The sequence below is a fragment of the Amphiprion ocellaris genome, chromosome 10 (genome assembly GCF_022539595.1).
Source record: "Amphiprion ocellaris isolate individual 3 ecotype Okinawa chromosome 10, ASM2253959v1, whole genome shotgun sequence".
Taxonomy (NCBI): domain Eukaryota; kingdom Metazoa; phylum Chordata; class Actinopteri; family Pomacentridae; genus Amphiprion; species Amphiprion ocellaris.
In genome coordinates, this window is record NC_072775.1 from 19,708,428 (window position 1) to 19,832,390 (window position 123,963).

Consider the following 123,963-nt stretch of genomic DNA (forward strand, 5'->3'; position numbering starts at 1 on the left):
GACTATTTAACCTCCAGCCCCATCAGACTAATCTGAATTTCAAACGCAAGCACCTGCACAAAAGCACCAGCTGAAGCTGCACTGGAAGCTCACTGAGCTTATTACACTTGTACCACCCGGTCTATTTTGGTTTCTTTATAAGGTGCCAACCAGGCAAAAATAAAGGCTTATATTGCTCCGGTTTGGACGGGACTGAAGGCACAGAGTCGGAGAGAACAGTTCAGTGATCTAAGATGGGAAGGAATGCAGTGAGGAGGACATACGTCTCGTCTGTTGCAGACTGCTGGAACCAGGCCTCTGCTCCCAGAACGTTCACCTTTTGCCCCGAGGGGCCAAAAGGTCGCGTCTTGCGTCTGTTGATACTGTAAAAAGCTTTGTCTATTTTATGGCCACTGACGGGAGACTCTCTGTCTTCTTGAGAAACTCCATTTGTTCCCATTCTCCAAGTCCTTGTCATTACTCACATTTAGGGATCTCCAGAGACGATTGCTCATAATCAGCGGATTGAGATTTAAAATTAAACCATATATGAATGTTTAGTTTCTGACATTTAAACAAATGCCAAAGCTGACACAGGAAAATCCAACATTTATTTGCATTGCGGGTCTTGATGTGATGACAGCACAGATGCAGGAGTCTGGGTAACCTCGCTCTACCCACATGATTAAAAGATAAATACCAGTGTCATCGTCATCATCAAGACAATAACTATAAATAATAAACCACGAATTATGATAAGTAGAGCTCCACTGAAAAACTGACAGATGTTGGCGTGTTGCAGATACATTGTATCACTGCATAAATTATTCATGTAATACGTGTCATAGTACAAGAAAATATCAGCCAGTGCGTATCATTACCATGTTTCTCTTGCTCTCAAATAATCATATCAACCTCAAGCACATATATTGCATTTTTTTTCTAAGATCTTGTAATTATTTTTAAATTTGTGGTAATTTTAATAAGCAAAGGAAACTTCTGGCACCGGTGAATCTCAATGAACAAACACCCATGTTTGTATTAATCCCCAGCAGCGGTAGATCTAGAGCTTCCTTAACCTTATCAATGTGGTCTTTGAGCTCCTCAGGGCTTCTATGAATACGACTGAGTTGTAGATGCATGTTTGTATCCTTGAAGTGAAACAAGCAGAGCTGTTTGCTGACCTGCTTCCTCTCACAACCTTGACTGTTTCTGAGGGACGTCTTAAACCCACATCAGCTGTGTTTCAGGCCAACCAGTGAATATAAATCCAATATATGCTGTCATTTTCATGTCACTATTGCCAGCCAGACATTAAATTTGTGTTTTTGTCATTTGGTGCTGAAAAGGAAGGTTGCTGTGCAGACTCTCTTAGCTGGTGTCTCCATGTGTCCTCATGGGAGTATTGAGGTTGAGCACATTGGCAGATAACTAGCACTTGTACTATAAAGCCATTAGATTTCTGAATGCAAGCAAAATTTCTTGTTTTGTTTTGTGTGCACGTGGGTGTGAGATGAGTCAGTGTTTGCTGCGGAGGATGACCTCGCTCTTCCTCAGTCTGTGCAAGATGAGATTTGACTTTCTAGATGTGACAGTTTGCTATATGGGCCTGGCTTCCATCAGCTGTACTCTCCTTGCTTGTTGTGTTGTTTGTTTTCCCCTCACTCCCCTCGGAAGTCATGAATTTGAAATCAGAAGTGGCTTGTGCTGCAGCCAGTTCACTCAGCAGTGCCCATGTTGGCATTAATCCCCAGAAGTGGAAGGTCCTGGCTGGTTGTTAACTTTGTCTTTCTGTCTTCTGGTGCCGGCCAGGTACTGCGCAGAGGGTTTGTAAGGGCTTTTTGACTGAAAACAGCTGCTTGCTGTGGCTGAAACAGAAAAGTGGAAACCAAAACAATGAGCTTAAAGAGGCTTTTTAGAGCTGAGACGAACAGCAAAGTTGACTGCGAGCTACCCTTTTGGCATCACGTGCAGTTATTCGATCCGATGTTAAGGTGAAAAAGAGGATCAGTGCTGCTTTAGGTTATTTTCCCCACATCCTCCAATCATGAACAGGTTGTACGGTGACAGCAACTTAAAGCAAGAGAATTGAGTTGTACTTTCCTTATCAATTAAATTAGATTTTCGTAGCCAAATAGAAAAGAATTCTGTTGTTCACCTTCCCCTGGGCCACGCTCTCTTCACCCAGATTCCTGTCTAACAGACAACTGATGCTTCAGAAGGAATGTTGTGGCACCGTACTCTGGTTGAACTTTGCTTGGATTTTGATCCAAACATTGCAAAGATTTAAACAATATATTAAAGTTAGAGAATGAGGCACTCTTAAGTCTTTGTATGCATTTTATCAAAAAAGAAAGAAATCAAACAGCAATATTGTTTGCTTAAGCTAATTAAACGCACAGACAGTATTGTGAGGCTTGAAAAACAGTGTGTCTGTTGAGTGTTTAAGTGCTGTACTTACAGTGAGATAAATGAATGCCCCCTCTCTTGCTGTGAGAAAAAGAGGCAGATTGGAACCACATGTCTGTTGCGCTGCTCTCAGGGCTATTGACATGCACTTCACACAGCCGCTTGCATTCGAATGCAATGCCGCCACGAGAGGTCATTTTTATGCTCACTGAGCCTATAAGACTCGCACAACGACAGTATCGAGTTATAGGAAAGCTTTGATTTGAATCTGCTGTCAGCGTATGATGTATGGATGCTCGCTATCTGGAACATGAATTTAAAAGTCAGCGTGTCACTTGTAACTGCACAACCTCGTCTCGGGTCAAAGTGACACAGAACAGGGCTTCTGACAAAATGTTGCAAAAGGCAGGAAGAAGGAGGGGGGAAAAAGGACCAAATCGTCTGTCTGTGTACTCACTGCATTCCAGGTTATTTATACAGAGTGAAAAAACTGTGTAGACTTCATGTCTCTGCTTGGCGAGAACTATTGAATTACTGGTGGATGTTTTTAATTACTTCACATAAATGTTGGAACACAACACTTCTCCAGTGTTTGGAAGAGGAGGGGGGTCTATAATGTCTCACATGTTTAGGGAAGCACTGGCTTGCACTTAATCATGGTGGTCCCTGTGTGATTCTGACGTTGGAAATGTGGCTTTGTGAGAGAAAAGTGAGCATTCCTTCTGCTGGCGCAAGGGAGAGGAAATGGGTAATAAAACCAAGGGGAAAAAAAGCCTCGGCGGCGTGCTGGAGCCAGTGATTCTGGGATCCACTTAATTGCTCTTAAATGAAAAAGATTTTTGGCTTCCCATTTGCTGTGTTTAAAGAAAAGTCAAGTCAAATCCCACATGTATACCAGCCAAGCGGTGACTTCTCATCCAGCAGTATGAGCACTAATCCCTCTCTTTCAGTGCTGCCATCGGTAATATTATTATTAATATTGAGAAAGCTGCTGTTCACAGTCGACAAACGCCAGAGGAGGCAGAAATTCAGCTCTGTTGCTCATTTACCGAGGCCAGGGAAGTCACTGGGGAAAGAGGATATCAATACTAGTTTGTTGAATGTTTTATCCCACTACTTTTTCAGTCTTCCCGCTGACAAATATTACAACAAATAACTGCCTTTGCTTTGAAATTATTAATGGTACAGCTCTTTTTCTTTGCTATTTTATGATACTTGGGGGGACTTTATATTAAATCAAAGAAGGAGCAGTAATTTTTCTCATAGCTACAGCGAGGAGTGAGCTTTAATGGAAGAAGTATTTGGTGGAAGTGTTTGCAGAAAAACGTGCTGAAAGGATCAGAAGTAAAAGCAACGTTTTGGCAGCAGAAAGACTTCCGTAAGCGTTGTATTATGATACTGGATTATTACTCTACCAAGGAACGCAGCGGAGTTATGCGACAATCGGCGTTGGTTTGTCTGTCTGTTCGTCCATCTGTCTGTTAGCAACGTTACTCAAAAATGGAATAACGGATTTGGATGAAATTTTCAGGGAAGGTCAGAAATGACACAAGGACCAACTGATTAGATTTTGGAAGTGATGCGGCTTATGGTCTGGATTCACGGATTTGTTAAGGATTTCTGTATCATTGCAAGATAGCAGCACAGTGTCACTGTAACTATGACAACAAGTGAACACTACATCAGCTGTCTGCTGACAATCACATGATTGCAATCCTACTACAAATCCACCGCTGAGGACTTATTAATCAGAAATGATACAAGGAACCAATGGTTAAATTGTGGGGGTGTTTCCAAGTCTCATCAATTGTTTTCAGTGTTGTAACTAATAATATGTTGTTGTGATTTTTTTCTTTTAAAGAAAATAATTTCATATTTTATTAACTGGCTCTATATTTTGTAAGAAGAGCAAATGTAATGGAGTTGAAATGCCCTAAATTAAGTACAAGTTCAGCGTTTCATAACTATCCACCGCTCAGAATGAGTTTTGTCGACATTTTTCACATCTATGCTGCTTTGTCATTGTTTCAAGAGGGTGACCTCCTGTTCAGTTTAACATTTTGTCACGTCTCTTCCGTGTTGCCATCACTGGCCATTTTGGTTTCCGAGTGTGATGGCCGGGTGTGAAGATGCCACTCAGAGAGCCATTAATGCCTGAAGTGCCACGCTAAGCTGTCATGTCGCGTCAGCTGCTCCTTTTGTACTCATTAATTGTTGAGAGAAGTGTGTCACATCCTGTCAGGCTGACTGCTGCTGTCCCTCTGGTCACCCCTCAATGCCCGGTGCCCGCTGATGCTATTGTGGCAGCGCTGGCCGCAGAGGAGAGCAGGCCTGGCCCTGCAGGATGTCAGACAATACTGGGAAGGAAGAGGAGGGAATCCCGGAGCTGTGTGCAGAAGCCCGGTCAGCCGAGTGTCTCTGAGAGCACTCCCCTGTGACAATCACCCACCCCCTCCTTCCCCCGGGGAATAGACTTTGTCATCCTCTCACCTTTGTGTGTGCAGGGAATGAGGATATAGACTGCATTTGGCCTGGCCACCTTACATGCTTTGCTCATTCTTCCTTTAGGAGATGATCTCTGCATTTGGTTGGCTTCAGTATCTGTATGTAAGCTCCCTGTTTAGCATTTATAAGCAGCTTATAAATTCTTAAGAAATGGATTCTGGCACGATGACACTGGATGCATGGAACCAACACTCTTTATAAGTGGTTCAAATTGACTGCAACTATTGTTTTTCCCCCCCAAAATAAGCATATAGTAGCTTCACAGTTTAGCTCAAAATAATTATTTGACTGCCACATTAGCATTAACAGTATGAATTTTCAGTCAAGTTAAGCACATTAGCTCATAAGCTAACTCAGCAAGCAAATGTTAGTTTGCAATGAAGTAATTTCAAGATTTCAAGAGCAAACGCTGCTTCCACCAAGCTTCTGTCAAAATGTCAAGGCTACGTTAGGCTGTCTTAATGTGCATAAAATATTCACCAGATTAAAAACTGTTTGTGAATGTGTTCAAAATTCAAGACATGCCAAGCTTCAAGGTTCATTCCTGACCTTGGAAGCAGCAGAACTTAACATATCCAGGATATTCTGGCTTCGTTTTCGTACAGTAGGAGGAAGAGATATGTTCATGTTTATGTACTGCTGTGAATGTGGTCAAAGGCACTGACTGTGGATCTGCATGTGATTTCTTTTCCTCAGATGACCCAGACAATAAACCAAATCTGAATTTCAAGAGGGGAATTTGAATCATCAGAGCTGAATGAAGAGAGTTAATTTTTCAGATCACATACAGTATCAGAGCTGCTGAATTCAATTCTAAGTTTTACATTCAGTTTTAGGTTTATTGAAATTCAAGTCAAGCCAGTGTTATTCATACAGCGCATTTAAAGAAGCAGCTGTTGTGCCAAAGTGCTTTCCAGTAAAAAGAAAAAAAAAGGTATTCCAAATGAATCTAACAAATTCCAATATTGAAGTTGGTTAAGACCCCACTGTGTTATTTACAGTGAGAATTTACCTGAGAAAATTACATATAAAGGATTAAAACCCTAAAAAATACCATTTAAAACACAACTTTACCTGACTTTATTATTGTTATATTATGGCTAAGACTTTATAGTATTGTTAATTATTACATCAAAAATCAAATTATATGATTAAAATTAAATTTATTTATTTATTTATTTTTACAATTATTCAAGTTGAGCAATTCAAAAATAAATGATTTCTTTTTCTAGTGACACATTTTACCCAGCAGTTTGACAAACAAGTTCCATTCCAATTAAGATTTCTTCTGGAGTTTAAATCACATAAGTGGATGGAGCGACAAAGTATTAATACATATTTTGTATATTTCCCATTTTATGTAATTGAAACTGTGTTACTATGAAGCAGCAACACGTCGTGCTGAAAAATTAAGTCATTACAGAAGTGCTAAAAACCGCAGTTCCTCAAATTACCACTTGAGGCTGGCTAAGAAAGCAAGTCAATCCCCATAGACTCTGATGTTAAAATCTCCAACTTTACCAGACAAATAAACATGTTTACTGTCTTGTGTCTGTAAACCTAATTTCCCCATTCATGACAGCTGTACTGAGGGTAAATGTTTATATAACTCACTTGTTTAAATTAGCATGTAAACATTTCTGGAGTTAAACTGACCTCAAGAAAGTACACCACAGCTGATACTGACAGGAATGTAGATAGTCTGACAAACCAAAGAGCTGGATAAAGTAAAATTTAGACCTATTGACGATGCTACAGAAAAAGTGAGACCATTGTTAAAAGACTACATTTCATCCTGGGGGCATCGTAAAATGTGTCTCGCCAATTTCAGTGAGATTCAAATAAAAGTTGTCGAGATATTTCATTTAAAATCATAGGTGCCCCTCAAAGGCACTGAGGAATCTCAGTTGTTCGAATACGCTTGACTGGGAATCTTGAATATCTCTGCAAATTGGCATGGTAGTTTATGTAGTAGATGTTGAGTTATTACAGTCTGGACCAACATGATAGAGCCACTGACCAATACTGCTACTCTGAGTCACCTGCTAGCATGGCTAAAAATCTTATTGTATGTATTTAAAATTACATTATAGTGTACCATAGTGTGCTTTGTGTCACTCATTCATCATTTATGTACAGGGCGGTTGATACATAGTGTTCAAATTCACCTGCTGTTGCTTAGAATCCCAGGCTTGTTCCTCTTGAGAGATGAAATGTAATCCATGTAATAGATTTTACGTCAACTCTGAGTGACCCTGGGTGCTCATGTTAAAGCAAAAGTAATTACATACGATTTTCTCATGATTCCACAAGCACTTTCATTACATATAACGCTGCTTTTGGGATACCAGCAGTGACCATTCCTGTCTGTCTAAAAACAGGCTGTTACCATGGCTGAGCTATTACGGACCACTGCGTGTGAATCAATGCTCAAGCAGTGATGGACTACATGGCACGGATGGAGCATTAATGAAGAAGAATCTGCGGCGTCGGGATGCGGTCGCAATTCGCTCCTGCTGAGTGGCTGAAATGCAGTCACACAATAAAAAAAATGCAAGACCAACCTTTTAAGGTTCTGCCTCTGGCCACTTGAAAACGTGTCTCTCAACCACAAAAGATGATGCACTGGGTTGCACTACAGACAAGCGGGGGAGCAAAAAAGATGTCCAAATATTTCCATGGCTCCTGTGGCCTTCAGCTTGCATAGTCCTGGCATGAGCTCATTGGTGTGTGGCTAGTTTGTGCTCCCTCAGCACTGTTCTTTCCCAGTCTGTAAGTATCAATGTCGACGCTAACTAGGCATTGACAAAGTCCTCTGAGCTCCCTTTCCCACTACCCTCTAGACTGTGGCTCCACTTGGTATTGAGGGCAGAGGTTTTCATAAAGGCTGATTATATCGTTGTGTTACCTAATACTGAAAAGTGCAGGTCAAGCTCTCAGTTTTGACTTAATATCTGGAACACTTTCCACTCTACAGTGGTCATCCTCAGCCAGCAGACTGGATGATAGCTACATTTATGTTCACTTGTAATAAAGTATGTGTTCTTTGTGGTGTGCAATGTCTTTTTAAGTGAGCTTACTGTATGAAACTGTTATTTCTTTCATTCCTCCTCAGTAGTTATTTTTGTAAGCTCTGATCCAAATAGAAAAAGAAGTCACACAATGTTGAGAGGACCGTCTTTTGGGGGATAAGCATTCTTTTCAACTGCAGTTCAAATCTCCCAAACAGTGACTCTCTTGTGGTATTTAACCAACGAATAAATTGACATGAAATGTATTCCTGATAATGCAAACATCGGGAACAGAGGAGCCAGAAATAACTCTCCCAGGCAAAGATGTGGAAGAGATTAAGGCTGAAGCAACGAAATAAGTGAGTGGAGGCGGGAGGTTGGAAAATGAGATGGGGGTGGAGGGGAAAGGAGGTAAGAGGAGGTGAGGAGATGGTGTCTGCAAGGGTGAGTGTATATGTGTGTGGGGGTGGGCGGTTTGGGGGGCTGGAGTGAGTCGAGAAGCGAGAACTTAACGGAGATGGGGGGTGGCCCTGTGAAAAGGAACTCATAAAAGTCACATTTGTTGGTGATGCATGAGGAAGTGAAGCCAGCTTTGGCACATGTGTCTGTGGTGCTAAATTAACTGTTAACACAAATAATCAAAGTGCAGGGCCCATTGAGCGCTGGCGCCAGTGAAATGAGGGGGAGAGGCTGGCTCACTGCGCTCTGAGAAGTTGCAGCAGACTAGTGGTGAGCTAGCAGGTGGAGGTCTACCAGGGGCTTTCACAGGATGGAAGTGCTTACAAAACAGGCCGACCAGCCCACTGACAGAGGAAAGCACCGCCGCACTCCTGCTTTCCAGCTATTGTGTGGAAGCGTGCTTCTCTTTTTAGATCTCTCTTTGTAAAGCCTGACGTCTCAGAGTACCGGAGGACATGGCACCAGCAATTACCTCCACGACTGGCTGAGGGTAATTAAAATGCCACTATAGTGACCTTGAGAATTTTGTTTTCTATCCCAGGCTTTCGGGGCGGCACACAGGAGGCCCAAACGACTGACTTCCACTTTAGGGGAGGAAACGTTGTTGTGCTGTGTATAGTGAACACCACATGGCTGCTGAGCTGCTGTCCTCTGTTGCACTACTGATGGGATGTAATGACAATCGATAAACTTATCGACGTCTGTCTGGTTGATGCCGTACAAGATGAATGATGCTGTATAAGCTGCAGTAATTGTCAGTTGGTCACTAACCTTTCTGGCATATGGAATAGTTTTACATCTGACTCTCATATCAGGGTTTTTCCTGGCTAACAATGGGCCTTTGGGGGTGACTACGCAGGAAAGTAAGCATGATCAGTCCACATACATTTATACATGTCTATTAACAGGCATGAAAAAAGAATCTCTGTGCGTATCTCTGTATGTATCTCTATGTATCTGTTCAAAAGGAAGCCACAGCAAGCAGCTAACAAAATATTTACCATCTTATGTTTTTACTTTCACACTGTAGATATCTTTTGGACAGTTTTTAAAAGTTTTTGCCCAGATTGGTTCCTGCTTTTTTTAAAAGTTTGTACTTCTTTGTTTCATTTTAGTTGCTCTGCACAGCCTATAAGAAGAATTTCAATAAAGTCTGTCATCTGTGTGAGAGAAATCTTGAAATCTTGAAATTATGAAAGCAAGGGCTTTGAGATATAACTGTATTAAATGATAATCAGCTGAGGGGGAAAAATCAAATTAGCAAAGGAGATTTAAACTGATATTTTTTGCAATGCATTATCTCAGCCGCATGCACTGAATAACATTGAACTCAGCTAAAAGTAAATAGATCAAGATGTAGTTCTGTTTGCAGAGCAAAGTTATTAAGTCACACATGATATCTTTGATGCCTTTATGCAAGATTAAGCAATGAGCAGCGTTTGAATTTATGATCAAAAGCAGTAATCTTTGTCTTTACAAGACCATTTCAGCTCGAGTTTCCTTCTTGCCAAAACCAGTCAAGTTGTGAAGGGAAAATAAATACAACAATTTGGAAAAAGTAATACCCTGCAGCTTTGTGACATCAGCACAAAAGAAGCATGGCCCCTGATGCTCTCCACTTCCCATGCAGCCCACAACTGGGCCTTAGACCGAGGTTGCCTGGCGCCACAGTCATCATGTGTGTCAGTCACTAGCAAAACTCACTGTTTTCCTTAGAGGATGAGCTAAGCTCCTCCTTTAGCCCTAACGATTTATTTTAGACTCCAACGTCCAGAGACCCCCTTTCTTGAAATCCCAGTTTATCTTGGCCATGTTGTTTCAATATGAACCAATCAGCTTAGCCTCCAATGGAATGTCCCCTGAGACTTGCCTTGGTTTCCCAATAGGCCCATTCATTTTGAGGACACAAGTTTAACATCTGGTTTGCATTAGCGCTCCCTACAATAGCTCTCATCTTGGGCTCAGTCACGCAGGAGGGACAGGAGGGCAATCAGTCGCTCACAAAGTATGAAGAAATGATTGGAATGAGTAGGACTGATAACAAGATAAAACAATACAGATTCTTGCCAAAGAAGAGCGATACTGTTAAATAATAAATATGTAGCTGGAGCAGGCAGCTGGCTAAGTTAGCTTTGCCTGAAGACTGGAAACAAGAGGAAACAGCTTGCCTCGCTCTGGTTAAAGATAAATAAATTGACCTATTAGCACCTCTAAAGCTCTCTAATTAACACACTATACACACTGAAGATGGAAAAATAATGAAACAAATGAGATACAACATGTTAATTTTTGAGTAACATGTTCTGGTATGTGGATTCCTCAGAGGCACTGTAGTTACTTAAAATCACTTCTTCTCATATATGCATGCATGAATGACTCATTAGTGTTCAGGCCTCGTTTGTACCAAACAACATAGCATGTATTATTTTAATATACTCCATCCATTCTTTTTAAAGTCTGACAATAGTACTTGTTGTTCTCTAAGAATAGACATGATGAAACAACTAAGTACACACTATATTGAAAATAATATATGGCAGATCCAGAGTGGAGACATAGACTTGAAATTAAAAATCAGAAACAAGTCACGAATCTGCGACGTGCAGAGTTAATGAAGTTGTTGATCCTGCTTGTGGAATGTTGCCCCGCTGTTCCTAAAGGGTTTTAGTGAAGTTGGCAGATATTTTGAGGGACAGGGTCATGTAACGTCACATGAAAACACACATCCACCCAGGGCATCATGTAGTAGAGTATCTGTTGTACCACGCTGTCTGAAATCATTTCTTGGACCACAGATGATGGAGTTGTGGACGTTCGAGTGCCTGGCGACAACACTAACTGACATGCCAGCATCCAGCGGGCCTATAGCCCGCTCTCGTCTTGCTCTTGTCATCTGTGGCTTCGTGTCATTTGAATAAAGCTGCATTTTAAGGCTGGTCAAAGGAGTGCATCTGTAGTAGTCAAACTATCTGATCATTATCCTAACACTTGAATAAGGTGTGGATTGCCTCAGTAGAAGATAATTTGCCACAAGCTGGACCACTCATAAAGCATTTTGTGCACAACTGACTAAATTTAACCCCTTTCCAACCACAATCATACTGGAAAAGAAGCCCATTTGCATGCTGCGTTTATATTTTATGTTCAGGGAAGCTTGACATGTGGCGCTTAGTTTGGTTGACCTCCAAATGTGTGAAAATCCTGCTTTGTGCCACTGAAGAGTGCTGTGTGGACAAATGATACCAGACGAGAACGCTTTAATATTCTGGTAATTATCTTCCATGTTCCAAGTGTATCCAGATGTACCGTTGTGGGGGGTTTGTCCTCGGTGAGAGCACACATTGAACCAGCAGGTGCATGTCTCAGGTAAAAGCTCCTCCTGCTCCCAGCTGCTGATAACAGACCACGTTTCCCTCCCTCCTCCCCTCCAAGAGTATGTCCTTCTTCCTCTCCCGGCCTCCCTCTCCCTTTATCATCTGCACCACCCTGGAGTGCAGTGCATTGAGGTTCCTGCCAAAATGCATGCCAGATGAAGAGCAAGGAGGGGAAGCAAGCAAGGGTGCTCTAAGTCTCTTATCGGGGTGTTATTGAAATTTTCTTTTAAAGAAGCAATTCATTTGAAGCAACCCTCAATTAGGCGCTGCACAGAAAAGTGCAGTCTTTTGGCCACGGTGTTAAAGCACTTTCTGCCTTATCGTGTAAGCATCTCAAAGAGGAAATGAAAAAAAAAAAGGATTGTGCTCTAAATTAACTTTGTCCTCTCAACAAACTGTTTCTCTATGTGGTGGGGTTCCTGGTAAACTTAAAGGAGCCTTTGGATTTCTGAAAGTGAATTATAGGCTTGTTATCTGTTGTTTTTTATTGCCCTAATTGCTTTTGTGGTATTCGTGAAACAACTCAGGCATACTGTTTATGTAGGCTTTGTTCGTATTTACACTGCTGTTTCTGTCTACTGTCACTTTGGAACTATGTGAGCAGAATAAATTATGTCAAAAGTTTACCAATCCAAGCTATCTATTTTAAACTTTAATGGTCTTAGAGATAATTAACAATTCATTAGATCACCTGGATGAAACACGCTACAGCTCATCATGCCGCTTCACAGATCAATGTGACACACTCGCTCCACACTGTTAGAACAGGGTTAACTCAAATGCACACCTCACAGATGGGACACATTTCCAGATTCCTGATGTGATATAATGTTCATTCAACCAGCGTCACCTCTGACTGGCTCCTTACTCACCAGACTGAACGCATCATTTAGCTTTACGAGGTAAAAATTACTAATTTCTCTCCTGCTGTGTGGAGAGGAAAAGTTCTACATTACCCCTGGTTATACTTTCAAGAGTTTGTGCTGAGGTAATAATTTCTCATTTTCTTCATGTGTTTACTCACAAAATTTTGTATTTCTGTCTATATATGTTTGACATCTACTCTATAGTAATTGAAAACACATTATTCACTGATTGGAGTTTAAGTAACTTAAGGATTTTGCCAATGAGATGATGAAAAACTGTTAAATTACAACATCCAACAGCACCCCACTAAAAAAAACTAGATAAATTAACTAAAAACAAATTAAATAAATGTACACAGAGCTAATTGGAATCAAGGCATTAAGAGTCAGGGGATCATCCTCTTGGGAGTATGAATGTTGGTACCAAATTTCATGTCAGTCCATCCAGTGTTTGTTGAGATGTTTCAATTTGTACCAAAGTAACTGACTGAGAGAATGATGCAGCCATCCACAGAGCCATGCTCACAAATAATGAAAGAGTAATTAAATACATTAACATAACATACACAGACACAAATGGAAATAAATAATCTGCAGGAATTACATATACAACCTTAACAGTAAATACAATATTTACAGGAACCCTGTGTGTGTTATTAATCATAATAATCTGTGTCTAATGCCTGGATGAAGTACATCTGGAGCTCCTCATTGTCTTGCTACAGTATATGAGGTTGGATGTTAAGGTCACTAATTCACAGGCAGTAACTTTGTGTCAGACTTCATATTAAATCCCGGCCACACTCGGGCCATGGCGTCTCTCTGAAGCCCAAACATTTCGACCTCTGACCTCCTGGGAGCTTTGGTTTACAGCCAGAGTTAACAGTGCTGATAGCATGCTGAGAACCTGGCCCATTTGATCCAGGAGACAGCTTGCTGAGGGACTGTTTTACAACCGCTGTTATCCAGTACATTATCGCTGAAAGTTCACTTGCAATCCTGTAGTTAACCATGCACATCCTTCCCTCTCCATTTCCATGAATCTGTATTGATATCCAGCCTTTTGTGTAGCTGTACAACAAAAGTAAGATTGTCAAGGCTTTGCACATTAAATACATATTTAATGGTCTGCCCCAGTCTCAAGTGTGGTAGGTAATGTCAACTAGCAATTATGGGATGCTGACAGTGCTTCTTGTGTACCGTTGGACAGATGAGAGAGAGGATTTATGAACATGACAAGGTACTTTGCACAGGACAGGACAGACTCTGCTTTGTGGAGGACATTCTGGGTCTTTTCAGTGGTGGGTGAACTGGTGGGACTCACTTTGTCGGCACACTGTGGTGAAAGAGAGTCAGAATGACATTTACAATCCTGAACATGGTCTTACTCCACTTAGTGTTCGAGTGGAGGCAAGAACAGGTCACTTCACTGAGCAAAAAAATCTGTTTAACAGTAACAGTAACGAGTGTGAAAGTTTATGGTTTGCCTAGGAGACAGTAGCTTAACAAATAAAAGTAGTACCATTTTCTGTTAAGGCAGCTTTATGAATGCTTTGTAAGTAGTAGCAAAAGGCGTTATTATTGGTTTATTGCTCATAATTCAGTGATGCATGTTGGCATCCATTAATAATTGCTTGTGGATATCTATCTTTCAAAAAGGCCAACAAGTCGGCAGTTTGAAATACTAAGAAGTCATCCAGTCTGCATTTGTCAATGTTGTAAAAGGCCTTATTTGAAGGTAGTAAAGGACAAATACCCACAAAAGGATTTTTCACAACCTGGTTAATTAAAACTGAATGTTTATTGACCATTATTAAAGGCATTAGTTACCTCTTATGAATCCTGTCTGAAAGGTCACATGACTTTAAATGGTCATTCAGAGGGCTGAGCTGGATGGAAAATGGCCTCGTTGTTCTTTTTCCGACCGTCCACTAACTGCCAGTCAATGACTTTAAAACTGTAATGTTAATATTTATGCTTTTTTTTTTGGCCAATTTTATAGAATGTGTATTTTATCCTTTGCAGCTGACCTCCAGTCATTCATTGGTTTGGGTTCAATTCAGTATGAAAATCAGCTCCGTAGTGGTGAACAACCTGCCACATGTTGGTCAGGGTCATGTTATTGTTGTGTAGTAATGCAGTGCAGACATTTCAAATCAAAGCAAGCTTTGTTTGTCTAAATTCTTTACACAAACTAGAGCAAATATGGATCTGGTGAAAGGGATAATATGAATCTGGAAGCTACTCCCATTACAAGTTTGTTGTTTATCAGTTGACTCAGAAGTCTTGGATGTCGCAGCTCCCCAACTGTTGTATTTAACATGCAACAATAATAGAATACTGATCTCTGCAACTTCATTTTGATTAAAAGAATCCAATAACTGTATGTGAGGAAGGTATCGAGGCTCTAAAATATCTGGGAGCTTTGGTTTGCTTTAGAAAACACTCTGTGGAATGTAAAGTGTAAGCGACTTCTAGTGATTTGGGGACATTATGCAAAACCACCAGTGTGACCTTTAGAGTAAAACAGAGAAGCAGCTTATTAAAAATGTAAAAGGTCAGTAAAAGTTACATGAACTACATGCTACATGGACTACCTCTATCTTGGAGACAAGGCAGCTTAGTGTGTGATTTGTTGAGCATGTTGTGGCATATGAGTAAGAATGTAAACACAAACACTATTATTAAACTCCTGCTGCTCTGACAGGTGATTATTGTGTTCACATTTCCATTTTTTTATGACACAGATAACTATTAAATATACTGGCCTGGTCTCCGGAATACTTTTTGTCACTGATGCAACAACTGGTTTTTAACAAAGGACATTTATCATTTTGACAGCTGAAACCTTTCTTAATAAACTTACTCTGGGATTGCCGCAATATAGTAGAACTTTCTGTTGATGAATGAATGGAAATAAATGGGAAACCATGTTATCAGCTACTGAAACAACAACATATTTAGTCAAGGCCGTTCTGGTATCCTTCCTACCCAACGGACTTGTAGCCTGATCCCTAGACAGCTAACGCTCGATTGTAATTTGCTTTCAGGATCATTTTTGTTCCCTTAATTGAGACAGAAAACGTGCTGTGCTGTGCAGCGTGATGCAGCAGCGCTTCTGAGTGAGTCTCACTTCATAGACCATCTGTCTTATTGATGGCCCAAAATACCAAAGCTCTCGTAACTTGAAATTGAGGGCACAACAGATAGGTGTTATTTCAACATGACGTATCACCTCCAAAATGGAAGCCATTTAATATGATTTAACATATGGGACAGCTATTTCTAGGTCAAGATCCCTTCTGGGTGACACTGGAAACAATTTATTTTTTAAAAATACATGAATTTGAAGCATAAATCATTTGAACTCGAAGTGGTTTAATGAATTAATAAAGTACTGGACTGAATGCAGTGATACGACTATTGTGAATATCTTCTGACTGCGTTTCAGTTGTTCATATGTAGAATAATTTGAGATTCATTTACAAAGAATGCTATTCATGTTAGCCTCTGTGACAAATAGGAGCCTTGAAATGTGTTACAGTGCCACAGATGGAAATTCCCAATTAAATTGGGTTTTACTGATAAGAGTTGTGAGTCAGTACTCTTCGCCACAGTTTGGTTTCTTTGTGCATCGTACAACACATTGTGAAATATGTGAACGTGTACTTTCTGAGCTTTTGTGCATCACCTAATGATGTGTTTTTTGTATTAGTCAAGTTTCAATCCAAATTTCAGTGCATTTTCACCACATTTCAACAAGATCTGCAAGATGACATTAATAAAATAGCATCAGGAAAGCCTCAGATGTTCTCCTTAATACATCCAGAATAAAATCTAAATGGAAAACATGATGGGAATGTGACATCTGTGTTTGTTTCATGCATTCATTTGAAGAAGCTTACAGCCTCCTCTTTGCTCCACATAGAGTTGCTTCCATCTGCTGCAGTGCCTCCAGTATATCTTTAAGTCAAATGCTTCCCGTATGTCATGATGTATATGCTAATCCCGCACTTTCTGTGATATTTAGTTTCTTTATTTTTCTGAAAACAGGTGGATGGAGACTTGTTTTCAACATCCTGTAAAGATAAACACCTACACAATAATCACAGATGTTGCAAAGTACTAACTGAATGAACAAGCTGCTGCTAGCTAAATGCTAAAAATGCACCACACATCTTCTACCAAAACTAGAAATTCAAGTTTTTACATTTTTGTCTGTGTATAGATTAATCAAAACTGAAAAGGTGTTGACTGGGTAACTTTAGACATGTTGGTAAGTGTGTTAGTTATTTGATTCTAGTCTTTATGCTGGGTTAGGCAGATGCTCATTTGATGCACATACATGAGATTAGTATCAGTGTCTTTATCTCTGGCAGAAAATGCATTTCTCAAACTTTTCCTCCCTTGAACTTTCTCCTAAAGTACGGGCATCTTTATTGTCATGTGGAAAATAATTTTTTGGCAAACTCCTCAACCATAGCTTCAGGTTTCCACAAAATCGAACCACAACCAACCATATCCACATAAAAAAAAAAATGTGATTTTACCTGTACTCTAAAGCTGCCATAACTGAATTAACAGCTGGACAGTTTCTGATGAAGATGAGGGCAGTATTTTAGACAATACATACTTGATTAAAGGTCAGCTATTACTGCAAAACAATAGTACCAATCAGGTTAAATCATTTTGTAGACAGTTTTATGCATATTGGATATTGGTATGTATACAGGGTTAAAGTAACACTATGAATCTATATGTTTATAAATGGTTTCTGACTCCATAACATCGCCTCTGAGTGGAGCAGCTCTGCTAGATATTAAATCAAACCATCGAAGATAAGCACTGCGGCCGTCTGGTTTCTGCATTTGATAGTGAGTGATGCCCGTGATCATTACTAAAATATGCTTTTGCATCAGTTATGCTTTAATGCATGCCATGAAATTTCCAAGATAGTCGGACTGATATTTTGCAACAACACTGCATAAAGCCTTTGATGCTGACTTTCGGTGGCGCCTACCAAAACAATCTGTGTACTAAATCTCATGGAACGCCATGAAGAGAAAATAAAGGAGCCTTTCTGATCACACAATGCTTTTGTGAGAATGGACCTAATAGGCTCTCAGTGTCCATTAAGAGAGCTCCACATTAACAACCTCATCCCAGACTTTTTTTTTTACTACACGTTTATTTCCTAATTAGCAGTAATCCTGTGAATGGCTGGCAGAGGATCTTACTAGCCACTCTGAAATTGGCTACAATTAGACGCATTGTATTGAATTAGCATTGTGGAGCCTGAAGTCGCGCTCCTGTGAGGGCTAGTGTTTTATTTGTCACCTGGGAGCACTGCTCTGAGGCCAGGTCACAGCTCCGCACAGCAGGGACGCTGTAAATCGCCTGTTGCTGCCGCCGAGGCTGACCTGCAACAGGGCTGCCATTCAACCATCATGTGAGGAATGTCTCCTGCACCAGAGGGGGGAGTTGAACGGAAGTTAGATGTGTTTTAAAGGGAACAGACGGATGAACCGTGTGCGGACAGTGTTTCCTTTGAAAAGCCATTGAAAGAATCCTTTGACAGAGACGGTGTCAGCTGATTGCCAGTCCTTTGACTCGTTTCTCTGATGTCAAATGTGCTGAGACACTACAACCTCTCACACTGTTCTGTTGTTTGCATATTTAAGACTCTGTTGCACTGAAGAAGTACTTTTCTCAAGAACTACACTTAATGCAAGTTTAAAGTGCTTGCAGTTAATATTGCTTAATACCTCCACTACACTATATGTCAGAGGGAAATGATGTCTTTTTACTATGTTTATTGGAATGCTGTAGCTATTAGATGCTCTACCCTTTATCAAAAATAATATAATATCTCTAATAATACAACACCCTGAAAGGAGGCGTTTTAGAGAATGGATATATTTAATTTTGGTATTTTAAGTATGTTTTGCTAGTTATGTAGTAAAATTCTGAATGCAACATAACTGAAACATATTACCTTATGCTGAGATATAACTACGTTTACTGCAGTAACACATTTTAATGTCATCAAGCTAACTTTATTTTGCAAGTAAATTAGGTAGTGATTACTTCAGTGCATCGACACTACAATGAACTTATTTAATTAAGCTTTAAAGTTATTCAGAGCTCCTTCAAAAAACAGTCATATCAGTGAAACTTATCAAGATGGAGGCTCATCTACAAAAATCTGCTTTATTGGACAATACAAATGCACACATCTGACTCAGGCCCAGTTTTATATTAAGAAATTTTTAAATTTAATAACGTATTTAGTTTTATAAGTCAGTTTCACTTCTAAACTGAATTAGAGAAATGTTCTTCTTAAAAAATAAAAAGGTTATATTCTGATATTGGACATATTTATTTAAATGCATTCGCAGAAATGTAATGAAATCTAAACTTTTTTACTTTGAGATTATTCAAGGGCTGACTCAGTGCACCTGTAAGTACTTTGTTTCTTTTTTTAAAATAATGTTTCTGAGGTGAAATTAATATAGTTCTCAGAGAAACCTTATGATGGCACCTCATTAGTGCTTGGTGGAATTATTCTAGTGTTTTTACATTAAACAAATCCTCAGCAGGCTACGGGAGTCAGAAAAAGGAAAAATCTGAGTTGATTAAAAAGGTCGACCGGGATTTCTGGCTAAAGATGGAAAATTGAGGAGAAACACTCAGACTTGTTCTCTGCAGCCAAAAGCACCAGGACTTGTGCGTCATCAAATTACCACGAGTGTTGCCAGTCTCAATTGCAGGGTAACATAATGAGTGTGCTTTGCCGTAATAACGAATAATTGCAATTCTAATAGCATGGCATATTTGTCTTCAGCACTGCATAGTTGCATCATAGTCCCCACTGTTCGGCCTTTCATTCTGTTGATTCCTGCTTATCAGCAACCTTTCAGCCTACTGAGACAATCATGTTGGAAGGCTGCATTCACACGACCCAGGAAGTGTCACGAAACATTACAGTAGTTGTGTGATTACACTCATCCTCCTGCAGAACCCCTATCATCAGCCCGTTGTCCGTTATTCAAGCACAAATGATGAAGGGAACACATGAGCAAGAGTTTCTTAGTTGGTTGATGCTTGCCTCCAGCTAGCTGTGACAGTGAATAGCCCATGACTGGAGCACAATTAGCTGCAGCAGCAGGAGGCCGATCTTAACAGTGCTGTTGTTTTCCTCTTGCCATTGCGGTTCAGTTTTACGGCACATTTTCACCTCTGTTTTGCATTTACAAGGTACATAGATGGTGGAGGCAATTTAATATAAGGACATCGATGATAAAGTATGCATCTCATTTATTTTTTAGTGCAGTTCGGCTGCTGGCTGCTTCACCGCCAGGATGACAAAATATTCTATTTGTAGTCTGCATCGCTGGTATATAATCGACCTCGATACTGTATTTTCAGTCACAGTCAGGTGTCAGATTCATGAATGCGTCTAAGCTGCAGCAACCTGCCCCTAAGCAGCTAGAAGTGAGATGAAATGGCATGCTGGGGCAACCTGTGCCAGCTTGTGGTTGGACCTCTGAGTGTGTGTTAGCGGGCGGAGGCGGGCAGGCAGTCGCAGTCAAGAGTTGAAAGGGCGAGGGAGGTGGTGGCAGAGTGCGGCGCGGAGCAGTCAAGGATAGACCTCCAGTGTTTGTAAAGGGAGGGAGGCCGGCCAGCTTGGGTTCTGGGGGGACTGTGGGGCTCGTGGGCCGGTTAGGCTGGGAGGGGGGGGCAGTGTTGGTGGCGGCGGCGGGCAGGAGCGTTTTCTAAGCTAGAGACTGTAACTCATTGTAGCCTGACTCCACTGGCTTGGGTGGCAAAGATCGTGAAGTCCTGGACATTCATCAACCTGCCGAGGAGGGCCGACTGACTGGAGCCAGGGCCTGTTTTTTTCCCCCCTTCTTCTCCCTCTCACCATGTCAATGGGATCCAGTGCGACTGTGCCGAGGCAGCCGCCCTGAGGAGACAGGCCCGGGTCAGTGCAAATAATCAGGCCTCTGACGCCTTGCCTCGTTACTGGGCAGGGGGAAAAACCCAAAACTCAGTATGGGGGATCCCAGAGGAAACCAGGGACAGGGGTCGGGCGGTTGGTCTGTCTTTCAAAGAGGAAAAGGTCACGGTGTGGGCACTCATACCGAAGGACAACAACACAGCTACCATTCAGTTAATCTTGAAGTAATGGTTGAATGTGGGTATAAATCGCTGTGTGTTAAAAAGTCAGATCATCAAGGCTTTGTCAGGAAAAAACCTGAATAAAATTATGGTTATCTGACCAAGAAATCTGCTTCTCAAAATGAAATCTAACAGGTGAAATTAGATTTTTCTCATCCTCCCCAGGTTTCCCTAATACACATGCTATTTAAATAATCAGGTAACCTCAGAGAGCTGACTGTAGCAGTGCATATGTGGTGTGATAAGAGCAATCATGTCACCCAGTGTGGGATAGTTCTATTAATATTTTATCGCAGATTTGCCTCAGACTCCTTGATATGAGTTTCAAGGATTGAAAGAGTGCTTGGTGAATCATCACACAATACAATAATGGGCATTTGTCTGTCTCTGCCAGTCAGTCAGATTCTAGTTTACATTCATTCTGTCCAGACTCATATCATCTCTGTAGTGAAGGCTGATTCTGGTATAACACAAAATGCCTCAAAAATGGATGCTGCGTCAAATAACCTACACATTTTGACCAGAATTTTTTTTTTTTTTTGCAGAACATCATGATGCCACAGTGAAGTTGACCTTTGGCCTTTTGGATATAAAATGTCACCATTTTATCCTGTTAGACATTTGTGTGAAATGTTACAATTATTGTAGGCTATCTTCAGTCTTGGCTAATAACATGTTTTGTGACCTTTTACCACAAAATCCTAATCGGTTCAGTCAGTCCAAGTGGACAGAATTACTCTGCCAAGGAACACAGCGGAGTTATGTGACAATCGGCGTAAGTTTGCCTGTTTGTCTGTTCGCAACATTACTCAAAAACAGACTAATGGATTTGGATGGAATTTTCAGGGAAGGTCAGAAATGACACAAGGACCAAGTGATTAGATTTTGGCAGGGATGCAGCTTATAGTGTGGATTCAAGGGTTTGTTAAACATTTCTGTATCATTGCGAGACAGCGTCACGGCGTCACTGCAGCGATGACAGCAAGTGAACACTAGGTCAGCTGCCTGATGATGACCATGTGATTGTGATCCAACTACAGATCCACCAGGACTTATCTGTCGGAAATGATACAAGGAACAATTGATTAAATTGTGGGTGTGCATATTTAGGTCATGCGATGCGGTATCCGTACATAACGTACACATGTATAACACACACCTGTGCTCAGCACAAAATCATTTTTGATCAGCGATTTCATCCGTTGGAAATGATACAATGACTGAGCAGCCTTGGTGGAGTACTGCGCTCTCAGAGTGCTTTTCTTGTTCCAGATGTAATAAAATTTACCTCAAGGTTTTGTAAAGATACTGCGTTCCTTAGAATACCTGTGGTGGTCGGGGCCATCAGCATTTAAGAAAGCTCCCTAAGGAAGTATGTTATGCACTGCTGTTATTTTTGGAAAGTGTAGAAAAAATAAGGAACAAGTGTTCATTGCATTGAAAAAAGAAAAAAAATGACAGTGTGAACATAGTTGTGTTTAGAGAAGAAGTCTCAATTCTCCAGTGAGCATAAGTGGCAAATATGTTTTTATAGCGCTGGCTCATCACTGTACAATGCTGTCAGAGATGATGGTTTGAGCTACTGCTTTAACTGAATAAGCAACAATTTGGACAATTTTTTGAACAGTTTCACAGTCGAATAAACATATTCTAGTGAATAAACTCTGTATCCACTCTGAGAAGTATGATTGAGATTGACAGGACACAAGTTAGCAGGCAATGTCATTTAACTTTCATTATATTATATTATATTATATTATATTATATTATATTATATTATATTATATTATATTATATTATATTATATTATATTATATTATATTATATTATATTATATTAAAGTGCATGTGGTTATTTAAGTGAACAGATGCCCTTTAATTAATGTTATAATCAGACTTTTTGGGGACTTGGCATCAGTTGAATCTGGCCACACTGACTGTGTATATTTCATCATTTCATGTTGTTTTCTGACTCTTCGTGGCTGCAGTCACAAAGTGACATCTTGGTTTTGGATTTAGTGTCGGAGGTTTGATGCTAAATCGGCTGTCAGCGTTGTCAGGGAAAGCCCGAAATTACACAGTGTACAAAAACCATAACTCAGTCATATAAGTTCACATAAACATACTGTTGCAATAAAGCTTTTAAGCAGGTAACAGTTCAAACGAAACTAGTGAGCTTTCCACTCGATTCCTTTGTTATCTGTAGCTTTCTCATGCCTCACGCTGAAACATGGCTGACCTTCAGTAACATCAGATGGGAGGAAACCGCATCGAGTACGGAGCTGAAACATTAGTCTGGACATGAAGGCTTCACTCTGGAAGTCATCAGCTGCTTTCCAATGACTTAGTCCCAGTGATAATGGCGCTGAGTCAGGGCCTGAGCTCCGAGCATGGGAAAATGTAAAGGGAGGAATGTGCGGGGGAAACGCTGTCTGCCCTGATGACACTCCAGAGTCTGCTCTGTGTCCTCTCTGAAATGAGCTCCATCTTTTCTATGACTCAAGCCTTTACATTAGCTCTGTGATGATTTGTTGGTTGTTAATAACCTTCACTTTTTGTATCTATATATTGGTTTAAACACTATTCCTGCTCACCAGAAGTAACTCCACGTAACTAGCAGTAGCTCTGTAAAATCTTTCTGCAAACTCATTTTTATTCTGGGGCTGGTTGAATAGTCTCATTTCTTGTTTTATGAACTTGTTCCATTTTATCTACTTGGAGCTGGAAGATGTGATTTAAAGCACGCTGAAATACCCCGGCTGTGACCTGCTTCCACACTTGTGTCTCCATTTTCAGCAGCGGATAAATTTCTCTGCAAAAGTCATCATTTATTCTCAAGTCGACGTCATTCTCTTTTGCTCATTTACCGTCCGGCCGCTGAGCCAAGTGAGCTCATTATCCCTTTGGATGAGAATATTCAGACATTTGCAGCACCTTTTGTGCACGTTAACAATCTCTGTCCCTCGCTACTCATCAGTTTCAGTTTGGAGTTCTCACTTCCAAATACCCTCCCCTGCCCCCATTTTTCTCTACCCCCCCCCCCCCCCCCCCCCCCCCCCCCCGCAACACCACCAGCACCTCCACCTCCCCCAAGGCCTCGTGGGAGCTCAGCAGTACAAATTTCCGTTTATACCAGTGGCTGGGGCTGACGACACCGCAGCGCTCTACCCCACAGATTGACGAGCCCTCAGATGCCGATTTACTGTACATGGCAGCCACTCTGGAGCCGCCGCACATCTGGAGTGGAGTACGCTTACCGAAAAACAGGGGCCAACCTTGGCCCAAACAAGTGTAGCCGAGCAAAACCGATGAAAGGCAGCCTCCCCCTCTCCACACACACACACATCCTCAAAACCCTCTCTCCCCCTCTCTCCAGAGCCCAGATCTCTCAAGCTATTACAAAGACCTTGGAAGGACTGAATTCTGTAAACAAAAACTTGAGAGAGGCATTAAGAGACATGCTGGAGCTAATGATGTGATTGTGGTGGGAATGTCTTCACCGGAGCTGCTGAGATCTCCACTTTGAACGTGTGACTGTGTGCGTTTATACGCCTGTGTGTGTGTGTGTGTGTGTCACAGTGAACACAGTCAGTTCTTAGAAAAACAGAACCTTTTACTTTGACAAAGTCTGCAACATGAGCACTTCCAAAAATGACAACTTTAAAGAGAAGGAAAAAAATGCGTGAGAAATTTGAATTATACTGTGACGCTTTTATTTTCTTTACATTTCCCCAGGATTCATTTTATTTGGCTTTCAGACTCGACTAAAAATAAAAAAAAATGTAAAAAATAAATAATTAGATGCATCACAGACTCAAAATGATTTCACATGCTGACATGGTCTCCAATAACAACATAGGAAAGCAGTTGGCTTCCTGGAGGAACCTCATATTTTGTAATCTCGTCTTTTGCAATTCATAGCTGACTTTGTTCCCTACGAGAAGGAAAGGTTTCATAAAGCTGGGACCAGGCCAAGTCAGGGTAAAGACACTGTAACATGTCACACTTCACCCCACATAAAGGGAAGTCAAATCTGCATGTGGCTTCTTTTTAAAGCTAATTATACAGTCGCTTCTTTGTGACAACATGAGGTTAAAAATGGTGAATCTCCAAACTCAGAGCTGAAAATGTCGAGATCATTTTATTCTCATGTGTAAAACCTTCTAACAGCCTCTGTTCGGCTCTCAAACCGCGCTCGACATCCTGCTTGTATTACTCTCAGATCTGGTTGTTACTGAGCTCAAACCCCAGAGACGGCGTCTCCTGTTCACCATATTGAAAGTGTGTTACTGTGTGTTTGAGAGAGTGTCGGTGCGTCTGTCTGTGTGTGTGTGTGTGTGTGTGTGTGTGTGTGTGTGTGCGAGGTAAAAAGTGTCAAGGAATTCATTGTCTGTTCTCCACCTGTTATTATTCTGGTCCCAATCAACCTGCTAGCCAGTCTGGAGCCAGTGGCCATCTGGAAACACTGCTCTGTTTATAAACTTGGCAAGGATCAGCACTCTGGGGCTCTGACCTCCCACACAAATCTGGAAACAATTAGAGCAAGACAGTCTGGCTGATTACTGCGAAAGGGCCCAGCGTGGATCCCACTGACGGCTGTGGGGACGCCAGACCCTTGTTAGAGAAAATGCAAACTCAGTGCTACACAAAAACCCCTCGCACCATTATCACACACACACACACTTACACTTACACTTTCAGCCTTATGTAGCTCCTCATACACGGTCTCTATTTTTATATTTATGACTTTTTCCCCCCCTTCACAGACAAAGGGACACGCAAAACCACCCACATGCCCAAACAAACACAATTTATTGATCTTTTTTTGTATTGTTTGTGGAGTGACTTGCACCTCGCTTTTATTTAAGGCAGCAAGCTCCCATAACCTCTGTCCACATGTTGACTCATGCTCGTGAAAACTGCCAACGTAAAAAACACTAAAATTAGACAACGGCTTTGAAGGAACAATAAAAGGATTAAAAAAGAAACGTTTCTTTGATGTATTTTTGGATCGTGTTTAACCTTTTCTTAGTAACCTTTAAAAATCCCACACTGATTACGCAGAGAAAAGGGGTTTCCTTTGTGAAGAAGCAGAGAGTGACGTGGAGGTCACTCTAGATCATAGCGGTATTGATTGGTTTTGTGCATCACTTGGATTCTCTAAGCTCCGAGTACAAAAGCTGTCATGAGATGCTTTGTAGGGAGTCATGATTGAAAAACAAGCACCACAGTTTATGCAAACATTTGATTATTTCTAATTAAATTGACTCAATTTATTAGTGTTAATTTGCAATGCAATTCATGAACGCTAAAGCAAACAAAAAGTCCAAAACTAATTTTCCATAAAAATACTTCCTTGTTGTGATATTGTAAATTCATGTCTGTGCACTGATGCGGGGTCAGTATCAATAAAACACCCCAAACAATTAATTTAAAGAGCATATTTTTCCTATTAGAAAGGTCTTAATCATTTCTCATTCTGCATTCAGACCAACATAAAAGCCCCAAAAGCCTTAATTGTGCCGGGATCTTATTATAACCCTCCAGCTCATATTCATCACTGGAAAATATCAAAGCCATATATCAAGTAATGAAAACTTACATGATTCACATTTTGTTGATGGTGTTTGTCCAGCAGTTTCCGAATTATTAATAACATACATTTGACCATTAAAAGAACTCCCACAATTGAAGAATCTCACATGCCGAGTTCAGTCTAAAGTATTGTCCCCTCTCTTGCTTTGGAGAACCAATAATTAGCAGGATAATGAATCAAGATGATAATAATGATGGTGAATAATTGCTCTGCCCATTTCTCTTTCTCTCGCTCATTTTCTCCCTCTAGTTCTGCCTCCCTTTTTCTCTCTCTCTCTCTCTCTCGCACATTCAGTCTTTTACAAGGATTTATGGTATTCTGTCGCACAGAGCATGTGAATAAAGCAGGAGGGGCTGCTTTTAATAAGCAAAGATTATAGGAAATGGGCCCACAGCCCAATAGAACATTTCCAGCTGGAAGTCCAGCCTCTGTGCTTAGCAGGAGTGCAGCTCAGCTATAGTTTAACAAGGAGGGAGATGGAGATTGAATGCAGATACTACATTACATGGTACTTTCCCATTTCTGTTTCATTACTTATGTTGTTGGCTGAGTTGCTCCTGTGCGTCCAGCGATGGAAGAACTACTCACATTCTTTACTTAAGTGAAACTACCAATATATATGTGTAAAAATACTTCATTACGAGTATACTTTTGGTGACAAAAAATAAAAATGTATGTGTTATCAGCAAAAATATTCATAAAGAAATTGATTTTTGACTGTTTGGACCCTGAAGCAGATCATAGATTGAGATGAAAAACAGGGTTTATAGTAAGAGTAACGAAGGTTGAGATGGTGGGAGGGGATGGAGGTCTGTCTGGTGGAGGGCTGAGTGTGGCTGAAGGCTGAGCAGGTTAAGGTGAAGGTGAAGGCAGCGTACATGTGTGGGTGAATGAGAGGCGGTGAGTGGCAGAGCAGAGCGGCAGACGGGGAGACTTGGCGGTGAGGGGAAGCCGATGGCAGATGAAGCAAAGCTGGGAGAGGCTGAACAGCCAGCAGGCAGACAAGCAGGAGGAGGGGTGAAGCGAAGGAGATACGGGATTTGTCAAAACACAAGGAAACAGAGAAATGAGCAAGACCCACTACAGGAAACCTTAGTGCATGTCTCACGCAGGCAGCCAGAGAACAGGGGGTTTAACTACTGTGTGCTGATTGGCTGATGAGGAGCAGGTGAAGCAATCTGGAGGGGGTGTGGAGCGTCACGCCTAGAGATACAAACAACAAGGAGAAAGAGAGACTCGCACAGGAGACACAGGGAGAGAGAAAACAGGAGGAGCACAAGGAAAAGCAGGGACACAAAAACCTTCCAAATGGTCACAGTATAAATCTGAGTCATCATGAGATTAAGAAAAGCTCTGTTCTGCTGTAAAATCTGTATTCACTTTTGGATTTTCTGCCCATCATTACTTTTTGTCTGAAATATTGAATAACTCTCTGGTGGAACTGAAATCAACTCAGACATCTGAAATGTGACAAGACTCATGTAGAGTCGTACACTCATTTGTGTAAGAAGTCACAAGACAAAAACTTTTGGAAGCACTGATTTAATGTTTAACAATGCAGAAACACATTGCATTTACCAAGGAGAAAAAAATGAAGGCCTTCTCTTATAATTAAGTCTTGTGTATCTGATAATTATGAGATACAATAGCAGCTGCTACTCCAAATTCTGACCCATCACGTTCTGCAACCTGGTTAAGCATTTCAGCTATACTGCCACTGCAGACGTCACCAAAATGTGGTGTTTTTATGAAAAATGTGGGCATAAAACCAGTAAAAGTAATAATGTAGCTCCAATGTGCATCTGCCTTCTTAATTAACCACCTTAACTGAGAAAATCATCCTTTAATTGTGGTAATTATCCAGATCTCCTGATTTCTTCTCAAATATTTTTTTTTATGAATAATTAAATTGTAATTCAGAATTATGAGATCAGACCTTTTTTTTAATGATAAATGCAATGCTACCACTAGTTATCAGACAAAAATTGTGGAGCAAAAAAGTACAATATGTCCCCCTAAAATGCAATGATGTAGACTTTTAAAGTAAAATAGAATTAAGTGAACATTTTCATTAAGCAATGCTTACAGGCAGCATTTATGTTAGTGCACTTGCCAACACTTCATTCCATTTATATGAAATCATTGTTGAAATACAGAACCAACAGTACACCAGTGCTTACAATGAATAAATATGACATGTCTCAACGTAAAGGTCAGAGAGAAAAGCTTGAGTTTTCACAAGCTGTTTTTAATAATGTCAAGTGACTTATGAATCACTGTCACTTTGATAACGTGACATGGATTCAGAAGTTACTAATAGCTCAGTGAATCATTGCAGTGCTGCAATAATCAGTTCCTCAAACCCTCCTCAGGACCAACAAATTCTTCATATTCTATATCTATAAGGTCTGCAGTGGGATTAGCAATCAATTATTTCCACTCAGTCATATGTGTCCTCTAAAATTAGATATCATGCCACTGCTTAGGAAATGATTGCTTCCTTAACTTTACAGCCACATTTGGTCATATGCAGTGGAAGGAGCTCATAATGTCTCCACATCGACTCTTCTCCTTTTTGGAAACTACAAATGTGGAACAGAAAAAGAGTGAAAACAGGATCCTGATCGGGCAGAGTCTGGTGCCTGGAGCTGGTGTATTTTTGACGTAGCGGAGGAAGACCAAGGGCAGTGTCCTTCCTGGTTTTCTACAGCTTCCTGCACAAACGGGAATTTGATTCACAGCCACTTGCTGCATTCACTCCCAATGCCATTGTTTCAATGACCATTGATCTTTAGGGATTGGCTTCCACTGACAGCCCTTGTCATTGTGCTTTACTTGAGTATTTTTGATTCAGTTCAATTCAGCTTTATTTATATAGCTCTAATTCAGAACATAGGCCTTCTCAAGGCACTTTACAGAGTAAACTTAGGAAGTTTCCTTTGGATCCCCTTTGAGCAAACACTAGCAAGAAAAAACTCCCCTTTACCAGAAAGAAACCTTTAGCAGAACCAGGCTTGGGGAGGGCAACCATCTGCCTCGACTGGTTGGGGTGAGGATCAAGAGGTGAGAGAACAGGACAGCAGTGAGAAAACAAACTATACCTGAGAGAAGAATGAAGACTTAGGAGATCAATGAGAGCAGTAACCACAGTTTAGGAACGGGTAGCTCTGTATCTATGCTATATAGCTTTTTACTTTTAATATAACTAAAAAACTATTTTGTAGCTCCTGCTTCATGTCTCTATACATTTGAAAGACATAGCCCATGCTTACTTTGGTTTCAGTTGCGCTTTCAGTTGTTGTGCTGATGAGACCTGAGGTCAGGTGTAGTTTAGGTGGAGCAACACTGGAATCAGGGTAAGGTCCATGTCTAGTGGTAGGCAATGGTGACTTCCTAAAGAGTTGTGATTTGAGTATGTATTAAAAATCTAGTGAGAAAATATGAGCTAAAGACATCTCTGTAGTGTGCTCCTCATCCCTGCTTGGGGTTAGTGACTTAAGGCCACATTAGCTGCTGCTGGCATATCCCATCAAAATGCCATTGGGGTAACGCAGGTGCCAGATTTTGACAAGGAAGACATATTACAAAAGATTAAATCTCTGGTTCTGCTGCATCAGTTTTTATCATGTTTTCAAAACTGTCTATCGCAATTCTGACAATTTTATAGGAATGCAGGGAAGTCAGGTACAATAAAACCAAACACAGAGCAAAGGAAATATCAGTCATGGCTGCACTGTCCTGAGGAGACACCTGACCAGGCTACATGAGTGAAAACACCTGTGTGGAAGCACTTATGTTACATTACGCTTCTGTTCTATAAATATTCATTGCATCTCCCATTTCTATCAAATCCTGATCAACAGACAAATTCAAGCATGTATTTCCTGTTTCACTGTGTCTCAGAGCTTTGACCAAGCAGATGTGCACTGATGCAGCTTGTTTGGAAATGGAGAAGTTATGGTGTGCTTCAGCGCTATATTTAGTATAGTATCAAACCAGTAAAATACAAACAGGAGTTTGGTTATAATTTGTGATTGTTCTGAATAATTATATATTAATAAGTGATCAACATATGCATACATACATATATATATACACACACACACACACTACTGTTCAAAAGTTTAGGGTCACTTAGAAATGTCCTTATTTTTCAAAGAAAAGCATTTGTTTTTCAATGAAGATAAAAATTTAATTAATCATAAATACAGTCAAGACATTGTTAATGTGGTAAATGACTATTCTAGCTGGGAATGGCAGATTTTTTAATGGAATATTTCCATAGGGGTACAGAGGAACATTTCCAGCAAACATCACTCCTGTGTTCTAATGCTACATTGTGTTAGCTAATCATGTTGAAAGTCTAATTGATGATTAGAAAACCCTTGTGCAATTATGTTAGCACATGAATAAAAGTGTGTTTTCATGGAAAACATGGAATTGTCTGAGTGACCCCAAACTTTTGAACGGTAGTGTATATATATAAGTCAGTATTAATATACAGAGTACATTTAATCACTTCTTAATTCTAATATGAGAATATAAGCGTACTCTAACTTAAAAATAATACTTTGAATAAATCTCACTTGTAATTGAGTATTTGCACACAGTGGAATCACTACTTCTACTTTACAAACGGATCTGGATACTTCCTCCACCACTACTTGTAACTAATCGTCCTCCTCTTCATCACTAACAACCATGTGAATCATTGCTCATGGCACTCAGCAGGCTTTGCTCCCTTCCTTTTTCAACTAGTTTCCAGTGACATGCTGCAATACGGGGGGAAAATCTGCCAGGTTTCATGTGAAATAATGTCAGTAAGCTGCCATGCTCATCAGTTTCACACAGAGTCGCTGAACACATCACAGCCATGGTTGTGGGGAGATTGCTCTTAATTAAAAAGCTTTTTTTGGACTATAATAAGCAACCTGTGCAGAATTCACACAAATTTCCCCTTGGTAATTTCACCTTTTTCCTCCTCAGTGTGCTGCTCTGACCAACCAAATATCCATGTATGTGTATAAACAACACACGTTCATTAGAATGAATGAACACACCTGTCTGTTTGGATCCAGGTGTTCGCTGCAGGTGATGATGCACTGCAGCTCTGCTCCAGCTGGTGGCAACAGGCCCTCATTCCATCAGGTGCAACAACCACCTTGCTCTCCTACGCACAGCAGGTCTGTCTGAGTCATAATAGGAGGATGTTCATGCAGCTACAGGCTGTATGATAAACATCTCTGCCCCAAAAGTACACCATTAGTGATTAAGACGTTGAATGTCCCTTTGTGCATAAGCAAGAAGCATTTTATTAGCCTCAAACTGCTTCTCATTTTGCTCTGAAAAAAAGGCACAGAGCAAAGTTGCTGTAATCACTTACATTTATTTATTTAACCACCATTTAGTGAGTTAAAAGGGCCTCATTACAGCAATTCTGCTCAGTCTGATGAACGATGGTTAATGTTGGCATCGTTACCTTTTGTTAAATTGTTAAACTTACTGCCTTTTTCAACGACAGTCCTGTTTAAACAGCCAAGCCTGAGGACTCAATGCATCACCAGCAGGCCTGGACTTAATTGACATCCATCCGTAAACAATAGCTGAAAGACGTCCAGTTAGTTCAAGTTTGAAGCAGGCCTGACATTCTCCTGGAAATCCTCCATTCAGTAGGTTTGCGTCATTCAAATTGGACGAGCTGCAGCAGCTTTGTCTGACATGCAGCATCCAGGATTTTGACTGTTCAGGCTGCAAAGATTTATTCTTCCAATTCGTTCATTAAATACGAGTCGAAGGAAAACGACATTTATTTGTATGCAGAGCATCATTTCAACCTGTTTCCAATACAGTATGATAAAACATCGTGAAAAGCACAGATTTACATTTATATAAGCACAGCTTTGAAGAACTTGCCTGAGCATTACTATTTTTAGCTATGTTGCACTTACCTACACCCCAGATGGAAATATCATACTTTCTGCTCAACCGTTATAGTTACATGCTAATTTAAAGATGAATATTTTATAAACAAAACATGTGATCGCCTTTTGCACAGATAATAGTATACCTGCACCCCAACAGCTAGAACATAAAAAAATAATAATAAAAAGTGAGACTTTTATGACTGATGTATTACTGGGTAAGCATTACTTTTCTGTTCACTTTAGCTCATTTAAAAAAAATACTATTTAATCATCTGCTAATAAATTTACTGATTAATCAGTGACTTCCTTAGTTTTTGAAAAAAAAAAACATATACAGTTGTTCTTTGCTTTTGAATACCGTGACTGTCAAATTAAGGTTTTATTGCTTTTTTTAAAGAAATTTGCAAATTTTTCCTGAGCAACAGTCCAAACCCCCAAAATTATTAATAATGCTAGAAAAGCAAAAGTGAGAAATTCTCACATTTTAGAAGCTGCTCTATGAACCTTTTTTAAAGAGACAAGATAGCATAAATAAATTGCCTCACTGCTTCAGGTGAAATTTAATATACTGGTTCAATGTATTATTTTCTGTGTATGTAAGTCTTCTTTTATAACATACCTTCTTGGTAAATGTATTGGTGTAAAATGGAAATATTGAAGTTAGTAACTCAAAGTACTTGAGCAAATACACTGCTGGGAGTAAGTTAATGTCAATTCTGCGGTCTTATATGCATTTTGATACTTAAATGAAGTAGATATCGCTACCTGTATGTGTCTAATTGCTGTAAATACACTGCAGGAACCAAGACTTATAATAGAATATGTTTTTATATGAGACATTGCTACTTTTAATAAAAGTTTCAATTCCCTTTTTTCACCACAGATAGGAAAATACAATCACAACTAAGTAATAAAAGGCTGGAACAAAATTGTTAGGAACAAGAACAAGTGAGAAAAAGAATCATTATTAAAAAGAAAAAGGCGAGAAGATGTAAAAATGCTCAAACGAACCACGTGGATCAGACACGATTGCATGCAACAGAGCGGGTCAAAACTGCTGCAGAACTGTCCGTGAATTACAATGAGCAAAGCAGTGAAGCAGACACACGAGCGAGAAGGACTGGAACAGCCAAATACGCTTGTTATCAAGTCAAGTCGAAAAGATTCAGCAGAGCATGTAGGGCTGAGCTAATACAGCTGAATAGAGATGCACTCTGTTATGTCCAGTGAAATCCTGTAGGTGGAGTGGATCCTCCTTCCTGTATGTTCCCAACAAGCGTGAAGCATGGTCATCTGTCCGCCATCTAAAACATACTAATCTGTAATCACCAGTCCTCCTCCTTATAGCCTGGGAATCCTGAGCACTACACGGTCACACTAAGTCTGTTTGATTAATGTCTCAATTAAAGGCGAGGGAGACGAGGTTAGTGAATAGATGCTGGTGAGTGGGTATTACTGGTATTGGGAACATTCTCTGTTTGATTATGTTGGATGGGAGTTCAGGAAAGTTCCTCTCATAGCTCAAGCGACCCCTGGGCAGCTGGACTGAGACCAGAAAAAAAGCCTATAGTTCAAAGAAAATTGAATAAATGTCAAAAAGGTGGAGAATAACCAAAAGCTATAAAATATTCTTATGAACATTTATGGAATTTAAATGTTTAAGCTCAGATGGGGAAAAGATACCGGTTTGGTTCTGGGCTCAGTCAGTTTTTTTTGTTTTTTTTCATGGCTATTTTAGGGTTTTCTGCAGTGAGCCAGCTGGCGGTGGACACTGTGGAGGAAGCAGGTGTTTCAGATTTGAGTGGCAGGTGGTGATCTATGGAGATCTATGCAGCAGGAGTGAGCCACTGGATACATCCATAATTTCTAGTACAGCGAGGGAGAATCCAAAGAGAGCCACTTCTACATTGCAGGCTTCATTCTATAGCACTTGTGAATAGAATCTATGCACGTTTATATTTCAAATGTGAGTCAAATACACATCAATAAAAGGGGCAAATGCGCTGCTACACTTATTTTTCAGTTAAAGATTCCCATGTAAGATTGAGAAGACCCTTGGGAATAATGACAGAGATGGTTGTAGAGTGATCCTGCATCCTGCTGCACATGCACATGCTCTGTAGGAAAGCAGCATCCTGGGAAGCAGCTAAGACACATGACACGCACCAGATTGAATGTGATTAACTGGCATCATGCTGATAGATAAGGACAAGAAGTTACACTGTTCTTATAATTGGTCGATAAACAAAGAAAAGAAAAACAAGAATTTAGACACAATACCCTTTCATGTCAAAGTGAAAATAGATTACTACAAAGTCATATCAATTACTAAAAAATATAAAATATACAGTAAATATTCACTACCTTTAAAGTGACTTGACTAATTGAATGCGGGTGCAGCCAGTTGTTGGTAGAAGTCACACAACTAGTGAAACAGAGATCATTCGAGTGCAGTGGATGTGTCTCAAGTGATGGTGTTATAAAGACACTTGTATCTGGAAGGTCCTGTCACAGGTAATTTGGTACTTCTGGATATAATGATACCATGAAGACATAATGACACTCCCAACAGCTCTGGGAAAAGGTTATTGAAAAGCATAGGTTGGAATGAATACAATCAAATGCCACTGATGGAAGAACTATGGCATGTGGAAATCTGCCTAGAGCAGGCCGTCCTCAAACACTGAGTGACTGTGCAAGAAAGGGACCAGTGAGGGAGGCCACCAAGACATCTATGACTCCACTGAAGGAGCCTCAAGCAGCAGTAGCTGAGATGGTTGAGACTGTGCAACAACTACTGTTGTCTGAGCTCTTCAAAGTATTATAGTAGAATAGCAAAGAGAAAGTCACTCTGTTGAAAAAAGTTCAGATTAAATCTCCACTAGAGTTTGACAGAAGGTCTGTGACTGAAGATGGTCTTCGGTCTGATTTTTTAAAAAAAGGCGCTTGTTGGCCATCAGACTAGACGTTATTTCTGGTGGCGACCAAACACTGACTTAGATCTTGAGCACTGATACCTTTGCACACAGGATCAGTGCTGTAATTGAGGCTGAAGGTGTGTCTGCTAAATACTGACTTCAAGAGGGTGAATACTTGTGAAATCATTTGTTTTATATTTTGTATTTTTAACTATCTGACATTATTTTGTAAAAATCTCTTGTCACTGTGACTTAAAAGACTCCTTTTTTGTGAATTCATCTCAAAAAAGCAATTTTATGTTGACCATGACTCATTGTTGGAAAGCAATAAAAGATGGAGTGAATACCGTTTATAGGCACCGTACATTGTTTGCACAAAACCGTATGTGGAGAACCTTCTGGCTATGTAAGACTAAAGTTTGCCTAATATTGTGCTTTTTTCTCTTCTTTGTCCCTCCATGACACAAATACCCTGCTGATGTTGAGCCTAGCTTTTCCTTTAGCTTCTGTCGTCCCCATTTTGTCAGACTGGCTTCATTTGATAAAGGTTTTTGAAATTATTTTTTGCACTTATGTGGAACCTGTGCCATTTGTAGAGGACAGTTAACAAGCTGTTGCTAAACTAACATACCGCTGGCCTGTAGGAGAGTTGAGGAGATGAACAGGTGTGAAAACGCTGCCTTTGAATTTTACTGGAAAATTCATCCCGGGCCCTTTTACATAAAAAATATTCGACAAGCTGCTACCGGAAAAAGAGCAAGTCAGGCAAGGTCTCTCTTCTGAAGTTCCAATACAATCTGTCCACATATTGGTCATAAAACTGCAATTAATTTGTGTAAATTGCTTCACATTCTTGAACATAGTAGCTTTAAGGCAACAGTTTAACATTTGAGAAACGAGTTTATTTGATGTCTTGCCTAGATTTAGATAAGAAGATTGATGCCATACTCATGTTTGCAAATATAAATATTACCTTTGGACAGAGCCAGATGAGCTTTTTCCCAGTCTTTACGCTAAGCTAAGCTAATAGGACTGCTGGCTCTAGCTTCTGTGCAGACATGAAAATCACATCAATCTTCTCTTCTCACCTTCGGCATAGACGTAACTGAATGCATTTTTCCAACAAGGTGAGCTATTACTTTAAAGCATCAATAAACCCTGAAGATCATCCAGAGCCTTTATTTAGCAGGTGAGGCTGATTTTCCATTTCCACCCTTCAATAAAACCGGACAACCACAACACATTATCCTTGTTTGGGAAATCAATCCTGCCCTTGTCCTAAAGCTATGATCTCTAAACACTAGCTCCGAAAGTATTTACTAAAACAGTGGTGGCTCCTGGAAGCGTGTTTTAACTTGCAATATGTGCTTCACAGCTCGCAGCCCAGGAATGCAGGGCTTTTCTGCTTGCTTGGAGTGGTGCTGTCGGTCTCACTGTCAGTCTATCATTATGCCACGGCTGACACAAACACCACACACACACACACACACACACACACGCACACACACACACACACACACACACACACACACACACACACGCATGCATGCATGCAAGTACATGCACACATAAACATGTGCACACAAATGCTGCAAGATGTTGTCATTGTGCACTTCCCCCCTGCAAGATGTAACCCAGTTTAAGCTGTAAAAATTGTCACAAAATGATATGAAATGATGGAAATCAACATTGAAAAAGCTGTGCAAAGTGTTTCGAGCTGATATAAATTATGGATGACTACGGATGTTGTGTCAACATTCATTTATTGTACTTTCAGACCATACCATCGAAACTTTAGCTGTGCTGCACACACACACACACACACACACACACACACACACACACACACACACACACACACACACACACACACACACACACACACACACACACACACACACACACACACACACACACACGCAGAGGAAGACACATTAGGATGATGATCACACCTGTACTCTGTATCTCAGTAGCTCCAATGATCAATGAGACTAAGAGATGAAAAGGCGAGGGGGAGAGGATTCTTGTTGCGGTACAGAAAGCGATTCCAATCAATTTGAGGAGAGAAACGCAGCTCTACTGAAAACGTAGACTATTACACCTTGCCTCAAATGACAGCTGATCCCTCTTAGAAGCTGAGGAAAAAAGAAAAACCCACTGACTTCTTTCCAGCTCCTGTGAGAAGTTTAAACCCCTGACCGAAACCTTTTTCCACACATCAAACAAAAACTGTGGATGATGATGAAATGTTTATGTTGTGAGTGTGTATATCTAATGTGTGCTGCTACATAAAGTGTGAGCATGAGTCTGTTGACTTGATCGTTGTGACAGGTTTTGAATGCCGCTGTAGGCATTGGGTTGACAGGCCAACAGAGTGTCTCCTTCCCGGACAGATAATCCACCTTACAGGTCACCGTCCCCGGATATCTCAAGGGGCAGTCTGTGTCGGCTCTCTTCCTTGTGCATTAACATCATGAGGTGAGAGAACCGGCACATTGGAGAACCCCGTGTTATTCACAGCGTTCAGTTAGCAGCATCCTGAATAACAAACAGCATATACCCATGTGCCATTGTATTAATTATAGTTGCTGTATTTCAAAACATAAATATATTGCAAGTACACCTTAAAATACACCCCAAACCATTTTCTTTTTTTTCTGGGTTGTTCTATTGATGCTCAATAATGATTTAAAGCTGATATATATTTATGAAGCTGGTTCCAGTGGGTTACTATTCCTGCATCAGTGAACTGAACTATTTTGTGTAGGAAAGACACGAACAAAAAGACATTACTGCTATATGTAATGTTAAATTTGCATAAACTAGTAATTTAATTTTACTTTCTTTCAAATACATATACTTTCTACTCTAGCTGATGGTTGCTCATATATTAGCAGGTAATCTATGTTGGTTCTACATCTTTCTAGAAAAGTGTCGCAATAACGGTGGCATAACATCAGATATGTGCACCAATGTCTCTGTTAATGTGCTTGAAATAAATAGCACATACTATGTATTTCCACATATCTATCACACAAACCAGTGGACATTGAGAATGTAATAGTCTTTTTATTGAGATTAATTTTGAGGGCTTTTCTGACCCATTTGACTTATCCAAAATAAGACCAATATGAATATGAAAATTGGATTTAATTTATGTAGACAGGTATGCGGTTTTACATCTACAGGCACCACCACTCCCCAGATACAAATATACAATACTCTATAAGATAATGCATGCAAACCTGCATAAAGCAGAACTCAATACAAATAATTTAAAATGTAACTACAAGCACAAGATCTTCCCGCATTAATATTTAAGTGGCTTGCTTTAAGGTTACCTCTGTAACATCTAACCAGGGGCAAAAGATGAAAATTAGCCCTGGAGACTGCCTCATACCCTGTTATTTCACTTATGATGAAATAAAATTCAGAGATTTGCATTGAGGAAAGATGAAGACAGTTATTATTTGAATTATAAGCAGGTAGGTCCTTTAACCTATTCAAGATATTATTAGTGCTGTATTTTTCCTCATATCATGTGTTTAATTAGCCAAATTCAGTATACAGCTTCATGCCTACAAACATTTTTTTCTGGCTTCATTATACAAAATGTTTCTCTATTTGAATATATAAATATTTCTGTTTTGTAAGGCAAGCACTGAAGTGGTTTGCGAGCAATGAACTCTTAACCTCTGCCTCTGGGCGCTTCACAGAGGAAGTTCCTGTTGTTTTCTTAGTTACATGGATTGAGAACTCTGAATGGTTTGGAAAAGCCACCTTTTACTCTCAGCCCTGGGCTACGATTATAAAATAACAGATAGCTGAGGGCGATGTGAAGATACGTTCAAGATAAGAGCTACTTAAATCTGTCTCTTTAAAACTGAATTTCCATTATGTCTTAATAGAAAACCATGTGGACATTATATGTTTGAAATAAAGACCAGATAGTCATTTGTGAGTATTTGGCACATTTTTTTCTTTTTAACTTTAATAGCATGCTTCCTTTGAGCTGCCAAAATTCCTTTTTGGCAGCTCATTTTCAGTTTAAACTTTTTGTATTTGTGCAGGTATATTTCCCAGTGGGCAGAGCTCCTAAGTCCACCAAGCAAGTACACGTCTCAGGAGATTGAGTGACATCCCCTGCTTTTAAGAGGATTTTATTTTGTGAAGCCAGGGAGATGGACCATGGCGCTAATCTATTCTGACACTGCCATGCTGGTGGATCTGCTATTCATTCAGGCAAAGAAAACAGAGGAGGGAAGGCAGATCATTTTGCTTATTCTGCCCTCATTGTGAAAAAGCCCCACTCCTTCAGGTGTCCATAGTGGTAATTGCAGTTAAACTTTGTATTTTTAGATCCGTATCATCACATTTGCTCCAGCAGCTGTTGAGAGTTTAGAGTGACATAAAAATGTAATAGCAGCATGTAAGTCCATACTGAAATTACTTGCTGATAAAATGCTCCAGGCTAGGGGGCTTAAAGAGGGCTTAAAGACGTATATTTAAATTCCTGTGACTCCACGTTGGTGGGCATTGACGTGATCTTTGATTTTCTAAACCAGCATGAGGGCTAAAAATCTTCCGTATCATCTCGCTCAGGTTTTTCTTTTTTTCAACACAGGCTGAAACGGGCTCTGAATCTTAAATGTCATAGCTCAGATCAAACTGCAAACATCATGATATGGAATTTTGATAAGTTCTGGCAAAACACCGGCAGAAATAAGTCGGCATAGAACATCTCTGAGCCTGAAAAATGATTACTGTGGGCCTTCTAGTGTCACTCCTACTACTGTAAAATGTTTTGAGTGAGCGTGCATATAGTGAGTCACGTCTCCTTCTGAAGATTCTCCTTTGCATTTTTCACACACTGAACCTTTTCATTCGCATTTTTCCTCAGTCTGACTGTGCGGATGATTACTGTTGCACTGTGATGACAGGAATCCCACCTGACATGGCCAGACTTGCAAGCTTACATTTGTTGGTGATTCGCTGTACTGTGTTGGTAGCTACAGGTGCCTCTGTGGCTTAAACACAGGAGAGGCAGCGTTTGAATCAGTTCATACACTGAGGCAGAAGGATGAATGCAGTTTGGGTCCAATGAACAGAAAGGATCGTTTTATTAAGAAATACTACCACATTTCTCTCTAACTCTTCAGTGGAAAATGAGAATCCTCTGCTGGAAAGCTTTCATAAGTGCCCAGGTTATTATGTAGCCCTCTAAAGTCAAGCTTTAGGATTAGTCCACTCCCATAAAAGCTAACATTTTGAATTTTAAATATAACTGCTGAGCACTCTGTGCGTGATATATGTCTTTATTTAAATCTGTAAATGCTTTTAGTGCTTTTTTAGGGTGGAACATAAAAGAGACAATCCCTGGGATTGTAATTGCTGTTATGATGTATTATCTTCCACATTAGCTTCCATGACAAGCATCACAACAATCCTATAATTTTATGTTCAAGCCCTGGGATTTTCCAGTTCCTCCATCCCATCTTTAGAAGTGCAAGTCATAGTATGTGGATCTGGGTAGCTTTTCAGCACAGGGTGGTGACTGAGTCCTCCAACTTGTCCTGACAACTCGGCAGGTTGGGTACTTCTCAATAGAAACACCTTGGCAGCGTCACGTCTGCTACCTGCACCTGCCACAGGCAAGTGCTTCTGCCTTACAAAGGCATAACTTAATGCCGGAGCAGGTCCCAGCCTGCATCCTCCCCCCTGCATCCTCTTACTCAGCCCTGTCTTGTTGTTCTCACAGCCTCACTGTCAGACCACAAGGAAGGCAGGAAAAAGTGGCTACTTGACCTTCTTTGGTCGGTTTCTTTGCCATGACTTTCACACGAGAGCGTAACTTTTATCCCTGTAGAAGTGTTGGATTGTTTCCAGCAATAAGAAGGTTTGCTGGAGAATTTAAATTCCTCCTCCCAGCTGATGTAATGGCTCACAAAATGAGAAACGCTGATAATACTGTTTACAAGCGATTCAAAATATGTCCTGTATATTAGCATATGCAATTTATTTCCTGCGCAGGCTGTGTATGCACTCTGATCAGGTGGGGATAGCTAAGTTTATTAAAGGCTTCTGCCAGAAATGCTACAGAAATGCTGTTGCACTCAAATGTCAGATTTCCATAGCTCAGACCATTGACATCAGTGAGACAAAAGTCAAAACACGATCCCTCTGTACTCATGATAACTCCCTGATGCATGCCCAAACAGACATTATTTTGAATTCCTTTTGCTTTATCTCTATCTTCCTCCGCATCTGCTGCCAATTACATCATCAAAATGCTTCAGTTCCTGTTTCCTCCTTCCTTCGAATGGCTGATCCCCCCCTCAGTGGCAGCCCAACAGACCCATGAAGGCCTAAATTTAGAAGGTGCACGTACTTGTGTGGGTGAAGGGCAGTCATTAATGTCTCAGAAATAAAGCAAGTATTAGAGCAAGAGATCATTATTCTGCTTCTCAGGGTAGAATTAAATTCATAATCAGAAACTGCTTTACGTGCATTACTGGAGTAAAGGTGGCAAACTAATGAACACCTTCCCTCTGTAAGGGTCATGTTTTGTTGACTTTGCCATAGAACTGTGAATTTTAAATATTTCAAAGTCCAGTAAGTATAAAAAAAACAAACAAAAAAACAAAGAAAAGCTGACCTCTAATCATTTGACCGTATGTCTAACGTGACTCTTCTGGAGTCACTCCAGGGTCAGAAGAATCTAAATCTGAACTCCCAGTTTATAAGCCGTGCCACTATTTCCAACTTTCACAATGAATACAGATCCCCTCTCAACACACTAAACACATTAAATCTGCCCTTAAATTAAGATAAATGGAACTTTCTTCTTAAATCAAGTATAGATTTACAAAGGACTTTTTAAAAATTCATTTATTTTCTCGGTTTATTCTATCCCTCTAACCCCAAACTTCAGCCACAAATAAGAATTTTTATTAGAGCTTAATCTGTAGATTAATGAAGGTGACATTTCCAGCAATCAACAGAACACAGCTATGACATTTTACAGCAATTTTTAGAAAATGAAAATGAAAAACAGAAAATCCTTTAATTAAACAAAAACTGTAAACATCTTTAAAATTGTTGGTAATTTTCAACCGATCCACTAACTGATTTTACAACAAATGGTTTAAGGTTTATACCTTGGATGACAAAAAAAACTGACAGGCTTGCAATAGATATAGCTAAATATAAAGAGAACAAACTAAAATAACAAAAATAATGAATTGACAAACCCCCTAGCATAACTCAATTCTGTACAATTTGCAGGTGTGTGTGTGAAGAACATAAAGGCGTCAATGCTATTTAAGTAGATGTCATTTGTTGTTGAAAATGCATATGCTTCTAAGTCCATGTGGGCGTGTGTATAGTGCTTTTGTGCAGAAACAATGGGTAAAAAAAATGCTGGCACAGTTAATTTATTTAAACAGAAGAATATAAATCAAAGAACTTGTTAAGCAAAGCAGGATAAAGGTTATAGTTTGTGGTGTTGAATGAAATTTTGCTGTATTAAAGGCCATTCCTGTTATTTTGTCCACCCCCTGCCTTTACAAGTCTACTGCAGCAAAAATCCAGACTGAACAGGCACAATGCTGGGCCCAGGTGCTAAATTAATGTGTATACTGAAAAATTCCCTCTCACAATAACTTGCAGCGGGTGTTTTCAGCGCTCAGTCTATTACTTTATTGTATTTTTTTCCGCCAGAGTCTACTTTGAATGATGGACGGGAATATGGGTCAATAAGAGGACCACATAAAAAATGGCTCTCCTCTTCTTACTGTGCTTTGTGACAAAACAAGTCATTTGTCACGCTTTTTCCCTCTGCCTCGCCTTCGAATTACTCTTACTCCTCCACGACGTCGTATACCTCTGGGAGAGCGGAGAAAAAGAGGACAGCTACACCTGCGGCTGCTGAACAAGTGTATCACTGTCTGGGCACTCTGTCCTGGCTTGTCAGGCCCTCTCGCCTGGAATGTGCCGATGAGACAATCAGGTGCAACAGGCGCGTGGCGGCTTGCTGCAGGGAGAGATAACCTGCTCTGAGGCACCGAGCAAAGAGCAGCGAAGGACTTTCCACCCCCAGTCAACGCCGCTCTTAAAGTCCCGAGACATGCCAATACAGAGAAGGAGCCATGTGACACATCAGGGGAGCACGGTGGCTGATTCCTAAACTGCTCCTCTCCAGGAGGAACGTCTGTAGATTCACCATCGTGTAGGCTTGTTTGACTATCCCAGCATGACTCACTCAAAGGGTGGAGTGCTGTGGATTTTGTTTAGCCTGAGGGGGAGAAAATTTCATTTCTATCAAGAAAAGGTCATGAGCAATGTTCCAGCTTCACAGGAAATGCATCAGCGCACATAATTGGATAACCTATCAGTTTTGGGGGCACCGTGATTGAAGTGACACTATTTGCCAGTGATATTTGGTCAGTCGGATTGGAAGTGAATGAGAAACGCTGATCGCCCGCTCGGAACCAACTGCTGCTTCAGCATTAACATTTTATTAGCATGCGGCTGTAAAAAGCTTGTGTTTAAATGTACTGTCGCAAGAGCTGCTGAGCTTTGGATGCCTGTATTAGATTATATTTCCGCTCAAAATTGTCTTGCTAACTCACTTAAAATAACACTGCTCCATTGTTATTGTCATTGGCTCGCTCATGCTCAATGCTCATGCTAAGAGTTTTGTAAGTGGTACAAATAACCACATGATCCCTAAACTGTCAGAGTTATGAGCTTCCCCTCCAGTCACAGCCTCCCCCCACAGATAAACAACTTAAATTTTGGGTCACAGTGCGATTATGTGCTCTTTCCTAATGTGAGTCATCAAAACCCTTCATTTTTTGTAAATTTAGATTAATGGTTTGATAACAACAGGTCTTGCATGCATTATCTTGAGGCATTTTTCTACAGCGGCATGATTTTTTTCCCTTTCTAAAGGCAATATTATTTACCGCTGAAACCCAAGCAAGACGTTTTGAGGAGAAAACGACCCCTCTCAAGTGTTCATTTTTCCAGCATGTGTGTGTTTTTGTTGTCTAGGTTTTCCTTGGTGGCAGTGAACAAAGCGTTCTACTGTGGAGTAGTTTCAGCAATCGCAGACACAGTGTCTGTACAGGGAGTTCCTGTCCCTGGCCCAAACCCACAGACCAACAGCAAAGAAGGACAAGGTCAGCCATTGCTTCTGCTTTCTCTTGGCATCAAGGCAGAGGAGCTTTACCTCACCCTCAAGTTGTATTCCTCCAGGCTACATGTCAGTGGGTTTATTTTGCCGGGAGAGCTCGAAAGTCCGACAAAACCTCAAATATATGTTGTCACTGTTGCACTTTATAAAATCCACTTTAACCAGTGCTTATTATAGCATTTTTTTCTGTTATTTGGGTCTCTTACCAAATGAAAACATAGCGATACACAGACAGGGGAAGAAAGTGACCAACATGGGTACAAAACAAAATTCACTGTAGTTTTGAGGGAACTGTACAGTACATGCACAAGCTCCTCTAATTCCAAAATTAATTTTCTGAAAACAAAAATGATTAATGTGCTTTTTTGGAAAGCTGCAGCTCGTGCTAAATTTGTGTGACTCTTCATTTCCCAATATTCCTGTAACAAAAGTAGAGTGCAAATCTAGCTATGACAATTAAAGGTACAATTGCTGACTGTAATTCTCATTTAATTAAGGAGCTTTAGAGATGCTGTAAGCAACATTTTATTGTCCTTATTATCCGGGTTTCCAGTCTGGGCTAACCCAAGTTAAACTGCTAAACTACACATGTGCATGGTATCAATTCTTTCATTAAACTCTTGGCAAGAAACCCAAATAAATGTGTTTGTTTTATTCACTCTGTGCAAAATCTTGTAAAAACACTGAGGCATGTTACAGACAGTTGCAGACATTGCACCACATGTGGCCTACGAGCAGTCAGTTAGCTTAGCATAGCATGCAGACTGTGATCAGTGGGAATCCACTGGTCATGTTCTTTCCAAAGGTAACAAAGCCTATCTATTGATGCATCAATTCGTCTCCCAATGTCTCATTAAATCCACATAAAACTGTGAATGCGTGAAAAAGAAACAGCCTTGTCTTTATGCTAAACTAAGCTACCAATCTGCTAATTGTAGATTCATAATAATCAGACACGGGAAATAATCTTTTCATCTAATTCATGTTTGGCATTTTTAATTTAAAAAATGAGTTAATGAACTAATTATCCAAATGGTTGGTAATGAACTGCAGCAGAGAATAAAACGCTTCTTCCAGCTCAGGAAAAAAAAGAAAAAACACCATACACCAACCAGCCACAACATTTAAACCACCTTTCTAATGCTGTGTAGGTCAAAAACAGCTCTGGAACATCAGGACATGGACACAGCAGCTTTGGGAGTGTCTAATGGTGTCTGGAACTGGGATGTTGGCAGCGGATCTTTTGGGTCCTTCAGGTTGCAGGGTGGGGCCTCTGTTGATCGGGTTTGTTCCAGTGCATCCTGTGGACACATGATCAGATTGGGATCTAGGGAGCTTGGGGGTCGGATTAAAGCCTTGGGCTCTTTGTTGTGTTCCCTGACCAGTTTTTGTCAGGTGGCAGAGTGCTGTCCTGCTGGGAGGCTGCTGCAGTTTGGGAGTGATGTTGCTACGAGTGGTTGCTTAGTCTGCAACAATAATCCGCTTCCCACTGCAGGAACTCGCAGGCCTTTTTTAGGCTGTCCAAAGATTTGCATATCTTCCAACACACCTGTGTAGAACCTTTCTCAGAGTCGTTTTATAGGGGAGGAAAAATTAACCTGCTCCAGGGTAGGTCTTTCTGAGTGGCACTGAAAAATTGCTGTGCAGGTCTTGAAGCTGATTGGTTAAACTTGCTGAAGACGACATCATCCTTTTTTCATCCGTCTTGATGTCCATGTTGAGGATTCTCACCTCAAACATCACCACCATCAACATAAATTCACAATATAGGCTAACATAACAAGCCTCCATGGTTCCATTTCCTACGTGCTTTTAGAGCTATACTTACGTCCAGTAATGACTATTTGTTGTTGTTTTGGCTCATTCAGATTTGCCAGTGTGGTTGAATAAATTGGATCCTGCATTACAATGAGATCAGACTGAACGGTTTGATTAAGAGGTAGTTCTTGTCAACATTTGTGACATCTCACACCTGCCTTGAGCTCCAGCAGTTGAAATCTGCCTAATGTTTAGGTGAGTGGTACATGTCAAGAAAACATCAACATGAATGTCAGCACTCAAGGTTTCCAAGCAGAACATTGCATTGTAATGAGATGATCTATGCTATTCTCGTCACCTGTCAGTGGTTTGAATGGTGTGACTGACTGGTGTACATGTCATATACACAGAGTAGACAAAATAACAACAAACTCTGAAATATTCAGGTGTACAGATGATCAAAAACAAAGATGTTGTTTAGACTCAGATGTGTTTTGTTTTGGGAAAATGTATCTCAAAACCCCAGAAAAGAAGTCAGGGTAGACTTTTTGATTAGACTTTCTTGGGATTTTACATATGCATGTTTTTCTTGAAATGTAAAACAATTAATTTCAATTTTGAGGACCCAATCAGTGAAGCACCTTGGAATGAAACCGGTTGTGTCTAGTACAAAGCAGGGCTGTACATACACGTAGGTTCTCCCTCTCAGGTCTTATTTGTAGCCAAACTCAAATCCATTTTTCATAATTATATGTGGAATGATGTAGCTGAGAGGTGTGGTAAAAACAGGGACTCAGAGTTTATTATTGAGACGATGCATCATGGTATTTTAATGACTTACAGGTAAGGTGGTGGGTCTGTTTGGAAAATGTTTCACAGTCCACATTAGTTTAACTCTTTGCCTGGGTAACCAAAGATTATGAGACAATTATCAGAGGCTGGAATTCCAGACTGTGCTGCACATGATAAGAGAAGCTCAGCAGTTGGAGAAGATAAAAGCAAAGACACTCACCAATGAAAACACCACAAGTCTTATCAGATTGCGATAGACTTTGCAGATCCTCCCTAATCTGAGTGTTCTTGCTTTGAAAAAGCTTTCACTGTCACATTAACCCTCTGCCATATGTGCTCCGTCACCTTGATCTGCGTGGGAATTTATGCTGTTGTCACTAAATGAAAGCTTTAATTCATTAAAAAGAATTGAATTACTTATTTAAAAAAAAAAATAGCTGTGTGCTCCGATGCTGTTCAAAGCAGGAAGACAATAAGTCTTTCAGAAGTGAGAACATCTATTAAATCTGGATGACAGTCAAAATTAATTGCAACAAGTTAAAAGGGGAGAGTGACGGGAGAAATATTCTAATTGTGCTTAGATTTCTTTTTTGGATGTGATCCTGAAGAATGAAGTTTAAAAAAAAGCCATCAGTCAGCAAACGGAGAAAAGGATTTGGTAACATTTCACCCTGTAATACATTCAAATGATGCACACGATTATAAAATACACCTCAGACGAAATTAGAGATGATGCAAGACTTCTTTTCTGCGGTATTACTGTGACAGAGAGCTTACACATCCTCTCTGACAACTGCACCAAGACTGCAGGGGGATGTCTTTTGCAATGCACCAATCTCCAACGTCACTTTGGCTCCAGATTACAGAGTCCATGGTCTGAGAGGCTGCCCTTCTTTCAGGCAGCAACAGCAGCATCATGTGGAATCTGACCTTTGACTTCATGCTAACACAGACATCATCAGCATGTTTGGAGTCGGAGAAACACAATTGTACAACATGACCTATGATAAAGCCAGCATCATATGTTGTGACATTTATTCCTGACTCGTCTGATATACATAAACTCTTCTTTTTTTCAAATCTCTGAAGGCTTCTGCAGTTAATTAGTATTCTAAGAGCTACAAAAATCATGTTTTGGCTACTAAGCAGCCTGAAGGAAGGGAAATCTCATTATCGTGTAACTCTCACCAGTAAGCTTGAGCAATGTGTGACTAGTGTTTTTGGAATAGCAATGATAGATCTGGCTTGTTTTTGAGTCCTTTATTAGAAGTGCAGCTTCTGAAATGTACTTGGCAATGCAAAACTAGTATCTCATTCTATTAATACGAGGGCTGAGAACATTTGTGATGCAGCTGAAACTCCAAATATTGCATGATTGACATGTTATGAAACTGTGCTGTATAAGGAATTTAAGGATAAGTTCTGCAACAATCTGCATTATTCACATTGTTGGCAAATCCATGATCTGACCAAACCAGCATGTGTTAGAGTATTCAGAGCCTTCCGACAAAAATAGTCAAATCCTGTCAGTGGTACATAATCCTTAATTTTCATTTTTATTATTCTTATTATTTTCAGCCCCACTTACACTCTTGACTTTAGCACCAAATCTCCACAGCCATTGGTTTGCAAGTGTGTGTGTGTGTGTCTGTGTGTGTGTGTGCGCGTGTGTGTGTGTGTGTGTGTATGTATTTATATTTTATAGTGCAAAATTCTAATAATCTTATGATTTTTAGATGAATGACCCACTAGCTTTCTTGTGGAGAGTTTGATGAGAAGATGGAGCTTCCAGTGAAAAGGTACACAATAACCAAACCAAACCAAACCAAACCAAACCAAACCAAACCACAATATGTACTTTTTTACACTTTGATTTTGTACAGCTAGAACAAACAGATTAGAAAGCTTTTTGGATGTTGGGAGGCGGATATGAACTTTGGACAGAGCCAGCTTTACTATTCCCAGTTTCTACACTCACCATCTGTGGCTTCATATTTGTCATACAGACATATTTCTTCAAATCTCTGCTTGAACTTGTGATGACACTTCCAGTCACCTTAAACTCCAACAGCAAAAGTAGTACAAAACAATGACTTTGTGGTTTGAATCGCTTGTTCTTTATCAAATTCCTCAGACAGAATTAATAGAAAATGCATTACCACACATTAATATAGCAAGGCTATGACTTAAACATACCGTCCCTTTGAATTATGCAAAAAAATAAAAAATATGTAATTCCAAATGTGCGGCTTTGCTCCACAAGTCTTTGATGTGACACCCCACAGAGAAGAAAGCACAACGGGCCTGGGAGTCTTGATAGCAATACAATCGTACAACATTATTGGCTATGGTCGTTGTGTCTTTTTACAAATCATGCCCTTGCAAGTAGACCCCCCCACTGGGAGTTCTCTTGTCTACACCACATCCTAGTGAGTAAGAGCAGCTCCAGACACTGATGTACTCCGGGCCCTGCCTGCTTCTCCACACCTACCCCACCGTGTCATCACGGTCAGGGCTACTCGCTGAGCCGTAATTACCTTGAGCTGACACACACAACAAGGGAGATGCCTTCAAGTAAACACAGTCCAGATTCTGGCCCTGCTCACTTCAAAGCTGGAGTTTGCTGATAACAAAGCAAACCCTGGAGAGTCCCTCTCTCCCCTCCCACGGTGAGGTCGGCCTGGGCTCGCAGGGGGCCGATAGTGGCGGTGATGTGAGAGAGAGGGGAGGTGTGAAGTGGCTTTTGACAGCACAGCACCTGCTGCGTCTTCACGACCAGGCAGCTCCTCGCCATTTGTCTCGACTGACCGGTTAGCTCAGGCCGGGGGATTAGAGCCGGGGGCAGCGAGGGGTTCAACCAGGAGGCATGTTGATGGGGAAGGGCGGTGTTGAGAGAGGAGGAGGGGGATGTTGTCGTGATCGGACACACCTTCTGTCATCCCAGTGGAACATTCCAGCTGTCTGTGGCAAGTAACACTGCTGTTGTTGGATGATGACGTGTCTGCCCCTGCAGGCCCTCGACTCATATCCATTCCTGTGCTCAGTGGCATGTCTCATATTGACGCTATCGTCACTGATCTCTAGCCCAGTGGTTTTTTTGAGTGTTACTTCAATCACAGCAGCCTAAATTAGTGTTAATCTGCATGTCATTAGCAATATCTCCTAATACAATCCAAATGCTGCATGTTGCCTTTAAAGACATGCCTTGTCCCACATCACTCAGTGTCTCTTATCAGCTGTGGTTTTCTTTGCGGCTCATGACACAGCTGGATCAGGTCTCCTGTGATCAGTCCACTGGAATGAAAGCATTGGTGCAGACCAGACAATCTCTGAAAATACTCAAAGGCTGTGGTGAAGGCAGAGGAATGCACCAATGACAGAAGATATTTATGGCAGGGAAGACTGTGACTACTAGCTTGGAAAGACAAACAATCTGTTTCTCGGAGGGGGATTGTAATATTGATGCAGTGTTTATAAGACTCATAATTGCAAAACATCACTCCATGCAAATATTCAACTGCCTTCTGGGTTATGTTTGAAATCTTAAGAGTGCTGAAATATTTCCGATCTCTCTTGAAAAATAGGAAAACAGCAATAGGAAGTTATGTTCATCATAAATAAAAACCGACAGTCCCAGAGGAGTTTTCACTTCACTGTGGATAGTTCCGATGTAACAAGTCTCCTATCTATTCGGTTCCAGTGATCACAAGGAAATCAGGTTGAAACCAAAAACCTAGTCAGACTGAAATTGTTTTTAAAAATGACTGATGATGTTCTGCTGTTTTGGTTATGTATGCAGATGGTATTTCGTGGAGCATATCAAAATGTGCCACCACGCTGCATTCACTGTTTTGTATTGTAGTACATCTACTGTTAAAGTTTGAAGAGAAGTCGAAGTACTCATTAAAAAAATCTGTTTAAGTAAAAGTATCCCACAAAATCCTGACAAATGATCCTTCTCAAACAATTAAAATAAGAAGAGGCACGCTGTGTTCTTTTAAATAAAAACAACTGTAGAGCATGTCCACTGACAGAATCGTTTATTGTGTGATAAACTTTCTGTAACTTTGGCCGTGGTTCAGACTGCTCACAGCCTTGGTGTCTTGACTCATCAGCTCCGTGATAACAGCCGTGAAAACCAAATGAATTACTCAAATAGAAACAGAAAGCGTGGCATAAATATCCAAAGTAAAATGCTTATTTGATGCTTTAGTGAACGTAAAAGAAGTAAATAGGCAATCGGAAAGGTCAGGAGGTGACTAGAAAAGCCGAAAGACACAAACAATTTTTAGTTTGTCTTAATGTTTACTTTGTTTCTTTGATTTCTTCATTGATATACTGATTGATTTTACCTCTTAAAGGCTGTTGAGATTAATGCATAGCTTTGTTATGATGCGACCCAGAGGTTGTTGTGCAAGAATATACAGACATTTACATCAGTTATAGACCTTGGTAACTGAAGTGGGTAAACACGGAAGAGTTTTTGTAAAGTGTTCACTGCAAGGCTGTTGTGTTGCAATGTTTAACACCATCCAGGATGGTTTTTTCTTTTTTTTTTTTTTAAATGTAGTACAACATTTCTGATTACACAGCAGTAAAGATACAGATTATGCACACAGATTTTTTTCATCTGCTGTCAAGCAAAGGAGTCGTGCTCATCCCCTGAGAAGCTTTTCTGGAAGTTCACGTCCTGTTGAGGCTTGTCAGCAGAGTACAATACCCAGAGTCTGAATAATGTGGCCGGGAGCTAGTTTATTCAAGCACCTTTTGTTTGTGCTCCATACTCACCTTTTCCCTCCACTGATGATCAGATAACCAGTAGAAAGAAGCAGGAGGGGGAGAAAAAAAACATCTCCAGAGTAGCTGTCGCTGCCACTGGCTCTTTGCAGAATGTGTCACAGTGGATTTTATAGACTGATTTCATACTGCGTCATGGTTTGGGGCTAAAACATCCATCTTAGAAATCCAAAAGAGCATATTCAAGACCGAAATGTGATGTGGATGCCGCCTAATACCACTCAGAGGCCCGGTGTCATGCCAAGCTACAGGGCGGGCCTTTCTCAAGCCCCCCAGAAGATTTAGTTTCACTATTTACCCATAAGTTAAGAGAGGTCATGCAGTAATGTGTGTGTCCCCGAACAGCTGCTCTTTGATGTTGGTACCTTGGACTCAACAGGCATATGCATATTCCAATGACAAGCATGCACAGTTTTGATCCAGTTGGTTTATTTATCCCTAAAGTAATAGTTTGACATCTGTTTTTTTGTTGTTGTCAAGTGTTAATAAGAAGATACTCCTGATATATTTCAATTTAGTATGAAGTCCAACATTTAGCTTAGCATCATGATTTGAAACAGGGATACGGGTAGCTGGCAATGTTAAAAACTTGCCCACAAGAACCTCTAAAAACTCACCTGTTTTGTAACATGTTCTATGCATTTCTTTCAAAAAGACCAAGCCTTTTGTTGTGTTGTTGCACTGGTACAAACGCAATGTCGCGAAACTGTGTGCGCTAGGTTTGACACGTGAAGAATAACACTGATTTTATAACTCTACTGTTGGGCAAAGTCGCCAAACTTGCAGTTTTCATGTCCTGATGACCATGGAAATTGCAGTTCTGGCTCTCTCCCTATTCATTAAATAGGAGCCTGGTCTTGTTAATAACCAAGATGGCTGCCAAGTTGTGTGACTTGTCTATAAGGACCTTGATAGGATGTCACTGCGCCCAGCCAAGAAATAGTCCCAGTCATGATTCCTCTGTTAGCTTTGACAGTGTTATTAGGAGGGTTTGTTGCATTTGAACAGAGTAGGGCTAAATGTTTCCATCAGTCTCAGGTCTTTATGCTAAGCTAAGCAGACTCCAGTTGTTTCATATTTACTCTATGGTCATCGGAGTGGTGTTTGCCTTTTTATTTCTACTGTTTCTTTAAAAACACCTCACATTTCATTCATTGCATTTTTAAACATTCCAAGTCCCCTTTCATCTATATTGCATTTCACACAACAAGAATAAAAGCTGTAAACCATCCCTAACACCTCTCAGGTGCTTAGTATATCACTGTTGTGTTTTGCTGCTTTGTTGAGGCCGTACATGCTGTCGCTGTGGAGTGTAAAACCACTTACAAACGGCTGGTGGCCAGACAGCCTTTCCCAGCCCTGATTCATCATAATTAGGTCACTGGCTCAGTCTGCTGGCCTCTCAGGGATCATCTCACACTCATAGTCTCATACACACCGCTGTGCCCCAACAACGGTGCTCAGAGATAATCAGTGATCAGAATAATATGCCATGAATTGAAGCAATCTCCCCCATACTTGCCCGCAACTCTCTTTTTTTTTCCAGCACAATCCACATCTCTGTATTGTCTCATGAATCCATCCCAACTGTTCACTCTCTCCCTCTGTGATTGCTATGGATTTGGAGACTGAAATCAATTAGGAATAATAGCTTTTACCTTGCGTCACCTCATCAGTGAACTTTATAAAAAGTCCTATGAGACATTTTCTATATTCGTGGTATGTAATGGAATTGAAAAAAAAAAAAAACCACAACATATTGACATGCACCATGCTTCCCATAACAGGTAAACACAGGAAGGATATTAATTTGAATAAATGACTTAGGACACAGCTGCACAATTAGAGAATAAATCCCATTTCCGTATGTCTTCTGTAGTCTGCTGGTTTCTGCTTTGTAATTTCTCCTCCTTATCTCAATGTGAACAAATGCAACCACAGTTGCAATTGGACCCAAGCAGCTGTAAATATGCAATTGGCTCAGACCTACCGACTGTTAATTTGTTGCTCAGAGACGAGTTGATTGTAATCAAATCTAAAAGTGGAGAGGCAGCATGGGGTTCTTGGGCCCAGCCAGCAGTAGAGGACGTAGAGGGGGGAAAAGACCCACATGTGCTTTTAAAGCTTATTACTTCTCAAAACCCTTGCTGTTGTTCTCCATAGTTGTCTTAATGCTTTCTGTCTCTTTGTACCTTCCTGCCTTTATTGTTAGCTGTCTTCTACCCTTTACTACTTCATGTTTCCTCTAATTTGGTAAAATGCAAAAAAAAAACAAAAAAAAAAAACAGCAACTATTCATTATTGAAACCAATTGCTAACAGCCTGCCATCCTGTTTGAACACAGATAGTATATATGTGAAGCTCCAGTGGGATCAATTTGCTTGTAACTTCTGATGGCTGTCAAAACATCCTCTGAAGAGGCATGCCAAGTTTTATATTCTTACTAAATGAGGAAAATATTAATATTTCATGTTTTTGAAAATGCTGCTGCCAAAAATAACGATCAAAACCTTCCTCTAGTCGTGAATACAAAATGAAATACCTCTGCATGATCTATTTATAGTGATGAAACAGAACAGGTGGCACACAGTTTGACTCTTCAGTCTGCTTCATTTGAGCTTGTTAAACCAACAGATTTAATCTTGAACATTTTTTCCGAAAACTTTTCCGAACCCAACACCAAAAACATACATTAAAACACTCTAAAGTTTTGAATAGCTCGGTTCGCTCGTTGTCACTGCAAAATCAATCCAGTCTTTTCAAGTTCATCCATCTTTTAGCTCTTTGAAGACATACGTTTTCTGTGGATGTAAGTGCTCTCAAAGATAGTAGAGGACTTTTAACCAATGCTAATCTTTTAACTAGCCTGTGTCATGTGACCTTGAATTGTCCTGAGTTTTGCTCCTGCAGATCAGTGGACTTATTTAATTTACATCCAATCAAAATTCAGCTCAAAGTTGCAATAAACAGCCGTAAAACATGTACTTAATGAACCTTGTGGTGGATTTTTGTAAACTGTTGTTAAGATCAGCAATGAGCTTTCAAATTTCAGCTGAACAAAAAAATACAACCTGAAATGCTTTGCAGTTCCATGACAACTGGTGAAGAAGATCATGACTGTTGTCTTAAGTAAGAAAGCGAAGGATGACGCTTTAAACCGTAAGTTCACTCAGGGGTATGAGGCGCTAACATGTCCAAAATTACGATTCTTATATTTAATTTATTTGACAGGAGCCATAAAAGCACTCATGCAATTAACAAAATACAGTCAATGCAATAGGACTTCTAGCGAGGTTAGTCTTCTAAAGCAGTGGTCTACAATCTTTTTTGCACCACGGACCCGATTCAAGCAAGCACAGTTTTCTATGAAATGGTCATCACACACATAGCAAACAAGAAAAGCAGTCAGAGAGCACAGTACTCCGCCAAGGCTGCTCAGTCGTTGCATCATTTCTGATGGATGAAACTCTTATAAATGTTTTATTTCTTTACTTTTGGCAGATTGGCAGCTTCATTTAAAATCAAGTGCGGGAAACAAGCACATGATGGGAAGACGATCTTGTCATTTTTCAAAATAAAACACCTTGCAGACTCTGCTGAAACAAAATATAAAATAAACCGTTTTTATTCTCCCTGTGCGGCCCGGTACCAAATGACCCGGCAATGGCCTGGTGGTTGGGGAACACTGTTCTGAGGGACAGCACTGTAATACAGACAGAGAGATTATCAATGAAACAAACAAACAAACCACCACTACATCCACAAATTAAAACAATAATGACTGAATTTGGCATGTAATAATAATAAAACAAGAAAAATTGGGAAATGTGGATGTATAGCAGGTATGGTTCTCATGATTAGTACTGATTTCAATGTGTCGCCATGCAAATACTACGGATTTACCACGAAACACAAAGTACTATGGTTAGAACTGCATTACTTTTGCAGGTATTGCAGTTACTACAGTTATGTTGTTATCATAATTTATCCAGAACAAATGCCATAGCAATCCATCCCCTTAGTTATCATGACTTTTCACTCAAAACTAAAACTCTCGATTGATAACAAAGTCAGCAGGATTCATCCTCTGGTGACCACGATGCTAAAACCTCTGACACACCTGCTCCCTGAGCAGGTCAAGCATGTAACAAAACCATTTGGATTATCACAAAGTATATACGCAACTCGGCAAAGCAACAAAATTTAAAAAATTGTGTTTACAAATGACATAGTCCGGCATGCACGGAAAAAGGGTCGGCCTGAGAATCGGCTCCGAGGAACTCGTGATATCATGTTCACTGAAGAGAAAGATGAGTTTCCGACTGTGAAATAAAAGTTTCAGTTTGAGCGTTGGGAGATGAATCAGTCAAGCACGGGACAGGTAATACCACCCAGTGCTTACGGCGTTCAAATTTAAATTGGATGATCAACGGTGTCAAAGGCAGCTCTGAGGTCTAAAAGGATTAAAAATGAGCAATTTGCTGCATCCGCTTTTCAAAGAATGTCATCATCATTATTCAAATTAAAAGCAGGCTCACCCCACTTAGTGTGACAGCAGATTCACATCAAACCACCAGTCTCCTGCACCACTCTGTGAAGCTGACAACCATTCAGAGGTCTCTGTCGGAATATTATCTCATGTGTGATGGTTGTCCAGCATTATCGTTTCCCGAAATGCAGTGGAGAGGATTCTGTGAGAACATCATGCGCCTGGATGGTCCCTGCTCCTGGGGGACGTGACGGAAAGAGAGTCGACTCTGGAGAGCTGCACCATGAAGGAGATCGAATCGAAATGAACTGACATCTCTGTACTTGACTTTTCAAGGTTTACACATAACACAACACAGGTCTTGTTGCATATATTGAGACTACATTGCATAGTGATAATGGAAAATTACTCTCAAAGGTGAGGTGGTTATCTTGAATACAAATGACTCAACATTAAAATGACTGAATGTCAGAACCGTTAAAAATCCGTTGCACAAGTTTGTCAATTAACACTCCACACTAACCCTCTTTTTTAATTAAAAATGCAAAAATCTAGGCAGCATATTATTTCTTGGGCTCTTACTTAAAATGGTTTACGCTGTTTGAACCCATAGTCTGTCAGATGTGGTTCTGAACAGGCAGGCTCCATTAAAAATGCAGTTCAGCTGGTCAGTGTTGGCTTAAAACTGAATGTTGATGCTGAAAAAATGATTGACCACACGTTTTTTGTTTTTTTTTAAACAGAGATACACCTTAACTTTTCCCCTGAAACATTCATTACCAGTGTTAATTTGTTTTTACCACAATTGACTATAGAATAATAGACAATTATATACAGCTACACTCATCAACAAATCTTTACAGTGTTACAAATGTCAGCAATAGCTAGAATAGATTGATAAAATAATCTTAACTCAAGGCATTCTCACAAGCTTTCTTTCACTAAGGTCCTAAATATTACAATCTTCTATATATATCACAGCCTAATAGCATTTATTAACAATTACACACATTAATACAGTTATACCATGCTCATATTAATATGTTTTATATAGTATTGCCAAACATTCATTATATATTTACACACCTGATGCCTCACAGGACGAGTTAAAGCTCTTATTCCCCATAAACCCAACACACAGTAATTACAAATTTGTCCAAAACTGAGTTAACACCGGAGTCTGACTCGGACATCTGTTGTACCACATAAAAACATTATTGTGCTATAAAATTGCTCAGTTTGTGGGCTCCATGACATGAGACAGCTACAGCGAGAAAGGTACAGCAGGTCAAAACTAGCTGGTGAGATGGCAGCTTGTCCTAGTAAACTGTTGGACCTTCACGTACTGCCTGAATAGTTACAGTACACCTTGACATTGATTCTCCAAGTCCGTGGAACTCTGCTGGAGGGATGAACACCATTCTGGCAAAAGATATTCCCTCGTTTGATGTTTTGATGATGGTGATGGACGGCCAGGTGTAACATGTCAATCCAGAATCTCTCATATGTGTTCAGTTGGGTTGAGATCTGGTGACTGGGAAGGCCGTAGCATTTGACTCAAATCATTTTCATCAAAACATTCAGAGCCCCGGATGGGAGCATTGTTATCCTGGAAGAGAGCACTCCCATCAGGACAGATATGTTTTATTGCAGGATAAAGGTGATCACTCAGAACAACCTTGAACTGATTTATAGTGACTCTTCCCTCTGAGGGGACAATTGGATCCAAACCATGCCAGCAGAATTACTGTAGGGGTCAAGGGTCGAGTTTTTGCTTTAATTTGCAAGGATAAATCGAATCATGACATAGTGAAAAAAACACAAATAAACTCCTGCTAAATTGAGCATAATGTAGCTTACGATGACTAGCTTGGAGGAGCAATAGCACCCTAGCTTTTGACTCTAGAAGAGCTCATGTAATTTGTTATGATTAAACTGCACATGTAAATGTATTCAGTTATTTATTTATGTACACTGTCATTCAAAAGTTTGGGGTCACCCAGACAATTCCATGTTTTCCATGAAAACATACGCTTTTATTCATGTGCTAACATAATTGCACAAGGGTTTTCTAATCATCAATTAGCCTTTCAACACCATTAGCTAACACAATGTAGCATTAGAACACAGGAGTGATGGTTGCTGGAAATGTTCCTCTGTACTCCTATGTAGATATTCCATTAAAAGTCAGCTGTTTCCAGCTAGAACAGTCATTTATCACATTAACAATGTCTAGACTGTATTTCTGATTGATTTAATGTTATCTTCATTGAAAAACTGCTTTTATTCATGAATAAGGACATTTGTAAGTGACCCCAAACTTTTGATCAGTAGTGTAATATATTTGATTTTAGTGTAAATATTAACAGTAGACAATCAGACCAACATAATATCATGGGAGTGCATGTAAACAACACACCACTTTGGGCACATTTTGCGTGTCGTATCTGGACAATTTATGCTCTTCGCGTTTTATTTCACAGAATTAAAATGACACATGGTTATGATTAGGATTAAATTGAGGAGGAGGAAGTTGTTCATCGAGACTAAACAGAATTAAAAGATGTCCAAAAATATAAAACTCATCATAATACCATGCAAAGCAAATTGTTACGTCATTCATTCGCTATTGATACTAGGCTGATCTAACACAATAAGGACCAATCTGTACTCTCACTGCTTCTGCACTGCTCCTTTCCTGTACAGACTAATGCAGCGGAATAAATTAATGAAAAATCCCTATCTTTGGTTAATAGTTTGTCTATGTTTTTTACCCATTTATTAATTGCATATTGCTTAAATGTGAAATAAGAAATCTAAGTTAAATGGTTTAATGTGTATGTTGTGATTTCTGTTAGAGGGTGAAAAAGGGCACCTTACAATCCTTCAAATCATCTGTGGCTACAAAGAGCTGTGTTGTTTATAGAGAAGATCTTTTACAGCTGTGGTCACGGGGTTTAGTGGGCCAAATATTAAGGAGGAAATACGGCCAAGTAAATATGATCACAGGATTCTTTGACAGCTGACCTCTGCTCAACAAGACGGCAACAAAACGAGGCCACATAGCTATTGATTAAGACAACACAGCCTGGTCTGTCTCTGCTGGACTCTTCACTTCAATGTCCATAATGACGCGTCGGCCATTTCTGCCCTACATGGAGGTTTCAGCCACCATGCCTACATGACTGCAGCCTGACACACATCAAACAGGCAGTCAGCTTCCCATTTCTTCCAACTGTAATGCGATTTCTTTAGTCTTTAAACAACCTTCTCTGTCCCTTTACATTAACCCCCTTTATTTTAACGAGATAGATAAGTACGACACAGCAAAACTTCAAAGGAATTCATCTTCCCTGGTGATTAAATTATGCTCGCTCAATCTGCATGAATCCAACTTATCAACAAATGCAAAGGACGCCGCACAATTAGAGGCAAGCGGTATTATCTGGAGAAAAAGCAGCACCATTCTAAATAGATACCCGGGCACTTAAGGAGACAATGGGAATAAAAGAGAATAGTCTTTAGCAAGATGCAGGAGCTCAATAAACAGGCAAACATTCCTCCAGGTGGTCGGAGTAAAGGGGAATACAAAATCATCTTGTTTCTGATGTGGTGGGGTTAGAGAGGAGGGCCGGGGATCATTTCCAGGCTAAGACAATCAGACCTCAGAGGACACCCTTAACTTTATTTGTTCCACTTGATGGCCATAAAGGAATCATACTCCCTGATTCACCATAAAGTCAGCAGGTTTCTGGGAGTCATGCCCTGCTTTACATCCAGCACGCTGTTCTCTGAGGCTGCTCTGGATCTTTATGTCGCCCCGGGCGCATAAATGTGCAGAGTGAGGACATTTATTTTCAATGTGATATGATGTTTGCGATAAAGTAACTAGTATTATGAATTCAGGCTTTAATGATCGTTGATAATCAAAATGATGGGCTGTCAAAAGAATGACAGATAAAGCAAAGCCATGGGAAACCCATATTTTATTTGCACAGGAGCTGCAAGGATTAATTAATGAATCTGTTTATACAATTATTATCATGTGAAGTTAATTGATTCAGTTATTTTTCATACAGAAATAACAAAGACCTTTTTTTTTGTAACTCACCTCGTGTGGGGATGCCATGCTTTTCTTTGTCACATATGAAAGTAACCTAATTATCTTTAGGTTGGAGGTTTTGATCTAATAAACAGAGTAATAAGCAGATTAATTCATCATTCACGTAATAGTTGCAGCTACATTTTTCACTAAGTAGGGCACTGAATCTGTTAAATGATTTAACTCATTTGTTCGTTTTATTTGACTTTTGGGGGAAAAAAACTAATGAAATGTAACCATACACTTCTCACACTTCCCCGCCGAATTAAAATAATGAAATTGAAAGTAAAGTCAACTGCTGCAAAATTATATTTTCTTTGCAATGAACAGAATAAACAACTTATTTCAGGCGTCAGATGTGTTCATTCTGGTTCATCCTTGGGAGTTAGCAAGTCAGAGCTACCCTTATCTTCACAATACTTCAGCACAGAGATTCATCTAATTGCAAAAACGCCTACAGGGCATCTACCTGCATTTGGCGTCTGAAGATTCGCAGTGTAAACACACCAGTGTGACTATTAACAGTCTCCACAGCTAACAAATATTTGATCTCACATTCTTTGACACATCCTCTAATAGCCATGTGCTTTAAACCAAATGAGTTCCTGCTCCTTCTCCTCCCTGTCTCCTCCCACTACTATCACAATGGCTAAATCAAATATTCATGTTGGAGGGGAAAGCATTTAACATGTTGTTGTTATCTGAGAAATCAGTCATGCAGTAAATTGTGGTTGTAAAAAGAAAGTCTTGCAAGATCATGAAGCTAATTGGCATTATACATTCATAGTTCTTTCTCCCCTCCGTTGACACCAGCAGGATAAAGTGTTGCCTATGGAACGAGAGATATTAGATTCTCCAAAGAAAAGTGAGGACAGACAGCATTTGTGAGAGTTTAGAGTGCCCTCTTGATGGCACTTCACTTTTATGAGGCAAATGAGCTGAATAATAAGCCCTACTGCTTGTAACATTTCCACATTAGGTCATGGCTGTGGTTTCTAGTATCAGCGGACCTGTGACTGTGGTTTGTATTCTCCTGGTTGCACCTGCCTTTCAGCGATGTTGAAGAGCCCTGGAGCCACCTGGCCCAGTCCGAAAAGCAGCAACAAGCACCTGGAATAGCTTGCCGATGACTCAGAGCGAGGAGAATCTACCTACAGGGGAGTTCAGCCCCTCGCAGCTAGAAAAACAAGTGTCTATTTGTCAGATCACATCTTTCAGGTCAGCATGTTTTGGGCATTAGGGCAAACCGGAACACACTCTGGGGTTTGTTAGAAAGAGTTCATCTTTGACTGTATCCCTTAAGGCTTTGCACTTTTTTTGTGCTCTAATCTCTATCTGCTGCAAGACAGCATATGGTAAAAGACAACAAAATGTAGCCCGGGGAAGTCTATTTAATCCTTGATGGCAAGCATCCCAGAATTCAAGGAGGTCATCAAAGCAAATGCAAATTTGATCTTTTTGTGAAAACATATTAAAATCTAGATATGGGAGTACCCTGGCGCCCTGCAGTAATTGTTATTATTGAACAGGAAGACTTTAAAAAAGCAACTTTGTTTCAGTGATTACCTGCAGCTATCATGATGACATGAGTTTCAAAATGAGGATGGCTTCCAATAAGAACTATACCTTCACATTTAAACCTTACAAAGTGTTGGGTAAAGCAGGACTCATGGGCCCTCAAAGGGTATAACAAGTGAGTGCAGATCAATATAGCTGGTATGTGTTAAATTTCAAGATTGTTTGATGTCTGGACAGGTTCACAGGGAACAGGTTCAGGCCTGATTCAGAGCTGAGTCACCTCTCTCCTCATTTTTACATCTTCATAACATGAGATGGTGCAAGCTGGATTAAATATCATTTACTTGTGCTGTTCTGTTTGAAGCGTGTGACAATCAATGAATCCTGCTGAGTCCTGCTGAAAGAGCTGCTCATACAGCGAGGCAACAGAAGGCTTCACGCATGAAAAGCAACTGGCAAGATACCCAAAGAGTTATACAAAATGTCATGAAACTTTATTTTTTAAAGTGTCATGAAAATAGGAAAATATCAAAATCATTCAGCATCACAGTTTTCACTGTTAATATACAATCATCTCAGTCACACTTACATTCAATATATAAAAATATAAAAAGAACCTGTTGTTGAAAAATACATACTATTGCCGAGTAAAACTGAGGCACTTGAGAGAATTTGTATTGCTATTTGAGTGCTGGCAAACTGTTTCTAAAGACTGTGCAAAAGTTATAATAATTTCACCCTAAATCTAAAGTTTGCACTTGTTCCCTATGTAACAATGGCTTCAGTATTCCACTGGTTATAATTATACTGCCATTCATAATGCACCTTTTGGTATAAAAAAAGTGGGGGACTGCATAACAGCCATTGAGAGACACTGGTACAAACACTGAAGATAACATCGTGAAGGCATACAAAACTTTCTAGACATGCAGAAAAGTGCATGAATAGCACAGGTAGGTGAGTACATGGTTTGACAAAGCTCGACACTGATTGCAATCACAGAAACACTGCTTGAAACGAGAAGCGTGTGAGCGCTGAGCTATTTCTCACTCTGAAATGAAATCGACCGGTAGCAGAAGGAAAAAAAAGTCTGAATATTTGTGAACAAACCCCCTCGGTGTGATTCCCTGACAGTTCTCCTGGGTTTAGGAAAAATAAAGAAGTAACAGAGCAGGGGTGGTTTTCGGGTGGTGGAAAGGTATCCCAGTTCAGTGTGCTACACAACAACCAGATTCCTCATGCTTGTGCAGAAGAGACATCCTGGAGAAGGTTTTGGAGCAGTTCTTGCATTGGTATTTTTTCACATCCGAATGGGTCTGTAGATGAGCCCTGAGATTGGACCTGTCTGCAAATGCCCTGTTGCAGTGCGGGCAGGAGAAGGGCTTCTCTCCTGTCAACACACAAACGAAAAAGAAGACACTGTCAGCGAATGTACACAGATCACATTTATTCACATTTATCTGAGCCCAAATGTATAGTCACAGAGGCATCTGTTATGTGTGGCTGGTTCACTTCAAAGGGCAGCGCTGTGCCGAGTGCATTGCTGATTACTGATTGCTGCTGATTGATTGCAACATGGCATTTGTCAAAAACAGCTATATTTTTCCTTTCAACGCATAAGCACAAGCAAACCTACAGGAAATAATAACAGTCTGACAGTCAGATTGTTCAGTCTAACGCCAAAACAGTATTAACTTGAGTAGCATCGTTTGCAGTAGCTGTTAAAACCACTAAATCTCCTCACAGGAGGCCCCACTCTCGTTCACTCACCGGTGTGCGTCCTGATGTGTCCTTGGAGCAGCCACGGTCTGGAGAAAGCTTTCCCGCATATTTTGCAAACACAAGGCAAGGTGTGAGTCCTGATGTGCATTTTGAGAGCTCCCAGACTGACGTACTCCTTCTCGCAGTATTTACAACTGAAGGATTTCCTCGTTTGGGCGTCGCAGTGCAGCTGTTTGTGCTTGAGCAGTCCAGAGTACGTGGAGTAGGATTTGCTACACAAACTACATTGGAATTTCTCAGCCTCCACTCCGTGAGGGTCTGTCAGCTTGGGCAGCATCCGCTCGTCTTCATCACTCCTCGGGCTTTCGGAGCCGCTGTGGTCTTTAGAGGAGGTGTCGGAGAGCGATGAGGGGTATCCGGAGATGGGGGACAGGTCACTGGGGAGCGGAGACAGCGGCAAGTTGCTGGTAGTCCACACGGTGATGGGGCTGTACGCCGCCGGGCTCAGGATCTCCGGCTGGGGGATGACAGACAGGGGCAGGCCCTTGTAGAAGTGCGGCGTGATGAACACTGAAAAGTAAAGACAGCAAAGTGAAAAAGAGGCATCAGATGCGCTCCGACATCGCTGCGAGTGAGCAGCACAGATTTCAAACTAGGCCAGTGAGTAAAAGGAACAACTTCTGCAAAGTAAAAACAAAAACGCGATTGCGCTAAAGTAACAAAACTTGTAAAACTTTTGAAAAGTTTACCTGTTGGGCTTTCCAGCTCACTATAATTTGGCTTCTTTGCGGAGTTTATGTGTTTCTTGACCAGAAAAGAGCGTGGCATCTTGAGAAACCCAGAGGATAACTTTTGGCAAACTTTTTTTCTTGGTAAAGACGCGCGTCAGTTTAGTGCGTAAAAGACGGAAATCCTTATTTCTTAAGTCCAGTGAAGTGTCATTGTGCGACGCTGCGCTCTTGGAAACAGTGCAGTGGGTAGCTGTAAAGAGCTGTAAATACTCCCTATCAGGTGCATGGGAGGAGCCACCAGCTAGTATTTACATATACTGGGAGCTCAAACCAATTAAATCTCGCTTTTACCACTGAGCCTTAAAAATGCGCTTCCAGCCTATAGGAGCGCATACCACCCAGGGGGCTGGGTTACAGCCATTTACTCCACAAGACAGGTGCTTTGTACAAGGATTGTATGTGCTCCAAGGATGCAAGTGTGCATGTCATCATGCAGTTGGTTTTGTAAGTGACAAGTAAGCAGCAGAAGCAGCTTCAAACTGTCAAATGAAAGCACTAAAGTGATGTTTAAAATGTTGATGCAAAAACTGAAATATCAGTAAACTGGAGTGAGGAACATGGAAAAGACAAAAGGGAAATAAGAGCTACGAGGTGAAACAGACAGATTGTTATTTAATATTCCATTGCTAATGCAATCACTGAAGTGTGCACAGTGTTACTGATGATTGTTGCGTTACAAATCTCCGGGGACTTGATTATCCTGTATGGGTGGCACATTTGAATTGGAAAATGCTCCTACCAACACCGGCACGCATAATCAGGATGATAATAACCAGAGTGAAGGATGAGGGAAGGTTTGCAGCCCACATATGTGCACAGATCACTATATCTGCATCTATCAAGCAGACAAATAACTGCAGAGTCCATTAAACCACCAACTGACCAAGCTGCATGCAACCATCCACATTGTCATTCAGGGGCTAAGCCAAAGGGTGGCCCATTGTAAAGCAGTTGTGCCGTACGGAGGAAACCACACATTTCGTTGCCAATAATGCACTAAGGCATTCCTCCTTGAAATGTAAATTTAAGTGTAGTCCCCTGTCAAGGTCAGACATGATACTCTAATCACATTTATTCCTGCTGCTGCTCAGCTGGACAAGGAGAGGCAAACTTAGCAGTGTACGCCCCCTTGTGTTGGAGTTCTTCTGAGGAAGAGCTCTGAGTTGTACATATAAAGTAACAAGGCAGCAAGAAAGAAACACACAAAGGCAAAGGCTTAGCCATGGTGATATTGAAAAGCAGCTCCTGGAGCAGTTTGATTGGCTAGGTCAGCAGATATGAAAGCTCCTTATGTCTGGGGCAGGCCTTAAGTTAATTGTGAACTGCTTATCTTATCTAGAAAACATAATTGCAGATCATGAATAGTTTCCCTTTGTGCCCGCTTGGATTTTAAAAGGAAGGGAAGGTTATCTGTGCATAATAACTCCAGGCTACTGTCACACATTCAGCGGCCCTGTATGGCAAGTAAGATGGCTGAGGAACGCTGGTGTTTGGTGATGATCCGGCAGGAAAACACGGTGCACCGTAAAAGATGATGCTTTGAAATCAATATTACCCACCAACCAAACCATATCCAAGAGGAGCAGACCAGATGAGAAAAGCCTTGTTGCCGATTCAGGCTTCAGTTCTGTCCTCTGCATTCAGAGCATGTGGATGCTCTTGTGCTTACAGTAATGAAGGAGGAGTGAGAGCATGAGATGTAGTTTGTGAGCTCAGAAATTAATTAACGCAGAGGGAGCTTTGAATCCCTGGCCCTGCATCATGTCAGGACAGTGAAACAGCAGCAAAAATGTGTTCAATTAAAGCATGAACACGCTTTTGATTCTCTCATCAAGTGCAGGTAAAAGAAAAACACGCAACTGTTGTCTACTTGATGGTCTAAACATCTTCATCTTCTTTTGTGCTCCAGTAACGTGGCTGAGGTTTCATTTAAGTGAATTGTTGCTGTCAAACTTGCATCATCTTTTGCCTTTGTTTAGTTTTTAAGAACATCTTCAACAACAACCATTCAGCATTGACTGATGAACAGACAGAATGAGAAATCACAATTTATTCTATAGATTCTTTGTTTTGTAACTGCTTTTGCTTCTCCAGCTCTTGTTATTTTTTATAATTTAATGCCATCCTGTTCATCTGTCTTGGGTTTTTAGGAGCTTTGTGTAAGCTTTTAGCTTCCCACCAATGACGAAGAAGCTTTTGTTTACTGGTAATCCACATACATAATATGTTAGAATATGTATGTCTGTGGCTATATATGCATAAACAGATTATAGTAGCTTTTTACTCTGCCAAGGAACATGGTGGAGTTATGTGACGATTGGCGTATGTTTGTCTGTCTGTGTGCACATTACTCAAAAACAGACTAACAGATTTGGATGAAATTTTCAGGGAAGGTCAGAAATGACACAAGGACCAAGTGATTAGATTTTGGCAGTGATGCAGCTTATAGTCTGGATCCATGGATTTGTTAAAGATTTCTTTATCATTGCGAGATAGCAGCACTGTAACTACGACAACAAGCGAACACTACGTCAGCTGCCTGCTGACGATCACATGATTGCGATCTTACTACAAATTCACTGCTGCGGACCTATCAGGACTTATCCGTCAGAAATAATACAAGGAACAAATGATTAAATTGTGGGGGTGTTTCTGAGTCCCATCAATTCCCGCCACCCGCTCCATATTCAGGTCACGCGATTCGGTATTCGTACATAATGAACACACACATAACACACACCTGTGCTCAGCACAAGGTCATTTTGTTTGTGGGTACATCTATGTTAAATGGCCACATTCTGTAGTGCAGTGATTTCTGATCATCAATAACTATTTAAAAAGGCTGCATTTCTACAAAAATATGCTGCATTTCTGACAATGCCATATTGGGGAATGAACAGCCTTGGCAGAGTACTGTGCTCTCTGAGTGCTTTTCTTGTTTTAAATGTGCAAACGAATGAAATGATGCTTTTACTGTACAGTAAAGTAGGTACAGGGGACAAGATTCATTAGATCTACCCTAAAAGCTGGCTTCAATTCTGATATTTTTGTAATAAAATGAAAGATTCATAACTAAATAAGCAATAATAAATGTTAAACCTAAGATTTAGGCATTTAAAACTCTAAAGTGAACCTGTTTCTTCAGACTGTATGGGTTTGACTGTCATATTATAATTCAAAAGTTACCAGCTGCTAACTGGTGCACAGAGATATGTGATCACATTTTTCCTGCTCAACCTACTCCACTTCAAACCAGCGAGGAGAGCACAAATACAGAAACCTCTCATGTGAAATAATTGCCGCTGTCTTATTGTTTGTTTTACCTCATTGCTCGCACTAAAAAGCTGACTGAGGATATGCGTTTAGATGTACGGCTCCACCATTTTCTTTTAAAATCATGATTTTGCTAACCTCCAGTGCGGACTTGATTATCGCATTTTCTCAAATTTAAAGTCTGCAGGCTTTGGAACAATCATTTTATCCACAATATATGTGGTCTAGTATTACTGCGGCAGATTTTTTCAGTGACACTGACTAAAGAAACTGGTTCATTTCTGAGGTCAGATAGATTAAACATGTAATAAGGTCAAACATAGCCCACCTCCAAGGCCTATAACTACCTAAAGGATGTATGAGAGCAATAATCCAGGTGTGAATTAGCTCTAGCTTGCTATTTGATCACAGTTAAGCCATTAGGAGGCACAGGGATGGGAAGCTCCACAGTGGAAGTGTTGTATAGTGGAGTGCAAAGTCAGTGAGCACCTTCATTTATTATCTTCAAACCCACCATCCCCCCTGGCATAGATAACCCTGAGAACAGCTGTAGGTAGCAGGAGCAGTGCTGTGCAGTCCACTGCTGCAGGTTTTGACCCTTAATTAACAAGGCTTAGTTAACAGACCCGATCTATGTTCGGGCCTCAGACTGAAACGTGCTCCTCAGCTAATGAATAATTGCTGGCCGTAACGTGCAGCTCAGGTTTGGTAGGAAACTCGGAACGTCAGAGAAGTCAACTTGCTTCATGTGGGGAAGCAGCGGGATCTTTCAGCTGGCATGATGACAGCATGGAAAATGAGGCACACCTGGTCAGCCTGCGCAGCTGCTTCACGAGAGAGCCTCAGGGAGACAGTCCAAATACTACTGACTGACTGAATGCTGCATGTACAGTGTGTGTGTGTGTGTGTGTGTGTACGTGTGTGTACGTGTGTGTACGTGTGCTCACTGACAGCTCAAATTGAGTCAGGAGTGTCTGACTGTGCAAGACTGAGAAAATCCACCCATGCTTCTTTTTTCCCCTCCATTTAAATGTCATTCAGCTCAGAAAGTTGTAAGTCACATGCAGACACAGACTGGCCTTTGATGTGGAAATAACTTTGAAGCTTTGGACTAGACATTGAGGGAAATCAGAATTCATTTTCTTCAGTCTTTTCTTGCTTTGTGAGCGGAAAACCTTGGTTTGAATCCATCAGATTTTTCCAGCATTTTGGAGGACATTCACACTAGTTGCCAGACCGTAACCTTTTCCCAAACCAAACCAAATCAAGTGTTCGCTTTAATTGAATGACTGATGTGTCCCTGGATACCTGTTTCTATGTTTCAGCCCCATCACAGCTGAATGTCTTGGCCCAACCCCAACCCTAACCTTTACCAAATTCTAATCAGAAGCCAAAAAAAAAAAACAAAAAACAAAATCTGAACCCTCACACAAACATTTGGGTCCTATACCAGAAAGTAAAAAATAGCCCAAAATTCACTCAGATAACATCACTCCAAAGGTCTAAAACTCAGCTTGGACCTCACAAAGATAGACGTGCAAGTGCTTAACCACACACACGCACAGAGGACCGCAGTGCACGCAAATGTAACTGGTAGAAATAGAGAGAGAGAGAGAGAGAGAAAAAAACCTCTGTGAAATGTTAGTGCGTCTTCAGCAGGGGTGTAATGTGGGACGGAGCAGCAGGCGTCCATGAAAACAGTCAAAAAAATGAATAAATAAATAAAAAAAGAAAAGAAAGTAGGATCATGTAATATTGATGGATCCAGAGTTGAGCGGTTGCCTTGGGTAAACGGAGAGACGACTGACGCGCGCCGAACCAGCCGCATGTGATTTCCAGCCTCAGTCATTTTGGCAGCACGATGCGAGAGAGAGACAGACACGGAGCTGTGAAACTGGACCCTCTGCCAGAGATGTCGACGGAGAGGAATCCCTGAAACCACCGCTGCCCAGGAAATATGGACAAATCTGGTTTTGTGTGCGAGTGCGGGCTGTTTTCTGTCGGTTTTCTGCACATTGCTACACTGTAGTGGACCAGGATGCCGTGTGGGCGACGCTGCCACAAGGGATACATTGTGATTTCGCAGAGATGTTTTAGCAACCGTTGCATAAATTAAAATCAGAAAAAAAAGAAAAAAAAACCCCTGAGGGATTAGAGTCCGAAGGGATCTAAAAAGACATCACCACCTGTTACCAGAAAATCAGGTAAGCCTCACAGTCCCCTTTTTCTCGCTTTTGCATTTACAGCACCTCATAATCCAGTGCATGACGGACGTAGGTATTTAATTATTCCGCCAAACATCCATAAAATAACGCATTAATCCGTGCACAATATACTTTTTGGAGGTGCAGTTCGCCTTAATGCTGCGCAACGAGATTTATGTGGCGATCACCGATGTGATCCGATGCATTATAAAGCATCCTCTCCAATAATAGTTCCATTTGCGTGATTGCGCACAGTGGAACAGTGAACTTATGATGGGCCTCGGGGTGAAACATAGTTATTATAAGATGAACAGGGAATATGTGGCTTTGCAGGAACCTCTCCATCGCCTCAGTGCAGGTAGTGCACAAGCAGCACCCGCAGTTTCCTCCAGCCAGTGCAGTGGCAGCAGACCCTCTTTTCATCCACACTGCTATTCAGCTGCGTTAAACTACTCTCCCCTAACTGGATGCCAATAAGCCACAATGTTCCTACTTTTTGAAAAACACACCATTTCACAGCTCAAATTGCTCATCACTCCCTGCAGCTCTCTCCATCCTTCGCAGCTTCTTCTTGAGTTGGGAAAAAATAAAAGCATCAATGCAACGTCCATCTGTGATAAACCCGAGGAGTGTTTCAGCCTGATTCTTCTTCTGCTGCTGCTGCTGGCCCACTGTGCTTTATTAGCCTCCTAGGAAAGTCCTGAATCTTCAGCAAATTGATCATGTTTCTGTTTTAAACTGGTGCTTATAATGCAGCCTTGTTATTTTTTTAATCCATCATAGGCTTCAAGGTGACAGACAGTCAGTGCAGTTTGTGTGTAAACCCAGTGAGATGTAGGAATCGGAGCTCGCCTCACTGGTTTCAGGTTGGTATCTTCAGCATATCAGCCTCTGTGCTCATACAGGCATACTGAACTGAACAAAGCTGAGTCCATTTGCTGGTCATAGGTCAGGTGCAATCTGTTTGATGTACTGGAGGTCTCACTTCCTACAGAGGGGAAGGCGTTGACATGTCATTGACAATTTTATGCCCCAGCACACGTGTCCCCTCCTCCCCATTTCTGCTTATGTCCTAAATCAAAGAGCAGCTTGGCCAAGTGACAGAGGTACACTGGCAGAAAACCAGGCCTGAGTGGAATGGTGTCACTCACGTCTAGTCAATATGTCAGACAGGGAGAGAGGGAGGGAGGGAGAGGGAGAGTCAGGGACAACTTGTTTGAAACCTACACACTGTGTTGCACTCTGGATCTGCTGATAACCGGATAAAGGAGGCTGACACAAAGTTGTGTCCGACACAATCAAACCTCTGCACTGCACAACTCAGTTTTTTCCCTCCACATTTATCAATATTCTGCTGCTTCTTCTGCAGCTGAATCCCATCGGCTCATTTAAAAACGCGGACTGGTTAAACGTCTTGAAGTGTACAAGTGGGAAATGCCGTCCTGGGGCGTCGCTGAATGTACACATTTACATCAATTATGTATGTTAACACATTCATAGCGCTGGTACACTCCTCTAGCATCACTCAGTCGCTCAGTATGTAATCCAGTTGTTCTGAATATTCAGGGGTTACAGTCTCTGTTCTCTGAAGGAAGCATAAGTTCATTTTTCAGTGTCACGTGGCTTTTCTCAGTGACCTATTTTGATCATAAAAATGAGTGCTGTGCTGCAAATGCTGCACAAAAAACTTGACAGCTGTGGCCGAGAAAAATCAAAAAGTAGCAACGAGGGTAGGGAGAGAGAAAGGTAAGGACAAAAACTCATTTTTGTGCATTTAAAGGAAGTATTTTAATATCTCAAAAATAGAGCGGCCCTTTAACGTTTTCCTTGAGCGATTGTTCTATCTAAAGGGCAGCTGGGAGAGCCTACAATGTGTCACTGAAAGGCTGGACATCTTCATTACTATCTAGCCTCAGAGCCCAGCAGCACAGAGGAAAATGTATCACACCTGATGTTTCTGTGGAGCTTTTATAGCAACTGTTTGGTCAACCATCCATACAAACTGCTCCAGATGTTGAATTCACACAGGAGAAGCCATATGCTTTTATAGCAGAGTGATGCATGAGCTGCACAAATAAAAGAAACTGTAGCTATTTCTCTCAGAGGGAGTGCGGAGAAAATATATTAGCGGTCCGAGCCACAAAGTCACTGTCATGCAACAAGAAAACCATTAGTCTGGCTTAGTGGAGACTGATGGCTAATGAAGCGAATGCACACCAAACTCTTCATGGCGGGGAAGACAGACGACACAACTCTCATTTATATGCACCTCATATAGCAGCCCATCTGATTTAGAGGCTCGGGACTGAAACGCGGACCAACGGAAAGCTACACATAGGTGATAACTGTCCCAAGAAAACCAATAAGAGGTTAGATTACCCACTGTGATTTATGAGACTAGCACTCTGCTTAACATACAAGTGACAAAACCCTCGGAGATAACATCTGTACCTCCAACGGTGGACTTCTGTAGCGGTTGAGCAGCGTTTTCTTTAAGCTTTACAACCTGTAAGTGGCCCAGGCAGGACAATTTTAGGTCACATTTGATTAATGTGGAGAGTGTGCTTGTTCGTTAAGCACTGCTGCCTTGACAGCCCGCTACAGCAGCGGCTCAACCTTGATGGAAGGCGGTGTTGTACTCCTGTAAACTGCATTATTGTGCTTCCATTTAATATTTGCGATTCATTGAGCCCGTGAATAGTAAAATAGCCCCGAGCAGCAATTAGCTCACTTCACAGTTTTTGCTTATGGTGGCAGAACAAGCTGTGCGGCCACCATAGTTTGTGTTACCTTGAACAGCTGTGAAACTGCAACTAGCAACCAGTCAGCTGACTTTGACAACTGATTCATCGTTTGATCGTGTTCTTTCATTCAAGCATTTTCTTATTTCGACTTGTCAGTGAGAGGATTTGCTTTTTTCTTTCTTTAATGCTCCAGACGCTTGCTAAAGTGCATTTTGAAGATGTCCCTTTGCACTCAGAGAATTATGATAGACATTTTTCACTTGTCTGTTATATTTTATTGAATGAGCAATTCATATTTTATGAGGAGCAAAAAAAGCCATTAGTTGCATCTCTTCATACATGTAGCCATCTTTTATGTAGTTTCCCAGTGAATTTGTGGCATTTTGCAGCTGGAAATGACCCTGCAAGGATTGAGCAAATCTTCCATGAATTATGAAAAACTTCCTAAGTTTCTAAATGGGGCTTTAATCTCCAGTAAAATGCTGTGTTCTCAAAGATAACGATCTGTAGAACTTAATTTTCTATCACTAAGATAGTCATTGGTTTCATGTCATGCATTTTGTTGAATCATGACCAATTTGCCCAGCAATTGAGAGATAGTTCTATATTTTCCTTCGTTATATTTAGTCAGTGAGCAGATGTGTCCCTCGACTGTGTAGCACAATTTCAATGTAGCCCAGCCTTCAGCAATATGCTGAGCTTTTTAATCCTTTCATGTACTCAACACACAGCATGGTGCCATTTCCAGGCCCCAAAGTCCTTCCCTGCAAGACAGTTCAAGCTTCCGAGGTTAAAATACAAAAATGTGTATGCATAAATATTGAAAATCTATTCACACATATATGGTTTAATCAGGAGACTGAATGCTGCAATTCATTGTTATAATGTGGCTGTGTGTTCATTTGTTGGACCTAATTAAGACCCTCATGTAAGATAACATGCTTGACTTGCCCAATCTGTTTATCCACAGGCTTTAGACCGTAATATCATATGTTAAAAAAAAAAAAAAAAAAAAAAAATGCAATCCAATTAGCAAACCTGTCAGCAGCAAAACTTGCTGCAGGGTCACTTCCTTCCATAGTTTGTTATCTGGCGTGTGTCTGTTTCTGCTCCTGGATATCCAGTGATATAACAGGGAACCAGTTGGTGAAATGATTCGCACTGATTTAAGTTGGCACCCACCTGATATCTGGTGGCTCCCTGCTGCCAAAAAACATACATCATAGTCAGGAAGGTCAGGAGCTCAGTCTATAAATGTGTCCGTCACTAATTTACTCCTCTGCCTATCATTCATGAGCATCTGGCATGTAGAGCCCCTCTGGTTGTAACCAGGGCCTCAGGTAGTGACTTATGAGACAATGAAAGACTTATTTTTTTGACATGGGCGTTAAAAAAAATTGGAGACATAATGAGATACTCTTCACATCTTGCCTGGATGATCGATCTCGAACATAATCTGAAAGAAAAGAAGGAGATGTAGCACCTTTAGCGGCACACAAAACAGACTCTGTTGATGTACTCTGTAAATACACAACTGTTCAAACAGCTGCCTCTTGACACGATCCTGTTCACCGCCGGAGTAGCACAGAGGGGTGAGCTTATTAATGTGTCACAAACTGTCGGGTGAAGAGGAAGCAGCGCACAACAGTTTCAACACAATTCTTTTTATTAAAACCGGCTGCTAAATGATAAACTGACAGACAATGAATCTGCAAATATCCTCTTGGTGCCCAAATATGAACAGTTGCTGCTTTTCTCCCCTATTCTACTGTAGATTACACATGCTTGGGACAAAACAACAACAGCGCTTGGAAAATTTGATGGACATTGTTTAGAAAGTAACAGTTAATTGAAAAAAAAAAAAAAACTCTTTCACTTTCACTGATGAACTGGTTGTATAATATGTCAATTTGTATGAACAAAATGTCCAAACTTCACAGTTCTTACCCTCTCAAATGTACTTTTTAGTCCTCTATGGTGGTAAATTGAATATATTTAGGTTTTGGACTGTTGATAGACCAAAGCTAGCAATTTAAACTCTTTACTATTATCTGTTTTATGGGGGAAAATTGTCATTTTTGCAGCCCTAAAACCAAGTGAGGAAGAGAGATATTCTTCATTTTTAGAAATGTGACGTATTTCATGTTCCAGAGATGCAAAGTCGAAACAGAACACTGAACCTGGTTTTCAATTACAACTTTCATTTCAATCCAGAGCTATTATACACCAACCCATGACGAACGAAAAAAGCACAAGGCAGCTGCAGCTCTCAGTTTGAAGAAATCACTAACAATAAATAGCTTTACCAAGTAATACGATGGAGGATGTTGGCTTGTCATAAGAAGAACAAACCAATACTTGACAAACTCAGCTCCTTCTCCGGACTTAGTGATTTACAGATCTAATCCAACAAATAACTAATAATATCTTAGAAATATGAACAAATAGAGGCACCAAAAGTCTGTCGGTGGTGAAAAAAATTTCCTTAAGTTACTCATAATCAGTTAGAATTCTATATTTTATCTATCATGATTTAGAAGATAGAGCCTACATACAGAAAGGTGCCTTTTTTAACATCTGAGGAAGCTGGCAGCTCACAACAGAAAATTCATTCTGTTTTCTAACATGAACTGGCAGACCATGTGAAATTTTGTCAGTGCAATGTGTTTGCTGTTGAGTACGACTCTTTTGGGATGCCATAATATTTGAGTAACATAATATCCCCTATCATCACTCTCCAAATTAAAAAGCGGCACTCTCAGGCACCATATGTTCCAGGTCGCGGAATAAATGAACATACAGTAAGTGAAACCTGTCTCAATTTTCCAGTAGTAAAACTGCATTTGCTGGAGCACTCTGCAGACAGCTGCTCCACCTGCATGCACGAACGGCCATTTATCATCCGGTATGGGCCACAGCTGTCCTCAGGTCTAAGAGATGGAGATGTCACGTTACAAGCTCCACATCATCCAGGCAATCTCGCTCTGCTCCTCTCTCTTTGTTTGCTGCCATTGTGTCAAAGACGAGAGCGTTATTCGAAAAACACTGCTTGGCAAATTGGTAGGACTGAAAATATCTGATGGCGTGGTTGTAAAAGGAGTTGCGCTGACTCGACTTAAAAGGCACAAAAGGTGCAGCCTATTTAATCTTTGGATTCTGGCAGAAAAAAGGGAGGCGCTGGCGTCTGACGGGATACACAGGAGGGCACCTGCTAAGACAAAGTGCTCGTCTCCGAGCTGCAGACACATATTTCAGCTGACCACGTGAAGACATTCATTTTTAAACCGAGCCCACACATGATGTCAGGATTTCTCTTACATCCATTACAGAGAGCTGGCTTGACTCTGACTCAGACAGTGTAGAGGGCAGGCGGAGGCAATCGCTGTGATCCTGTGTTTAAAGTCACTGTTCAGAGTCAATGAAGCTCCAAAATAAATCAATGGAACAAAAGCCTTTTCGCGAATATTGACAGAGATTGTTATAGATTAAACATTAGTGTAGTGAAATATTGATTTTAACTTAAACAGCATTTGAATCATATGTCACAGCTCATCACATTCTTTATTATTCACTTGTGTATATTAATATTTGATAACTATCTAAATATATTGTAATACATTTTCCAAAATACTCCATTATGGCATATCATGCTCATGATTACAATTTGGTTTCTTTCCTTTAGGAAACTGCATAAAACCCTAATTCCGGCAACATACTTAAGCTGATTTGGTTTGAATAACAGACCTTAACATAACAATCTTCAATCTGTTTATAGATTAGACAAAGAAAAGCAGGATATTTTCAATTTTAAGTGACTGGATTATCAAAATTGGTGCAGATGAATTGTCTTTCCATTGAGTAATCATTTAATTGACTTTTGTTGCAGATCTGTGTTAAATTAGCAGAAATACTATAATGCAAATCTGCTATGATATGGCCCATTGTACACTGTAAATGATAGCGTTAAATGTACAATTAGAGAGATGTGAGTTTACAAGCACATCTAACTGAAGTGAATGCAGCCTAATACACTGCGTATTTCTTCCCTGCTCACTGATTTAAACAGAGTGGATGGAATAATAGAAACACCTTACAAATAGATGTAACAGTTAAACAGTTCGACAGCACCACAAACAACATCCTCTAAAACCCCTGTGAAGTTAGTTATTTATTCAGGACGTCTCACTGAGATAAAGATCTCTTTTACAGGAGAGACCTGAGAACAAATTACATAAAGACAAAACCTCAACAATGAAAATCATCAACTCAAAACAACTGTGTCACACACAAACATGCCACACTTAAAACATTTGCAAACAATAGTAGAAATATGAGCTTGTAAAGCTTTGCAGTGTCTTCAAGCTGTGTGGCAGCTCATTCCAGTAGCTCAGAACTGGAAACCAGTCCAGCCCAGTTCAGCTTTCAAAGACAACCTCTCTCTCCTGTGAAGGGTTGATTCAGAACATTTATTTATTTATTGTACAGTAGTTGTATCAGAGGCTGCATTGTTTTCAGCTAGTATTTAATTAATTTCCAATAATAGCCTGGACACTGCATGAGTGTCTTCATGGAAGTGCAAATTGGCTTAATTAACTTTCATGCTTTTGCAATAAATGTGTACGGCAGGCAGGTGAACATTTAATCTAGCACATTAAGACAACCATCATATAAATAAAAGACGGAAAACATGCTAAATGCATTAACAGAGATGATAAGCCAATTATGTCAAGTAAGGAGTTGAAGAACGCAAACATAATAAAATCCACAAAATACGACCCATACTTAGAAAAGATAAACCAAGTGAAGAAATGTTAACAGAAGCACCAAATGTTCACTGAAGTGCCCCAGGAAGTGTACTTCTTTTGAAGTGGGTGATATATTTCTTTTACATAAAGGATAACGATGTCATCTGAAGATATCTCGAGTTCTTGGATCGACTTGAACATCATATTTTCTAACAGCCTGGTGTTTTCTGAGGGTCAAAGCTTTTGAGAGTTTTTGCTGTTTAGACTCGGCTTTTCTTCACTAAAGAAGCTCTGAATCACTTGCTCTTGTTCCCTTTCTCTCCTCCCTGGTGCTTAACAAATACGTTTGCAAGTTTTACTAAGGTTACTTTTACTGTATAATCAGCAGCCAATGATTTATACATGGACTGTAGCCTGAAATTCATATGCTGTAGGTTTTTAAAAAAAATCCTGTAGAACAATGATCACAGAAGCAACACTGCGGCTCAACAAAAAGGTGGCAATGAGCCAGCAACGCATACTAACGAGGAGGATTTCTCAAGGATGTGCTATTGGAACTTAATAAATGCTTGTAAAGAGCAATTTGTGCTCAGCGTACAAAAATCCAAGAAAATGTAAGAATATGAGTTAATTGTGTATTGGCACATGAATCCACAGGTTTCTATGAGTGAGGTATTGGAGAGGAAGCTCAATCATAGGGGGGAAGAGGATCTGCACAATCTGGGGTTTGTGTTTGAATGTCCTCTTTTTTTGCAACAGGTGCTTATTTTGGAGATAAAGCTGTGAATTGCTCCTGATTCAGCGTCCCACATACATTCAGCAGTTACACTGAAAACACTCTTGTCTGTATTGCTGGCAGCTGAAGATTACATCTTTTCACTTGTACTTACAACCATGTAATCAACAATATTCAGCTCTGTTTCAAGACTCACATTCAGTCCTTTTTTTTTGTTCGTTTCAGCCCTCGAGTGGTTTTAGCGTCAGAATGACACCTTAGCCACGTCCTCCTCCTGTTCCTGCAGCACGGCCACCGAACACGGACCTCCGGCACAGAAACCGCACTACAGGACAGCTCCATTCTGCTCTCTAGCTCCAGATCCACCGGGAATAATCCTGCAACTCCTACAGCCAGCCTGGAGAAGTGACAGCATTGCGCTCCCACCGTCCAACTCTGACAGCCATGATTCGGGAAGGCCCTCTGCTACGGCTCAGATCAGGGATCAACTCGCTGCTCGATGGCTAGACCTCACCGTCCTAAGAGCTGGGGGCCTTTCTGCTGAGGCAAGTGCGCGACTCTTCTTGCAGCACAGGTTCTGTAATTCAAGTGTGAGCCATTTTTGCTCTGTACTCAGTTTGTCGAGTCAAGTGGCAGTCATGTCTGATTAAAACTGAGTGGAACTGGTTTATGTAAATGAGGCTTTCACATAGCATTCCTGGAGACTACTTGTGTATCTGCCTGAACAGAACAAGTCGGATGATTCATAAAGTAGGTGGTGTTTACTGGTGGTGCCTCTCCTTTATTTTTTAACTGCAGTACCTCTGCGGATGTGATACTTTCATTGTGGGGTTCTCCTATGTGGCCCAATTTTCTGCTCTCTCTGACAAGGCAGCAGACATGCTAATGCTTCATTTCTAGAAGCAGTGGATTCAGTATTGAAACATTTATTAGGATACCTGGGTTCTCACCTTTGCTAATGAATTATTCATTAACGCTTAATGGTCTCCAGTTTTCTCCTGAGATTGTTCAATGAGGATTTTTTTTCACCTTTTTGCTCATAGATAAGTTTAGAAGAGGCAAATTTCAATGACAAATCAATTTCTCTCCATTGCCTAGGTTCTATATGAGCAAGGCAGGACTATAATTAGAATGGGCATCTCGCTAACAATGCTGGTTTAAATCGGCTGCGTGCTTTTGCTGCAGCGAGTTGGTCATGTCATTAAGCATTTGTCTCCACGGTCTAACTCAGTCTTGTTTTTCTCCATTGCAGTATCCCTCACTGCATAGTAGCACATGGATTTCAAGACTTCAAATGAAGAGGTTGGTTGGATTTAATCAATGTAACAATTGACCGTGATTATAGAAAGTGCCTGAGCTTTTTCAAGCCGTGGAGAACAGCATGAAGCATCGCAGTATATCTGAAAGCCTGTGGCTAGAACAGCACTGTAGCACGTACAGTAAATCTAGACCCTGTATATATGCTCTCCCACTGGCCTCTCTTCCCCCTTTAATGCATCCATTGTACAAATGACTGAATCAACAAGTACATCTATACAACCACACACTTCCTGATGATAACTTGTCTTTTAGTTTTCACCTTATGATCCTGAGCAGACAGAGAAGATGGTGATGCTGCAGCTGACTCATTCACTGAGTTTCCTGCTTTATTCATCACCGACAAACTGCCCTAAAATATGCGACCTTGCCATGAAACATACTCTGAAATACTGCTAGTGAGCACCCTTCCTTGAGCTTATTTTCATTCTGTCATCTGTCCTTCAGCCTGATTTTACTTTCATTTCTTGCGATGACATGACTGCTTCACAGTCCTAACTGCTGCGACGCACAACTAAACCATGTGCAACTTTAAACATACATAGTATTTCAAAAGAGCAGAGAAAAGAAATGTTTCAGTTCAACCTGTGTAAGCGTCTGAGCCCCTAGCTGTTTCTGGGTGTTTTTGCTCCTGTCACATTTTTACTGGTCCGACTCTCCCAGATGTACAGTAGATTGTGGGTATAAGCCTGCCTTTGGTCGCGCATTTCACACTGCTTTCTCCAATCCCTTCACTGAGGGAAACAGCAACAACAACAACCTCTGGGCAGCAACCTACCAATTTGAAAATTTCATGTTTTGCCCAGGATTTGGATCATGTTATAAGGCAGCCCTGCTAGCCTTTTTTGGTGAATTAGCCACCTTAATCACAGTTTCCCTGCATGAAAGTGTTCCTCTATAACACTTCTCTTGTCACTATTTTGAGGGAATACTAAGGCTGCATCCTTCGCTCGGCTTCACCAAAGACAGTTGTAATTGGTTTGAAGAAATACAAACAAGCCATCCATCCATCCATTATTTATAGACTGCTTTATCCTCATTAGGCTTGTGGGGGGCAGGAGTCCATCTCCGCTGACTTAGGGTGAAGGCAGGGAACACCTGGGCAGGTCACCAGCCCATCACAGGGCTACACAGAGAGGCAAACATTCACACCTATGGACAGTTTAGAGTTATCAATTAATCTCAGCATGTTTGTGAAGTGTGGGAGGAAGCCGGAGTACTCAGAGAAAACCCACGCATGTACAGGGAGGACATGCAAACTCCATGCAGAAAGATCTCGGGAAAGCTGGGACAGTAACCAGGGATCTTCTAGCTGCAAGACGAAAGTGCTAACCACCAAGCCGCTGTGCAGCTGTATTTGCTGAAGAGTAAAGAGAGCTCAAATAACATATAACATATTTACAATGAGACAAATTACACTGCTGTTCAAAAGTTTGGGGTCACCCAGAAAATTTCATGTTTTCCATGAAAACTCACACTTTTATTCATGTGCTAACATAATTGCACAAGGGTTTTCTAATCATCAATTAGTCTTTCAACACCATTAGCTAACACAATGTAGCATTAGAACACAGGAGTGATGGTTGCTGGAAATGTTCCTCTGTACCTCTATGTAGATATTCCATTAAAACTCGGCCATTTCCAGCTAGAATAGTCATTTACCACATTAACAATGTCTAGACTGTATTTTTGATTAATTTAATGTGATCTTCATTGAAAAAAACTGCTTTTCTTTCAAAAATAAGGATATTTCTCAAACTTTTGAACAGTAGCGTATATAAAAAAAATAAAATAAATTCAATTTGTTTTTCTATTTATTTAGAACAACTGAAAAAACTGGAATCAACATGTACATCATTTTTGTAAGTGTCCATGATTGTTACTAATACTGTAAAAAAAGGAGGGGGGGAGGCCTCCACATGTGTTTTACTACTTACATTTTTAATTTTCCCATACACAGCCTGCAGTTCAGGCAAAAAGTCCGTAAGGTTTTGTCAGGTGACAGTAATTGAGTTGAGTTGCTACTTCTTAGTTGCACTGAAAATCTCAGAGTTTTCTGCAAAGGGTTTATTTTCAGTGTTTTTTTTTTTTTAGTTAAGACATGAAAAAAATTAAATGATTTGGATGAAATAACATAATTCTTAAGCCCAGATTTCATTAATTTTCCAAACAGAACCAGAAGTCACATATGATTAGCTCAATGAGTGCTGAGAAGTTGAAAATTGCATAAGTTTTTTTCTTTTTCGTGTAATTTTGACATATTTTTAGAGGATAACACGCATTTCAAACTCGCCGGTGTATTTTGAGGGTCAAAGGGGTAAGGGTCCTCCACTGCTCCTCTAATTAATAGCTCTTGGTTGGAATAAGATGTCCTTGCATGCCTAATGCACTCTGCAGAGTAAATAGTCACGTTCACGCTATCAGATTGGAGATGATGATGCAGATAATAATGGTGGGGGGTTTGGAGGGGAGGAGTAACCGTGAAACATGAAATAGGGTAAGAGATAAGGCTAATTATGTACAATGCAAGTGCTGCAGCGGGTCAGACAATGCTCTGTCACCTGAGAGGCTGACGAATATACAGGAACTACTGCCCTCGTTTTGCTCCGCTAATGACTCTGCACAGACACACATTACTTCAAGTAATGTGAATGAATGCCGCCCTCATTTCATTTCTCATGCCGCAGCTGCAGGCAGAGGCTCAATTCTTTACGTTCCTCATTACGGCTGAAAGATAATATGGTCTATAAACTGACTTTGATTCAAGTTTAACCTGCAGTTTGGGAGATGCTCTTGTTGAGAATAGCAGCCCTGTAACCGACTGTCTTGTTAACTGATGAGTGGCGTATCCAGGGTGACAGGGATGCTGACACTGGTGGCTTTCTTCTATTAGCAGTCTCGTCAGGTGAAGGTGCTCCTTTTATTTAGACCTTTTTAAGTCAAGGACAGGGCAGGCATCACAATTAGCTGGGGAGGACGAAGGATACGCAGAATGCAAATTTATGCAGATTAGCATGTTTTAAACAGATCATCGGAAAACACGCAGTCCTCACGCTCGCGCCTACATAGCAGGGAAATTCAAACGTAGATGTGGGTGAGCTTGATTTTAGCCAATTTCACAGCTTCATCATTTTCATCAACCTTACATTTCGGATAAATGACATGCTATAATTTGATTTCGTCCCAGTGTGTATGCATACAAAGCACAGATGGCACAAAATGCCATCAGGAATCAGAAAAAAAAAGCTGCCTCTTTGAGAGTCTGCGCACTATTCAAAGCCATAAAATGCTTTCTTATGTTTGTTTTATTCTGTCTAAATGTGTGTTTATTACTCAGAACGCTGAATGTGGTTATTTGTTCCAACATTAACGATAACAAGGGAAGTAGTAAAAAAGAAAATAACAGACTTCACCAGAACTGTTTGCTAATTTCCATGTTCATCTTGCACCGAGTATTTTCAATGACATTTCATTTCATGGCCAGTTAATTTAGTTCTGGAGGGATGATGAATGATTTTATCTCTGACTGTTCACAGACAAAGACTGGGATTTATTTGATGCAAGAAGGTAATGAGGAGCCGTTTAATATTCGACTGCACTTGGCCAAAGATATTCTGACCATTCAAGAGCAAGATGTCATCTGTGTGTCAGGAGAGCCTTTTTATTCAAGTGTAAGTAACCCAGTCGACATTATAATTACCGAATGCTACGCTTCACTGACATCACCAACATGTACTGCAGTAATGAAGGTTACAGTAAAGATACCGAGAACGCTAAATGTCGGCATTAACGGCAGATCAGTTAATCTGCTCCTCATGAATCAAATGCAGTCATTAAATAGGGATTCACCTGCTGGATCTTGGTGTCTTGAGTTTAACATTTAGGTCTCACTTGTCGTCACATCTGACAAGTTTTCCTTCACACTACTAAATGCACAGTTTCATTTAAAAGACTAGGCTGAGACCCCAGTCCATGACCTTTCCCCAAGATGGCATTATTCATTCAATAACATCCTACTGGATAAAAAAATCTTCAAAGACAAATGGAGGTTTATGCCCTCTGAAACATCATTAATAATCAACGAAAAGGGCAAAGGCATTGGTATGCTAATGCGACTGCAGCGTGTTATGAACAAGTGCAGACTTACTTGCCTCGGTTAAGTTTTACATTCAAATAAAATGCTCTATTTAATTTAAGAAATAGTCGATTTCCTGCACTTGTAAACAGTAAATGCCTTGAAAAATGCTGATTACAGACTCTTGTTGGACACATCAACTTTAAAATAAGGAACAGCATCTTCATACTCTTCCATCGAAAAATGTAAAATTGCAAACACTTGAGGCAATTTCAACATCAAAAACTGTTAACAGCCATCCATAAAAAAAGGACAACGTCTCATAAAACCCTTGAAATACAACAGAGAAAAAATATATCTGGATAAGAGACTTTGAGTTCTATCCAAATAATTTCCAGTTTAGTTATGAGACTTGTCTTGTTTTGCCGTCCTCTTCCAGTTTTATTTCCATTTTCTTCTATGAATTTGAAGATACATAGATTTTTTTTTCTTAGTCACTGATTGCTTTAATTGTCTCTTGAGACGCTGTCATTTCTTATTGTGAAACTGATGTCTGGGGAAGGTACAAATGTGCATTTTCAGTAAATTACACATCCTCCCATTCCTGCATCAAACAACACTTAAATTGAAACTCACCAGCAGCTAGTGTTTATAAATGTTAAAAATGTGTGTCTCTTAGTTTTTTGAGAAAGGATATGAATAGTGTTGGTGGTTGCAACTAAATGATTTAAAACATTGTTTATACTTTATAGCATTTTAGCCAAAGTCATGCTCATAACTTCTATCTATACACACACACACACACACACACACACACACACACACATATATAGTGTGTCACAGGGGAATTTGTGTCTATCAAAATGAAAACACATTGCACAACTATTTTTTAGTTATTGTTGCTGAGTTTTCCAAATGTTTCTGTCTTTCTTGTCTTCATCACAGTTGCCTTTGTTTGTGGTTTCCTTACATACAATCCTCTGATCAGTTGTTGATCCGATGTTGTCGGTCACCCGAAGTCCAAGTATCTAAATATACCACCATCAATTAGCAATCCACGTTAAATACCTTTCAGTCACTTTAAATACTTAATATACTCTTAAGCCCAGAATTATTCATACCCCTGTCATACAAGGAATTTCTTCATCTTTTCAGTTACACATCAGTATTTCAGCTCAGGTTTGATATAAATAGGACATGTGGGCAAGTCTGGAACCATGACCAATTATGTTATGTGAAGTAACACTGTTAAAGGTGTTAAATTAAACAAAAAATTACCCTGTCAATGATACCAAGACAGATAGCCACAGGACAACTGCACCCTGACTGGGGTTTGAACCATCAACCTTCCATGCCCAAGTCAGAGGCGCTACTTACTGAACTATCCAGCTGCTTCAACAAGCTTGAAACATTTACAAAGGAGGAATGGTCCAGAATTCCTGCAGATACCTGCAAGAAGCTTGTGAGCAGTTACCAAAATCGTTTGGAGGCTGTGATAAAAAAAAAAAGGAGGTTTGCAATTGATTATTGAGATTTTGGACAGTGTGATTCTTTGTTTTCACCCTGCTAAAGATGTTTCTTTACACTTTCTATCTGAAATAAATTGGTTATGGCTGCAGATTTTCTCGCGTGTCCTATTTATATCAAATCTGAGGTGAAATATTAATGTGTAACTGAAAAAATTAAGAAATTTCTTGTATTTGACAGGGCTATGAATAATTTTGGGCTTACGTGTGTGTTTTGAATAGCATTACTTTCCAAATCAGCGTAGAGTTGATTCAGAATAATCTTGTATTATGTTTTGTAGAAACCAATTTTAAAAGATGATACAGTGTATTTTTTCCATTTTGTGTCGATGCTGGATATAAACTGGAAACAGTCAGACTGAGATTACTGATAACATTGACTAAAGCAGCCTGTATGTGTGTAAAATCACATCTTCAATGATCAAACTGATGTTAAAAACACAACTTTATCTGTCTCTTCTGCATTACTGTACATGAGATCATAATCTTTACATGTGTCAAACATGTTCGACCAGCAGAAAACAATTCTCTGGAGTACGCTGACACTTTTAACTGCACAGCCCACACGAGTAAGAATGTAGAAGTAATTTCTTTAAGTCATACAATGCTTAATTTTATCCGCATTTCTCTTAATTTAACTATTTAACATTTTGGCTGAAGCTCCCCCAAGCTGAGCATCAGTCAGAGCTTATCACTTGTCTCTGACTGCAGGAGAGGACTGTAACGATCAGGAGGCAGACGATTGGAGGGTTCGGCCTGAGCATCAAGGTAATTTAGATCCCAGCTGATTTGGCCGCTCCTCTCAGCTTCTTTAAATTAAGTCTGAACAAGTGTTATTGATCATTTCCTTGTCAAACTGCAACAACAGCGTCGGCTCAGGGATTCGCTGCTGCTCTCGTGAGCCGTGTTCTGCATTTGTGATACCTCTGCAATTCAATTCATGTTAATTTGTCTCCTTAGGGTGGAGCAGAGCATAAAATCCCTGTTGTGATTTCAAAAATATCAAAAGAACAAAAAGGTACAATGTCAGTATTGGAAAAGCTTTGAGATTTCCGTTTCACTCCTCTGTTGTGATTCTGTTCAAGTGAATTTGTGATTTGTTTTTTGTTTGTTTCCAGCTGAACTGTCTGGGCTGCTCTTTATTGGAGATGGCATCCTTCAGGTAAGATGCCAAATTAATGTCTGTTTACACATCTCACCTGCAAAATAACTCATTTGCTATCTTCAATAATGCATACGCCACATGTCCAGAGAGCTGAATAATTTTATACCCCTTTAGGCAAAGGCATTTTATTTGGTACATGTCTTGCAGTCAAAAAAGAAAAAAAAATTCTCCCACATCTCCTCTGGGTTGGCTCATGTGATGCAGCAGAAACACTGATGAGCCAAAGACACTCTGTGTTCATGGCAACTGTGGATGTGACTCTTGTTTACAGTTTGCAGAGCAGATGCCATAACAATTACTCTGCTTGCCTCATTAATCATTTGGAAGACGGAGCTGCAGTGATACGATGCCAGCAATATTATTTAAGGTAACTGTGCTATTGTTGTTTCTAGATAAATGGAATAAACGTCAGAAGTTATCGCCATGAGGAAGTGGTAAGCTGTCAACTCGTATCTTATAGTTTCTTACGCTGCAACAACTCTTTCAACAGCTTATCTTGTCTCACTTTATGATTTGTATCTTGTTGACATGTAAAGCCATTTTTTCTCTTTCATTCCTGCTTAAATGCAGCTGTAAGAAATATGTGTGAGTACGGAGGATAAAACTTGCAGTCTGTGTAAATCCCTTATCTTGGATTTCCACTCTTAGCTAAACATTGCCACGCCATGTTTCATCGAGGCAAGCAATCAGCTCACAATTTGCAGCTCATGCGGTAAAAGTATTCCCATGTTGTTTCTGTTTTACCTCCCAGGTCCAGGTTTTGAGAAATGCCGGCGAAGAAGTGACTCTCACGGTTTCCTTCTTAAAGAAGACTCCAGCCTTTTTGAAACTGCCACTGTGCGAGGACTGCACATGTAAGGCGCCGCTCACACACTCCAGCATTAGGTCTAAGTACATAATCAGTATTACTGTCGTGGAAAAAAGTCAAACAAGGGTATTTTTAGCTGCTGTTATTTTCTGTCTGAATTGGTTGTCCTGGAAACACTAAACTGGAGCCACTTTGAGAAAAACAAAGAAAAATAAGTTCAACTGCTACCTCGTTTTATTTTTCTTTTATTTCTTGTCTTGTAAAGCACCAAATAAAGATGCTGCTTTGTTAAAGAGAGAAAAAACGAGGGGAAAGAAACTTCACAAAAGATGCTAAAAGACTAAACTGAGAGAACTGACGTCGCTCATTGTGGTGCAATTGATTGCTCCTGCATGGGAAAGCTTCAGCCCGTCATCAGACATGAAAGCATTTATAAAATCCTTTCATATGCGTATGTGGGCCAGGTTGACTGGCCATCCAGCCAGTCAACTGAATACAAATTGGCACAGGATTGGAGCCAACAGTGTAGCAGAACAAAGCAACACACTTTTGTTGATGGCTATGATTCAGTGCAGTTGGAATCCCTGAAATAGATGGAGGTGTTGACGGGTTTATTGGCCTTTTTGTGTTCCTCTGTTGTACTTTCAGGCATCCCCAGTGACCAGAGTAGTGGGACCTCCTCCCCTCTGTGTGATAGCGGTCTGCACTTGAATTATCATCCCAACAACACGGTACTTCTACATTTTTCTCTTTTTTGACTGACTGATTCTGAAGGATTTTGTCCTTCTGTAACCATGCAGCACCGTTCCCAATGCCAGAAAGTTGTTTCCATGCAACTGTCACTGCTCACTGATAACCGTGATGCTCTATCTTTATCTTTTGATGGGGCGGGGGGAGAGTGAAGCCACTTTAATCTGCAGCTTGTGCCCGCTCGGCCTGTCCGCGCATCAGCAACAGCAGCAGCAGCAGCAGCAGCACTCGGGCTTTTGACATGTGAGCCGTTTGAGATGTGCAAGGTGGGAAAAGAACAGCTCTTCTAAATTGTGTTTCGCACTTCTGCAGGACACGCTGTCCTGCTCGTCCTGGCCCACGTCCCCAGGGCTTCGCTGGGAGAAGAGATGGGTGGACCTGCGCCTTATTCCTCTGCTACATTCGCGCCTGTCGCAGTACATCCCCGGCTCTGACGTCTGCAGGTGAGCTGCGGGACTTCATCTTGAAGTGCCAGCGATGTCGCTTGCTTCTCCCGTTAAGGCTCCATAGGATGATAGCGCTAAGATCTCTTGCTTTTTAAATGCTTGGGGATCTTCAAATGAAGCACACTTCCTTCTACAAATATATACGCTTTCTCTCAGCTGTGTAGAATGTCCCATTGAACATGGGGCGTATTCATTCTTAACCTGGTTTCATTAAAATAAACCTGTTTTCTTGGTTTTTAATGGTGCTTTTGGGCTGTTAGGTTTTACAAACTCAGTCTGGTTCCAAACGGACTCTGGTGCTTCGTTTGTGCTCTGAAATGTACGAGCCGCTGTATTTTCTGTGATTTTAACATAATTCAAATGTTAATTTACTAATACATCTCTGCCGTCTGTGAACTGTTCAGGAAGTGACCTTAGAATCGATCTGCACACACAACCTACTGTACATATTTATGTAAATGCTTCTGTAACGCAGCTGATAAATCAGATAATCAAAAGCAATTTCAACCGCATTCTGTTGTGCTGTGTATCTTCTGTGTGATTTGTCAGTTCATTAAGTCGATTAAAAAGAGCAATCCCACAATAATCATCCCACAGTAATACCAGACGCCTCATTTTCGACCTGTGTCTAAATGTTTGTCATTATTCGTAACAGGCAGTTGATTTGCAGCCTAATAATGCTCATAATCAGCTGCTGTATGTCTTCATGGGCTCTTTGTGGAAGCAGACAATATAAATACACATGGGAGAAGCATTAAAGTGCAGACTGACTGCTTTCTGCCATCTGAATTGGAATTTTCCTGATGATGCGAAGTGACGTGAACCGAGTAGATCTGTCAGTGAGTTACCTGTCAGCATGTGAGGCTTCATATTACTTCTCTTGGTGTCTTTATAATGTCAGTGTGAACAGAAATCTGGACCAGAATTAACAGCAGCAGTGCTTATTGAATAATTTGGCTTACATTAGCCCTGTGCATGTGCCATAGAACTACTGAACAGTGGAGGCTAGATGTAATAAGCCATTAAACTGTCAATAAATGCATTTCCATTTTTGCTTCACTGTAGATGATAGAAACAGTAATCTTGTGGATTGGACATTAATGGAGTGCCCTTGTGGTTTGGCCTGTTTTAGCTCGTTAACTGAAAATTGCATAAGGACAACATAAGTTTTTAGATTTATTTGCCATATTAGTGGCTTGACTTTCAGTTTATATTTAAACAAATTGAAGCTCAACTTGCCCTTTAGACTCAGAGAGTCCAGGATTAACATCAGTCTGTTTTATTGAGGTATTTTTGGCTATGACATTGCCAGGACAGTGTGTTCCAACATAAGTGCGTATGATAAACTGTCAAGAAAAGGAACAGCGACTTGGTTCAGGTTCATGCATTTGTGTAGTTCAAGAAAACAAATGTATGTTGGCAGTTAATGACTTTTAGCTTCAGTTTTGTTTTTGTTTTTTTTAGTTTTCAGGTTCGTTGGCTTCTTTTTTTTACCTTGCTGATGTAACCAGCTCCATCCCTGCCATGTTGGCTGTAGTTTGTGCAACAGGAGACCTACAGGAAGAGTTTTAGAGGCTTGGATCGAGTGAAATTTTATATATATACACTACTATTTAAAAGTCTGGGGTCACCAAGACAATTTCATATTTCCCATGAAAACTCACCCTTTTATCCATGTGATAACATAATTGCACAAGGGTTTTCTAATCATCAATTAGCCTTTCAACACCATTAGCTAACACAATGTAGCATTAGAACACAGGAGTGATGGTTGCTGGAAATGTTCCTCTGTACCTCTATGTAGATATTCCATTAAAAATCAGCTGTTTCCAGCTAGAATAGTCATTTACCACATTAACAACGTCTAGACTGTATTTCTGATTCGTTTAATGTTGTCTTCATTGAAAAAAAGCGTTTTTTCGTTCAAAAATAAGGACACTTCTAAGTGATCTCAAACTGTTGAACGGGAGTATAGCCTTGATCACCTAGAAATAACCTTTAGACACTTCAGATTGAAAGAGAGAGAAATTCAATCAAAGGTTTATGCTGAGAACGTAAAAATGCAGAATTGTCTGATTATTTGTTTCTTCTTGATTCTCTCAGGAAAAATGCTTTCCAGGTCATAGCTGTGGACGGAGTTTGCAGTGGAGTGATACAGTTTCCCGCAGTTGAAGACTGCTTGGACTGGCTTCAGGCAATAGCGAGCAACATTTCTGGTCTCACCAAGCACAATGTGAGTAAGAAACAATAACAGTTATAGTGCTCACAGTCCCACATGTAAACCAGAGTGATATTGGGTTGGGTGTTACGCCACCACACTTGCAATTTGTGGATTGTCTAACAGTCCTTTTGCAAATGTCACAGCATTAAGTGCTGTAGACACGTACTAATGTGTGTTCATACTTAGAGCCTGAGGTCACAATAACAGCAATCACACTGTTCTAGTCTTAATCCCTCCAGCTAGCCGCATGCACTCGCAATATCTATAATTCAGCATACAGTTTTAGCGTCAAGTCGAATCAGCGTCAACGTAACAGTTTTAAAACAACTGTAAATGCTTTCCAGAGAGATCAGAAATGCGGGTAAAACAGGCACAAATAAAAGAAAAAATGAACTAAGCCTCTGAACTACAAGCAGTTTCTGACCCGTTTTTTGATCCTGTCACATTTGTACTTACTGCAGGCTCATAGTTCACTGCAGTAGAAAGTCCTGCATCTCTGTGGAAACGGTAAAACCATGACTAGAAGACGTGAGGACTCAGAAATGTCTTTTGGGCAGTCCAACATGTCATAATGCCATAAATAACAAAAATACAAAACAAAAATTTCATTTCTGTGATTAGTGGTTTAAAAATACGTGAAACTTGTACCTGTTGAATCAACGTGTTCAGCATTTTGCCGAGTGTCTGCTGGTGTTTCCAGTATTGGAAAAAAAATGATGGCTTTTCATACTAAAGATACTTTACTAATTACAATTTTAATTAGTTTCTATCCTCGTCTCCCATCTGCTCTGTGTAAACACAGCCTGCAGTTCAGCGCAGTTCAGCCATACAGTCCGTAAGTTTTGTCACAAGTCTGTTGGTTGCAGCTGAGTCACTAAAGGCTTCTCAGTTGTGCTGATGAGGGTAGGATTTTTAGTTTTTTAAGAAATTTGGTGCACACATTTTTATTTATTTATTTTTTGGGTGATTTTTAAAAATGATTTCAGGTTGTTCATGATGTTTTGTAAAAAGATATTTCGTTACATGTGAGCATTTTCAGAATGTACTTTGTTGCACTAATACAAAGGGGAAATTTTGGAGTTGTTATTATTTATAGGTTATTATGCTAAGATTTAACTGGTCCGGCTCACTGGAGATCAAATTGGCCTGTATGTGGCACCTGCTTTAGAGGATTTGTTTAAGTTTCCCAACAAAGTCACACGTTTAGCTGAAGCAGCTTTGCACAAGCAGCAAATCAGCTACCAACAGATTTAAACCAGAACGTGATCTGGCCTGACTTCATGATAGCAGTTAGGAGGCTAGAGAAACGAGGTGGCTCTTCAGAGGGTTTCTTGAAATCGCCATGGGAGGAGGAAGATCTAATTGTTTGTGGCAGACTGTTACACAAATTAGGACCAACGGCTGAAAATGCTCGATCATCTTTGGGTTTTAAGTTGGTGTGTGGGATGGAGAGCGGAGCCTGGTCAGCAGCTCTGAAGGGTTCGGAGGCAGACTCGGAGGTCAACAGTTCAGAGATGTAACCTGGTGCCAGTCCATGCAGCGCTTTACAAACAAACACAGGAATCTCCACTTCTTCAATCCTGTGCTTCAGTGGGAACCAGTGAAGAGAAGCCAGTACAGGAGAGATGTGGTCTCTGTTTGGTACCGGTGAGGAGTGTCGGTGCTGCATTTTCAAGCAGCTGCAGGCGAGATAGAGCCGACTGACTGATTCCTACAGAGAGAATTACAGGAGTTGAGGTGAGAGGAAATAAAAGCACGAACTGTAGTTTCCAAATCTGAAATGGACAGGAATGATTATAATCTTGCAGGAGATCTTAGAAGAAAATAAAGGCAGTGCTGCCAACTGAGCTGATTTGTTTATCAAATTTTAAACAGAATCATGTTTCTTGCATGAGGCTTTACATTCAGTGACAGAGGAGCAAGGGCAAACTTATTCTGCTTTAGCTGAAGCAAGCTTTTTGCCATCCAGGATTTCACGTCGTCGGTACAAATAGATATGCATGTAGAAGGTAACACTCCCTGGTATCTTCAGCATAGCAATGGCAGGAGATATTATATTGTCCAAGAATCGATCCCAATGGAAACATACATAGAGAGAATCAAATAGTATGGAGCCTTATGGCGGCCTAGGAGGATGAGACATTATCAGATTTAACTGAGTTTGATCCGTCTTTGAGGCAGGAGACAAATCTGTCACACTAAGGAGAGCAGAGTCTGTACTGTGGAGCATCCTAAACATTGGTGTAATCTGTCCAGTTGGCTGAATTTGTCCGAGAAGGACATGAGTATGGAGAAAATTACTTTTTCAAGAATGATGGATGAAGACAAGAGCATTGAGACTGGTTGGTACTTGTTTAGAATGAATGGATTTAAGTTAGACTTTCTGATCAGGGGAGTGAATGATGGCATGTTTAAAGCAATTAGGGACGCAGCTATTGACCGGGGAGCTCTTTTATTGATTATAGGCCCCATAGTGTCCAGCACTTCCTGGAGGAGGCATGAGGAAATAATGTCTGAGAGACACGGTTCATATGTCAGATAATATCTGTGAAAGAGGAGAGAGGTCAAAGGTGAAGAGAGCTGAGGAGCATGAACTCAGCCCTGCTGGATCGTCTGAAGGTGGGAAGAACTGAAATCGAACAATTTTGTCAATAAAGAATCTTCAAAAAAATTCAAAGCTATCCAGTGTTGTATAGATAGTATTGTATTATGTACTGATATTGAATGTTGATACCACAAAGCCGCAAGCCGTTAATAAATAAGAACGCCGTATTATTGGTGAACATATTATTTCCTTCTCTACTACACCTGTGTTTCTGTGTTTCCACATGAGTGGTGATGCTCAGCAGGGAGTCGAGTACAAATGATGCTAACAAGCTCCATCAGTGGTCATAGCTCAAACTAAACCTGAAGAAAAGTGCTTCATTTTGACACATTTTAGAGCACTTGCAGGTGTTCCGTCTTCATTTTCTTTGCTGTTAACTATTCCTGGCAGTTCTAAAGTGCATTCCTGACAGATGTAAGAACACAGTTGTGTGTGGCATGACTATGGTATGGGATGTGTATGCCATGAAGTGGAGTGGAAAACAGGAATTTGTAATTATCGTGTGTCCCTCGGTGTGCCTGTGTGTGAGCGATGGCTGTGTGTGTGAGGGTCTGGGGGGAATAATGAAACTCCGGTTAATTGGAGTGGATGAAGTCAGGGACGTACTAAACATAACACTGATGACTCACAGCCAGGATGGCCTCAGCAACTGAGAATGTATTTCTCAGTCTGGCCTTGGCATTTACTGAGGTGTGCGAGGGAGCTAGTAACCTATATGGATGTGGAGTGTTCAGGTTCCTGCTGAAAGACTGGCGCTGTTTGATGCTGAATGAGTTTTTAGTGGGTTTGTCAGACAGTTGCCTGGGTTTTTTTAGAGAAGATCTCATGTTGTCAGGCTCCATTCTCATTTGATGTTTTTGATTCTGTGTTTTCTGCAGGGTTGGAAAACTGTCCTTTCAGTTTAATGTTGTCCTGTTATGTCTGAATATCCTTTCAGTAATGCAAAACAAGCAGAGGGATGACAGGCAAAAAAAAAAAAACCTCAAAGTCTCAACATTAAGAGTTTTGCTGGCGGCTCTGTGAGGCTACTCAGTGGTGACCTAAATGCTAACCTCGCCATGCTCACAATGACAATGTGCCCATGCTGATGTTTAGCAGGTACAGTGGTTAGTGTTCACAAGTTGACTTTAGCATATTAGTGTGGGAGTTTTTGCTAATTTGCACTAAACACTGGGTACAGTGGGGGCAAGTGGTTTTGGTGGTGTTGGTTTTGTTAACATTTAGTCATAAAGATTAAAAATATTGGGCCGATTTAAAGAATGGCACTAGATAATAAAATTATGTTATTACCAAAGTGATTATGATTCATCATTCATTTTCATTTATTCAGAATTTATCATCTGGGCATCATGAATGTTTTGCAAGCAATCTTATAACTTTCGAAATATTAATTGAGAGCAAAGTATTGGACCAACTGACCCAAAACCATCCACTGAGCCACGCTGTTAATGTGACTAAACACTGATTTACCAGATTTAAGAATGATGAGCTCTGCAGTCTTTCACTGTCAAATTTTGTGGGGAAAAGAGAACAGGAGCACACATTTGTGAGTTTATCCAGTCAGAGTGTGATATATTTTATTACTCCGCCAAGGAAGGGCGGAGTTATGTGATGATCGGCGTACGTTTGTCTGTGAATCTGTTTGTCTGTCTGTGTGAAACATTACTCAAAAATGGACTAATGAATTTGGAAGAAATTTTCAGGGAAGGTCAGAAATGACACAAGGACCAAGTGATTAGATTTTGGCAGTGATGTGGCTTATAGTCTGGATCCACGGCTTTGTTAAGGATTTCCCATTGTTAGATATAGCTTCAGGCACGGCGTTGCTGTAACCATGACGTGAACACTGTGTCAGTTACCTGCTGACGATCACATGATTGCGATCCTACTACAAAATGACTGTGATTTATCAGTTGGAAATCATACAAGGAACAAACGATTAAACTGTGGGATGAGTCCCATCAATTCCTGCCGCCTGCTACATATTTAGGTCACGCAATGTAACAAACCCCAGCCAGACAATGGTGAAGCTCCTGATGTTTCACAAAGCCTTTATTTACATTCAGCCTTCAGCCTTATATTGAACACAAATGCACCTTTCTGTCCTTCACTCCTTTCTTCAGGAAACACCATAAGAGTTTGTCCCCATTGCAGCTAGGTGCTTATAGGTTTATACACATCCTTTGCTAGACAGCAACAGCATGGAACCGTGTACTTTCATCTTTATGTGAATTTTACATAAACATTTCCTGTGCTGCTGGAATGGTGACAAAATAAAAGCCAGTAACATTAAAAATACGCCTTCTAAATAAAAGCATGCAGGGAACAGTTATTTTAACACTAGCAAAACAAAGGTTTGCCAAAAGTGATGAACTGATCAACAGACCATTATAAGAGTAATTATAGCATAACATGCACATGCATAACACATGCCTGTGCTCAGCGTAAGGTCATTTTTTATTAAAGATTTCATCTGTCGGAAATGATACGTCAACTGAGCAGCCTTGGTGGAGTACTGCGCTCTCTGAGTGCTTTTCTAGTTACTAAATACTTTTACTTGCCATTTAACTCTTTTTATTTATGTTTTGCTCATTTCTTGCTTTGTATTGCTTTTTAGTTATATGATGTGTGCTAATGTGCTGTATGACTTCATTCTGTGTTAATTTCACTGCTGCAAAACCAACTACCCTTTAAGGGACAAATAAAGTGACTTATTGATTGACTGACTCTGCTGAAGATGAGCTCGAGTTCCACAAGGACCTTAAAATACTAGTTAATATTGATAGGCAGACTTTAAAAAAAAGAAAGGAAAAAATAATGGGCTTATCACACAGGAAACCTTGCAAATGAGACAAAGTGGACAAAAACAGCACAAACACCTAAAAGTATGAATCTCTGAATATAAATGAAGCGCAGGGTCAGGCTTTACTTGCAGAGGGATGTTAGTCTGTCTTGGTTTGCTGTCATACATTTGAACTGATGTGTTTGCAGTCAAAAATTGAACCATTCGTCATGAAAAAAAAGCCTCCATTTCTCTGAGCGATGATGGAGGAGGAAATCCACTCTGCTCTCTGCGCTCCACAAATTCCCATAAAAGCTCAGTGATGTTCAGGTCTGCTGGCTGGAGAGGCCATCCCCGTGTTCATGAAACCACTCCTGAATTTGTTTAGCAGTGCATTTGAAGACATCATTGAGTGGAGTATGGAGACATTATGAAAGGAAGTGTTTGCTCCATTGCTCCTAACGACTCCCACCAGTCAGCTGCACAGCAGATATTGTAGGCTGGAGTCTTCCTGCCGTCCTCCTTCTAAATGTGATTGTGAATCAAATCAGGTGTAGGAATATTAGGTTAAATTATGACTCAGTCCTAATGACTCATTGCTGTTTTTCCTGTTTTGTTTGGCCGTACTGCTGCCAGGTTGTGTCTTGACCTTGAATGCAAGTGGCTTCTTTTTCACAGCTCTGCTTTAAGTTCCCAGATTTTCCCAGCAAAGCTCAGCCGCAACACTTTCTGCTGAGACTTGGGCTCAGAGGTGCTGATTCAATTCTGAGCCAATTTTCAAAGCTGTACTCCAGTGGCATTTAGCAGCTCCACTGTTAAGTGTCTGTGTACCTCTGTCAGCGAGCTCTGGCTTGTGATCATCTGTCGATGCAGTTTGTCTGCAGTTCTCCTGTTTTTCTGACTGACCCTCGCTCAGTTTCTTTGTTAGTTGTCAGTAATTTATCTCTATCTGTCTGCAGAACAGCAATACTCAAGTACTCAAATACACAAAGCAGAACAAACAGGGATCATTAGTAACATTATACTAATTAGCGCTTGTGTCCCTGAGAAAAAAATGTATTTCTCCACTTTTAGATCAGCTAATGGGATTCCTGCTTCTTTGTCATTGAAGAAAATTCTCAAAAAATCTTTCCCTTTTTAAAACACTTTAGATGCATAATGTTTATGAAAACATCTTTGTGCCACCCCCTGTGAGATGCACAAAAGCAAACAGAGCAAAGTGGGATGGTTTTGTTCTTCCTATTGTTGTTAAAAGGTTATTCTTATTATGTGTATATTCTTTGACAGTGGCAATCTGGGATAATTTTTGTTACAATAACAATGGCAATGTTGTGAGTTTATGAAATGTGTAAACAACAAAAGCACTCAGAGAGCTCAGTACTCCGCCAAGGCTGCTCAGTCATTGTATCATTTCCGATTGATGAAATCTTTAATAATAAATGACCTTGCGCTGGTGTGTGTACGTTATGTACAGATACCGAATCACATGACCTAAACATGTAGCGGGCGGCGGGAAATGATGGGACATCCCCACAATTTAATCACTTGTTCCTTGTATCATTTCCACTGGATGAGTCCTGATGAATCATGGGTCAGCGGGCAGCTGACGTAGCGTTCACTTGTTGTCATAGTTACAGTGCTGCTATCTTGCAATGATACAGAAATCTTTATCAAATCCGTGGATCCAGACTTTAAGCCGCATCACTGCCAAAATCTAATCACTTGGTCCTTGTGTCATTTCTGACCTTCCCTGAAAATTTCATCCAAATCCGTCCGTTTTTGAGTAATGTTGCTAACAGACAGACTAACAGACAAACATACACCGATCGTCACATAACTCCACCACGTTCCTTGGCGGAGTAAATATGAATATGCAGCATAGTCTGGCAACTAAGCTACAATAAGATGGAGCTTTATTTATCCTGAAGAAAAGGTGGCAAAAACTGTATAACGTGTCAAATGAAAACTTGACACTATATATAGAAATAGAAATTTGTGGATAAATTGAAAATTACAAAATGAAAGTGCAACATCTGTCTGAAAGTAGAGATTGCCAGTTAATAAGCTATATACAGTGAATACAGTGAATAATGGTGTATATATGTTACAGTTTGACAATATTACAATGAAGAACTGTACAGGAAGGTTCAGTAGTGCTACTGTGACAGTGATGCTAAAAGGTTTTTTCACTATCCATGCAAACAGAAAATTATGAATCAGTGCTTTAACAGCAGTGAACTGAATATAATGTTATACATTATAAGTAGACAAAAATGCAGAAAGGTACCTTTTTTATTTCAATTATTACATAAGTATAAATTTGATTTATTGGAGGAAGTGATTGCACTTTTCACTTACATTACAATTACATTTATTCTAAAGCTTTACTTGTTTACAAGATTTTAACATAAAGATTTTACATCTGAAAAACAATCTAATTTAATACAGTACATCAATAAATTAGATTACCTATCCTTTTCTACCTTGAGGTTTAGTTTCGACCTGTTGTCAGAAATGTCTGTAATTTTTTATCACTTATACTTAAGCTTATATGGATTCACTGAAATAACTTTAATATGTTATCCGTTATTTCCTAACAAATCAAAGATTAGAGAAAAGTCCACAAATGGAATACAAATTTGTCTGTGTCGATTGTCAGTCATCCAGGTCATGGTAATCCTTTGAGCTTTAGCAAAAAACAACTAGTCTTCTCTTTTATGTTCTTGAAGACATTTCACCTCTCATCCAAGAAGCTCCTTCAGTGCAGATTTGTGTGCCAGAATTTGTTTTTTTCTTTGTTTCTTTATCATCTTAAGGCGTCTCAGATTTACTTTGGGATCTGCTAGAAAGGTTTGGAGCCACTGAACTAAACTAGCATGCTGTATATAAAATATTAAAACTAGTTCCACCTTGAGGAGCTACAAATGCTGCTTACACACCGTTGCATCAGCTCTAATATTCTAATAAAGTCATGTTGAATACTTCAATATTTAAAGTACATCTTGCTGATTTTACTCAGTGCTTCCGTGTGCTTTTATAAAATTTGGATTTTTCATTGCAAACTTGCGATATGGAGTATTTTGTAACTGCGGTATTAGCACTTTGCTTAGATAATAGGAACAAAGGATGTGAGAACAGCTTCAACACCTAAAACTGTCCAGCACTTGCAGAGTTACAGCAGGTACTTTCCACCTCTGGGACGCCCACAAACTCCAGTCAAAGTTCTCCTGTTTGTATTTTTAGATGCAGTGAAAGGTGCATGATTTGTTTTCAGACTTGAAGAACTGGACCCCTCAGCCTGTTCTACTTTAGACCTGAATCCAGACAACCTGCAGCTACATCTGAACAAAACCACCGTCGCTGCTTCCATATATTGAAACCCAGCTCACATCCTGACAGTTATCTGGCTGCTTCCTCCTCTGAAAAAAATAACACCCATCTTGTTTACTCTCTGGACCCAAACTTCAGTAACATTTCTCAGTAAGCTGCTGTGACTTGTTTTCGCCGCTATAGGGGGACGGGATCGGGTCTGGACAGCTTAATTTGGCGCTCAGCTCCTAAGAAAGAGTTATATTGATAGCATAGTGTGGATTAGGGGCGAGTGATACCTGTGATCTGGGCAGAATGTTTTAATTTAAAGCCTGACTGCTCTCTCAGTAGTTTCCCCGCTTTTATTACCACAGAGAGAATGGATTTTTTTAAATGGATTTTTTTTAGGAAGAGCCTCGGGTCCTTGTGGAAATGACTCCATCTATCTCATTTTGAAATTTGCATGCATTGAATAAATGAAGTAGCTCCAACAGTGTTCCTCCAGTGCTGCGGTTAATATGTTGAGCATGGACACTGGGATTCCTGTTTATTCCAAGGATTGTCAGTGTGATCGCGAGGCCCTCCGGGGTCCGTCAAACATGTTAACTGGAGTCTGATTGTCAGCAGCACATATTTTAATGAGTTATCGATCTTCTCGTTGAATTTAACAGGTGAAGAAGATTAACCGAAACTTTCCAGTTAACCAGCAGGTAAGACGCTTTCTTCACGCAGCAGCTGAAACCCTGTTGTTCCTTCAGATCTTCATTTTGCTTCGGCTTCGTTCAAGTGTTTTGTCCTCATCATAAAAATCAGGAGTAAAAGCCTGTCAGTCAGTCAGAGAAAGGGCACAGCTCTGTCTTGCCAGTGATTGCAACACGAGGAGAGGGTTTGCATAATAAAGTCCATCCACTGAGAGCTGATCAGAAAACAACTTAATTGCCTTCAGTCAGTTAACTCACAGAGCCATGATTGAGTCCAAACACCACGGTGAGGCTCCTCTCTGTCATGTATTTACTCTGCTTTCTGCCTCACACAAACACGCAAATTCGCTTGACAATTCATTTAAGAAATTAAACAGCGTGAGACGCGCTTGTCCTGAATCTTTCACACGCTTGTGTTGCAAATCCATCAAACGGGCTCCAAACAGGAAAAGCGAGCAAACATTTTACTTTGGTCGCCATCAAACCCAGACTTTAATGAGCGGTGATGGTGTGATACACTTGACGTCTGAAATCACATCTCAGAGGCTTGCAGGAGAAGCTGCGATGTCTTTCTCTTCATCTCCCTGCTCGTCTGACCTCTTTTTTTTGTATGTGAATGCTAATTCTTAACCTTTTTGCTTCGGGGTGGTCGATATAATAAAATATATGCTGACACATTTACAGATTTAAACCCCGACATACTCCCCTTTTAACAAATAACAATTTTTTTCATAAGAGGCTATAATGATTAATGAGCACATGAAAGAGTGATGTACATGTTAATATGTGTAACATGTCAACAATTATGACTTCCTGCATGAATAAACTGTATATCTGAACAGACAAAGACTGACTGATAAGACAGCTGTAATCACATTTAATGATTTATGATTGTAAACAAGCAAATCTTTATGATGTCTGATAAAACATTAACAGTTTATGCAAATGATTCATATGCAGATTTTATAGGCTTTAAAATGTAGCAAATTTTAGCAATCTGACAAAAACTATTTATTATTAATTAGCTCTTCACTAAAATGTATGATTAGTAAATATAATGCAATAATATTCTGTGACTTTAACTGGTTAGAATTTATTTGGGTATTTTTTAGGTATTGTCAAATGCATTTATTAAAACAGAAAAATATCATTTTATCTGCTTAAAGCTACAACACGCTGTTCATTAACTGTTTATATTGACCTACTGTTTATATAAGGTTAAACTTTTCACAGATTTCTCTTCCATCACTTTTACACTGTTGCTGTAGTTGCATTTGAAATATCTCTGGTTTACTTAGACCTTTGCACGCAAATCAGTTCTGAAAATCAATAAACAGATTCTTCGAGCCAAGCATTTGAGGCACCAGCAGTTCAGCCAAAGTGCTTTTTCGTTTGGAATAGAACCTTAACATTACAAATTTATGTGACTGAAAGAAGCAGAATGTACAAGCAGTTATATCAGGGCACTTTAAATGTTAAGGTCAAGACCTGACGATATTAAAGAGGAAAGTCCAATAATTGTCTTTGAGCAAGAACGTGGCAACACTGGGTTATGCGGTGTTATTGGATTTTTGTACGTCTTTGTGTTATGACCTTGAATCTTTGGTTTGTCAAGTGTTTAATCTGCTGGATAAACCAAAAGCAGACATACCTGAATTCCAGTCTTAAAAGACAATGTTAACATTTGGGTAAATGTGATTTCTTGCTGAGACTTAGAGGAGAAGATTGTTTCCCACTCTCTTGTTTGTATGCTTAATATGAAGCGACCACCTGCAGCTGGCAAGCGGCTCCAAAAATAACTAAATCATTTCTGCACCTCTAAAGCTCACTGATTTAGAGGTGCAGAAATTTGTTTCTGCCCAAAAGCACAGTGTAATCTGTCCAAAAACCACAGTGTAAAAACAACAAATCAACATCTTGTGTGTTGGACTGTTTCTTCATTGGGACCAGCCACTTCCTGGAGTCTTCACTGGTTGCCTGGCAACTAGTCCTGGCCAAGAAACAGTCCAACACGTAACACCCTGTAAATCAGAAAACAGTTGTTTTGAAAGTTCTATTTAGGTGGCTAAAATTTGGTTTGGGCAGCTTGTGATCATTCAGACTCCCTTTTGTACCATTTTCTTTGTTGATGTAAAGGTCAGCTTGATTTGAATGGATTTGCTCTTTCTCTCCTCCAGTTAATACACTGCATGTTTACAGGGCAGAAGAAGGCAAACAGAAAAGCGCTGATAACTGAACGTTTCAGTTCAGTATAACCAGGCTGAAAATGTCCTTCAGTTTAAGTGGACAGACTAATGCGATTAAAGCCTTGTAAAAACCCACAGCTTCTCAGAAACTCTTCCTGGAGGTAGAAAAAGAGGTTAAATATGACAAATGTCTTAATACCGAATCTAATGAGATAAGCAAAGCAACTTTCTAATTGATTTTACAGACACAAAATACCATATTTTGATGCCCTTTTGTGTGTCCTTCACCCCTTGGTAGATTATCTACATGGGCTGGGTCGATGAGAAGGAGCAGGACTCCGTTCAGGACCGAATGTATTCACCAAAGTTCCTCGCTTTGAGGGGTTCCTCACTCTTCAAGTTTTCAGCACCTCCTGTAAGTTTCTCACTCGATCTGCATTTTTCTTATATCGACTTCATGTGTTTGAATTGCTCAGCTCCATGGGGGCATTCTTCATATGATGCTAATGTATTTTTGAGAGAGAAAACGCTTTCCTGTTGGTTAAAAAAAAAGGAAGCGGCTCACTCGTAATCATTTGTACCACATTGATCTTCCGCGTGATTGATGGTGATCATTAAATCTGTTTACATTCTGCCAACCACTTAGGTGATTATGACAAGAGGGATAAGCTGTCGATGGTACTGGAGATGGGAAGAGATTGATAGATAACTGAAATTGCCTGCTCAGTGTGAATGTGCTGATATAAATGGAAAATGCTAATGTGGGTGAACGGTGGAATATATGAGCCCGTGTGTTCAGCAGTCAAGACACGCGTCTTGATTATTCAAGAGTAGTTACCTGTGACGAATATTTCCCTTCATGTGGCAGGATGGCATTTGAATTTAACAGCCATTCATCAATAATTGAGCATCGATAAACCCCGCCTCCAAACAGATCCTGTCCAGTCCACATGCCAAAATGGTCTGGATGGCTGAGGTCTATTAAGAATGATGGTCTCTATATGAAGCGTATGGAAGGTGGTCTCTCTTTTTTGAATCATTGCAAAACTGAAAACAGAAAAACCTACGATCTACAGTGGGAACATAACATTTCATGTCATTAGCTGACTAGTACATCATTCTGTAGTTAATGGTTACATTACAAAAATACCTACATCATCTTGCATTTTAGAGTAATGATTGCTGCACTGTTCATTGGTTTTATACTCCAGGAACTTCAGCTAGACTTTGCAATAAATAGCTTTATGTTTACATCCATCCATCATCTATACACCACTTAATCCTCGTTAGGGTTAAAGCAGTGTAGGGTCAAACAAAGTAGGGTCAAACAATCACACTTGCATTCACACCTACAGACAATTTAGAATCACCAGTTAACCTCAGCATGTCTTTGGACTTTGGGAGGAAGCTGGACTACCTGGAGAAAACCCACGTATGCACAGGGAGAACATGCAAACTCCATGCAGAAAGATCTCACGAAGGCGGGGACGCGAACCGGAGATCTTCTAGCTGCAAGGCGAAAGTGCTAACCACCAATCCACTGTGCAGCCCTGCTTTAGGTTTTATTATTATTAATTATTCTTCATCCTCATATAATTTTCTCTTGTAAAATGTAGTGTTTGAAAATGCAAACAGTAAAGTAATAGTATGCAAGTTTCTAAAGTATGCATGCACAAGATTACACTAGGACTAATAATAATTCAATTTCCCTTTTAGCCGTAATATTGTAGTATAATAACAGGACAAATCTCTACTCTGCAGTGCACAAACAGTGTTTTACACAGATCATCATCAAAGTTACTTTTCAGGGGTTTTTCCAGATTTTTCACTTAGCTACAGTTCTAGGTGCAGTTTGTTCCTACTGTCATCTATATACACAGTTGCACAGGGAACCATCCAAAAGATAAATAACCAGCAACATTTGACAAACCCACAAGGTTCTTTAAAAAAATGGTTTCTGACAGCAATAAATAAAGCATAAAATAAATAAAGCAGTAAATCTGTCCACGTTCTCACTGTATACTGAGCATACATCTTATTACTAAGAGGAGCACGGCTCAGCAAATATTTGTATTTTTAAAATGTATAAAGTGTTTGTAATAAGTTATCTGTATAACGTTAGTGTCACATCAAACATAAAATCTCTGTGACATTTCCAGGTGACAACATGGGACTGGACCAGAGCAGAGAAAAGCTTTACCGTGTACGAGATAATGTGCAAGATTTTAAAGGTATGACAGTGTTTTTTTTATTTCCTTCTCTGAGCATTTAGATGAGCATCTCTCACACCAGGTACATGCAGAGAATATCAAGTAGCACAATCTGAGGAATGGACTTATATAACTCCCTTATTTATTTGGATGCGTTCTTCTCCAATCCCACAGAGACACTCAGGGTTCAGATTTCATTTTTTTAATTTTCTGCAGGTTCGAGGTCACTTTGAATTTGATAGTGAGAATTTATCTGCATTTCATTATCTCGAAACTCATTATGGCAAACTTCATTCATATAGATTCACATATCCAATGGATGACCTTACTGTGCCATTGTGATGGGCTATTTAGGTTACATGGAAGAATAAGAAGGTGCATTAGAGTTAAACATTGTCTGTTAATATGCATTAGTCATATGCTTCAGAGGGCTGTCTTGGCTGTTGTTTGGTCTTATCTGCTCGTCACTCTGCCCATCTGTACCTGATCAGTATGGTTCTGTGCTCTGTTATCTCAGGACAACGACCTTCTGGACAAGAGGAAGCACTGTTTCAGCGTCCAGACGGAGACCGGGGAGGACATGTTCTTCAGCGTGGAGCTGGAGTGCGAGCTGCTGATCTGGGAAAAGGCTTTTCAGATGGCCACGTTCCTGGAAGTGGAGAGGATACAGGTCTGCACCTGAGCAGTAGGAAACATGCAGGGAATTGTGAGGATTTTAATCTGACACGCGGTTCCAGCTCGGTTGTTTGAGCACAAAGATTGATAATGTTCATGTGACGTTTTCAGCAGAGCAAAAAAACTTGCTTTTGTATCCTCGTGTAGCTCTTGTGGGTAACAACGTGTTCTCTTGTTCTGCAGTGTAAAACGTACGCCTGTATCATGGAGAGCCACCTTATGGGACTCACAATTGACTTCAGCATGGGCTTTGTGTGCTTTGATGCCGCTTCAAAGGTGAGTGAAGGACAGTCCTTTATCATCAATACAAATATGGAATAGATCCTTTCAGTAGGAGATTTCAGACAACAGTATTGTAGGCAGTGTGATGAAGCTAATCACGACGCCAAAGCTTCCCCTTTTCTTTTCCTTTTTTTTTGGCTCTGCTAACTTATTCTGCACTGTGTGCATTTTGGGAGTATGAGCACATTTGTTTTGACGGCTGGTTCCCCCCAGCTCAAACCTCTCACTCCTGCCTGCAGTTCGTTTTGGCCTTTCCCCAAGTCTGAGAGCCACGCAGACGACTCCACTGGTGCACATTATGTGGATGAGCAGGACACAAGCACTGCCATATTGTTCTCTAAGATTCTGGCCCTAATTCCTGTGATGTGAAGCAACAATGTCCCCTAAGGATGATAAAAACGTTGCCAGAGCATTGTTTATAGAGGGAAATGCACATAGCACAATCCATATGTAAACTGTAATTGCAGACAATACACAGGCTGGGATTACTCTGTAATTAAAAGCTGCTGTTGGCAAATTTCAAAACCATGTCAGGATTGGTTTCAGTCGGAAACAGCTCAAAAATAACTCTGTTCGACAAGTAGAGCAATAATCTGCTGGCTCAGGACCCAGTGAGACGCTCCACCACGTTTCCAGTTATCAGAAGCAGCGTTTCTATATAAAAATCTTAATTAGAACATTAAAAACAAGCAAGACATCCAACTATCTAATATCTATACACCACTTAATCCTCCTTATGGTCGCAGGGGGGCTGGAGTCTCTCCCAGGTGACTTATGGTGAAGGCAGGAGACACCCTGGACAGATTACCAGTCTATCACAGGACTACATATAGAGATGAACAAGCACACTCACATTCACACCTATGGACAATTTAGAGTTATCATTTAACCTCAGCATGTTTTTGGACTGTGGGAGGAAGCCGGAGTACCCGGAGAAAACCCACACATGTACAGGGGGAACATGCAAACTCCATGCAGAAAGATCCCGGGCCCAGGCGAGCCGAGGATCTTCAAGCTGCAAGGCATGTACTGCATAATTATTTATAGTATGTAAAGCGTGGATCACAGCACAGACAACTGAGTGCCAGCCTTGCTGTATGGAGTCTACATGTTCTTGTCATGCCTGCCTGCCTTTTAACAGTCCAAAGGTCCAACTAATTTGTGATGTGACAGAATAAATGAATGGGTAAATGGATAAATGTTATAGGCACTTAGAGTACAATCTTTTAAATAAATGAAAACATAAAGTATATTAAGGAAAACATTTTAATATATCAGATGATGTTTTAAACCACTCAGTAAAGACTCTGAATGCTCAGATACACAAACTGAGGAAACAAAATTAAGCAGTTAATGTAAATTTGACAATTTCTTGCATTAGAAAGCCCACTCAAAATAATACGCCTATAATTTGTGCAGGAAAGTACTTTTCTGATTGACATAAAATACTGTACACCGTGTTACTGCAGTGATGTAACACACATTAAAATAAAAAATTCAAAGTGTAAGACCAGCATGCAGTTTTTTGATGGTAATTTGTTCCTATTCAAAATCCAACGAGTCAGATTTGAACTCAGAAGGCCACTCGTGCATCATTAAGTGAAAAAGTAAGAAGTGAAACACCGTCGTAACCCTGAAAACTCAGTGTAAAACCTGAAGTTAACTCACTAACTTCAAATCCTCCTCTATAGTACAGGCCATAAAAACCTTAAAACACATAAAGGGGCTCACCAGAAAAAGAAAGGCTGAACACATAACAGCCATTCTTTAAACTTTGCACTGACTTCCAGCAGGTTTGGGAATTGATCCTTTTCTTTTTAAATCCATCACTGTCTTCGACTAAATGTATTTCTAACTTGCTAATAAGATTCCTCAGATTATTGTGGGTCACTCTGTTAGTTGTTTTCACAGTCAGTAGGAGGAAGCAGCACTTTGAATTGTGCTAGAAATAAAATGCTGTATCTGAAATTAGGAAAAATCAAATGTGCGAAATATATACTACCGTTCAAAAGTTTGGAGTTGCTTAGAAATGTCCTTATTTTCAAAAAGGAAGCAGTTTTTTGTGATCTCTCTTGTGATCTTTCTTGTTAGTTCATTTCTCTCATGGAAACAGCTGATTTTTAATGGAATATCTACATAGAGGTACAGAGGAACATTTCCAGCAACCATCACTCCTGTGTTCTAATGCTACATTGTGTTAGCTAATGGTGTTGAAGGGCTAACTGATGATTAGAAAACCCTTTTTCAATTATGTTAGCACATGAATAAAAGTGTGAGTTTTTTCTGGGTGACCCCAAACTTTTGAACGGTAGTGTAGTTAAAAAGAAATGAATAACATTTGCTTTTACAGTATCAGACATGACAGTTCTCACTATACAGGCTAGTCATGTTATGATATATTAAATAATAGATGATTATTTAATGTTGCAGTTGGTCGATATGGAGCTGATTTAGTTAATTCATTTTGCATTTAACTCTATAGGAAAGTGTGAATTTGTTTAACTGACTCGATGCAGGTTTTGATACTCTTAGTGTGTAAATACTGCAGCTATCAAATACATGTGTTAATTAACTGACAGAAAGAGGGTACAGAATGTCCAGTAGTAATATAGTAGAAACATAAAGTAGTATAAAGTGTACTTAATTACATACTGCAACAGAAATATGAGCTGTGCAGTCTGGTCTCGTGAGAGTGTTGCCTTAAGATGAAATGAATTTCTTCTGAGTCTTCGTTGCAGATGAAATAAAAAGTGCTTGTGACTGACATGAAGGAGATGGTGATATCAGCACCTCTGACAAGGTTAGCAGCAGTCGGATTGAATTTTAAAGGCAGAGCAGATGAGGCGACACTCCTCCTGTTACACCCCGATAACGCTTCACGAATATCTGGCTGACAAAGAAAATATCTTGTGTATGGTTTGTTAAACTTTACTTCTCATGGCACATTTAATCAGACTGGTGTTGCAGCCACAATTACAGCAGCAGGGGCAGTTTGCACAGTGCAGCAGTGTATGCATCACTTAGACAGATTCATGTGGAAAGTGTGGCTCGCCGTCTACCTGAGGAGTCTGGAAACCGAGTCACTGTGCAGCTTTTGTTTATTCACTTCAGCGCTAATTGAATCACTGAAGCTCTGCTATTTCAAGTGAAATTGCTGCGGCTGGTTAAATTTCCCAATGGCAAAAATAACACGTTTATACCTCACAACAGCCGCTATCTGGTTGATCTGCTGACGTGCCCCATTTCTCACTGGATCCATGTGGGTTTTAACATGAATTATTCATAAAACAGTGACACAAGAAAGATTTCACAAATTGGGTTGGTGTAAATAAAGATATATAGTTGCTTTTTCTGTGTGAGCGTTTTTAAAACTACATTGATGTAATCTTTCATTTCAGGCAGTCCTGTGGAGATACAAGTTCTCCCAACTTAAAGGATCATCTGATGATGGAAAAAGCAAAATTAAATTTTTATTCCAAAATCAAGACTCCAAATCTATTGAAGCAAAGGTAATTAAATGTGAGATGTTTAATCAGTCAACAAGATTTCCAAATCAACAAGGTCGTAGAGGTTGAATAACTTGTGTGTGACTTGAGTATTGATTAGTGTTTTGATCTTTCAGGAGCTGGAGTTCTCGAACCTCTTCGCCGTGCTTCACTGTATTCACGCGTTTTTTGCTGCCAAAGTTGCTTGTCTGGACCCGATGTTTGTGGAGAGCCAAGGCACCGCGACTACCACTGGGATTCCTTCTCTCTCCAGCCTCTCGTGTAATTCACAGACACCTAAGCTGAAGTACACCACTTGACAGGTGCTGCTTCCTCCGGACCCCTTTGAAAAAGAAACTGCACTTAATCATGAACGTGGCCCGACACGGTGGACAGGAGAGCTGGCAGGAGCTCAGACTGGGACGCTATGGACTCACTGGTGGAACTAAAGACCTCTTCATGAGTGATTCGCTTGATATCTCTGCAGATTTCTGGGATTTCTGGACCTAAACATGAACCTCTACTTTGAATAACTTGACAAGATGGACACAAAATGTGTGAAAATGTTTTTAAATGATTTTGTCTTTCTCTTGAGCCTCAGACATCCTTACTATCAACACATCAAGAAAAATGCAGTTCTTTTCCTGAGTTAGTCTGCTTTTCTATCTAATTTTACTGAAAATCTAGAGTTGAAGCAAACTAGATTTTAGCCTTTCTTCCCACTTCAGATGGTACATCACTTGATGAGGATAATTCTGGACTCTGGATAAGATGAAATGATGTGTTATTCTGATGACATGTTTCTTTATTTGGTGTGTTTTTAAGGTGAACACTTTTATTCATAATTGAATTTGCAGTAGACCACTTTTTTCCACAGGTTGATTAAAACTAAAAGACTAAATGGAAACACAGGTCTGATCTTATAAAACAAAATCTCTTGAATTTTGAGTAAATGTAATTACATGGACGTTTGCTGGCGGCATCGGTGAACTCAATTAATGCCTTAGGCTGAATTTCGTTTCTTTTTTTCTTCATATGAGGTAAGAATTATATCTGTCTCCTGAATTACTGGATAGAATGATTAGAAACACCTTCCATCATGTTTATAGCATTTTTTTCCCCAAACTTGATTATGTAAATAAACACTGACATTGAAATGAACTCAAAGAACTATGAATTACGGTGATTACTTGAGGGATTATTTGTAGGGATTATGGCATTTGTTAATTTGATGTGCACCCGAGGCGGCTAGGTAGATAGCTCATAACCTCATGCTCTCTTCATCGTTTACTCTATGGACCAACTTAGAAGAGCAAAATCAGCTATGGTGTATTTTTGGAATATTTTATCTTTTCTTTGACCTCAGCTTGTAAATATAATAGAGAAAAACTTTCCATTGACAAATGAGAAAACACTGGGAGGAGAATATAGAAATATGTAGCATTGTGGCCTCCAAAGGATTGAGATAGCCCTTTAAACTTCACTCTGTATAAAACTGTTTATAAAAGCTGCCGAGTGGCAACTAAACTATCATTCAAAAAGAGTTCAGGTCAATTAGCGCAATTAGTCATGCTCTTACCTTCCATTTACAAAGAGGAGTCCAAACAGAAGAGGCCCATGGGTAAGTAAACTCTAGAGGATAGCAAATTAAATGGGGTCAGTAAAGTGCTTTGTACTGTGTGGCCTTGTTAAGCTGATATGAGTGTCTGATGGAAACTAATGGTGCAGTCTATGCAAAGAAAGTCAGTGATGCTTTTGTGCTTTAAAATTACCTTGGTCGCATATACCCTTATAACACAGGATCTAGAGAGTGAGGTTGATTTTATTTTTTGCAGATGTTTTATTAACAAATATGCTGTGTAATAAATTAATAAATGAGACCTTTTATATTGTGGCTCAGTCGTGGTCGGCTTTACTTTTACACACAAACTCTGTTTAGAAGTCGTGAGGAGCGCTCAGCTCACATTTTCAGATGGTGTTAAGCCTCGTTGGTCTGTATCCGTTGTGTACTATAATTGTGGCATCAGTGTTATAACATCAGGGTCATGTTTTCGGCCAGGGACGTAAAACTTTAACAGCATCTATTGAAAGATGCTGCTGAGTACTGAAAGTAAGAATATCTCTGCCTCTGCTTCACTTTTAAGAATTCTTCTCTTTATCTGCCCTTTGTCAGCCCCACAGGTGCAATACTAAGTACTCTTAAAATCAGTGAATTCAAAGTCTGCAACTGTAGCTTTTCATATCTGAGCAAGAGAAGCTATCCATTTTTAATAACTGCAAGGACCCAAATCTTGTTCTACACAGCAGATTCTGTTGCCATCTTGTGTCCGTGTGCCCTCACTCTCCTGCAGGCAAGGTCAGGCGTGTTTTGCCAGACGTAAAAAATCCATCCTCTTAACAAGTAGCAGCCTACTGATGTTTTTCGTTATTGCAATCTCGAGCTGTGCTGTCACATATCGTTCCAACCCACAGAACTTTCAATCAACGAATCAATGAAGAAGTATGTCAGGTTGAATTCTGGAGAAATTGTGCAGAAAATAATACACAATGAATCATGAAAATGTCCATTTGATTGATCAATGCAGCCATAATAAACACAGGGTTTGGACTGACAAGATGATTTCTTTAGAATTACCTAAGGGAAACAAAAGGGGAATTGTATCTGAATGATAAAGGAATGCAAGATTTTCTGACAGGAATGTCATTTAACCCTTTAAGACCCACCATTGTGCAAGTCCGCCAGGACATATTTTTACATTTTTACATGCTGTAGTGCCATTTTTTGGAGTATTTTTATTTGCTTTACATCAAAATAACCCTGATATCCCAAATTTTAATAATATGTATTGACTTATGTCTTAACTACTACAAAAAATTGCTTAAAAGTGCAATAAACCTTAAAAAAATGAAAATCGTTTTTGTTTTTTTCACATATATTTCAAAATACAGAAATTGCATAGCTGTATCCCTCAAATTTGTAAATGTAAAAAAGTTGCACAATATCCTTTGGAACCACAGGAAATTTATTTGGAGTCTGTACATAATTTGCTTTTTGAGATATGGTCAATTTTGTAACCTGTAAAAAAAACGAAAATAAACAAAACTGCAAAATTTGCAAGGAGACATCAACATCAAAACAAATTATTTACAATAGTGCAATCAAATTTTTAAGTGTGCCAGATACTTATGAACACACATATTTTATGTACAAAACCATGGTCAGACCATAAAAAGTGCATTTGAAAATAAAAGAAAATCGTTTTTACTGAGTTGAATCAGAAACAGTATTTTGATGGTCTCCTGGTCCAAGTACTTGGACAGGTCTGATGGAGAAGGGCTGTCCACATATTCTGACAGAGGTGGCTGGACACCTGGCCTCCTTTTCGGCAGGAAATGTGGCAGAGAAGGTAAGCTGTCAGGTTCCTTCTCAGTTTTCCAGCCAGCTGTAGGGAGCGCCTCTGGCCCGGAGCGCTCGCTGGTGGAGCGGCTGCTGCAGCGTCTCCTGGCTGGAGGCCGGTCTGTCCCTCTACATCTCGCTGGGGTACCAGGACAGCAGGAGACCTCCATTCTCTCCTCTTCCTCCTCCTCCTCCTTCCCAACATTGTAAATGCTGCACACAGAAAAAGTTACGTGGTACGTTAGCTGTGCGCAGCACATGACTTGTAAAAATGATGCGTATTTTGCGCGGAATGCTTTCGGCGGCGTTACATGTATATTATACTTTCTTTACTTTTCTCCAACTCAAAACAAACAACTTCTCATGAATACAGACTTACATGTCACTGGAATGATCAGTTCCTTCGATAAGATCGGCTTCATCCGCGCTTGTGGCAGAATCCGGGCCAGACGAGTGGCTGGACTCTTCATCCGACGCTGCAGTTTGCTGGAGAGCTTCACGCCAGATGTAAAATAGTTTGGCACGACCAGGTTTTCGCTGCTCCTCAAATAATGTGTGGAAGTGTGTCAAAGGTGTGTGTGGTGGGTCCATGTACGGATCTGGTAATTGGATTTTCCGTTCTGAAACGGGTATTGAAAAACAAAAAACGAGTGGTTATTTGATTTTCGTTTTAAAATACCAAAATTAAAATAGAAATACAAGGTGTTTTTCCTTTTCATGATCAAAAAGGGATAGACGACTTTTTTAGAAAATGCTTTGATTTTCGTTTCATATTTAGAATAACAAGAAAGTAAAATCAGTAAGAGACAGAAACGAAAAAAGGTCAGTTTTTTCATTTTCTGAGACCGGAAGTGGTCATCAGCAAGTGTGGAGCCAAACGACAACAAGATTCTCAGAGGGCGGAGCCAGAGAGCAGCGATTGGTCAGACCATAGATAATATAGAAGACAGCGCGCTAACGTGTGTAGTCTATGTATATCTATGGTCGGCACGTCTGGTAGCATCTCTGGCTGCTGTTGACCTTGTTTTTGGACTAAAACACGGTAAGAAGATAAATGCTTCTAACCAGTAGCGTTGTTTTATTGTACGTTAAGTCAGCGAATTGTGAAGAGTTGTGTTTTGTCGTGTTTGAGCAGTTGGTCCGGACGCGTTAGCTAGCTAAGCGGCTAAGTTAGCTAGCGGGCTAATTAACAGGTGGCTAACTTACCGCTGAACACCTGTGTTAGTTGCTGCTGCAGCTGTTCGTCATTAGTAGAATGCCCTTCTCAACCTGTATTTCTCTGCTGTGTATTTTAGCTTTTAAAAAAGTTATTTTACTTTAAGGTTAACTGAAACCCGTTGAGCTGCACTGAAGTTTAACATTCAGCTGGTTTGAATTAAACTGTGCTTAACTTAACATTGCGCAACATTACCTCTCTGAATCTCCATAATTTCATTAAATTCCTTCTCTCTTCCACTGCTCAAGTTCAATCTAGTATATAAAATGACATTAATAGTGAATAAACTAACAAGCAGCCATTGTATTTATTTATTACTGCATGTATTTGTAGTAAAACATGAGTTGAAACATCCTACTTTTGGATCTAGAACTGCACAAGCCGTTCATTTTCAGTCACCTGATGAGTTAAACTCCCCTTTTTATGTGAGGTTGAAGCAGAAAGTCTGAGTTAACAAAGAAAGTTCTTTATAATTTGCGATACCTGTTATCTCTGACTGAGGCTTTAGATTTTGTTGAGCTGATTTACACGTAGAAACTTTGTTCAGGAAAATTTCTCAGTAGCTCAGAGGACAGGCTGCTTTTTACACAACTTTGTAAGAGAATGTCTGTCAATGCTTTCAGCAGAATTTAGAAACACAACACTTCCTAAACAGATATTTTGAGGCTGTGAGGTTGAACGTTTGAGAGTATATCAGTGTGTTTGTTTGTGGTCTTTCTGTTTCTAGGTGGAAGCTGAATTAGTGAGGATGACTCCTGCTCCTGTCATCTCTAAGCTCCTCACACATCTTTACCTGCACATGAGGAAAATCACTCCTGTAGAATGCAGGTATGTTTGTCATTATTATAAAAAGATGTTACCTGGTGACCTGTCAGAAACCCATTATACAGAGTCAGCCAAAATAATGTTTACACACATCAGGAAAAGAAACTTGCATAAATATTTCAATACCAAATTTATTCAGACATGACGAGATTAATAAAAGTTATCTTTGGCCTCTACAATTACAAGAGGTGCTCAAAGTGGTGGCCACTGGCTTCCAGACATTTCTGTTGTGTTGTAGACGTCACTTGTTGATGCTCCATTCATGAGGGTAGCGCCATCTCTTGGGAAAACATCCTACAACAGGACACAGAGTTATCGTGATTTGATCAAACTTAGAATTTCACAATTATTTTGGCTGACTCTGAACTTAATGAGAACAAAACTGTCATTTAATTGTTGCTCTGAAAGCTTCTTTAGTGAAAACCAGCTGGTGTTCTGCTTTGAAACAAACTGCTGTTGAGGTCTGTGTTTTTAGGTTTAACCCCACAGTTTCTGAATGAACTGATAGTTTGTTTTTTTTTTCCTGATCTTTGTGGACGTTATAATTGATGGTAACATTTACTGATCATATAATCAGCATGACAATATAACAGTATAACATTCTGACCACCTGACTAATACTGTGTTGGTCCCTTTATGCTGCTAAAACTCCTCTGACCCAGTGGTTCATCAGAACCTCTGGGGATGTCCTGTGGATTCTGTGGATCCTGTGGGTTGCAGGGTGGGTCCTACCTAGACCAGGCTGATCCTGGACCATCCCACAGATGCTCAATCAGATCTGGATGTGGGGAGTGTGGAACCCAGGTGAACAGCTTAGCTCTGTCGTGTTCCTCGGACCACTCCTGAGCAGTTTTAAGTTTGTCCTGCTGAGGGGGGCAGCTGGCATCAAGGACTGCTGTTGCCATGGAGACTAGGGGGTTGTTTGTCCTGCAGTGTTTAGGTGGTGGTACATGTCAAACATCCACATGAACGTCAAGGTTTCCCAGCAGAACGTTACATTAGAACAAGATGATGGATGTTGTTCTCTTCAGCTGTCAGTGGTCAGAATGTTGTGGCTGATTGGTGGATCTGTCTGCCTTTACTCTGACATCCAGAGTTATACAAAAGTGTAGTATGTGTGCAGTGCAGAAGACATTTACTTTATTGTCTGCAGTTTTTTTTTTTGTTTTTTAAGGGAGAGCATTTTTTTTATCCACCTGAAGAAGACCTAATCTTTCCCTTCAAAGGATAGTTAATTGTTACTATGGCTTCCATAGTGGTCCCATCAGAGAAAATCATATCCATATACAGATTTTTATTAATTCCAGGGCTGGTTCAGTAAAGATTATAATAATAACTACATCAGATAATTCTTGGTCGCAGTTGGAATTTTGCAGCCTGAGAGATGGTTGAGAAGGTTTGCAGTTCTTGTTTTAGCAAAATATGTTATAATAGAAGATCTTTATTGTCATTGTACATGAAATTATCTGCAAACCAGCAAAGTGTATCAGTCTGAGGTATCTAAAAATAAATAAAGAAAAATGCTTCTAAAGCCAATAATAAACAGACTATTTTGAGGGAATATTCTAAAAAGGAAAAAAAAAGCTCCATTCTGACTCCTCTCAGGATAAACTGTCATTAAAATTGACTTTAAATTTAGCTTCAACATAAGATAAAAACATTTACTTTCATTACTGATGTTGTCAAGTTTTAATAAAGTTCATGCTACTTTTATAAAATGATGAAAGTGAATAAATTGTATTTCTGTGATCTGTGTTTGATTTCTGTCTTTTCTCCTGTCATCCAGATGTTCAGAGGGAGATGATGCCACATCTGGTCCAGCTGATGGAAGGTCTTGAAGTTCTCTGACTGGCCTCGACTGAAGATGGTCGTCTCACTGGATTTAAGGTTCAGATGCTCAGTAACAAACTCCACCAATGAGCCAACAGGGAAGCTTTAGGTTTATTAAATGTTGCTATGAAGGTTTCGCTGTTTTTCTTTGTGAATGCAATGTGCTCCAACTGAAACTTGAATTAGAACTTAGAAGTAAATCCTTCCATCTGAAAGGATTTAGTTGCATTAATAACCTCATAACATTCTAATTTTTATTCCAGTCTTGGTTGGAAATAGAATCTCTGTATTGATTCAGGTAAAAACTGAACTTCACAGCATGTTGGAGCAAAACAACCAGATGAAAACTGTGATGGTGTTGGATTGTCAGACCGTAATGTTGCAGCTCAAAGCAGCTTTTCTAGCTCAGTTCATTCTGACATTCAGCTATGAATCAACACAGCAGATGGTGATCCATGCTGTGGAAGTCTCACATCTCCTGATTTAATGGAGCTGCTTTGCACTTTTTACACTGTTTATTCACCAACACTTTATTTAATAAAAGTCCCATCTAGTTTTCATGAGGAATGTGATGTTTTAATTTCTCTGTGAATAACTGCAGTCTAATGCAACAGCTGGAGTTGTAACATCTGTCCTGATATTGATCATGAAGTATTGATCAGAATACTTATGGTCAGCAGTCATCCCTGAAGTTTTACATTAAAATCTTTACTTGTGTTGTGAACTTTGGTAAGAAGCAGAAACGTTAGCGTTGCCATGGATACATGAGTGTTAAATTCTGTCCATGTTTCCATTTTGGGAAATGCAGTCCAGTTCCAGAATGTGGAGGAATTTAGTCTCACAATCACAGACAACAAATATTATCTGAAAGTCGAGTTATTGTTGTTTATCAGCACAATACAAAAAGATTAATGTTAGAAATATTCCAGTTAAGACTCTAGAATATCATGATTTATGTAAATTTACCTCAATAATATGAATGTTCAGGTTAAGATTGTACAGTGATATTTATTATGCAAGTTTAGCTGATTAAAGTTTATGACTCTGCACTAAAATATTATTTAAATTGACATCATTATTATAATATTTAGGGTCAGACCCTACAGTATTGAGATTAAGAAATCAAATATTCTATAAAATGTAAATACACTGAACTCATTTGGATATATTTAAGTGAGACTCTACAATATTATTTGACACAAATCTATCTAAATCAAAATTTTAATAATTTTCACGCCAAACATTTACTGGACTGATTTAAATATTAAAATCACTCCTTTCTAATCCTCTGCTGTATGTTCAAACCTGAGGCCTTAAATAGAAACACACAAGTATCTGTTTGAAGGAACTTCTGTAGAGTCCTGGTTCCAGAACATGATGATAGAATTATAGACAAACTTTAACAAAAGCTGCCTGAGAGTTTACAGGTTTTTATGTTGGATTTCTTCAGTAATTTAATGAGCGTTATCAGCAATAATCAAGTGTTCATTTGATGAACTTGATTTCCTAAAACATCCAGAATTGGAGCTCATATCTTTGGCAGCTGTAAAGTTTCTGCTCCTTCAAAGTTCACAACACAATGAATGAATTCCTAAAACACTCTCAATGCTGGAGAGCGTTTGTGATGCTGAAGCAGTGATCAGTTTTTCTGTTTCTTCTCTGGAGATGCACAATGAGGGACGTCTGCAGAGACTGAGAAAGAGTCTCACCACATCCTGACATGAGGAAAAAGACTTTATTGAAGACTACAATGAGAAAAACTATCAGACAGCAGACGGCTGCATTCAAGGTGAGCTCTGAACATTTGATCTGGAACAGGAATTCAATAACGGCAGCATGAGCTTCATTTCAGTCTGTAGCTGCTGAATTCATGGATGAATCATCTGGCACTAGAGAGGAAGACCATCAAACATCCACGTCAGCTGATGGAGGTCCAAGAGTCTCACCGAACAACCAACCTACAGAGTGAAGACCTCAAATCTGATTGGACGGCCTCCTATTCAGCCACATGTGTGAACAAATGCCTCTAAGTTGATTTGTTTTCTAAAATAAATCTAGTTTGAGTCCTAATCTATGCCTGTGTGTTTGCTTCTTTACACCGCTGTTAACAGTTTAGGCTGTTAGATTGTTCCAGATAAGACAAGTACAAGATTCTTCAGAGCCGTTCTACCACGAGCCTGACAGGAAGAACTCCAACAGCTACTGAATGTTCCTGTGGTCCCCTCAAGGCTACAGGAGGAGCCCTACGAGGACGAGCCGGTCCACCTGATGGTGGCCAGTCGCTGCGGTTCAAAGCCAACACCGACTACGTGGACTTCTACTGGACCACACGGAGGCCTTCAAACCGGACCAACAAGTTCACCGACTCCCCGACTCGTGGGTCTGAGGACGCCGCCGAGCCTCGGTCCAGCCGGCCTCCTGTCTGTGGGTGTTTGAGTGCTGAGAGGTTTGTGGATGCATGTGAACATGTCTGTGTTGAAACAGCAGCTTTTGACTCACTAACGCCGGGAAAAACCAAGAGCTCCTTTATTTGTGACTTCCACTAAAAAACTGATGAAAATAAGTTTGCCAGGGTTCTGACTGATAACAGATTATTAAATAATGAAAATAATCATTTAAATATTCCTTTAAACAATCCTTTTAGGTCTACATTTCCTTTACACTGACTTCTTGGTATATGTACAAGTATTTTGGGTGGAATATACCATTAAGCCCAATGTTCAAGGGTTCTTCTGGGAATATACCATTAAACCAACCTTTTAGGTAAATGTTCCAGGATGTTGGGTAGAATATACCATCAGATCAACCTTTTAGGTCTACATTGGAAGATTTTAGAGTAGAATATTACTCCAAACCATCCTTTAGGTCTACATTTAAGGTGGAATACTCCTTTACACCAAGATTTTTTGGTCTACATTGAAGGATTTTAGGTGGAATATTCCTTTGAACGAACTTTTTAAGTTTATGTTCAAGGATGTTGGGTGGAATATACCATCAGACCAACCTCCAAGGTCTACAGTAGTGAATTTTAGGTGGAATATACCATTAAACTCACCTTTTAGGTCTACATTGGAGGATTTTAGGTGGAATTTTCTTCCAAACCGTCTTTTAGTCTACATTTAAGGATGTTTAGGATGGTATATTCTTCCGAACCAACTTCTCAGGTCTACATTTCAGGTGGAATATTCCTCCATACTAACTTTTTTGGTCTACATTGAAGGATTTTTTCTAAACCACCCTTTCGGGTCTATATTTGGGGTTTTAGGTGGAATATTCCTTTTAACCAGCCCCTCAGGTCTCTTTGAGGATTTTGGATGGAATACTCGGTTAAACCAACATTTTAGGTGCATGTCCAAGGATTTTTGGTGGAATGTTCCTTTAAGGTGGATGTTTGAGGACCTTGTAGGTGGAATACTTCCTGAAACCAACCTTTTAGGTCAACATTCAAAGATTTAAGGTGGAATATTCCTTTAAACCAACCTAAATTTCATGTTTTGATCATTATCAAGTGAGAAACCTCAATCCAGACTCCTCATAATGACGTTTGAGATTTATGCTGCTGTTATTTGTTTAGTCCAGACTAAATGACAGAAATCCACAACTGTAATTTTATTTCAGGACTCGGTTATTAAATGTCAAAACAATCCATGTGACTCTAAAAACTCAACAGCTGTACAAACTCTAAGATTAAACTCTCCACAAGGATCCAAAATAAGTTGGACTTCTACATGAGAGCTTTAATTATTCTTCATCTACTTCCTGAAAAGTTTGGTCAATAAAAAAGACAAAAACTAATATTTTCAGCTGAACTAAAGACAGACTTTGTGATTTTTCTGCTCACATGTTGTGTTGTTGTAAACTTACTCTTTCAAATAAATAGCCGCCTAACCCCCTGGAAACCAGCGTTTGTCCTGTTTTTGTGTTGCTCCTCGGCGACCCTAGACAGCCGGGTCGTAATGTTTTTTGAGCAACACACCATACTATGACGTTTTTACAATGATGGTTCTACTATGGAACCAGTTTGACATGTTCAGGTGTTCTTTGTGTGAAAACTCAGAGATTTCAGGTATCAGAAGGTGGTTTTCAACTTTCTTTGTTAACTTTCTGCCTCAACTTTAAACTAAATTTCCTTCACTAACCCAGCCCTCTGGACTTCCAGTAAGCTGTGTTCCTATTGGCTGTCCAGGTGGCTGCTTGGTGTTATCAGGAACACCTGAGCAGCTCAGTGTCTTCCTGCTTTATTTAGCTGCAGACAAACATTTCCTCTGCTTCTCTTCACCACTGAACTGGGTTTGGCTCCAGTTGCTTTAGTTTGTTCTTTAGGCGTTGGCTTGCAGCTTCCAGCAGTAAAATCGTCTTTAATGTGTTTCTTGGTGTGTTTTAGGGCTTTGTACTGGATAGTTGTCTTGGTAAATGTGGTTCTTTAGCCACAGTTAGCACATGGTGCTAATGTGTGCAGTGATTAGTGGATTTGGTGCAGCTGAGTTGTGTCTTTATCTTGGCTGTAGTGAGTCTTTAGAGGTTTTTGGTCAGACACATTCTGTATTCTTGTTTGAGAACCAACGTTGGTTGTCCAGAAGGTAAGAGTTCCTGTCCTGATTCTCTGTTCTCAGAGGTTCTCTGGTAGGCTGCAGGAGACTTTAGCGTTTGGGTTGTGCTAGTTTGGTTTTTGTACGGTTTCATTTGGACGACTATCTTGAGGCCCCTCCATGTGGTTTAGTGAGGTTTTCTGCAACAGTTCTACAAAGCAACCTGCAGCAGAAGAGACTTTGAGAGTTTTTAGGAAGTTCTGGAGACCAGACTTTAGAGCAGCAGAAACATTTGTCAGCAGTTTGAGCAGGAGAAGGTGAGCTTCAGAGTAGAAATGAGAAGGAAACCTTCTTGACCCGTGTGGTGAGGTCCTGTACCAAGAGTTTGAGCAGGTTGTGAAGAGTCTGTAGTTCTTTGGTCTGAAAGCACAAGAAGAGTCGACTCATTAAAGGAGAAAACAGGAGATATTGTTGGTTCTTCTGTCGCTCTGCAGTTTCCTTAGACTGAATATCAAGTTTATATTTTAAATGATTTCCCATGTGAGCCCAAGAAGACTTCAATAAACTCCCTCCATCCCCTGGACACAACATATTTTATTACCATGTTAAATCTTTTTTTTTTTTTAAATGTTTTTGAGTTTTAATCATAGTTTTAGCATAGTTTTTTTCTCTTTGCTTGTTTAGTTTTGTCATCTGTGTAAAAGGTGCTAAACAAATAAAGTTGAATTGATAAACTGAATAATTGACTAACTCATGATTGTGACAACAGAAGTATTTTCATTGTGATTTAAGGGTTTATTTCATTTTTAAGGTTGGGGTTAAAATCTTGACAGAAAAAGAAGATTAAAGAAATAAACTACATAACAAAAAGCAATTAAATCAAAGGGAAAAAATTAATACAATAAAACTTTTAAAAAGTTTTATTATTAAAAAGTATTTTTTAAATGTTTAATTATCGAAAATATTTTATCTGTAATTTTTAATATTTGTATTTTAAAAATTTTGTTTAATTTCATAATTACATGTATTGTATCTTGTTTAATTATCTAATTCAATATTTTGTCTGTTTAATATAATTTAATTGTATTTAATGTTTAACTATATTAAACAGACAAAATATTGAATTAGATAATTAAACAAGATACATGTAATTATGAAATTAAACAAAATTTTTAAAATACAAATATTAAAAATTACAGATAAAATATTTTCGATAATTAAACATTTAAAAAATACAATTAAACAAGAAGAATATTAAACATTTAAAAAAATACAAAACATTTAATTAGATTATTAAACCTTTAAAAAGACAAAACATTTAATTAAAAAATTAAATGTTTAATTAGAAAATTACATCTTAAAGACAATAAAACTTCAAATAGGAATTAAACAGAAAATACAATGAAGCATTTAAAAAGAAAATTAAACATTAAAAGGTGGTAAAACATTTAAAAAGAAAAACCTTAAAGATTTAATCGAAAAATTAAATATTGGGAAAGAAAAAAAATTCAAACAAGCCGATAAAACATTTGAAAAAACAATTAAACATTAAAAAGACAAAACATTTCGAAATCAAATCAGACATTAGAAAAGAATAAAAGGTGAGAAAAGAGCAAAACTAAACGTTTAAGAAGAATCAAACTAAAGACAAAACATTTGAAAAGACACCAGTTAGACTTTAGAAGATCAAATTAAACAGAAGAGACAATAAAACGATCAAAAAGAGCAAAAACAGATAAAGGTCTTAAAGCGTTTTCTAGTCTGAAACGAAAACATCAAGTTGTTTCTTCAAACATTTCCTCTTTCTATGTTCTTGGTTTGATTGTGGACAGATTTACTAAGAACTCATTTCAGAAAACTGCTTTCCAGATAAAGTCTACTAGTAGTTGAAGGCATTTATCAAACTAATGTTACCTTCTGATCTCCACAAACTTTACTGTTCAGTGAAGAGAATCAAAGTTTGTTGAGGATTTCTAAAAAACCCACAGGTGAAGGTCTGAGAAGAACTCAGATGGATGGTCTAAATGTGAAATCAAGACTCATGGTCACAAGTTTTAAGGCTTCTGTTAACCAGAAAGTTCAAACTAACAGAGAAGTACTGAGAAACTTTTAAAATTTCAGTCCTCAGACTGTCTGAAGGTTCAAACTAACAGAGAACTACTCAAGAACTTTTAAGATTTCAGTCCTCAGACTGTCTGAAAGGTTCAAACTAACAGAGAACTACTCAGGAACTTAGAAGATATCAGTCCTTGGGCTGTCTGAAAGTTAAATCTAACAGAGAACTACTGTGGGACTTAGAAAATTTCAGCCCTCAGACTGTGTGAAAGCTCAGGTCCTGAGGACTCGGGAGGTGTGGAGGCTTTGGAAAGTCTTGGAACTGAGGGTTCCACCCTCCAGCACAAAGGCTGAAGTCCAACCTCCTGAGAAAAACGGTCGAGTCGAGACTCGAGTTAAAAAAAAACTCGAAAACGACAAAAAATAGATGATAAATGCGCAAAAAAAAGAAGAATTAGTATCTGAGCGAGTAGCTCAGGGGATAAGAAGACAGACTACCAACTGGAAGGTCGCAGGTTCAAGACCCACCACCGGCCTTTTTCTTTCTTTGTCTTTGTCAGGATTTTGATAAAATTTAAGAAGGGTCTGGTCTTGAACCAGCGACCTGCAGCTCCATAGGCAAATCCTTAACTCACTGAGCTACAGATCAGATGAAAAGAAATAAATTCGTCGTCCCTTTGGCATCGTAGTTCTGAAGTGACCACATGGGCTGGAGCCAAGGCGGAGTCTGGGTGGAGTCAGGGCGGAGAGTAGGCGGGGAGGTGGGTGGCGGCCTCCCCCCTCTACTCCCCCACCTCCCCCCACCACCCACCACACCTTCCCCCGCCCGACGAGTTCTTCGAGTCTCCACGAGTTCTTCGAGTCTCCACGGGTTTTCCCGAGTTTCTGGAGTTTCCACCAGGTCGGAGGCAGAACAAGTTGTCATGAAGAGGTGTTGAAGTCGGCCAGGATGGACTGACTTTTTACAGCGACTAGAAGGAAGACGACTAGAAGAGCAGGTCTTTAACCACCATCCATAAAATCCATGGAGTCGGCTCCAGAGAAATGAAGGGAGGTCAACTTTTATCAACCTCCATCCAGATGTTCAACTTGATATCTTTACTTTGACATTTTTAGCACCACAAACCTTTAGTATCACACTTTATTATCATTTATTAGGACTTTAATGGAATCCACCAGCAGATTTAGTTTTTGTTGACAAACTTTATTCTTGTCATCGTGGGACTGCAGTATTTAAAACTGTTCCTTCTATTTGACCTCATGTTTATTAGTTTTAGTGGAGAAAGTTATTTTAGTTGTCGATTAGTCTCTTAAAAACCAAATAATAAATTGGATTAGTCAAGAGGTTTAAATTTCTTACTTTGTCATATTTTAAATATGACAAAAAAATATAAAAATAAAGCATCTTGAGACAATTTGACCTGTAATTGGCGTTATATAAATAAAATTGAATTCAAATTGTATGTATCTTGTAATGTTG

The 123,963-nt window shown here is 39.9% G+C and overlaps 2 protein-coding genes and 1 long non-coding RNA gene across 5 annotated transcripts; 2 read left to right on the forward strand and 1 right to left on the reverse strand.

Moving 5' to 3' along the window:
• Nucleotides 1-62,345: 62,345 nt before the first annotated feature.
• On the reverse strand, nt 62,346-64,579 carry snai2 (snail family zinc finger 2). Its single transcript, XM_023283681.3, has 3 exons — nt 64,345-64,579; nt 63,644-64,165; nt 62,346-63,263 (listed from the first exon to the last, which is right to left on the reverse strand). The coding sequence occupies exons 1-3, from the start codon at nt 64,421-64,423 to the stop codon at nt 63,082-63,084; spliced, it is 783 nt and encodes a 260-aa protein (XP_023139449.1). The 5' UTR covers nt 64,424-64,579; the 3' UTR covers nt 62,346-63,081.
• Nucleotides 64,580-69,286: 4,707 nt separating this feature from the next.
• On the forward strand, nt 69,287-110,525 carry sntg1 (syntrophin, gamma 1). 3 transcript variants are annotated; one of them, XM_023283680.3, is made up of 19 exons: nt 69,289-69,863; nt 78,314-78,633; nt 79,341-79,390; nt 82,942-83,076; nt 85,718-85,774; nt 85,967-86,024; nt 86,125-86,168; nt 86,564-86,605; nt 86,923-87,025; nt 87,628-87,710; nt 88,042-88,172; nt 90,279-90,408; nt 99,764-99,802; nt 102,278-102,394; nt 104,139-104,210; nt 104,707-104,859; nt 105,048-105,140; nt 108,545-108,655; nt 108,769-110,525. In XM_023283680.3, the coding sequence occupies exons 3-19, from the start codon at nt 79,364-79,366 to the stop codon at nt 108,949-108,951; spliced, it is 1,578 nt and encodes a 525-aa protein (XP_023139448.1). In that variant the 5' UTR covers nt 69,289-69,863; nt 78,314-78,633; nt 79,341-79,363; the 3' UTR covers nt 108,952-110,525. The 3 variants fall into 3 exon arrangements, with proteins under 3 accessions (XP_054870629.1, XP_023139448.1, XP_054870628.1); XM_055014654.1 differs by lacking the exons at nt 108,545-108,655; nt 108,769-110,525 and adding an exon at nt 107,885-108,530 and having other exon boundaries at nt 69,287-69,863; XM_055014653.1 differs by lacking the exons at nt 69,289-69,863; nt 78,314-78,633; nt 79,341-79,390 and adding an exon at nt 81,238-81,267.
• A 2,281-nt stretch (nt 110,526-112,806) lies between these two features.
• LOC129349735 (uncharacterized) lies at nt 112,807-120,188 on the forward strand. The gene is made up of 5 exons (XR_008602848.1): nt 112,807-113,070; nt 113,972-114,072; nt 115,856-117,688; nt 117,752-118,777; nt 119,077-120,188. It is a non-coding gene; the product is annotated as an uncharacterized LOC129349735 (long non-coding RNA).
• Nucleotides 120,189-123,963: the final 3,775 nt, after the last annotated feature.

Bases quoted from the DNA above. Each gene is read 5' to 3' on its own strand.
- sntg1 (XM_023283680.3), top strand. From the start codon at position 79,364: ATGGATTTCAAGACTTCAAATGAAGAG. The intron at 88,173-90,278 runs GTGAGCTGCGGG...TGATTCTCTCAG, and splicing joins CCCGGCTCTGACGTCTGCAG to GAAAAATGCTTTCCAGGTCA. The intron at 99,803-102,277 runs GTAAGACGCTTT...ACCCCTTGGTAG, and splicing joins ACTTTCCAGTTAACCAGCAG to ATTATCTACATGGGCTGGGT.
- snai2 (XM_023283681.3), bottom strand. From the start codon at position 64,423: ATGCCACGCTCTTTTCTGGTCAAGAAACACATAAACTCCGCAAAGAAG. The intron at 64,166-64,344 runs GTAAACTTTTCA...TTTACTTTTCAG, and splicing joins TGAGCTGGAAAGCCCAACAG to TGTTCATCACGCCGCACTTC. The intron at 63,264-63,643 runs GTGAGTGAACGA...GTGTGTTGACAG, and splicing joins ACACATCAGGACGCACACCG to GAGAGAAGCCCTTCTCCTGC.